Raw genomic sequence first — 144179 nt, 5'->3', positions numbered from 1 at the left:
GCTTCACTATTACAAGAAAGATCTACTGATTCTACAGACCAGAAAGGGATGGGTACATCCTAGTGATATGTCAATACCTTCTATCATGGGAAAATCCCTTAAAGGGGTACTTAGGGGCAACTGTATAGGCTCTGTGCATGTAGCTCTGTGGCGTTTTCTAACCAGGGTGCCTCCAACTGTTGCAAAACTATAACTCCTAGCATGCCTGGACAGCCAACGGCTGTCCCGGCATGCTGGGAGTTGTAGATTTGCTACAGCTGGAGACACACTGGTTGGGAAACACTGGTCTACCATTTGCATAAGGCCTAAGGCTAAGGTCCACACTACAGAATTTCTGACTGGTATCCCGCTCGGAGATTCTGGTGCAGCAGAGTCCCATTGCTGGCAATGGGATTCCGCTGCACAGTGCAAACTATGAAATATTAGCAACGAAGTTTCGCTGCTGAAATTCCGTTGCCAAAAGAATGAACTAGTTCATTCTTCAGGTGGAATCTGCTCCGCAGACGCTGCCATCTATGGGGACATCTATGTCCGCACGGTTCTAGCCCCACACTCAGAATCACGGAAATTCTGTGGACCAGCTTAACAAGTGCAGTGAGAAAGGTCAAGCATAGGCCCCTTTCACACTACCATTATAACCCGGTAGTGTCTCGTAGACGGCAATGCATTTCCGTATGGTCTCACACGGAAAAAATACACATGACTGTGGAATCTGAAGCATCAAGCGCGGAAATTCTGCCATGTGAACATACCCTCAGATAGTAAATTTTTAGTAAAGATTTATACTCTGTGGCTGGATTGAACTCTGGCACTTACAGGTGAAACTCAAAAAATTAGAATATCGTGCAAAAGTTCATTGTATTTCATTAATGCAACTTAAAAGGAAAGAAAGCATGAAGTGCTCCAAAATCTCCTGGTAGACGGATGTGTTGACCCTGGACTTATTGAAGCACAGTGACCAACACCAGCAGATGACCTGGCTCCCCAAATAATAACACATTGGGGATTTGGGGTTTTCTTGAGCTGTAAACCATAATCATCACAATTATGACAAATCACGGCTTGAACTATCTTGCTTTGTATGTAATGCGTCTCTCTCATTTATTAGTTTCACCTTTAAAGTTGCATTACTGAAATAAATGAACTTTGCTAAATATTCAAATTTTTCGAGTTTCACCTGTACCTATCTCCGTGTCAATCTATGGCCCTCAGAGGTGAAGGACACATAGGCTGCTCTCACCTCACTATTGTACAGATTTTCTTTGACGCTTTACATTCCACATTGATCAGTGCCGTAGGAAATCGGTGGACTGAGTCACTGCAAACATTGGCAAAATGTATGTAAAATCCATTTACGTGTTCATTGCAAATGATTGCTTTAGCACTTCCCTAAAGTCCTACTAGGTCACTAATGCTATAGTCATCCTTATTGGGAGTGAATCTGTCCAAAGTCCCTCAGGTTAATGTTTAACTAAAGGAGGATTATATGATATGGGATATAATAAAGGGATAACCTTCTGGAAGGAGTCACTTCACTCCAGCTTCCCTATAGACGCTCCACCTAACGCTGCATCATGTCTGTAAGTTAATTTCCTGGTTTTTTTTTTCTACATGTTGTAGATTTTTCTCTGTGGATTTGCAGGTGTAAAATCTGATGCGTATTATAGCAGAGAAAAATCTGTGAGTAATCTGAATGGAAACTGACAGGTGGAGTATCTGCAGTATGTATATTTATGTTGAGCATTTGTCGTGGATTATCCCCATTGACTTCAATGGAATAGGAACCAAAAGAGTGCAAACGGGTGAAAAAGGACTGTAAAAGAGACCCCATTGACATGAATGCCCTTAGGGTACATGGCCATGTGTGTATTTTGCAGCAGATTTTCTGCTTCTGACGCCAATAGGTAGGAAGTTCAGAAGCAGAAAATCTGCAATAAAATACACAATAGGAACGTACCCTCATACTTTTCTACTGCTGTGTATTTTCTGCTTTCTTTCATAAACCTGTGTTGTATTCTATTCATGAAATATTTTCAGAGTGACGCAGACATTACTTTATTGATTGACAGCTATAATGTTTTTCCATTAGTGTTGTGTTCTATTCAAAGGGGATTTCTGAGAGTAGATACAATAATCCCCCCCAGAAACAGCTTCCCTCTCATCCGTTGGGTGTGTCTGGTATTGCAGTTCCTCATTTCAGTAGACGTAGATGGTCTGCAATAGTAGATATTGTCCATGGACAAACATTTCTGGGAAAAAAGCAGAGTCTCAGTCTCAGATATACCTACATAATAATACTTGGATTTGATAATCCGGCAAACATCCAGGTCATATATGGGAAAACACTGCACCTAATTTTGCTCAAAAATTGTTAGAAAATTTCTGCAAGAATCTCCATTCTTTCCCATTTTCTATTGACCTCAGTGGTATGACTGGGTCAGGTGGCAGAGAGGACTGTCTGAGATGTCTTGCTGACCCTTCCCCTCATTCCATGTCCCTTTTACTCATCCATGTCCCCACTCCATGTTCATTTACCCCATTTAATATATAATCCCCTCCATTTCATTCAACAAACATGAAATGGAGGTGATTGGATATAAAACTGAGGGGATTGGACATAAAATGGAGAGGATTGGATATGAAATGTCTTCCTCCCCATTTCATTTATATCATGTATTGTTCTTCCAATATGGCTCCCGGATCTTGTTTTGTGGCGGCCTGGCTCCTCTTTGGTTGCTCTGCCTCCGTAAGTGCTGGGAGGAAATGATCTTTGACTTGATGATGTCACTTCATCCCAGCACAAGGCACTCCGGGGAGGTGTGCACTGGAGCCAGCCAGAACAAGAACCGGGAGCCACAGAAGAGAAGCTGGGAGCTGGGCCACTGCCCATTGTTAATGTATGAACCACCGTACCATCGCAGCCCCTAAGGCCCGAATTTCAAACAACCTCAATTATAGGACAAGGTAGTTTTTTCAGGAGCTTTTTATAAAAAAAAAAAAAATAACCTTTTCTTACAATGAAGCAAATACTGTATGTTTTTTTCTTAAAGGGGTATTCCAGGAAATTACTTTTTTTTTAATATCAACTGGCTCCAGAAATTTAAACGGATTTGTAAATTACTTCTATTAAAAAAGTTGAGTTGTTGTTTTCTGTCTGGCAACAGTGCTCTCTGCTGACACCTCTGCTTGTCTCGGGAACTGCACAGAGTATAAGAGGTTTGCTATGGGGATTTGCTTCTAAACTGGGCGGTTCCCGAGACACGTGTCATCAGAGAGCACTTAGACAGAAAGAACAACTCAACTTCAGCAGCTCATAAGTACTGAAAGGATTAAGATTTTTTGATAGAAGTAATTTATATATCTGTTTAACTTTCTGGATCCAGTTGATATATATAAAAAAGTTTTTTCCTGGATAACACCTTTAATCATCGCAACATTTTAGAGTAGAACTGAATCTAGGCAGCCTGTTGCAAGAGTGGCAATAATCTCAGTACAAGTAGTAGTTTATATACCAATAAAACATTCCCTTTAAGTATGTAGAGATTTTTTATAATGAAACAAAGGAGCAAGACAAACATATTAACAGTAAAAACAGAGGCTTAGGTGCAGATAGGCAAACGAAGCAGATTTCTCCTGAACAAAAGGGGGGGGTTGGTCTGGGGTAAAAACAGTCTCTTCAGTACGGCCTAATGGCGGGGAGCAGAGGAGTCCTATATAAGTGGGTTAAAGCGAGATCAGAGGGGAGGGGTCGGTTGGCATAGGTGGGGACTGTTACGAGGACACGTGTATAGATTTTTTTTTACTTAAAGGATCTACAAGGTGTGTCATAAGATTTAACTAATGATAACATTCAAGAACATATGTCAATGTTTGAGTAGCTTTTTCTGCAATAGATATGGGAGGGAAAGTATTGATCAAGTGGGTTGACAATTGTAATAACTTTTTCATCACAAACAGTCATAGGACCTCCTATAAAGTGTTCCGCAATTAGAATTCTTTCTTTTTTTCTATGGTTGGCTGGAAAATAAGTGATCACTGGTGGTTGTTGGCAACTAGTCCTCCTTATATTATTTGTAAACATGAGATCTAGTGTACCCAGGCAGAAATAGCTGCTTGTAGATAAAGTCATATGTTAGATTGAGTTATCCTCCGCTTAGACCCCCACAGCGACTGGTTTATGTTTGCGGAGGGAAGAATCTGGCAGCAAATGTTTACTTTCCCTGTTGCACCATCTGATGGGAAATGAAGCATTACAGGGTTCCCACTTAAATCAATGGGCTGTCTCTCTATTAACTTCCGAATTCCCTGAATGGGAATTTCAATGTGTGTTTTCTAAATAAGTGAACCCTTTTAGGAGATAAATCTAATTGTTGCTTAATGAAATATGTCCAAGAACATTTTTGAAATATAATTGAGATTGATGACGAACTGTTTTCCTATTCATGAATCTCACTTACAAAGTAACTCTCCCACACCCAACCCCCCCCCCCCGCCCCCGCTACCTTGGTGCCAGTCTACCGTGCCTAGCACATTAGATCTGCCCTTTATTTATCTTGGTAATGAAGCAGGTGGTTACCAGTCTATAATTATCTCTCCGCTATTACCCGTTTTATGGCCGCATTTTATCAACTTGTTCTCTTCAACCTATTTAATGGAAATGAAGAGATATGGGAAAACAGGGAGCAATTAATGATTTGTCATTCATCATCATCAAAGGCTTTGTTAACTAAAACACTGCACATTTATATGTCCAGGGGACATAACTTTCTCGAATTTCTTCGACATCTTCTCTTATCTCTTTTGGTCATGGTGTTCCTTAATTCATTTTCTTTTTCTTTCTTTAATCTTGGTTTCATTGATAAACAAGTAAAAACAGCAGAAAGGGGGTACCCTAATGGAGGCCTTTACTGCTCCCATTAATTACAAATGTATTACTTAATGTTTTGCACATTATGTTTACAATTTAATCCTCTGAACACTGGGCATTATTCTAGGACCAAAGGAAAGCACAGCACCACGACCACGATGGTCCCTGCGGGGTGGCCTGCCTCTGCCTGTCATTTTTTTTTTTGATTAGTGGTACTATGCATGCAAGCTACTGTGACAACAGATATGAGTGGCACTGTGCACTGGCAGAAGTTAGCAGAGTAGACGCTGTAAGCCTGACACACACGCTTGCAGACAACTAACTGCTATTCAATCTATTACAGTCAAAAACATTTTTTTTTTAAATGTACACTACTGTTACACCAGATATGAGTTGCACTGGTGTGACACAGAGCCCTGCAGGCCATCAAACGCACACGTGTGAAGGAAACTGACTGCTATTATTTCACAGTCAAAAAAGTTTTTTTTTTTTTTTTTTTTTTAATGTACACTACTGTTACACCAGATATGAGTGGTGGCACTGGGCAAGTGGGCACAGTATACACTGTGAGCCTGACACACGCTGGCAGGCAGGCAACTGCAATTAGATTGCACAGGGAAAAAAAATAAAAGCAGACTGATGTTCTAGCCCCAAAAGGGATTTTTGGGGTTCTGTCCTTACAGCAGAGATCAGATAAGTCCTTCAGTTTAGTGGACACTGGATACTTTAGTTGATTGAAAGAAAAAAAGTTTTCCACCGGAGTACCCCTTTAAACCAGTGGTTCCCAACCAGGGTGCCTCCAGCTGTTGCAAAACACGTGTGAAGGAAACTGACTGCTATTATAATACAGTCAAAAAAGTTTCTTTTTTTTAAATGCAAGCCATAGACTGGTTTGAGTGGCATTGGGGCCGCTCTGCCAGTGGGTCGTTCCCCCTGTGGGCACTGGTGTCGCGGCGGTGGTGGTCGCCGCCCAGTGCTACGCCATTTTATGCTAGGGACGTTAGGGACCCACTCTAAATAGGTGGCCTTGACGTGGCGAGTGGGCTTTGTACTTTTTGATCAAAACGTATATACTAACAACCTGTTAGTTTTTGAAATTATGCCGAGGAGCAATTAGATCATAATGCAAGATTGCAGATGTGCGGCCATGTCTGTTTCTTCTACCTGAATTCACGGGCAACTGCAATTAGATTACACAGGGGGAAAAAAAAGCAGATTGATGTTCTAGCACTAAAAAGGGCTTTTTGGGGTGCTGTCCTTACAGCAGAGATCAGATGAGTCCTTCAGGACTTTAGCGGACACTGAATACACTAGCCTAGCTATCGATTTCCCTATTAAATCAGCAGCAGCTACACTGTCCCTCCTCTCACTAAGAATGCAGCTTCAGAATGAAGCAAAAATGGAGGCTGTCCAGGAGGTGGGAGGGACTGGGAGGGAGGGTCTGCTGCTGATTGGCTGGAATGTGTCTGCTGACTGTGAGGTACAGGGTCAAAGTTTACTCCATGATGACGAATAGAGGGCGGATCGAACATTGCATATGTCCGCCCGCCGCGGCGAACAAGCTATGTTCGCCTGGAACTATTCGCCGGTGAAATGTTCGGGACATCTCTAGTGTCTACTCATGCTGCTGCCAGCTCCAAGCTGTGTCATTCAGCAACTATATGGTCTCCTCATGCTGCCAACACCTCCATGCTGTGTCATTCAGCCACAATATTGTCTCCTCATGCTGCCAACACCTCCAGGCTGTGTCATTCGTCCAATATATGGTTTATTGATGCTTCAGTCACCTACAGGGCTGTGCCGTTCATCCAATATATGCTCTCCTCATGCTTCAGCCACCTCCAGGCTGTGCCATTCATCCAATATATGGTTTACAGATGCTTCAGCTACCTCCAGGCTGTGCCATTCATCCAATATATGTTTTACTGGTGCTTCAGCCACCTCCAGGCTGCGCCATTCATCTAATATATGGTTTATTGATGCTTCAGCCACCTCCAGTCTGTGTCATTCAGCAACTACAAGGTTTAGTGATGATGCTGGGCCTAGGACATTACCTATATATATTTATGGTAGCATTAGGTAGCATACATCTTCAATGAAAATTTCAAAATTCATCAATTAATCTTAGGGGTTGTGAAGCTCTCTTGTGTACTCATGCTGTTGCCAGCTCTAGTCTGTCTCATTCAGCAACTACATGGTTTAGTGATGCTGCTAAGCCTAGGACGTTACCTATATATGTTTATGGTAGCACTAGGTACCAAACATCTTCAATGGAAATTTCAAAATTCATCTTTTATTCTTAGAGATTGTGAGGCCCTATTGTCTCCTCATCTGCCGCCAACTCCAGGCTGTGCCATTCAGCCACTATATGGTCTCCTTATGATTCAGCCACCTCCAGCCTGTGCCATTCAGCCACTATATGGTTTACTGATGCTGCTGAGCCTGGGACATTACCTTAAATTCCAATTCCAGGCTGTGTCATTCTACCAGATTATGGTCTCCTCATGCTGCCAACACCTCCATGCTGTGCCATTCAGCCACTATATGGTGTCTCCTCATGCTTCAGCCACCTCCAGGCTTTGCAAACCAGCCACTGTATGGTCTCCTCATGCTTCAGCCACCTCCAGGCTGTACCATTCAGCCACTATAGGGCCTCCTCATGATTGAGCCACCTCCAGGCTTTGTCATTCAGCCAATATATGACTTACTGATGCTGCAGGGCCTGGGCCTAAACATTTTTATGGTAGCACTAGCTACCATAAATCATCCAAAATTCATCTTTTAATCTTAGGGATTGTGAAGCCCTAGTGTCTACTCATGCTGCTGCCAGCTCCAGGCTGTGTTATTCAGCAACTACATGGTCTCCTCATTCTGATGCCCCCATTAGGCTCTGTCATTGTGCTGCCATGTGACATATTACTCCTTGTTAAATTTTGTCCTTTGTACCCAGACGCCAGGGCCCAGGACAATAAAACTTGGGAGTTAAAATTTCAATTTCAAAATCCTCAATTTCAATTTCAAAATCTTAAATTTTAATTTCAAAATTCATCTTTTAATCTTAGGGATTTTGAAGCCCTAGTGTCTACTCATGCTGCTGCCAGCTCCACGCTGTGTCATTCGGCCACTGTATGGTCTCCTCATGCTGCCAACACCTCCAGGCTGTGTCATTCAGCCACTATATGGTCTCCTCATACTGATGCCACCTCCAGGCTCTGTCATTGTTCCGCTCTGCGGCAGTGATTCTAAAAGCGATGCCTGTAATCTGCATGTCATACTGAATAACAGCATTATTTCTCTACCCCAGCACACTCCATATGTGTGTTAGAACAAAGCACCCCTATTGAGGTTCTCTGTATGCCAGAAATAGCCGTTTTTAATATAGATTCGCCACAAATAAATTTGGATCGAACCAAATTTTTTCGGGAAATTCGGCGAATTGGCTGAATCAAATTTTTCTAAAGTTCGCTCATCTCTAGCTATCACTATGATTGATATTGATCTGACCTCTGGGACACCAACCGAGAATGAAGGGCCACATGGGCAGCTTTAAAATGAAGCTGGCCATATTCATTAGATTATCGCCAATTTCAACAGCTCTGATTGACGATGATGTCAGGAAGATAAGGATTGGGCTTCAGGATTTCAACTACCCGATCCTTGTATTCTCAATAGAGGGGTGCCAGAGGTGCATGACAGTGACTTACCCTATTCGTCTGTGTTAAAGACTTGAGTACATTCAGCTTAGAGAGATAGCTGTAAGCCAAAAAATTTATGGCGACAGATATCCAGCATGTATGGTCAGCTTAGACAGAACTTCTCACCTAACTGTTGGCCTATAAGCTTCCTGCAGTACCTTATGTGGTGTCAGTGGGGTGCAATGCAGGGTATCTGTTATAACCCTAGGGGCAGATGTTATTAACCCCTTCTTGTTGTGATGTCAGGGTGTGGTTTAGCTTTAACCACCCAAAGGTAATATTGACGCCAAGTTACGAATAGTGTTGCTCGGGAATATTCGCAATTCGAATATTATTCGCGAATATCGCATATTCGCAAATTCGCGAATTTCGCGAATATAGCGCTATATATTCGTAATTACGAATATTCGTTTTTTTTTTTTTTTTTTTTTTTTTCACAGCACACATCACAGTGATCACCCCTCTCTGCTTCCAGCTTGTGTGGTGTAAAGAAGGCTCTAATACTACTGTGTGAGACTGGCGTGCGAAAATTCGCATGTGCAAAAATTCGCATATGCTAATTTTCGCATATGCTACTTTTCGCATATGCGAATTTTGCATACGTTAATTTACGCATATGCGAAAATAAAACGAGAATATTGCGAATATGCGAATATTCGTCCATATATTCGCGAATTCGAATATGGCCTATGCCGCTCAACACTAGTTACAAACAATGGTAGATTTACTGAGGGTAGACATGTATACACTCTATGCCAATATCCCATGGAGGTGACCAGTGGCACAGGGGGACCTTGCAGGTTTGCTGGGACTTGCAGCAACTATATAGAAGACTTGACTTGACTGAATTAACATGAAGATGATTTTGAGCTGACTTGTGGCTGCAGACTTTAGACTTGAGGCCTCCAATGTTCTGGACACACACTCTGAGATGACTGTACTGGACCTCAGCAGGAAATAATAATACCCTAAAAGTCGAGTATACTTTTTACTAAAACATGTAATAAAAAAGACAAGTATAGTACATGTCTATTGTGTCCATGTATGTCTATGTTATACATTTGCACATGTTCACAGAAACGCTTTTTCAAATATAATGTGTAACACAGAGTTTTTCTTATTAAAACAGGAAAAATTTGAAATTCTGAACCTGGAGCTGAAATCTGGAGAGAGCTTAAAGCTGAAAGGACAACTTCCAGGAGAAGCCAAAAAGTAAGATCTTTTTCATTGTTCCATTTACAGTAATTGCTTTGATAAGCAAGGGGGCATCTACTAGTTGGTTTAATTGGTTAGAACCGATGAAGTGTGGCACTCTGTTGGGGGAAAAAAAAAAACTTCCCATGATATCTAGATTGACTGACTGATACACTATATATATATATATATATATATATATATATATATATAGTGTGTAAAATGTAATGAAGAATCCATTTAAATGAAACAAAAAATTCCTTAAAGGAGAACTGTAGTGAAATTGTTTTAATTTCCCCTGTGCCCCGCAGAATTTACATAACCTTAAACATAAAATAATTGTCCCACACACCAACTCTGTTTTGTTCCATTCAAATCTGTTTTTTTTAACTATTACTAAATAATTCCTAAATACTTGGATAAACATCAAAAGTATCTGAAAAGATACATATAAAACTGTGGTGACCCAGTACAGAATACCGCATCCTGCCCATACTGTCAGGCAGATGTTGCCCATAATGTCCGTCTTGGGCCCACTACTCAGGACGCAATATATTATATTGTTATGCTGTTGTTGTTATTCAAGAACTTTCTATGTTACTGTTTCTTTAAGTCTGTTAGCAAAGAAGGTGCAGAGTGGATCAGGTGACCTATCTGCCCCAATGGGAGTCCTCCAAATTGCCCTGTATGTAGTGTAGGGGGGGGGGGGGGGGGGGAGAGGAGCTGCCCAGACTACAGCTAGCAGATCTCTGTTCACAGTTGAGCTCCTGAGGTACAGTGTGGAGAAGTCAGAGAGAAGTGTAAGGTGATCTGAGGAGGCCTCAAGCTAATCAGAAGTCTAATCCTGCAACCACGTATCTTCTAAGGAAAATCCTGTAGACTCAGGTGAACGTCAAAGCCTAGCGGTAAGCACTAAACCCTGGGGAAGAAAAGCAATAGTCTTCTGTCAGTCTGCAGCACCAAAGTCAGCGTTGGTTGTCATTCATCACAAGTCAGTCACCATACAGCACAACAACTACAAGTCCCAGCAAGGTGATTGGCTTCCAAGGTTTACTCTGCACCTCCCTTTGCACCCATCTATGCTGTAAAGGAATTACCATCTAATCTGCCTCAGTAAAGAAAGTTATCCGTAACCTTGTATTGGAGTATTTATTGCCCCGTGCCTGGTCCAGGAGAAGCTGTCTCAAAACTCCGACCGTGTATAGGCTAGCTGTGCCCTGGCATCACGAAAAGGTTAATTTCAAGTTATCCACACTGTAGACCTCACGAAACTAAAATAGTAAGAGTATTTTTCAGGAAGGCATGTATTTTACTAACGTGTCATTGCTGCTTGTTTCCGCTACAGTTTCTCCTTCAATCTGGGCCGCAGCTCCAGTGATATAGCGCTACATTTTAACCCACGTCTGCACGAGAATACGATTGTGTGCAACTCCAAGCGCAGCAACAATTGGGAATCCGAACAAAGAGATGGACACATGTGCTTTTCACCAGGGACAGATGTCAAGGTAGGTTTGATGATATTAGAGATAGGCCAAGTCAAAGGAACAACCAATATGTCGGGTATATACAACAGCACCTACAATATCTAGAGGCCTTCATATAAGTTAGACATGGGTGAGCCGACCATCTATATATGTATGTATACAGTGGTCTTCAAACTCCTTCCTGACAGATGATGTCAGGGGTAGGGGGAGAGAAGGATAAGGCATGATGATGAATTTCAACTGCCCAATCCATTTGTTTTTGGAAAGATAAGCAGAGTCCTAAGGAGGCTTACCCCAAACCCCTACATTAACAAAACTTAAAGACTCAGCCAAGAGACTGGAAGAGATAGCTGCCAGCCAAACAAACACTCAGCCAACAGTTATCTTATGTGCATGGCTTCCTTAAAGGGGCTATCCGGCCAAAGACATCTTATCCCCCTATCCAAAAAATAGGGCATAAGATGTCTGATCGTGGGGGCCCACGGGGGGGACCCCCAGTGATCTCCGTGCAGCACTCACATTCTATGCGGGGCTGCGTCTCCAGTCTCGAAAAGCTCTTTGTTTCCAGGACTGGGGACGAGGGGGCGTGGCTTTACGTCATGTCCCCAGTCCCGAAAACAAAGCACTTTCCGACACTGGAGATGGGAGTTCAGCTCTTTGGCCGGATAACCCCTTTAAGTATTAGAACAACGCAGCCTGAGGTTTTTGGATTATGAATATTCCTTCATGATACAATGACCAACAATACTAAGAGGAAGTAGAGAATGGAGGATATTTCATGCAGCAAGAGATAGACTATCCTTTTGTATAATTTTAATGAGTGCCATGGGTAAAAATGTTCCATGTGATCTACTATGTAAAAGTCTACCATTGTGGGTCTTGGGGATGGTACTTTAAGGGGTATTCCAACTTCAAACACTTATATTCTATGCACAGGTTAAGGGATAAGTGTCAGGAATCAAAGGAATCTCACTTGTGGGACCTCACACAATCTGGAGAATGGGGAATCTTATCTCCTGTCGAAATGGAGTGTTGAGTCATACATAGAGGAGGTCATTCTCTTGATTATATACGTGTGCACCAATGATAGCCGAGACAATGAATGGAGTGGTTGCATTCTTGTGCGACTCATAACTCCATTCCAAGGTGCCACTTGGGTCCCCGTTCTCAATATCACCTGGGGGTCCCAGCAGTTAGACCCCTCCCCCCTCCCATTGATCTGACACTTATTTATTATCCTGTGGACAAGGGATGAGTGTTTTAACTTGTAAGTTGTAATACTGTACCTCTTTCATATTTATATATTTGTTTTCTCTTCTATAGATCTCAATCAAATTCAATGGAGACAGGTTTGAAGTGAAACTTCCTGATGGTCATGAGATCTCATTCCCAAATCGCCATGGCTATGATAAACTCACTTACCTGTCTGTCAAAGGTGACTTCAAGGTCACGTCTTTCAAATATGAATAAAATATCACATACCAATGAACCAATGGCTACAATAAATGATGCTTTGGATTAAAAATGTTTTTGTATTCTTGATTGAAACAATGAAACTGAAGTAAAGTGGGTCTGCATGACATGTTTGGGTGTTTTTCTCCTCTGTGATGCATGCAGGTCCCATAGAGAGGAGATGTCTATAGGGAATATAAAAAAGGTTTATAAAAATATAAATGGCCCTTACAATTAATACTGTAATATTATGTTTATTATCAACAACACTCGGGGCCCCCAGACAAAAAAAGGCAAGGGCCCCTCCTAGGCTCTGCAGCTCGTCAGTCTTCTCGTATGTAAGAAACACTTTAACGTAGGTAAATTTCCATGACCAATAATACTGGTATCCAAGGAGTAAATATATACCACCACACAATACCTGGATAATACCGCTATACTGTACTGAATAAAACCACCATACACAGACCAGTATGCTATAAAGGATCTGTATACAATATAAGTGATTATATACAGGACCATATGGTGGTAGATAACAGCTATACACAGGATGTGTATACTATATAAGTGATTACTGTTACATTTTGGGACTGACAATTACGTCTTTTCTGATCAGCGGCATCCTCTTTCCTTTTCTTCCGTCTGGATAAGACCGCCATGTGGATCTCTTAACATCTGCAGGACAAACATGTCCGACTCTCTATTTTTCCAGTGCCCTGCCCTCCTCTACAAAATCTTTCCATCTATAGGCCCACAAACTGCAATAATGCCCTCCTTGGTGTCCTGCACAGTAAAAGGGCAGGTAGTTAGGTAGCCAGGTAAATAGGTAACTAGGTAGGTAGATCAGGAAGCCATATATGTAGGTAGGTGACAAGCCAGGTAGGTAGAGGGCTAGCTAGGTAGTTAGGCAACCATGTATGAAGGCCCGGTATGTACATAGTTAGGTAGCTGGGTATGTAGGTAGTTAGCCTGTTATGTAGGTAAGTAGTTAGGCATTCAGGTATAAAGTTAGGTAGCCCCCCTTCCCCATAGGTATAGGCAGCAGACTTAACCCCCCCCTTCCCCATAGGTATAGGCAGCAGAGTTAACCCTCCCTTCCCAATAGGTATAGGAACAGAGTTAACCCCCTTTCTCCTAAGGTATAGGCAGCAAAGTACGCCCCCCCCTTTCCCCGTAGGTATAGGCAGAGTTAACCCTCCCATTCCCCATAGGTATAGGCCAAGTTACCCCCCCCCTTTCCCCATAGGTATAGGCAGAGTTACCCCCCCATGTTCCCCATAGGTATAGGCAGAGTTACCCCTCCCCCTCTTCCCAATTGGTATAGGTAGTTATCACCCCTCCCCCTCTTCCCAATTGGTATAGGTAGTTATCACCCCCCCCCTCTTCCCCATAGGTATAGGCAGAGTTACCCCCACCCCCTCTTCCCCATAGGTATAGGCTGAATTACCCCCCTCTTCCCCATAGGTATAGGCAGAGTTACCCCCCCCCCTCTTCCCCATAGCTATAGGCAGAGTTACCCCCCCTCTTCCCCATAGGTATAGGCAGAGTTACCCCCCCTCCACTCCCCCTTTCCCCATAAGTATAGGAAGAGTTACCCACCCCCCTCTTCCCCATAGGTATAGGCAGAAACACCCTCCCTTCTTCCCCATAGGTATAGGTAGAGTTACCCCTCCCCCTTTCCCCATAGGTATAGGCAGAATTCCCCCCCTTTCCCCATAGGTTTAGGCAGAGTTCCCCCCTTCCCCATAGGTATAGGCAGAGTTTCCCCCCTCCCCTCCCCCTTTCCCCATAAGTATATGCCCACCCCCCTCTTCCCCATAGGTATAGGCAGAGTTACCCCTCCATCTTCCCCATAGGTATAGGCAGAGTTACCCCCCCCCCCCAAATTCCCCATAGGTATATGCAGAGTTTAAAAAAAAAAACTATGCTCACCTGATGTCTCACGCAGCGATCCCCTCAAAAGCAGGGGCCCACGCCTTCTCCCCTTCACAGTACAGATTCTGATGAGTGTCGTCATCGGAGCCTGTACTGCGTGCTGCGTAGGGGTGGAGGTCACGTCTCCTCTATATAAGCTGCAGATGTGGCTCAGACAGAGGGGACACCTTCTCCTGTATGTGCATGTATCGCACATACCGTAGAAAGCAGCGCTGTCCGCTGGGGATCTTGGACGATCATTTTTTGTAAGGTGCAATAAACAAATACAGTACCTGCATTTCTGGCATTAAAAAAAATGTTTTACAGTCTTTACCATACAGATGAATAATGTATGCATTTTACAGTTCAGATCAGTATAATTAAGTTTTTCTTTAAATATTTTTGACACAAAAAGGCTCCTTTCACACTGCCATTGTGACCTGGCAGGCAGTGGACGTCAAGAAAGGAGGGCACAATAGCGGAAGAAAAATTAGCACTTGCGACGTCTTTTTCTCTCGCTACTCCTGCTACAAAAACAATGTCACCTGTTAGGGAATTCAATGGATTACTTCAAATATGTTGTTTGATTCCGAATCAGTAGTTTTAAGCGACTAGGCCTAGGAGAATAATGAATGACACAGAAGCCAAAGCTGTATACAGACTCTTCTGACGTTTTTACTACAGAAACCACATTCTTATAGACATATCTGATGTCCCAGTACAGAACATGGTTCTGCACTACCCTTAGGCCCTTTCAGGTTGAGTCCCTCAGTGGCCTGGGGGCTCTCCTGAAGTGTCTCCCCTGCTGTTCCTGTAATGTAATTTATTATAATGGGATTGTAGTCAGTGTCCTAATGTATAGTTAGTATAAAGGACCTGTGAGATGCTGTGAGATGTTGTCTAAAGGACCTGTTAAATGTCACATGTTATGTTATCACATGATGTTACCCAGAGGGCACCAGCTTAACCTATGACTCGCAGCTTGACCAACGGGCTTTGGCTCAGCCCCTCTCTATATAAGAGGGCGGCCATTACAACTCTCTCTCTTGTACCATCAGTCTTTACTGAGACCAGTAACCACCAGAGATCTCAGTGCTAGTGACCAGCACCTGGAAGGCCGCAAAGCTACAGTCATTCCAGTAAGTCAAAAGTCTATGTCTGCTGTCACTACCCATAGTCAAGTCCAGTCTAAAGTCAAGCCTCAAGATAATTATCTAAAGTCTATTACCAGTCTAATTCGTCCCAGAAAGCTGCGAGATCCTTCTGTGTTCCTGACCACCTCTCTGGAAATCTGGCCTAGCTGTGAAGATAATACCATCTATCTAAACTCAGTAAAGCCTCCATTAAACCATAACTGGCTGTGGACTTTCCTGTCACTACCTAGCCATTGGAATAGCGGAGATACCGTTCGTGTGGTTCCGGTACCCAAAAACCACTCTGGCGTCACGAACATTAGGGGTTAACAACACCTTGCCCCTGGGGGTTAATACCATCTGGCCTCACTACCTACACCACTACACCATGTGGTCCCGCCATACACCGTGGGTCACCATACATACATGAAAGGATGGCACACTTCCAGATTATATATGGTCACATGGCTTTCTTATCTCTAAGCAGTAAGGACGCTGTGTGTGAGGCTTCAAACTAAATGGCCTTGCAGCTTTCCTGTAAGCTCAGCAACTGCAACAGGCTTCCTGGCCATAATTGCCAATTAAGTTCATGATCAGTTCATAATGAAAGAGTACAGTACAAACAAGATGGCGGATGGCTCATGATATACAAGATGGAGTGTAAAATAAAAAGGAGTACATAAAAGAGTATATGAAAACATATATGAAAATGTATTACAAGCTGACTTCCCTCACACGCCCAACGGACCCCATTATAGTCAATGGGATCCATCGACCCATTTTTGCCTGTTGTGACCCGTCCAGATAATGGACATAAAAGGTAGAGAGAAAAAAAGAGCCTAATGGCTGTTTTTCCTATGGGGCACAAGGGCAGTAGTGAGAAAGGCAGTTTTTCCTATTCAGGGTGCCAGCTGGTTATGTAACACTGCAATGAGGCTTTTTTAATGGGAAAATATATTTTTTTATATATATTGTGAGGAGGTGAAATGCATTGTGGTTGATGATCAGTATGTGTCACCAAGGCTCCTGGCCTTGGTGAAGTAAGAGCCAATAATTGTACAGTGTCTGTGCCGCGATGCAGACTGACACTGTTGCTGTAGTATGGTTGGAAAGCCAATCTGGGACAGCTCTTACTGGGAATGGTCAAGTGTTGGGTGGGGGCCATTCCCCACAATCCAGGCTGCCTTTTGCTGGCCTTAACCCCTTAAGGACTCAGCCAATTTTGGCCTTAAGGACAATTTAATTTTTACGTTTTCATTTTTTCCTCCTCACCTTCTAAAAATCATAACTCTTTTATATTTTCATCCACAGACTAGTATGAGAGCTTTTTTTTGCCCAACCAGTTGTCCTTTGTAATGACATAACTCATTATATCATAAAATGTATGGCGCAACCAAAAAACACTATTTTTGTGGGGAAATTAAAAAGAAAAACGCAATTTTGCTAATTTTGGAAGTTTTCGTTTTCACGCCGTACAATTACGGTAAAAATGACATGTGTTCTCTATTCTAAGGGTCAATACGATTAAAATGATACCCATGATTACATACTTTTATATTATTGTTGTGCTTAAAAAAAATCACAAACTTTTTAACCAAATTAGTACGTTTATAATCCCTTTATTTTGATGACCTCTAACTTTTTTATTTTTCCGTATAAGCGGCGGTATAAGGGCTCACTTTTTTTATACCACATTTGCATATAAAAAACTTTTAATAAATTTTTAATATTTTTTTTTATCAAATGTATTTAAAAAAGTAGCAATTTTGGACATTTTTTTTTTTTTTACGTTCATGCCGTTCACCTTACGGGATCATTAACATTTTTTTTAATAGTTCGGACATTTACGCACGCGGCGATACCAAATATGTCTATTAAATTTATTTTTTACACTTTTTGGGGGTAAAATAGGAAAAAACGGACGTTTTACTTTTTTTTATTGGGGGAGGGGATTTTTCCCTTTTTTTTTACTTTTACCTTTTTTTAAAAAATTTTTTTACACTTGAATAGTCCCCATAGGGGACTATTCATAGCAATACCATGATTGCTAATACTGATCTGTTCTATGTAAAGGACATAGAACAGATCAGTGTTATCGGTCATCTTCTGCTCTGGTCTGCTCGATCTCAGACCAGAGCAGGAGACGCCGGGAGCCGGAAGGAGGAAGGTGAGGGGACCTCCGTGTGGCATTCTAAATGATCGGATCCCCAGAATTGCATCAGAAACTGGGTGTGATGTTCTAAAAAAAATGACCTCGATGTATGGTGCACTACTATGATAGATGTAGACAATGACATATAGCTAACCCTCAAAATTAGCCAGTATATCCTTATATGAAGGACATACCTGAGCCCGTACACCAATGCCAAGGTTTCTCAAGTGGCACAGGACCTAACACTAATCCAACCTGTGCCGTATGGGCAGAACCAGGGGCCAGTGGGCAATTACAACGGCATTAGGTCCGACTCACAGCCTGCTCCCAGGTTACCTCAAGTGTGACTGGGCACACATACAATGGGAGGAGGGAGGCAGGCTATAAGCCCCACCCAAGTTGGCTGTTGTGTTGCCGGCCTCACAAGTGAACCTTAATGCTGCCATTAAATGTGGAGTTTATACACCTCCAATTATAAGATTTAAACAAGAAGAAGAAAAAACGTGGTCTCAAAAAGCAGGAGGTGCTCAACCCCAAATGCAGTTGTGCATTTATGCTGGGGGAGCAGATCCTGCCCTTGTGGTCCATTGCTAAGGGCAATCTCCAGCATAAAATGCATACAATGGGGGATGCCTGCAGCAGACTACAAATGCCACAATGGCATCCTACACCAGATAAAAAGTGCGGATGTGTAACATATGGAATAATACATAAATTTATGTGCACCACTGTGGTAGATGTAGAGTAGACAATAACATTTGGCTAACCCTCAAACTGAAATTGAGACATTAGCCAGTATATCCTTATATGAAGGACATTCCTGAGCCCGCACACCATCGCCAAGGTTTCTCAAGTGGCACGGGACCTAACACTAAACCTACCCGTGCCGCATGGGCAACACCGGGGGCCAGTGGACAATTACAGCGGCATTAGATCCGACTCTTGGAGGTGTATTAACTCGACATTTAATTTGCCTTGATCACTTTCTAGGCAGCATTAAAGTCCACCTGTGAGGCCGGCAACACATCAGCCAACTTGGGTGGGGCTCATAGACTTCCTCCCTCCTCCACACTGGAGGTAACTGGGAGCAGGCAGGACCTAATGCCGCTAATTGCCCACTGGCCCCTGGTATTGCCCATACGGCACAGGTAGGTTAGTGTTAGGTCCCGTGCCACTTGAGAAACCTTGGCATTGGTGTGCGGGCTCAGGTATGTCCTTCATGTAAGGATATACTGGCTAATGTCTCAATTTTAACATCAGTTTGAGGGTTAGCCAATGTCATTGCTTACATCTACCACAGAAGTGAACCTACATTTATTTATTATTCCATGTGTTACACATCCACACCATTTACCTGGTGTAGGATGCCATTGTGGCACTTGTAGTCTGCTGCAGGCATCCCCCATTGTATGCATTTTATGCTGGGGATTGCCCTTAACAATGGACCACAAGCGCAGGATCTGCTCCCCCAGCATAAATGCACAACTGCATTTGGGGTTGAGCACCTCCTGCTTTTTGAGACCACGTTTTTTCTTCTTACTATGTATGGTGGACTGAAAATCTGTCAGAAACAGTCAATCTGGTCTGGATAAGGTGTGGTGTTCTCAAAGAGGTGATCTGTAGGAGAGGTCTGTAGGAGAGGTCAGCACCTCATGTCCTGGAAAAAAAAATAGGGCCAGATGGATTGAAGTGTAACCTATCCAATGGAATGTACATAATGTCATCATTGAAGCCAAATTGATTTAGTGCCAAGGCACCGTCACAGGAGGTAAATACAGGAGGGCAGCCCTGATGCAGAAGTTGCAACATCAAGTGATAATTTTAATCCAGAAATTTATTGGAGGGTCATATTCAAAACTCTTCACATCAAAAATTATGCGTTTTGTACCAAAATTTTGGCACAAAAAAGTTTCCATCAGATATTCAATGTGTTTTACATGAGAATGTTCCAAGGTTTACACCAGACACATCAGTTTTGCAAGAGTGAAAAGTCAATTTTACATAAAAAATTTCACACCAGCTCTTTGCTATAGTAGAAATCACAAAAATGTTTTTTTTTTTTAAGTAAAAAGTGTTATTTTACCAATCCTTGAAATATAAATCTTAAAGAAGATCTGCAGCCCTAGACACTTATCCCCTATCCGCTGTACAATTCCCCGACTCTGCCGCAGCTCTCCCGTGCAGGAAATGTGTAGGCCGCAGCATGACACCATGGTCAACACACCCACACCATGTATCTCTATGGGAGAGGCAGAGATGCAGCGTTCATGCATCCCTGCCTCTCCCATAGAGCTGTATGGAGGGGGCGTGTCATCAACCTCGGTGAAGTCCACAACACGCGCATTAGCCGCACAGAGCAGCGGGAATGCTGGGTCCTCGTACAGGAGATCATAGTACCTAAGACTGCAATACTCCTTTATTATATATATATATATATATATATATATATATATATATATATATCATATATATATTTTTACAGTCACTGCACTTGCACTCGCATTTATCCCCTGGACATGTTTGATCCACACAGTTGGCGCTTGTCTGGGCACTAATAATCATGGAATATTACGTAAGATGCTTCTGCCAGAATATTCCTGGGATTCACAATTTGACACCAGAATTGGCCCCAAAAAAACTTTGCTGCCCGCAAATCTTTTTTTATGCTAAACTCTGCAATTTTTGGGACAAAAAAGGTGGCACAAAAGTTAACTCACCTATTTTCATATTTTCAAAGCAGCACAAGGGACTATTAAAAAAGATGAGGAAAAAAAAACAAGTGTGATTAATATTGGTGTATCACAAATTACAGCTTGTTTTTCAATATTTCCCCTATTGTTTCTAGTAGAGTTAACTTGTTTTCAAGCACAATCAACACTAACCATGTGCACAAATAAGTAAAGATATGAGCAAATTGAGACAGTAAGAAAGGAAGTAAAAACACCATTGGAATCAGTGCATTTAGGGCTATGAAGTTCTATTTAAAGGGGTACTCCGTTGCCCCAGAGTTCAGAACATTTTGTACCGAACACTTGGAGGAGGCGAAGGGGGGGTTGTGACTTCACGGCCACGCCTCTCGTGACATCATATCACGTCACCTCAATGCAAGTCTATGGGAGGTGGCATGGCATGGCGGCCGCAACGCCCCTCCCATAGATTTGCATTGAGGGGGCATGGTGTGACATCACGAGGGGCATGGCTGTGACATCACGACCTCAGCCACCCGCACCTATTGTTGTAATCTAACGCCAGGTGCTGCACAGAGATCGCGGCGGTCCCAGTGGCGGGACCCCAAGCGACCAGACATCTTATCCCCTATCCTTTTGATGGGATAAGATGTCTAGGGTTGGAGTACCCCTTTAAAAACTCTTTGTTTAAGACTTACCACAGGTCCTCTTTAATATATTTTTCACATTTGGATTGAAATCTATGCCAGCTGTTTCTGGCATAAATTCTAGTAAATCTGTGGGGCTGCTGGAGGCCATGCCCTGCTAAGCCCTTCACTTTCCAGAACAGTGTGATGAAAAGCGCAGAATTGAAAAAAGCCATAAATCTTTGCACAAAATGAGGCTTTCAGAATAATTTGTGTATTTTTTATGCCATTAAACTGTTAATCAAAGCTTGATAAGTTTCTCCCATAGTGCTTAGTACAAATTAGCTGGCAGATTGGCATGGTGCCACATATCTTGTTTTACATGCTACACAGTCCAAAGTCAGGTGGCCAGTATATTTACTTACTAGTACAATCAATGGAACAAATCTTGATAACAAATGAATTGCATAAAATTACGAGAGATTGTAGAGCACTATGTCTATCCTGACCTTGGCCTGTGTAACTATATTTGAGCACTGCTCTGGTACCATGCTTTTCATTACTAAGTTATTGCTAATAGGGATGACTCTGAGACCAGTGACCTGGGGATTCCCTGCAGCAACATCCAGATCCCTGTATCGTTGTAAATGAGTAAAAACCTAGGAATCCCTTTAAGGGGTTTTTCACCATAAAGTGATTTCACTACTTACCTGCCAAAACTAGGTATTTCCTGTTGGATTTTGTTCTCTAAACTACACATCCCACAGTTCTATGCTTGAAAGTTTGAGATCACTTTCTTTCCTCCCACAAATCAGCCACCCCAACCAGGGGGCCTACAGCTGTTGCAAAATTGAAGCCGAACAGACTCCCTCTAATCACCTGACTAGAGATGTCAGGTCTCGGCGCACTGCAACCTGGGAAATCCCGAGACATGAGTAATTTTGTATGCTGTTAAAAATAAATATTGGGGCAATAATCACAGAAGAATTGTGAGATCACCGTCACACACAGGTGCAGACACTATATTATGAATTATACTAACTTTACAGCCCCTGGAGCATAGTCAAATAAAAAAAAATTCCTGGAATACCCCTTTAACCCCTTAAGGACCCAGGGTGTATGGGTACACCCTGGCTCCATGAATTGGATGCATGGGTCAATTCAGACCGGTGATCTGCGGTGATTCTGGGTCATACGGGTTTCCAGTGACCCGGAAAATAAGGGGGATCGGGAGTGTCCAAGACACCCACAATCCCCCTGAAGGGATAGGAGAGAGGTGGTAGGGGTGCCACCCATCCTTTCCCTGCTATTGGTAGGTCAGAAGTGACTGACCAATAGCACATCAGGGGCGGGGGGTTAAAGTTCGGTTCCCCCGTTCTGCCCACCCACAGTAGTGCAGGCAGAATAGGGGAACTGTCCTGTGACCCGTGGCGGCGGCGGAGGTGATGATTGACGATGGTGATCGGTGGGCGGCGATGACGTGCGTCTGGCTCCCTGGTGCGGCATGCTGCAGAGTACGGACACCGGTGAGTTGCAACAGCTGGAGGTTTGTCCCCCCCTTGTAGTTTGCAACAGCTGGAGGTTTGTCCAGGGTACAGGGTACATTCACACAGGTGGGTTCACAGTGAGTTTCCTGCTTCAAGTTTAAGCTGCGGCAAATTTTCCACCGCAGCACAAACTCCTAGCGGGAAACTCACTGTAAACCCCTGCCAGTGAGAATGTACCCTAAAACACTACACTAACACATAATTAAGGGTAAAACACTATATATACACCCCCTTACACGGTCCCCCCGTAAATTTGATTGGGAAAACAAAAAAAAATGTTTTTTTTACACTAAAATGCTGGTGTTACCCTAAATTTTTCATTTTCAATAGGAAAAAAAGCCCCATTTCTTCTGAGTAAGAACATACATGAATGTAAAGTGCTCTGCTGGCGAACTACAATGCTCAGAAGAGAAAAAAGCGACATTGGGCTTTTGACGAGAAAATTTGTCTGGAATTGAAGGCCATGTGCATTTACAAAGCCCCCATAGTGCCAGAACAATGGACCCCCCCCCCCCCCCATTTTGGAAACTACACCCCTCATGTAATGTAATAAGGGGTACAGTGAGCATTTAAACCCCGCAGGTGTCTGATAGATTTTTGTCGCCTAACCCGACACAATATGTCTGGTTTGCAATGGTAAATGAGGGCCAATGAGGCGGTATTCAAAGCTCGTCGCGGTAAAAAAATCAAATTTCCAGATATTTCCAGATGTGTACGTTGGTTTTCAGCAAGGTTTGCATGGTTTACGTCAAAACTGCTAAAGTGGGCGTGTCAACACATATAGTAATATAGAATTTACTATATATTTTCAGAGGCTGTATAGACAATTTGAAAAACTTGAAAACTATCATGTAAAATTCACACCAGCTCTGAGGAGGTGTAAAACCTATATGATTTTTTTTTTCATTTTGTACAAAATGTTATGTTAAAAGCCTAGACAAACTATTATTTAGCTGTATATAATTAGTAGAGATGAGCGAACTTTTCAAAAATTCAATTTGGCCGATTTGCCGAATTTTCCCGAAAAGTTTGTTTCGATCAGAATTTATTCGCGGCGAATTGATGTTAAAAAAGGCTATTTCTAGCCTACATACAGCCTCTATAGGGCTATAGAACACTTTGCTGTGTCCTAAAACGCTTATGGAGTGTGCTGGGGTAGTGAAATAATACTGTTATTCAGAATAGCATCCAGATTACCGGCATCGCTCTTAGAATCACTGCCGCACAGCAGCACAATGACAGAGCCTGGTGGTGGCATCAGTGTCAGGAGACCATATAGTGACTGAATGACATAGCGTGGACATGTTGGCAGCAAGAGGAGACCATTTAGTGGCTGAATGGCACAGCATGGAGTTGGCTGATGCACTAGTACACTACACACCAGGGCTTCACAATCCCCCCCCCAAAAAACAACACAATATATTACATTTTTGACAAAGATTTCTCATTGGTAGCACCCGCTATCCAAAAATTAGAAATTTCCAGACCCAGGCCCCACCTCTGCAGCATCAGTAACCCATATATTGCCTGTAGGACACAGCCTGGAGTTGGCTGATGCACCAGTACACACCAGGGCTTCCCAATCCCCCCTCCAAAATCAACACAATGAGACATTTTTGTCAAAGATTTCTCATTGGTAGCACCCGCTATCCAAAATTTAGAAATTTCCTGAACCAGGCCCCACCCCTGTGGCATCAGTAACCCATATATTGCCTGCATGACACAGCCTGGAGTTGGCTGATGCAAGAGTACACACCAGGGCTTCACAATCCCCCCCAAAAAAACAACACAATATATGAAATTTTTGTCAAAGATTTCTCATTGGTAGCACCCGCTATTCAAAAATTTGAAATTTCCAGAACCAGGCCCCACCCCTGCGGCATCAGTAACCCATATATTGCCTGCATGACACAGCCTGGAGTTGGCTGATGCAAGAGTACACACCAGGGCTTCACAATCCCCCCCCCAAAAACCAACACAATATATGAAATTTTGGTCAAAGATTTCTCATTGGTAGCACCCGCTATCCAAAAATTTGAAATTTCAAGACCCAGGCCCCCCCTCTGCGGCATCAGGAACCCATATATTGCCTGTAGGACACAGCCTGAAGTTGGCTGAGGCACCAGTGCACACCAGGGCTTCACAATCCCCCCTCCAAAATCAACACAATGAGAAATTTTTGTCAAAGATTTCTCATTGGTAGCACCCGCTATCCAAAAATTAGAAATTTCCAGAACTAGGCCCCACCCCTGTGGCATCAGTAACCCATATATTGCCTGCATGACAGCCTGGAGTAGGCTGATGCAAGAGTACACACCAGGGCTTCACAATCCCCCCTCAAAAACCAACACAATATATGAAATTTTTGTCAAAGATTTCTCATTGGTAGCACCCACTATTCAAAAATTTGAAATTTTCAGAACCAGGCCCCACCCCTGCGGCATCAGTAACCCATATATTGCCTGCATGACACAGCCTGAAGTTGGCTGATGCAAGAGTACACACCAGGGCTTCACAATCCCCCCCAAAAAACCAACACAATATATGAAATTTTTGTAAAAGATTTCTCATTGGTAGATCAGATCAGATTTTTTTTTCATTAAAAAATCACACGCAACAAGCGTTCCGTTGTGTAACAATTAGCATTCTGGAAAATTCAATTTTATTACTGATAAAATTATCAGTAAATAAAAAAAAAAACACTACCCAAGAGTGTTTAATTACCCCATACAATGCACCAGGAGCAGTCAAGAGTAGGGCTCAGCAGTACCCAAGAGGCTTTAATAACCCCCTACCTTTGCACGATCAATTGCGAGATCGAGCAATACCAGGTGTGTTATGCCCTCTGATTTCCGGGGCTGCAGGCGCGCTCCACTGAATGGATTAGCGTGTCTCTATCTTTCATCGACCGGTGCTGGTAACCCGCTAACTCCCGGAAAGGTGAGCTGCCGCGAGGCAGGTGGTCTCCCCCGGGCACGTTTGGCTCCAGAATTTCCACTACTGCCACACCACGCTGACTGCCAACCGTGCTACCGCCTTGCTGACTCAAGGGCAACCTGCAACTCTCTTCTCCCGATGATGAACCCCCTTCTCCTGAGATCGAGCAATAACAGGTGTGTTATGCCCTCAGATGTCCGGGGCCGCAGGCGCGCTCCACTGAACGGATTAGGGTGTGTCCATCTTTTTTTGTAGCACCCGCAATCCAAAAATTTTACATTCTCAGACCCAGGCCCCACCTCTGCGGCATCAGGAACCCATTTATTGCCTGAAGGACAAAGCCTGGAGTTGGCTGATGCACCAGTACACACAGGGCTTCACAATCCGCCCCAAAATCAACAAAATTGTATACATTTTTTTTTTAAATTTACAACTTTGTGTAAGCACAAGCGCATATCCAACATTTCAGAAGACTCTATAAGGCAGGACGGTGGACCATCCAAAGACTTTCTTCTCAAAAATAATGAACCACACAATTGTTGAATTTTTTAAAAAAAATTGAAATTCCTAGACCCAGGCCCACCTCAGCTGCATCAGTAACCCGTAGATTGCCTGAAAGACACAGCCTGGAGTTGGCTGATGCACGAGTACACACCCGGGCTTCACAATCCACCCCAAAAAAACGCAATATTTTTTAAATTGTCTGACAAAATACCTTTTTGGTAAAACAAGCGCATATACAGCAGTTCAGAAGACTCTATAATGCAGGACGGTAAACCACCCAAAGACATTCTTCTATAATATAATAAACCACACAATATGTTCAATTTTTTTAAATAAATGAAATTCCAAGACCAAGGCCCCACCTCTGCTGCATCAGTAATAGTGTTGAGCGGCATAGGCCATATTCGAATTCGCGAATATATGGACGAATATTCGTCATATATTCGCGAATATTCGCATATTCGTAATATTTCCGTTTTATTTTCGCACACCAGTCTCACACAGTAGTATTAGAGCCTTCTTTACACCACAGAAGCTGGAAGCAAAGAGGGATGATCACTGTGATGTGTACTGTGAAAAAAAATACGAATATTCGTAATTACGAATATATAGCGCTATATTCGCGAATATTCGCGAATTCGCGAATATGCGATATTCATGAATAAAATTCGCATTGCGAATATTCGTGAGCAACACTAATCAGTAACCCATATATTGCCTAACGGACACAGACTGGAGTTGACTGATGCACGAGTACACACTACACACCCATCACCCGGGCTTCACAATCCACCCCAAAAAAACGCTAAATTTTATCGAAATTGTCTGACAAAATACCTTTTTTAAAAAAATAAAAAAAAACAAGCGCATATACAGCAGTTCAGAAGACTCTATAATGCAGGACGGTGGACCACCCAAAAACATTCTTCTCAAAAGTAATAAACCACACAATGTTTGAAATTTTGTAAAAAAAAATGATTACATGTGTGTAAGTGCATCTGTCTCCAAAAAATCAGATGGCAAAAGGATTCTATTCGCCAAAAAGGATTAAGCAGAGTTAATCCCTCTCCATCTATTTTTTTTTCATTAAAAAATCACATGCAACAAGCGTTCCGTTGTGTAACGGTTAGCATTCTGCAAAATTAAATTTTATTACTGATAAAATTACCAGTAAATTTAACAATAACACTACCCAAGAGTGTTTAATTACCCCATACATTGCACCAGGAGCAGTAAGGAGTAGGCCTCAGCAGTACCCAAGAGGCTTTATTAACCCCTTACCTTGCCCGATCAATTGCGAGATAGAGCAATACCAGGTGTGTTATGCCATCAGATGTCCTGGGCCGCACTAGCGCTCCACTGAATGGATTAGCGTCTCTCTATCTTTCAAGGACAGGTGCGTGTTGCACGCTGAAACCAATTCGTGATAGGGATCTGTGATTGCAATTATTTAATCTTAAAATGAGGAATTACCAGTAAGTGAGGGTCATAAGCTGGCGTTTATTAAGTCCCTGCCCTTTGTACACACCGCCCGTCGCTATAAGCGATTGGATTAGTTAGTGAGTTGGTTAGTGATGTACTCGGATCGGCCCAGGCGGGGTAGGAGAAGGCCCTGGCAGAGCGCCGAGAATTTAACGATCATTGAAATTTGCATTAAGCATGTATTTAGCTACTGCTAAACATGCAAAAATTTAAGGCCCAAGGCCAGAGGCACCAGGGAGGCAAGTAGATCCTGAAAGACACAGAATGAGTCTGGAGCATACATTTGCAGTACCCAAGAGGTTTTCATAACCCCTTACATTTAAAGATCAAGGTTTACATTTGCATTAAGCATGTATTTAGCTACTGCTAAACATCAAAAAATTATAGGCCCAAGGCCTGAGGCACCAGGGGGGCAAGTAGTTTGTGAAAGACACAGAATGAGTCTGGAGCAGTCATTCGCAGTACCCAAGAGGATTTCATAACCCCTTACATTTAAAGATCAATGTTGACATTTTCATTAAGCATGTATTTAACTACTACTAAACTTCAAAAAATGATAGGCCCAAGGCCAGAAGCTTCAGTTTTCCCTATATTAGGAGCATAGTTGTCCCCCAGATTAGGCAGCATAGATGTCCCCCAGATTAGGACCATAGTTGTCCCCCAGATTAGGCAGCATAGATGTCACCCAGATTAGGCAGCATAGATGTCCCCCAGAGTAGGCAGCATAGATGTCACCCAGATTAGGAGCATAGTTGTCCCCCAGAGTAGGCAGCATAGATGTCACCCAGATTAGGCAGCATAGATGTCCCGCAGATTAGGAGCATACTTGTCCCCCATATTAGGCAGCATAGATGTCCCCCAGATTAGGCAGCATAGTTGTCCCCCAATCAGCGCAGGCTGGTCAGAGCCAATCAAAGGGCTGTATGTGTCAAGCGTGCCGTACAATCCTCAGGTCTGCCCCAGAGGGTTTCATAACCAACCACAATAGAGAACATTTTGTTGTAGGAGCATGGTCAATCTACTCAGACCCATCTGTCATTGGTGGCTGGAAATCCTGGCTGATCCATCCCTGATTCATCTTGACAAACGTCAGTCTCTTCACATTTTTAGTGGACAGACGAGTTCGCCTTGGGGTGACTATGGCCCCGGCCGCACTAAACACCCGCTCTGATGGCACACTACTGACCGGGCAGGACAGCTTTTCCAGGGCAAACTCCGCTAGTTGGGGCCATAAATCGAGTTTGGCTGCCCAGAAGTCCAGCGGACCTTCAACGGTTGTTGGCAGGGTCATGTCGAGGTAAGCCATCACCTGCTGGTTCAGGTCCTGCTCCATGTCCACCTGCTGCTTATGAGTAGCTTCACTATGCGGCTGAAGGAAGCTACTCATCAGCGACTGTAGACTCAGGCTGCTGCTGATTGAGCCGGTACTGCTCCTGCCACCCCTCCCCAGCAGCCGTGGCAGTGGAAGGTGAGCGCAGAGGGCCCCCCGAGTCAGACCTGCGAGTGGATGGACCATGTGGCCGATAGGCCAACCGACTACGTAGAAGCTCCCTGAAGTAGGTCAGTTTGTCCTCCCTCTCAGTGGGTGTAAAAAAGGCCCCCATTCTGGGCCGGTAGCAAGGGTCTAATAAGGTGGAGATCCAGAAGTCATCGCGCTGACGAATTTTGACAATTCGGGGGTCACTACGCAAGCAACTCAGCATGCATCGTGCCATTTGTGACAGTGACTCACTGGGACTACCTGCCTCCATCTCCACTGCATACTGCCACGGTGTGTCTGGGTCCTCTGTCTCACCTCCCTCGTAATAACCCTCCAGCTCCTCTGGCTGCTCCTGCTCCTCCCCTCCTGTCCAATGACCAGAAACACCGGCCATCTCATCCACCGTAAACTGTGCTCCGCTCTGCCCCTCATCATCCTCCTCCAGTTCATCCCCCACAGGACTCATGTAGCCTTCTGATGTAGGTGCAACATCTCCATTACCTCCTTACCGTGACCAGCCATGTTTTCAATAATTTTTTGGAGTAAATGTAGGAGTGGAATTACGTCGTTCATGGCGTAATTCAAGCGACTAACAAAAAATGTGGCTTCCTCAAAGGGCCTCAGCAAATGGCAGGTGTCACGTATGAGCTGCCACTCGTTCACATTGAAGTTACACAGGGGAGTACTCCTATCTGCTTGTATCATCAAAAAATCTGTGATGGCTTTTCTTTGTTCGTATAGTCTGTCCAACATATGGAGGGTGGAATTCCCATGTGTGGCAACGTCACAAATGAGACTATGTTGTGGGATACCGTTCTGACGCTGCAGCTCAAGCAAAGTGTGCTTGGCGGTGTACGAGTGGCTGAAGTGCATGCACAGTTTCCTTGCCATTGTCAGGACGTCTTGCAAATGGGGTGAAGACTTGATGAACTTCTTGACAACCAGATTCAACACGTGTGCCATGCAGGGCGAATGGTTCACACTTCCTTGTCGCAGCGCGGCCACAATGTTCTTCCCATTGTCGGTCACCATGGTTCCCATTTCCAGATTTCATGGAGTAAGCCATTCTCGGATTTCTTCCCTAATTAACTTCAGCAGTTCCTCCCCTGTGTGACTCCGTTCGCCAAGGCAAACCATGTGAAGGACGGCTTAACACCGCTGTGCCCTACACAAGTGGTACGATGAAGGGCCACCGAGATTTGGATGTGCAGTGGAGGCCGAGGACACGGGGGAGGAGGAGGCGCACACTGTAAAAGGACCAACTGCCTGGGAGCGAGAGCGTGAAGGAGGAAGCAGTGTGACCTGTCCAAGTTGCTGCTGTGGCTGTGCAGGAACAACATTTACCCAGTGGGCCGTAAAAGACATGTATTGTTCCTGCCCGTAGTTACAGCTCCACACGTCGGCGCTGCCGTGCACTTTTGAACACACCGACAGGCTCAAGGACTGGCTCACCTTCTCTTGTACAAACTTATGAAGGGCTGGTACTGCCTTCTTCGCAAAGAAATGATGGCTTGGGACTCTCCACCTCGGCTCGGCACAAGCCATCAATTCCCTGAAAGCTGCAGAGTCCACCAGTTGGAAAGGGAGGGACTGCAACACCAGCAACTTGGACAGAAGCACATTCAACTTCTGCACCGTTGGATGAGTGGGTGCATACTGTTGTCTCTTGGACATGGCTCCGCCGATCGATTGTTGGCGGAATGGCTGACTACGAGCGGAGGAAGCAGGAGCGCAAGAAGGATGGTTTGACACAATGCTCCCTTCGGCTGAGGTGGTGGAGCCTTGGCTGGATGACGGAGGGAGCGGATGGCCACTGGGTGATGCGGCAGGCTGGACCACTACGTCGGAGCCACGGTGATCCCAGGCCGCTTTATGGTGGCAAATCATGTGTTGACGCAGGGCCGTGGTGCCGAGATTGGGACCCTGGCCACGCTTCACTTTCTGCCCACAGATTTTGTATGTGACTATGCTAAGGTCCTCCGGATTCTTTATGAAGAACAACCACACCGCAGAGTAGCTGATTTTCCCACCCGTAGTTCGCACTATTTCACTGCTATTGGCGCCGTCTCCAGGAACCCCTGTTCCACTACCTCCCTGAATGGTAGCTTGCCGCGAAGCAGGTGGTCTCCCCCTGGCACGTTTGGCTCCTGAATTTCCACTACTGCCACCACCACGCTGATTGCCAACCGTGCTACCGCCTTGCTGCCTCATAGACAAAGAGCAAATCTCTTCTCCTGATGATGATGAAGCCCCGACTTCTGCACCCGGCTCCCAATTGCGATCGGCTTCATCATCATCAAAAGATGTGTGCATGTCACTGATGTACTCCTCGTGTTCCACAACAGTGTCTGCTATAGGACCCTGAGCAATTGAAACACCGCCTCCCACGTCACTCTCCGCATCACTACTTGGCCGCCTTGCGGAGCAAGGGACGCATGTCTCCTCACATTCTTGGCTGCCCATTAGATGCTGACTGTCCTCTATTACATCGTTCTCGCTAAATAGTGGAGCTGAACCCAAAGCATGAGATACTTCTTTGGGAGAGGGAACAGCATAGGACAAAAGCAATGGGATTACAGGACTGCTCCCGGGCCATGCCAACTGAGGGTTGTGTCTGAGGAACCCACCGACTCTTGACTGGGGTTGTCACATGTCGTTTGTCATGATGGGGATGAGTGTGTAAACCAATTGACGAGGAGAGATGGGTCGACGACACGACCGCTGGGTGTTAACGGGAGCTCAGGCCTATTGCTGCGACTCCTGCTGCCACTCGCCCCAAGTCTGCTGCCAACTCTGCCTGACGTATGTAGGCCTCTGCCCCTTCTTTGTGCACGTCCTGGCACTTCCCTGCCTGACATACTAAGTGCGTTTATGAGGGTATAGAACAGCAGCAGGCGATTACTTACGGCTGTCCTTTCAAAGTATATAGGCCCTAGACAGAATAACAGTTACTAAATAGTACACTCCTTTGTTGTATGTATGCCCTTTGCAATGATAAGCGCACTGTTAAGCGTATTTATACGCAGAAAAAACCTCTTTTTTTGTTGTATACACCAGCCAGTGTATACTAATGTGTGGAATAGCACTGAATTTAGCACCGAGACAGAAATACAGGTACATTACTTAGTTGTATGCATGCCCTTTGCAAGGATGAGCTCACTGTTAAGCGAATTTGTACGCAGGAAAAACTTTTTTTTTTCTTTAATACACCGGCAGGTGTATAACGTGTGGTATGACACTGAATTTAGCACAGAGACAGAAAAAAAGGTAGTATATGGTACGCTATTTGCTTGTATGTAGGCCCTTTGCAATGATAAGGCCACAGTTAAGCGTATTTGTACTCAGGAAAAAAAAAATTTATTTAATACACCGGCAGGTGTATAACGTGTGGTATAACACTGAATTTAGCACAGAGACAGAGAAAAAGGTAGTATATGGTTTGCTATTTGCTTGTATTTAGGCCCTTTGCAATGATAATGCCACTGAAAAAGCGTATTTGTACTCAGGAAAAACGTTTTTTTCTTTAATACACCGGCAGGTGTATAACGTGTGGTAAAACACTTAATTTAGCACAGAAAAAGAAAAAAAGGTAGCATATGGTACGCTATTTGCTTGTATGTAGGCCCTTTGCAATGAAAAGGTCACTGTTAAGCGTATTTGTACTCAGGAAAAACTTTACAGGTGTATAACATGTGGTATAACACGGAATTTAGCACAGAGACAGAGTAACAGGTGAAAAATTGTAAAAAGGCACTAAAGTCCACACTAATCTGACTTATTTTTGAACAGCAGCAGGGCCCAACAGTGCAGCACCACAAAAAATAAATAAATCCAGGGATTAAACCCTAAATTGCACTCTGTCACACAATTCTGAGCAGCAGAAGATTTGTGGAGAAAAATAAACTCAATTGGGCTGAACAATGAGGAGATAAGATGCTTCAGAAAGTTCAGGCAGCTTGGAGATCTGTATGAGGCAGCTGACAGCTATCTGCCCCTCTCTGCTGCAATGCTCAATAACGTGAATAGGAGGTTTAGCAATCAATGATTCTTCTTAGTGTTACAGCAAAGTACTCTGCACTCCTGTCTTTCCCTAATGCTGATGTGACTAGCAGATGCAGTGTAACGCTGTGGTATGAGCTATTCACACACACGCAGTCCCGTCCTCTCTATCTGAGTGCATAGATGAAATGAAGAGAGGCAAGATGGCCGCCGATTATATAGGGGCTTTGACATCACAGGGGTCAGTGAACACTGATAGGCTGCATCTCACATGTGGTTCAGGTTCAGCCCGCCTACCTTCATTCCCGCCGCTGTTTCCTGCCCTCCCCTAATCCCCTGCCCCATGTACTCACATGTGGATCCGCCATCTTAGATCTACAATAGGCTGGAACGCTGTAAAATGGAGTTTAATGAAGCGATTCGTGCGATAGAATCGCGGCGATATTCGTAGCGAATCAAATTTTTCATGAAATTCGTAACAAATTGGGGTTCGTCAAGTTCGATTCGCTCATCTCTAATAATTAGCAAAAGCGGTTTAACCCCGTAATTACTCATATAATTTTGCCCTTAAAGGGGTACTCCACACCTAGACATCTTATTCCTCACGTCCCCTCCCATAGACTTGCATAAAGGGGCGGGCAGTGACATCACGTGGGGCTGATCCGTGATATCCTATTAAGGTGGGGGATATGCTGGGGAGCACTGTGACATATATTAAAATATTGTATATATACTAATAGGATCTTTGCCGGCACAAATATTGTTTGATATTACTGTGATACACTGTATGCACGTTTGATGTGTTTTGTACATAACGTTTACATTTAATTGATGTATTGATTGCACTATTGGTACCTGATTGGTACTGAGCTTGAGAAAGGCCAGGTGAGCTTGCTGAAATGTTGCTTAATGACACTCGTTTTTGATGGAATGAATTTTAACCTGTTTTTTGGAATTGTGTGCTGCAGATATATATTTTTTTCTATTTATCTATCTATCTATCTACCGTATTTATGGGCGTATAACACGCACTTTTTAGGCTAAAATTTTTAGCCTAAAGTCTATGTGCGTGTTATACGCCGATACACCCCCAGGAAAGGCAAGGGGAGAGAGGCCGTCACTGCCCGCTTCTCTCCCCCTGCCTTTCCTGGGGTCTAGAGAGCGCCGTGCAGCGCATAGCAACGACGCAGGGGACGCATGCCGGAGGCCTGAAGCAGCGCGGACCCGACCCCGGCAACAGGTAATTATGCCTCCGGGGATGGGGGGAGGCAACGGGGCAGCGGCGCCGGCAATGGGTGCCGCTGCCCCTTCTCTCCCCCTGGCTGTCGGCGCCGCTTCTCTCCCCCTGCCTTTCCTGGGGGTGTATCGGGGTATACACGCGCACACATGCACCCTCATTTTACCATGGATATTTGGGTAAAAACTTTTTTTACCCAAATATCCTTGGTAAAATGAGGGTGCGTGTTATAGGCCGGTGCTTGGTATACCCCGATAAATACGGTATTTATCTATCTATCTAGGGTGAGTGGAATGAGTGTGTTAGGATCCCAATCGAAAGTGAAGCCACCTCCCCATGCTGGATGGGGGACACGTTTTGAGGAAAAAGTGCCCTAAGAGCCTCTATTTTTGACCAAGAGTGCTATTGCAACTTTTTTTTTTTTTGTATATATCTATCTATCTAAAAAAAAAAAAAAAAAAAGAATTGTGATTCAGGCTTTTAATTTTAAGTAGGATTCTCATAATAATGCTTGTTTATATCATTGTACCATGCGACCAGATATCTAATATTTTGCCTCTCATAATTTATGTATTTTTGTTATTTTGGTTATCTATTTATATTGCTCACCTCCATTAGTGTTACAAACATCCATATTGTAACTAGTAGGCCAGGGCAACATAATTACTTTGCCTGTGACATGGGTCACATGTTCAAAGATTGCCGTATTTTGTTCTCTGAATCTAAATATGGGGATGTTGCGACCCCAACATTGCCACGGCCAAAAATCCATCCTGGATTAAGCAAATTTTTCACGTCACAGTCACTTGCAGTTTGCAGCGCCGCCCTATTCACTAACATCAGCTGAGATGTAGACAATTTCGGGAGCGCAACATGGTGATCTGTGGTCAGACGACCTGCAGTCTCATTTTTTATTTTGCTTAGGGCAACACTTAGTCTAAAACCATCCATGACTGTATGCTCCACCACTCACTACATTTACTGGGCTGTTGCATCTGACCTGATGACTGTACAGTGCCGTATTGTACCTACAGGAGTAGTAACATAGTTCATAAGGTTGGAAAAAAGACCAGAGTCCATCAAGTTCAACATATAACCCTAATGAGTCCCTACTGAGTTGATCCAGAGGAAGGAAAAAAACCTCATACTAGAGGTAAAAATCCTTCCCGACTCCAAATCTGGCAATCAGAATAGATCCCTGGATCAACGTTCTGTCCATATAGATCTAGAATCCATAACCTGTAATGTTATTATTCTCCAAAAATGCATCCAGACCCCTTTTAAATTCTTTTACAGAGTTCACCATGACCACCTCCTCAGGCAGAGAATTCCACAGTCTCACTGCTCTTACAGTAAAGAATCCCCATCTGTGCTGGTGTAGAAACCTTCTTTCCTCTAAACGTAGAGGATGCCCCCTTGTTATAGATACAGTCCTGGGTATAAATAGATCATGGGAGAGATCTCTGTACTGTCCCCTGATATATTTATACATAGTTATTAGGTCTCCCCTAAGCCTTCATTTTTCTAAACTAAATAACCCTAATTCTGATAATCTTTCTGGGTACTGTAGTCCTCCCATTCCCCGTATTACTCTGGTTGCCCATCTTTGAACCCTCTCCAGCTCCCCTATATCTTTCTTGTACACTGGTGCCCAGTACTGTACACAGTATTCTATGTGTGGTCTGACTAGTGATTTGTACAGCATTAGAATTATTTCCTTGTCATGGGCATCTATGCCCCTATTGATGCACCCCATGATTTTATTTGCCTTACCTTGCAGCTGCCCGACACTGGTCACTACAGCTAAATTTACTGTTATCTAAGACTCCCAAATCCCTTTCCACATCAGTCGTCCCAAGTATTCTCCCATTTAATACATAACCCCAGCCCGGATTTTTCTTCCCCATGTGCATTACCATACATTTATCAGTGTTGAACCTCATCTGCCACTTCCCAGCCCAAACCTCCAAACTATCCAGATCCATTTGTAACAGTGCACTGTCCTCTATAGTGTTTGCCACTTTACAAACTTTAGTATCATCTGCAAAGATTACTACTTTACTATTCAACCCCTCTACAAGGTCATTAATAAATATATTAAGAGTCAAACAAAGATGCTTTATTGATAGGCTTACAGATAACATGTAAGGAAAAGCATGGAAATAATGAAAAGGAACCAACGGCCCAGTTAGGCCTTAAATAAAGTAACAATTGGTACAAGTGATGCATTAGACATTAACAACACAATGATAAGCAGCACAAAATCATAGTGGCAGAAAAAAGGTATAAGGTGTTTGACGGCTGGTCATCCCCGACAATGAACAATAGAGTCCCTCCCACCCCTCAACACGGAGATCAATAAAGCGAAAAACTGCAGCGGACATTAGGACAATGGGCTGAAGATAACCACGGTTCCCACAAACGATCAAAGGAGGACACAGCATCATCTCTAAAAGCAGATAACTTTTCGTTAAGCATAATGAGGTTAACTCTATCCACTACCTTCTCAAAGTCTAAGGAGGGTTTTTTCCATTGCGATGCCATATAAATTCTAGTAGCCATCAAGATAAATTGAGCTAGATGAAAGTGACCAAAGGTCATTCTCTGTGGCTTAGTACCAAGCAAGCAAAAAGCCGGGGTACGTGACACATAAGTACCCAAAAGGGAGCCTAAAAGATCTAATACAGTCGTCCAAAGGCCCACCACCACCGGACAACCCCACCATATATGATACATGCTTCCCCTTTGACCACACCCATGGAAACATAATGGGGAAACATCGGGGTAAATTGAGTGAAGTCGCAAGGGAACCATGTATACACGGTGCAGAACCTTCAACGCTGTCTCCATCAATGTCACTTGACAACTCCCCTTCCCCAAAACCACACAACCCTCCCTCCATTAGGGTAAAGACAAGGTGTGGTGCAGGTCCGCTTCCCACGCTAACATGAAGGGCAGTTTCTGATCAGGAGAGGGATCATTATTAATAAATATATTAAACAGAACAGGACCCAAGACGGACCCCTGTGGTACCCCACTAGTAACAGTCACCCAATCAGAATAAGTACCATTAATAACCACCCTCTGTTTCCTATCACTGAGACAGTTACTTACCCACTTGCCCACATTTCCCCCCCAGCTCAATCCCTCTTATTTTATGCACCAACCTTTTATGTGGCACAGTATCAAATGCTTTGGAAAAATCCAGATATATAACATCCAGCAGTTCCCCCTGGTCCAGTCTGGAGCTCACCAGGTTCATAAAAGCTGATCAGGTTAGTTTGACAGGACCGATCCTCACAAAGTCATGCTGATATGGAGTCGACAGTAGTCACTGCTTCTGTAAATACTTTCTATGTCCCACTATTCTATCGGACAGAGTAGTTATTGTGCCGCCAATCAAAATAATTGATCTGAAAATCTGCAAACAAGCTCAGTTTTTATGGGAAAAATGTCTGCTGCATATATAGGAGATCTATACGAATCTCATCCTATTGCCGGCTATTTTAATTTGCTGCAGATATTTACCTGCGCAAAAATCCACAGGTAAATTTGTCAGCTCTTGTGTCCCGTGTGGATTCACCCTAATTACAGACACAAACTAATGTCAATGACAACCTGAAGTGGATAAATACCATGACGAGCAATTACAGCTCATTTAGTCAAGCGGCTAGGAGCTCTGACTTGTTTGGCGTACCATGCTGAATGCAAATGTGAATGAAGCTCAACAACCTTAACATTTTATCAAGGGCAGTGTGACAGCCATAACATTTTTTACACTTAATCTCAGAATTGGGACTAGCAAACTGCACTATGCAAACATACCCTGGCCATGATGTGTTTGATTACGTAAAAGGATTTTCTGGAACTTTTATGTTAATAGTCTATTCCTTGGTATAGGCCATCTTTATCAGATCATGGGAATCCAATGCTTGCAGTTCAATTGAGTGAGTGGGGCAGCAACGTTCATGTGAATGCTGTGACCTCTGTATCGTTTATCAGGCTCCAAACATTCAACAGCTCCAAACATTCCAAGGTGGCTGGTATTATAGCTGAAGGGAATGGGACAAACTGCAATACCAGACACAGCCACTGTTGAATGTATGGCTTTGTGCCTGGTAAGCAATTTAGTATCGACTATATGTGGTATTGTAGGTTGTCCCATTGAAGCGAATAGGACAAGCTGCACTACCAGATATAACCACTATCAAGCATACAGCACTGTGCTTGGTAAGTAATGAAGAGGCCACAGCACTCACACAAGCATCGCGGCTCCTTCAATCAGCTGATCCGTGGGGGTGCAAGAAGTTTGACAACCCCCACACATCTTATGCTGATGACCTATCCTAGGGATAGGCCATCAATATAAAACTCACAGAAAACCCCTTTGAATGCAATAAAACCATGAAACAGCGTTTGAGCTTTTAATCTTACTCTTCTAAATATGAGGAATCTTATAATAAAAGAACTAGATCCACAAAAGAATCAGAATAGACATGACACTCACCAGGACTGACATATTGAAAGCAATGTTTATTGTAGTATCACTGTACAAACATCAAACAATCGTTCTGGCGCGCTGCGGGAGAGGGAGGTGGGTGCGGGGGAAAGGCAACGTCCGTTTCACGTCACATGAAGCTTCTTCTAGCCTCAAGGAGGCCGGAAGAAGCATCATGTGATGTGATACGGACATTGCAAGAGAGTGGGGCTGGTGCGGGGGCAAGGCAACGTCTGTTTCAGGTCACATGACGCTTCTTCCGGCCTCCTTGAGGCGGGAAGAAGCACCATGTGACGTGAAATGGAGGTTGCTGGAGAGTGGGGCGGGTTCGGGGGGCAAGGCAATGTCTGTTTCAAGTCACATGATGCTTCTTCCAGCCTCCTTGAGGCCGGAAGAAGCGTCATGTGACGTGAAACGGACGTCGTGGGAGAGTGGGGTGGTTGCGGGGGCAAGGCAACTTCCATTTCACGTTACATGCCGCTTCTTACGCCCTCAAGGAGGCGGAAAGAAGCATCATGTGACGTGAAACGGATGTTGCTGGAGAGTGGGGCGGGTTCGGGGGGCAAGGCAATGTCTGTTTCAAGTCACATGACGCTTCTTCCAGCCTCCTTGAAGCCGGAAGAAGCGTCATTTGACGTGAAACGGACATTGCGGGAGAGTGGGGTGGTTGCGGGGGCAAGGCAACGTCCATTTCACATCACATACCGCTTCTTCTGGCTTCAAGGAGGCCGGAAGAAGCGTCATGTGACGTGAACTGACGTTGCGGGAGAGTGTGGCGGGTGTGGGGGCAAGGCAACGTCCGTTTCATGTCACATGATGCTTCTTCCGTCCTCAAGGAGGCGGAAAGAAGCGTCATGTGATGTAAAACGGACGTTGCCTTGCCCCCGCACCTGCTCTACTCTCCGTAGGATGTCAGCACGATTGTTTGATGTTTGTACAGTGACACTACAATAAACATCGCTTTCAAGACGTCAGTCCTAGTGAGTGCCATGTCTATTCTGATTCTTTTGTGGATCTAGTTTTGCTATCTGTGCTTTTTAACATTGAGCACCACGCTGACCTGTTAGCTGACCACTCCAATTACCGCATGTGGCCGACGGATTACAAATTAAGCTATGTTCACACTTGCAGTGCCTAGTTTTTTCCTTCTTTGTAATTGTTTTTTATAACAAAAGAAAAATACTGAAAAGCAAAAAAATAAAATAAAAAAAAAAGGAAAAGAAACTAAACTTCTAAATATAAGATCTGAGATTTCTGTGAAAGATGTACAATCATCATTTTTCATTCAGGATGTGTGTTAATGCTAAATATACATTGAGAGCAGTCACAGCAGTAATATTTACGGAGATGGTTCCATCCCCACTCGGTCTTTGAAGCCCGGGCTTAGATCTGTCACATCACTGTCTAGATTGTGCAAGCTGAACATCTGCTTGGAAATCTTCTCTCCCCATCAGATAAAGCAGAAGTTATTTGCCTCCAAACACTTTGTAATGCAGAGATGGCAGCGCTATAGACTCTGGATGCTGTCAAAATACATATTGTCATGAGTTCTGAAGAGCCGGAGCTTCAATTATCACAGAGAAATCTAGAGCACAGTCAGATGAAGAGCGGAGTCAGGGCCCCGAGCAGATCCCCCTGATGGGTCTGTACTAACAACGGGCCGCTTTGTCACATCCGTTCATCAATAATACATGAAGTTCATTTAAGTCTAATAAATTGAATCCACTTCTTATTCCAGAAATATAGAACATTAACTCCAGCCGCACCATTTAAAATGTTATTAACTATGTTACGGCTCTTACAGAAACCGCATCTATCAGATTCTAATTGTTTGACCATTCCATTTCCAGGGCTATCTGCATCATGCAGTGTACATAGTGTACCAGCTAGAGTGCCCCCATACACAGTACCTAGCTACAGAGTTGTCCCTTAGTCTAGGTTCAGACTACAGAATCTCCAGGCAGAAAATTTCCGCAGGAGATTCCGAGTGCGGCCAGCGCTGACTGAATCAGTCGGCGCTAGGACCGCACGGACACTGCAGTCTCCAAAAGAGTATTTCCGCCTGAAGAAAGAGCAACCCCATTATTCAGGTGGAAATTTCCAAGCGGATTTTCCGCTTCACAAATTCCGCTTCACAAATGCCGAAGTGTGAATTTGTGAACGGAAACCCATTCACTACACTATACATTTTAGCAAGTGGAATTTCCGCCTGCAATTTCAAAGAGGAATTGCAGGCGGAAATTCCGTAGTCTGAACCTAGCCTTAGACTGTCCCATTTAGAAAGTGTTATCTATACACAGCGCTCCAACCAGAGCACTCCATGTAAGTCTCCATGTACACTGGTCCCATATACAGTGTCCCAACCAAGGAGTGTGCCTTAATACACAGTGGTCTGTATGGAAAGTGCCCCTACACAGACTGTTCAGGACAGAGAGTGCCCAATGCTCAGTGCCCAATCTAGTAACAAAGCTAGAGAGTGCTCCCTGCAAAGCTAGTATTCCAGCTGTCATGGTGCCTCAGCCAGAGACTACTCCTCAAGTGTTGCAGTCAAGGATTGCCCATATGTGCAGTGTCCAACACAGTATTCCACCTAGAGTGCCCATTTTGGCTAGAGCCTCTGCCAAACAGTGCCCACATAGACAGGAACTCTCCATGAATCGTGATCCCATGGAGCGTGTCTTTATACATACAGATAGTTCCTCTATACATAGTGATCCAGACAGAGACTACCTCTGTAAACAGGGCCCCAATTGAAAAGTGTCTTTCTGTACACAGCACCCATGCACAGTGTCCCAACCTGAGATTGTCTCTTTGGCAGAGCCTCAGCCTGGAGTGCCCTCCCATAGAGTGTTGCAGCCAGAGTTCCCCCATACACAATATCCTAGAGAGTACCCTGGTTAGACAGTGCCTCAGCCTGGTGGTGCCCATATCACAGTGCCCTAACCACAGTAATGCTCTATTTACACTGATCCCATGGAATGTGCCTCCCAGGGACGGCCCAAGACATACTGTAGTGTTCCCTGGGGCCAAGAGGGAAATGCTTTTTTCTGGGACATGATTATTTTGTGTTTATGTCATTCACTGTACATGATCAGAAACACCATAATAGTTCGGACAATTAGGCCTGTGGAGATACCACATATGTTTTTCTTTTTTTACAGTGTTTATTTGAAAAATGGGAAAAGGGGAATGATTTAAACTTAAAATGTTATTCATTATTAATTAAACTTTATTTTTTTTAAAGCATTCCTTTTTTTTTTTTTTACATTACAGTAGAAGGCTTTAATAGAACCATGTAATGCTATTACATTGATCTATGTTTTCGGTGCTTGATTGCTAAGGGCTGCCTAAGGCAGCTTTAAGCTATCACTGATCCACAGACCATCGGGAAGGAAGGGAAAGTCCTCATTCTTCCCCAGCACCCCATCTGCAGTGCACGATTACATCTTGGAGCTGCAGATGGGCCCTCAAGACCCTAGGGATTACCTGCATTTTAATATTTAAATGCCGTGATGGCTATTGATCACAGCATTTAACCATTTAAATGATGGACATCAGAGCCAGCTCAGATGTCCGTCATTACTGGCAGATGTCAGCTGCTGATAGCAGCGGGGGTCTGCCGGTTATGACGCGAACCTGACCAGTGAGCCCACACCATATTCCCCTCACCAAACCCATGATGTACCGATACATCATGGGTCGGAATGGGTTAAAAATCAGCTTGGGGCAGTAATTTAGCGCCCTTGTCAAGGTGCCGCCTGGGTCCAATGGACCCTGCTTGACCCATTGTAGGTGCCTCCATACAGATATTTCCCCTTATACATGTGTTCACAGAAAGGCTGTCCAGGCATGCTGAAAATTGGCGTTGTTTAACAGCTGGAGGCCCAATGGTTGGAGAACAGAGCCTTAGCCAGTGCCCATACACTGTGCCCAAACCTGAATAAATCTCTCCATGTAAAGTGCTTCCATTAACATGCCAGATTTTCTCTATATGCGGTGTTCTGGTCAAAAAAATGCCCCATATTTTCCAGTAGGTAAAAAAATGCATTAAATTGTTATTGTTTTTTAATACTGTTTTCCAATTTTTTTTTTTAACCACAACTTCAACAGGCCACCAAAAAGACTTGCAGTAATACAAATGACCACCAGGTGGCAGTGCCACTTTAACATTAATTCAGAAAGTCTCTTTTTTACTTCTTTACCTAACATGCCATTATGAAGGAAGATCGCACGTTTATAAAAATCAAATTAATATTGTCACTTTTTTCTAATTTATTTCACATACAATAACACCACTTTTAACACCACTAAATCTGGAATACTAATGAGTGTAAAATGGATACCATTCCCTTGGACTTATTCTTCTGTAATGTGTTAAATGGTATTATGGTGTCAACAAATACAGATTTCTTTTATGTATAATGGAAATGTATAGAACTTTCTTATATACTTTCTCTTTAAGGTACAATCTACTACATTCCTGGCAGGCATTGACTGCTATCAGCAGCCTACACTCACCATCATGGACTGGCATTGGAGATCAATGTAATGTGCTAGTTAATAGAAACTGCAGCATTTAGATGGTTATGCCCTGTCATAGTTCTGGTTGGTTTGCAAGTCCCAGAAAACCCTTTAAACTCTTGACTATGGAGCTTTCTATGTAGTTTTATCAGTACCATTTTGGGGGTAGACAGGACAGTTTTTTCACTTATTCCATGTTTACTGAGATGAGCAATGACCGAAAATGCAATTCTCTGGTTCACAGTAGGTTTATTGTGGATGTTAAGAGGTAGTTCTTAAAGGTGACTGGCAGTAAAATGTATGTGGGGGATGCAAGCAATATATTTCACTTCTATAGCCTTAAAGAGAACCTGTCATCAAACTAACCTTTTAATATATTGTTCCTTATTTAATTATAAGACACTTTGCTATTTACTTGCTGTAATATGTTTTTAATGTGTGATTGAAAAAGCGGCCACTTGGTGGCTCTGTTCTGTTCCCTGCGCAAGTCAAACAGTTAGTTCGGTCTCCTCCCGGCCTGGCAGGAGACCAAACTCAGGAATTGCGTGTGGGGCATGGTGAGGCATAGCTCTCGCAGGCTTCAGTGACATCATGCCTTCTGGGGAACGCCCACTATCTCCAGCACGGAGCTCACACAATGTGAGCAAGGGGAAAGGTATGATACAGAGCTTTTTAAAGATCTAAAAAAAATGTAAGGCAGAAGGGATGTTAGGAGTAGTTAGGGAATATAATCTGAGTTAGTTTAGAAAATATGGTTTGATAACAGGTACTCTTTAAACAATGTAGATAGGGAGAACACAGTCCGAAGACAATTCACTAAAGGAATCTTTACCAGTTAGTACCCGTTGGGCAACTTTAATAACAGTAGAGTTTTTACGGGTGGCAAGCTGCAGTGTCCTATGGCAGGATGCAGGCCTATGCGGAGAAGTGATGTGCTAGACACAGGGCAAATGTTGCTGACTCTCCGTAATATAAAGAACTGCAGGATGATGCTGATCTACTATGATGGAAAAGATGTGATGCTGGTCTACTCCCTTATGTAGTCTGTAAGCCTAGCTAAAGAGGAAAGCAGACCTTCCCCTCACTCCTGTGGTGGGTGGATTACAGCATTTTGTGTTGGCCATAATTGAGTCATTTTAGATAGAGTCATCCCGGTATACGAAGCCTGTAGGGATGAAACCCAGGGAATTGTTTGAAACCCAGGGAAAAATTTTGTAAGGTTTGTTTTGTGAATTAATGAGAAATCCCTAGTTCGGGTGGGCAGGTGGATAGCTACAGTACAAATGGCTTCCCTTTAAGGTTGGTAAAGTGACTTGGGAATTTAGTTCTGTAAGTGTGGCCTAGCTTGTGTAGCCTGGGTAGCCCTGATTGAGGCACTTTTGGAAAAAGTGGGCTGAGCCAAGTAGACAAGAGGTGACGTAAAGTGGGTCCCTGAATATAGGTCCGAATATGTCCCACTGTCCCCTAGCTGTTTTAGAGGGAGAAGAGAAAGTGGTCTGTAGTGAGGCCTGGTGATAGCCTACTGAGCAATAATTTGATGGGGAACTATGTCTGGGTCAGTGCCATACTATCTAAGAAAGTAGTCACTAGATAAAATGGGGGATGGGGGGGGGGGGGGCGGTTGACTGCCATGGTGTGATCCAGTGTGAAGTGACACAGACAAGGAAGGGGTCTCTGTGGAGTGAACAGCGGCCTGGGATAATATGAGTCTATTACTACTGATTGTTCTACTGTCAAGTGAAGAAGTGAAGTAAAGACATCTGTAGAACAGTTATGGTCTGCAATCTTAAAAGGGAGTCTATTAACTCCTTGAATACCATGTTTTCTTGGGCTCAACAGAGTTAATGTATAAGGTAGCCTGAGATACAATGATCCATGCCAGCTGATGTTATGCTTCACAATCCTGTTTGCCCAGTAAATTATCAGGACTGGGGTGAGGAGGGGGGTGAAGAGAACACAAGGACAGATTAGTGTTGGTGATTTTCTTGGTCATTCTGGGAGAACTGGTATCTCAGCTTTAGAGAATCTATTTATGCAGTATATTGATCTTTCCATAGAGGAAATCCAGGTTTAAATCACCTTGTTCTGCAGTGACAAGATACTTAAGATTAAATAAGTCTGGCGGCTAAAAGTATTTAGGGAGCCCATTGTGTATGTGCTCTCCAGCATGCATTCACAGAGGAGACAACAACACTGGCCCCTTGGGATGTTATTTAAGCATGCAGGAGTAGGCTAGGTTCCCGTGTAGTATTTTGGTTAGTATTTGGTCAGTATTTTTTTTATCCCAAACCAGCAGGTTCAAGGTCCAAATCTTTCCATTATAGTTTTTCTCAATGTTGGCTCCACTTCTAGTTTTGCTGAAAATACTGACCTAAATCCAGACTTTAACCCATTAAGGACTCAGGGTTTTTCCGTTTTTGCACTTTCGTTTTTTCCTCCTTACCTTTTAAAAATCCTAACCCTTTAAATTTTCCACCTAAAAATCCATATTATGGCTTATTTTTTGCATCACCAATTCTACTTTGCAGTGACATTAGTCATTTTACCCCAAAAATCACGGCGAAACGGGAAAAAAATCATTGTGCGACAAAATCGAAGAAAAAATGCCATTTTGTAACTTTTGGGGGCTTACGTTTCTACGCAGTGCATATTTTGGTAAAATTACAACTTATCATTATTCTGTAGGTCCATACGGTTAAAATTATACCCTACTTATATAGGTTTGATTTTGTCGTACTTCTGGAAAAAATCATAACAACATGCAGGAAAATTTATACGTTTAAAAATGTCATCTTCTGGCCCCTATAACTTTTTTATTTTTCCACGTACAGGGCGGTATGAGGACTTATTTTTTGCGCCGTGATCTGAAGTTTTTATCAGTACAATATTTGTTTTGATCGGACTTTTTGATCACTTTTTATTCATTTTTTAATGGTATAAAAAGCGACCAAAAATAAGCTTTTTTGGACTTTGGAATTTATTTACGTGTACGCCATTGACCATGCGGTTTAATTAATGATATATTTTTATAGTTCGGACATTTTACCCCCCAGCGATACCACATATGTTTTTTTGTTTTTTTTATTTACACAGTTTTATTTTTTTTATGGGAAAAGGGGGGTGATTCAAACTTTTATTAGGGAAGGGGTTAAATGACCTTTATTAACACTTTTTTTTTACTTTTTTTTTGCAGTGTTATAGCTCCCATAGGGACCTATAACACTGCACACACTGATCTCCTATGCTGATCACTGGCATGTATTAACACGCCTGTGATCAGCATTATCAGCGCTTGACTGCTCCTGCCTGGATCTCATGCACGGAGCAGTCATTCGTCAATCGGACACCGAGGAGGCAGGTAAGGGCCCTCCCGATGTCCTGTAAGCTGTTCGGGACGCCGTGATTTCACCGCGGCGGTCCCGAACAGCCCGGCTGAGCCGGGATACTTTCACTTTAGAAGAGGCAGTCAGCTTTGACCGCCGCTTCTGAAGGGTTAATACCGCACATTGTTGCGATCGGCGATGTGTGGTATTAGCCGCGGGGCCCGACCGTTGATGAGCACCAGGACCGACGTGATGTGAAGCGGGGTCGCAGCGTGACCCCGCTTCATATCGCGGGAGCCGGCGCAGGACGAAAATATACGTCCTGCGTCGTTAAGGGGTTAAACTGGAAACTAATTAGCATTTTTAGAATTGTTATAAGAAGGTGTGTTCAGAACCCATCTGCTGACATGATGAAAATGTGAGAGAGATACACGGCAGCACTATCCATTCTCTGCTTTGTGTGTATGAGACCTGGAGAGAACACGCTGAGTGCATAATTCTCCCCACTTGTTCTCCTGATCAGTTGGGGTCTGACCCCACATTTAAGTAAACCCCACACAGCGTATGACCTCATGTCTTTTCATAAATCCAAGTGCTTTTCAGAGCAGGGGCAGAGCAGCTCAGAGCCAACATAGATTTCCATTACAATATACAATATACCTGCTACCTGGTATAAATTTTTAGTAAATTCAGAGCCCCCTTCATAAAGCCATGTCTAAACTGTGAGAAGCCCTACCCACCTGAAAAGTGTGACGCAGATCGTCCAAAATTTGCGAAATGTTTGCATAAATCCAAATTTGAGGCCAATTTGCTTAGGCAGAGACCTTAAAGAGAAGACACTTTTCTATTTACTTGCTGTTAAAATTCTCAACCTTTTATGTGTTTTTAATGTGATTAAAAAAAGGCCACTAGGTGGCTCTGTTCTGTTCCCTGCCACAAGTCAAACTGTTAGTTTGGTCTCATCTCAGCCTGGCAGGAGACCAAACTCAGGAAGTGCATGCGGGGCATGGCGAGGCAAAGCTCTCACAGGTTTCAGTGACGTCGTGCCTGCTGGGGAACACCCACTTTCTCCTGCTTGGAGCTCACACAATGTGAGCAAGGGGAAAGGTATGATACAGAACTTCTTTAAGGGCAGGAGGGGTGTTAGGAGTAGTGAGGGAATATAATCTGAGTTTGTTTAGGAAATATGCTTTGATGACAGGTACTCTTTAATATATACCCCCATAGTAATGGTTCAAAATGGAGAACTCATTTAGTAGATTTAGGACTTGAAAATGTGATGATTTCTATAGTTTATTATAGTTTAATTGGGATGTGTAAAAAAAAAATGTTGTAACTAAAGCAAATATAATATCCATAACTGTCCGTAACCCTTTATATTGTTTTAAAACAGTGGTCTCAAACTGTGGCTCTCCAGATTCAACACTTCAACTCCCAGCATGTCTGGGCAGCCATTGTTTTAGAATGATCTTAAAGAGGTACTTCAGAGGAAAAAAATGTTTTCCAACCAACTGGTGCCAGCAAATTATACAGATTTGCAAATGACTTCTTTTTAAAAATCTTAACCCTTCCAATACTTATCAGCTGCTGTATGCTCCAGAGGAAGTTGTGTAGTTCTTTCCTGTCTGATCACAGTGCTCTCAGTCTGTGCAGGATAGGTTTGCTATAGGGATTTGCTCCTGCTCTGGACAGTACCTGACATGGACAGAGATGTCAGCAGAAAGGACTGTGGAAAGACTGGAAAGAACTACACAATTTCTTCTGTAGTATACAACAGCTGATAAGTACTGGAAAGATTAATATTTTTTTTTTATAAAACTCATTTACAAATCTCTATAACTTCCTGAAGCCAGTTGATTTAAAAGTATTTTTTCCTTCAGAGTACCTCTTGCAAATAGCATGCTATGGCTATGCCTACAAGAACAAGATAATGTCTAATCTTAGCGCAGGTTCACACACACTTGTGGATAGTATACGTGTGTCTGCCTCACGCTGCAAAACTGCTATACACACTGCCTGCTCTTTACACGGGAGTTTGTATACTATATGGACTGTGTACATGACACGCAGCTTATCACAACACAGAGGGCATTGTCTGGGAATTTCAGCCTGTGTTTGTTCTGCTGACTTTGGTGTCACAGTCACACAGTGCAGAGGGCAATGCCCAAGCAGAGCTGTGACTTCAGCCTTCTGGTATGTCTCTCCCCCTCATCCCTCATCCTGTGTCAAGAAAAAAGTGCTTAACCCTTAGTTTGTTGCTACGTATCCGGGTTACTTCTAGGTTAAAGACTGCAATACTGATAAAATATATCTTTGAGTATGATTTGTCAACCACAACATTAAAGGGGTATTCCCACCCTAGACATCTTATCCCCTATCCAAAGGATAGGGGATAAGATGTCTGATCGCGGGGGTCCCGCCGCTGGGGACCCCCGCATTATTGCTTGCGGCACCCACCTGTGTTCTCACCGGAACCGCTGGAGGGTCTGAGTCGCGACTCCGGGAACAAAAGTCTGTGACGTCAGGACTCTGCCCCGTGTGACGTCATACCCGTCCCCTCAATGCAAGTCTATGGGAGGGGGGCGTCTCTGTTTTTTGGGAGGGGGCGTCTCTGTTTTGACATCATGGTTCATATTATCCCTTGACTAGGGGATATTATAACTGCTATGGCCTACCTTTTCCCATAACCACCACCAACCACTTCCCTCCATGACCCCTTACCTTAAAACATGACAAGACCAGGTGTTGGTGTAAACAGGCCACAGCATCCCCTTTAATAAATATCAACCAATTATAACATTGTGAACAACAATTGTATGAACGTCATACATAAACAATAAAACATTTAACCATAGAAATTTCCCTATCACAAGAGGAGGACCTGAAGGCACTATTACCCAACTTCTTCTGGGGCCTCACTTGCCCCTAGCCGCAAGTCGCCTGCACAGGGTCACCGTTTATGAGGCCACCCAATCGTCCTGGGACCCATGTCCCCCTGATGACTTCTCCATCGGGCTGGGAACCGCTCCCAGCCCACCTCCACACTCTCTCCCATCTCCATCATGCCATACACAGGTGCCTCCAGGTCCCACTCCTGCCCCCGCTGCCGTGACAAATTCAAGGGCGGGCACGTGTCCACTTCTTCTTCCCGACTGTGCTGACTTCCTATTCCTGTCCTATTAACCCCATCCTAACTCCTCCCCTTCCTCTCTATACTTCTCCCGCCCTCACTTTAACCCCTGCCACACTGTATAATCCCCCTGTCATGTGCCCCTCCAGTCCTATGCTATCCCTTCCAGGGCTTCCTTGACTAGGGGATATTATAACTGCTATGGACTACATTTTCCCATAACCACCACCAACCACTTCCCTCCATGACCCCTTACCTTAAAACATGACAAGACCAGGTGTTGGTGTAAACAGGCCACAGCAGCCCCTTTAATAAATATCAACCAATTATAACATTGTGAACAACAATTGTATGAACGTCATACATAAACAATAAAACATTTAACCATAGAAATGTCCCTATCACAGGAGGAGGACCTGAAGGCACTATTAACCAACTTCTTCTGGGGCCTCACTTGCCCCTAGCCGCAAGTCGCCTGCACAGGGTCACCGTTTGTGAGGCCCCCCAACCTTCTTGGGACCCATGTCCCCCTGATGACTTCTCCATCGGGCTGGGAACTGTTCCCAGCCCACCTCCACACTCTCTCCCATCTCCATCATGCCATAGATAGGTGCCTCCAGGTCCCACTCCTGCCCCCGCCACAACGGCGGCAAGTGACCCCGCTCACTTGTCCCAGTTCCGCCACAAACCAAGGGCTCTGGCCACCACCTCCTTAATCTCCAAAAGCCACAAGTCCACGCCAAACACATTGAGATGGACACCATCATCATCCATGAACTCGGGAGCTCCGCCTTCCAGATCCCGGTGGCGTACTACCAGGCCCCCATTCCGCGCCACAAACTTGCTGACAACCTTATTGATCTTAACCCTGGCTCTGTTTAAGGCAACAACCGAGCGGGCCTGCCGCCACTTGCGCCTGGCCACCATTTCCGACCAAATGACTACCAGGCCCGGGAAAGAGGACCACAACCTCAAAAGGTCCAATTTAACGTCCCTAATCAAGTCCCGGGACCTCCGAACCCCCAAATCATTACCCCCAAGATGAATCACTATAACATCGGGAGCCCTATCCAGCTGGACAAAAAATTGGATCCTCGCCAACAACTCGGCCCACCTCATCCCACTCTTTCCCAACCAATGAACCTCCCCTTCAGTGCCAGCTAACCCCAATTGGCGACCAGCCGGCCGCACACCAGCCCGCACCCCACCTCGCACCACATAAGAGTGCCCGATGATCCATATCAATCCCGGGCCGGCATCTGAAACGACAAAGACAAATACAATACAAACAACAGCACACCAAACACATGCATTACACCAAATGAGGACGAACATACAATCGAAACCTTTCCGACTCCCACCTCCCAATCCACCTAATAACCTCTGGACTCAGACCCCACCGAGACGCCTCTGTGACCGCTCCAATATGTAAGGAGTGAGAGCTGTATCCCTCCACCGCCGCCAAACATTTCCGAAAACCCCCAATAAACTGAAAACGCGACAAAAAACTGCCGTCCGCATGTATCAAAAGAGGACCCACAACCCCCTCCCGCACCTCCAAAAATGCAGTATAACAAAAAAACGGACACATAGGCGAGCCCCGCAAGGCCGCCAAATGTACAGTCACCCCTCGACCAACCTGATCCGTCTTTGAACGCCCCAAAAAACACCGCAACACCCCATCGACAAGACAAACGTCCGAAAAAAAGTAGACCCCCAACACGCTTACAACTAGGACCCTCCAGCTCCGAGATCCGAATTGTGCCAAAAACGCCAGCGTAAAAACCATACGAAACAAACGACATTCATAGTCCGAAAAACAAATCCCCGTCGAAGCCTCCCCCAACTGCCCCAAAAGCGTAAAAGTCCCCGGATGCCGCACATCCCTGGCCACCGCCCCCCTCCGGAACCCCTGCAGCGCCTGTCGTGCCAAAAAGGACTTAGTCACGTCGGGCAGTCCCCTAACCCGAAACCAAAAAGCCAGTGCCGACATCCGCCGACTAATACCCGATGGAGACACGCCCTCGCAAAACGCCCTACCAATGTAAAACAACAGAGCCGCCTCCCAGTCAGAGGAGACACCCGCAATGGACAACTACCCCACCAACTTTTCCCAATCCGTCCACCAGCGCCGATATGACACCCAAGTTTCCTGGCTCACTGACTGACAGACTAAAGCAAGCGCCACTTCTAAACCAGCCGCCACAGCCATTCCGGGCACAGAACGCCGGCCTCCTCTGCATCCGGCACCAGTTCCCGAAAGCGATCCCACTGTAAGCGAGAGAGAGCGTCAGCCACTGAATTATCCACTGAGTTCCAACACCCTCAACACCAAGTGCCGCAGCAGCGTAACCACCGGCGGCGAATCGACGTCTGGTTGTTTATGGCCAAGACCACTCCCATGTTGTCGCAATAAAAGCACACCTTCCTATTTCGAAACAACTCGCCCCAAACCACCACCGCCACCACAATCGGAAACAGTTCCAAGAAAGCGAGATACCTAGTCAAACCCGACTCCTGCCAAACCACCGGTCATTGCCCCACACCCCACTGACCCTGAAGGTAAGCCCCAAAACCACAGCCTCCCGCCGCATCAGTATATAAGTCCAAATCCACACTAGACACTGACCTCCCCATTACCACTGACCGACCGTTGTACTGACACAAAAGATCCTGCCATACCCCCAAGTCAACCCGCAAACCCGCCAACAACCTCACATGGGCATGATCGGGCAAGCAAAATTGAGACGGCCCAACAATGACTGGACCTCCCGCAGTTGTAACTTGCGCACCCAACACGCCCGCGCCACCAACTCCCTCAGCTCAACCAACTTGTCCTCTGGCAACTTACACTCCATAGGCACAGTGTCAATAACTATGCCCAAGAACTTCACCGAAGTTGCAGGACCCTCCGTTTTATCCGGAGACAAACGGGACACCAAACCAACCCGCCAGCCGCTCCGTTTCCTGCAACAAAATGGCGCACACCCGAGATCCAGCCGGACCCAGGAAAAGAAAGTCGTCCAGGTAGTGCAACACTGAGTCCAAACGGGACTCACTCCGCACTACCCACTCCAAAAAAGAACTAAACTGCTCAAAATACGCGTGGGAGATGGAGCAGCCCATGGGCAGACACAAGTCAACAAAAAACTGACCCCCCCAAACAACACCCCAACAACTCAAAACTATCCGGGTGCACCGGCAACAGACAGAAAGCCGCCTCAATATCCGTCTTGGCCAATAAGGCCCCCTTGCCGTACCTCCGGACCCAAGACAAAGCCGCATCAAAGGACGTATACGACACTGTACAGAGCGCCGGGTCAATCCCATCATTCACCGACCCCCCAGCCGGATGGGAGAGGTGGTGAATGAAATTTGTTGGGCTCCCACTTGGGAACTAAACCCAATGGGGAAACCCGCAACCCGTCCAATGGAGGCGACTCAAACGGTCCAGCCATCCTACCCAAGGCAACCTCCTTCAACAACTTTTCTCTAACTAACTCTGGGCGGGCCAATGCCGAGACCAGATTCCTCACCGCCCCACCCCCCGACTCAACCCCCATCCGTAAACCCAGACCTCAACAACTCCGCCGCCTGTCTATTTGGGTAACTGGCGAGGAAAGGCTCCATCCTTGCCACCTGAACCGGGGTCGCCCCTCTTCTGGTCAGCCTCTCCCTGCATGCCCTTCCCCCTATGGAAGCAACGTGACAAATCGTGGCCACCCCCCCCCCCCCCCACAGCCGGAACACTCGTGCTTAAAACGGCACTCGGCTCCAAACTTGCAATTCCCCTCATTGAATTGCCAACACACCCCTTTTCCTGCCCCAGCCGACCGGCCAGACCCTGACCCAACTCCCCCGGCACCTTCCCGAAAGGACTACAACCCGGTCCCACTGTGTGGAGCCGCCATAAGCCGCATCCACAACCCGATATCCTTATGATCCCAACGCAAATCAGGATGCACCGTCATCCGCTGCCGGAACTGTTCATCGTACCGCAGCCAAGCCAATCCCCCATAGACCCGATAAGCCTCACCCACAGCATCCATATAGCAAAAGAGGCCAGAGCAGTGCTCAGGCGCCTTTCCCCCCACAACACTGGCCAAAATCGCAAAGGCCTGAAGCCAGTTCGAGAAGGTCCGCGGAATCAGCCGATACCGCCGACGCTTCTCCTCCTCCACTTTCTCCTACCGCTTCGACTCGTCAGGCCGAACCTTGTCCAGATTACATTTCTCAAGCGGGAGTAGCGAAAAAATATCCACATACTCCCGCTTCCAAATTTTCTCTCTCACCTCCGCTTTCAGGTGCGCCCCCAAGGGGCCCTCAAAGCAAACATAAACCTCCCCCCTAGCCGCATCAGCCAACCGAACACCCCCACCAGCCCCCGAAGCCGCGACTACCGGAGAAGACCCCCCCAGGCTAACCCCAGCACCGCCAGCAGACGCCGCAGCCACCGCAACCCCCGGCGCACCCTGCCCTGCTACCTTAGTTGCTGCGCCCCACACATGAACTGGCGACTCCCCCACCCCCAAACCGCTACCCAGCAGCAGTGCATGCAAACCATCCAGAAAAAATTGCAAAACAAGCCAAACCCCCCCCCCCCCCACCCCAGAACCCGCAAGACTGGAGACAGTGGTGCACTCACCCAACCCGACTGGCACGGAACCAACGGCCGTAACTCCAGTAGCGGGACGACTCCGGACTTCATGGACTTGACTCTCACCAACCGCAGGAGGCGGGACCAGGGGAACCCTGCCCGCGCGGAGACCAGTAGCTCCAGACGACGTCTCACCATCAGCGGCGCCCCCTCCAGAAGACACCCGGACCCCACTACCCTCCGCACCCGCAGGGGAGTGGCCAGTGGGGCCAGGTCAGGATCTCCAGCCAGCAGCAGGTCGTCGTCGCTTCCCTCACTAGGGGCAGGGCTGATGTCATCATCGCCGGTCAGCACAGCACCTCCCGCAGCAGCACCAGCAGCAATTCTCACAACAGGAGCCCGCCGACCCCCCGGGACGAGGAGGCCGCAGGTGCACCATGAACCACAACCTGGGTTACGACCAGGCCCGCAGGTATCCGCCCCCCCCCCCCCCCGACTGAGGGGCAGAGACAGCCGGGGAACTTGTAGCCTCACTCCCGGCCTGCCGATCTGTGCCCCATGTGACGTGAACGGGACGTGCCGCCCGCACGAACCGCACTCATGGCCGCAGCAGCACCACCGCCGACGTGCACGCCCCCCGACCGCGCACCGCAGGCCTCACCGGACCCCTGCCAGTAGCGGCGGCCGAAGGACTCACCCGCCGGTGGCGCGATGAAGGGGAGGAGGCAGGAGAGAGCGCCGGCCGCTAGACCGAGGCCCAGGCTTACTCACCGGCAGCGCAGCAGGAGCGGAGAAGGAAGGAAACTGCTCCGCAAACCACTGGGGCCAACAGAGCAGCGCCTCCTCCCTCACCCTCCGCAGGATTTCCTCCATGTCGGCCATCAGGTAGGGAGCTCCGTCCGCACGTGTACACTTCTTCTTCCCGACTGTGCTGACTTCCTATTCCTGTCCTATTAACCCCATCCTAACTCCTCCCCTTCCTCTCTATACTTCTCCCGCCTTCACTCTAACCCCTGCCACACTGTATAATCCCCCTGTCATGTGCCCCTCCAGTCCTATGCTATCCCTTCCAGGGCTTCCTATACTGTGATATTTCTGGGTGCATTCTGCCTGTACTATGTATGACATCACTGTCTGTGTTATTCCTGAACTTTAGTGATTTTAATTTTTTTCTTAATTCATTATGCCCAGGCTGCCGGAAAAAAAAAAGTTTACTTACCTTCCGCCATTCCCCCGATGCTGCTGATATGGCCATACTGTCCCCCTTTTGGTGCACGACACGACACACTGCAGCTTAGCTAATTACCAGCTGCAGCGTTGTCCTGCCATGTCCAGTAATAGGCTGAGCGGCAGTGTCATGTAATGGGCCTGGGCACCAGGATGAAGGAAGGGATTGTAGGATGGCAATATCGGTGCTACCGGGGAGCATCGGCAGCCAGGGCATAATGGAGGAAAAAATGTCCCTGGAGTTCTCCTGTAACTTCACTGTGTATATTGTCCCCACTGTGTATTCCTTTTCTGTATTCTCCATGTACAGTACTGTAACATCACTGTGTGCATTATCCCAATTTATAAAGGGGACCAAAATTTAAGTAATATGTATACAAAGTTTCATGTACTGAATTTGATCAGAATGTACAGAATTTGAAAGTGGTCATGGTAGTTTTAATGGTAAGCTATAGGCCCCATGGAAACTTGTCCCTGGTCCCAAAATAAAATCTGTGCCATTTATAAACACAAGTTTCTTACTATGTGGCCTTAGGACTCCCTTAAAGTGTACCTCCGGTGTTTATTACCTATAGTGCAGCATTGTGCACAGTAGTAATATTTCCAAATCACTTTGATTTCGAATTCAGCGCCGGAATTGCTGACATGTAACTGTGTATTATGAAATGGAGCTTCCCGCTCAGTCTCTACAGGACCCATCTCCAGTGTGAGACCCAGTGTGATGTGATTCTACGGCACAGGGTACCTCACTGGAGTTGGTTGCTTTAAAGACCATGCAGGAAGCTCATTTTCATAATGCAGGTGGGGGGCAGGGAGAACAGGCATTTGGAAAGCTATTCTGCCACCAAATTCAACATCAAAGTGATTTAGAAAAATGTCTATCTTGCCCTTTTGCTGACCTATAGTCTTTTTTTAAATAAAATTTAAAAAAAGCATTGGCGCTAATAAGAACCAGGACCCAGGTGCATCTGCTACCTTTAGGCTCTGTTTCCACTACAGAAATTCTGTGGATGCGCTACATGTGACCTGACCCTTAAGGGGGATCTGCCATCAGTATCACCAGCACAAACATATTGGTATAGACTTGTAGTGCGGATGACACTGATAAAAATTATACTTAGCGATCCCAGATCTGTGCTTTTGTTCTGTCGATATTCTTCTTTTTGTTCAAATGCTAATCAGAAGTTTGGAGCAGGGGGGTGGTTCCCAAGGCTCCCAACCCCTCACCCCCTGTAGCTGCAGAGTGGAGCTCCTTTCTGCAACATAGGAGCCTCAAGACAGGGGGAGGACATGCTTCCTCTGTAGATTGAAGATGTACGTCACCGTGAACAGGGGGCTTGGGAACGCTCACTGTGCTCCAAGAAGAATATCGTCAGAATGGAGGCTTGGATCAGGAATCAGTAAGTATCATTTTTATCCTTGTTACCCATACTGCAAGCCTATACCAATAGGTTAGTGGGGGGGGGGGGGGGGGGGGGTGATACTGATAACAAATTATCTTTAATAGCTGAATAACCCCAGTAAGTAACCATTCAATGCAGTACAGCACAGTGCCGGTACTTCCATTGGGATTTCTGCCGGAAGATTGAACATGTTTAATCTTCCACCGGCAGGGCCAGACTGGGATCAAAAATAGGCCCGGGCATATTAGACTATGCAGCCCATTTTTGGGGTGGGGGTCCCAGGAGTCGGACTCCCACAAAAATGAAATAGTCTGCATAGTCTAATATCAAGTTAGTTCAAGTGGCCCTCCAGGTGTTGGAAAGCTACAACTCCTATCATGCCTGATGAGCTTCAGGCATGATGGGAGTTGTAGTTTTGCAACAGCTGGAGAGCCACAGAATGGAGTACAGTTTTACCCATCATTATTGCAAACCTTACAAGTTACTACAGTAATGATGGGACAGTCAGCCATAATATATAGACATCAGATCAGCCCCCCCCCCCCACCCAAATATAACTCTGCCAGACATCATGCCCCCTGAAAAGAATACTGCCACTCCGTTTTGTCTGTTTGGCAGAATCCCACCCCTGTACTTTCCTCCCAAAGACCCCTAAGTCAACCTAGACCCATCTTTCCCCTCCTCCCTTCAGACCCCTATGGGCTCATCCACACTGCGAACATTCAGCAGGTGGAATGTCCCCTTGCAGCAGGCGCCACTGAAGTCATGCAGGCACTATTTTAAATGACAATGCAATCCAGTGGAATGTTTCCCAAAAAATGTCCATGTACATTCTTTGGTCGGACGTCCATTCCACTGGAGAATTCCATTGCAGCGATTCTGCAGTGTGTGAGAACAGCAGAATCCTATTGAAAACAATGGGACTCTGCTGCAATTGGAATGGCTTAGCTTAAATTCACCAGTGTGAACAAGCCCCAAGTTCTCCCAGACCCCTTAGTCCTCCTCCCACAGACCCCTCTGCCCACCTAGACCTCTTTTTCACTCTCTCCTCATCACTCCTCTGCCCCACCAGACCCCTTCTCCTCCACTTTTCTGCCTTCACACTCCTCAGCTCCCCCCCAGCTCCTGTCATCCTCCATACACTACTCATCCCCCCTCATGTCATCCTCTGCACACTAATCAGCCCTCCTCATGTCATCCTCCACACACTAATCAGCCCCCCCATGTCACCCTCCACAAAACTAATCAGCCCCCCATGTCATCCTCCACACACTAATCAGCCCCCCATGTCATCCTCCAAACACTAATCAGCACCCCATGTCATCCTCCACACACTAATCAGCCCCCCATGTCATCCTCCTCACACTAATCAGCCCCTCTGTCATCCTCCACACACTAATCAGCCCCCCATGTCATGCTCCTCACACTAATCAGCCCCTCTGTCATCCTCCAAACACTAATCAGCCTCCCATGTCATCCTCCTCACATTAATCAGCCCCTCTGTCATCCTCCTCTCACTATTTAGCCCCCCTATGTCATCCTCCTCTTACTACTTAGCCCCCCTATGTCATCCTCCTCTCACTACTTAGCCCCCTATGTCATCCTTCTCTCACTACTTAGCCCCCCGTGTCATTCTCCTCTCACTACTTAGCCCCCCAAGTCATCCTCTGCACACAACTCAGCCCCCTGTCCTCCTCCACACACTACTCAGCCCCCCTGTCATCCTCCGCACACTACTCAGCCCCCTGTCATCCTCCGCACACTACTCAGCCCCCCTGTCATCCTCTGCACACTACTCAGCCCTTCCATGTCATCTTCCGCACACTACTTATCCCCCTGTCATCCTCCACACACTACTCGCACTACTCAGCCTCCCTGTCATCTACCACACACTCCTCAGCCCCCCTTGTCATCCTTCGCACACTCTTCAGCCCCTCCATGTCATCCTCCGCACACTCTTCAGCCCCCCTGTCATTTACTACACACTCCTCAGCCCCCCTGTCATCTACCACACACTCCCCTCCCCAAGCCCCTGTCATCCTCTGTACACTACTCGACCCCCCCCTAAGTGTAGTGGCCCAGTGCGGGATGGTGTTTCCCCATACCTCTCCTGCCCTGTCAGGCAGTGTCCCTTCGTGTCCCCGACATGTACGACTAAGGGTGCTAACGCACCTGAAACGCGTTACTTTGCTCCTGTCATGGCTTTTATTCAATAAAGAATATTCATCTTTGCACGACCATCTGCGCTGGACATTCCTCTGTTCTCTACTGAAGTGGTGCTTGTCTTGCACAGTCCGTGCGCTTGGGGCCGCTGAGGGTGAGCTGAACACTCTGTTCTTTGCTTCCACAGTGTATATATGTTATACATTAAAAGTGTAATGTTTCTTTAATAGCTATTGCCATGTGATTGTTACCCAAGAGGCACTAGTGACCAGGTGACCCCCCCAAGTGACCTATGGGCTCCTTGCACAGCCCCCTATAAAAACAGGGGAGGGGCTGCAATCTCTCTCCTAACTCATTGCTCCTGCTGAGGTCCAGTGCAGTCATCTCAGAGTGTGTGTCCAGAGCATTGGGGGCCTCAAGTCTAAAGTCTGCAGCCACAAAGTCAGCTCAAGTAAGCTTGGAGTCATCTTCATGTCAATTGACAAGTGAGTCAAGTCAAGTCTTCTATATAGTCACTGTGGCCTGCACTAAAGTGTTTCTACATACTGCAAGTCCCAGCAAGCCTGCGAGGTCCCCCTGTGTCAATGGTCACCTCCATGGGATATTGGCTGTACTGCAAAGACTGTGTCATCTGTCTACCCTCAGTAAAGCTACCATTGTATGTAACTTGGCGTCAGTGTCTTCATTGCCCTGTGCCTAGCCCAGGACCAGCGGTATTACCTTCGGGTGGTTAAAGCTGAACCATGCCCTGGCGTCACGACAAGAAGGGTTACAACATCTGCCCTACATTGCACCCCGCACGCCACACAAGCCCCTCATATTCCACAAACTCCTCAGCCGTCCTCCTCCTCCCTGTCATCCTCCGTACCTTATAAAAGCTGCAGCTGCAGCACTTGGCTGGAGCAGGATCTCCTTCTCCCGCGGATCAGTTAGGGCAGCGACACGTCTGTGATGTCACGGGCGTGCCTGCGTTCTGAAATCCGCGGTAGCGTCCCTGCCCCGGCACGCTTTACTTGGTGCCGGCCCGGCGCGAGGTCCCCTTCTGTGCCAACAGAGAAGGGGGCTTGGCAGAGAGCCACATATGTTTCATTTTGAAAATATGGCGTCGGGGCAAAGGGACAGCCCCAGGAATGGCTCGGCACCCACCGGGCAAATGCCCGGTTTGCCCAATGGCCAGTCCAGCCCTGTCCATCGGAATCCTACTCTGCACTGTAAACTGAGCAGCAGATTCCCATTGAGATCAATAGCAGTCTGCTGCAAGCAGAAACCACTCAGAAATTCCTTGTGGAAATTCTATGTGGAAATTCAGCAGTGTGAACGGCCCTTACAATTTCTATAGCTACACTGAGCGTGTCTTGCACTCCGCAGAATATTTCTTTGACATCTTGGGTTAACCTAATATTCTTACATCTCTGGGTTTTTCTGAACCTTATCTTTACTTGTTACTTTTTGACAATTCTTTGATATTTCCTTACTTTTAGTTCTTTATTTATATGTGATCTTCCCTTCGGTTTACTTGTTGGTGAAAGCCTCTTAAATTCTGTATGGCTTTTATCCTACTGTGAAACGTTGGGAGATTTATTCCTGCTATTTGCGGCTTTGTACAGTCAGCTGTGTTTATGTCTGCATACCTCCTTTTACTTGAAAGCAAAGTGAAAAGAGCTTAAGATATATTTGTATGCCACTCAGTATATGACGCAGGAGTGTGAGGAAGAAAAATGTCCAGCGTTGTGTCACGTGGCCTGGTAAATTCTGCTAATCCAAGCAAAGCCGCATAGAAGGCGATTGGTTCGGTGCCGCTCTCTCCCGGCTATTAACGTCAGGCTTCTTCCAGTAACAGGCTGTAAAAATAATTTTACCCACAGATCTCTGGCAAAAATCAGCAGGTAAATGTTGAAACAATGCACGGCTGAAAAGAGCAGAGGAGGCTGGAGGATTTAGCATACTGTGTTTTATTTTTTGTTTCTTTTTTATTCATATGCAAGAGGGTAGCTGTAGGGGGTGCAGAGGTAGCGGTCACACACAGACTCTGGTGCCCGAGGAGGCCCAAAGGCTTATCTTCCATATAAAGACAACTTGAGTATTCTAAATGGCACGTAGTGTTTCCCAAACAGAGGTGCCTCCAGCTGTTGCAAAACTACAACTCCCAGCATGCCCGGACAGCCGCTGGCTGTCCGGGCATGGTGGGAGCTGTAGTTTTGCAACAGCTGGAGGTACTCTGGTTGGTAAACACTGGCATAGTATATGGTGCAACATTGCGGGAGTTGGAGGATTGGTTCGATAAATACCGGCCATTGCATGTGTGGTGTCCCGGTACTGTATTGCATCCTGTACCTAGTGTAGAGGTCCCCAAAGTCAGAGTAACTACGTTCAGGTAGGGTTCCTCAGGTGGGACAACCCCTAGTCGCCTCTCCTTAATTCTAACTTTCATGTTCATAAATGTATATATATATATTAGTAATTATATCTATAATTGTATAGAGATGTATAGAAATGTATAGTACTTACCTTGTTCATCGTCGCAGGACCTTCGGTCATGTGACCATGCTAGTAACCTCTATGGTATGTTGCAGGACCTTAGGAGGTCCTTGGGTCACGTGTTACCCACAAATCTCTGTTAAGGTGATTGACATCAGTTTGGACCAAATAGCGTTAGTCCAGCCCCTGCCCATATAAGGGAGCTGCGTCCAATTATCGCTCTCTCCCGTTGCTGCTCTCGTGGATGCCGGACTAACAGGACGGTTCTGCGCAACTTTCAAAGACACGCTAGGCCTCAAAACCTACGGCCTCAGCAGAACCAAAAATCGTGAGTTTTACTCTAATTCCTGCTAATGCTAGCGTGACTACTGGACCGCAACTAACCCCTAAATCCAGTGGAACAGCGCAATAGTCAAAAGACTTTTAAAGCTGAAGTCCCAAGCATTGTGAATCTCCTAAAGGAAGCTGTTGTATTGATGAGAGACTGTTATGTTAATGAAGCGTACAAAAAATCTTCAGTAAAGTTACCGCTGTTTACAGAATCTTTCCGGTTGTGGACAATCCATTATTACTCCCTACCTCAAACCTATTATCATCTATCTCCCTATCGTTCCTGGGAAGGGCGGAGGTAGGAAAAGCTTTATTGAGGAGCCCTCACCCTGGCGTCACGAATAGCAAGTATAGTCTTTGCAGTACAGCCAAATATCCCAGGGAGGTGACCAACTTGCGACTTGTGGCTGCAGGACTTTAGGCTTGAGGCCTCCAATGCTCTGGACACAGACACTGAGACGTCTGCACTGGATCGCAGCATACAGCAGCAGAGAGAAATTGCAGCCCTTCCCCTGGTTATTTATGGGGGCTGTGCATGAAGCCCATAGGTCAATTGGGGAGGGGAGTCACCTGGTCACTGGAGCCTCTGGGTAACAATCATGTGGTACAAACATTAAAGCAACAGTACATTAAATGAGGCAAACCTATATACATAATGGGGGTATGCAGCAGGGGAGCCCTGGGGACATGCATGGACTCTGTCTGACAGGGCAGGAAGACAGTACGGGGCCACATCATCCCGTAATGGGACATCACAGTGAGGTGTATGGGGTGTTGCAATGATATTACAGGGTCTGGTGGTATTAACTCTTACTTGTCGTGATGCCAGGGTGCGGTTTGCTTAGTATTAGAGGTCCTGCCGCCAACCGGCCCACAAACAGCAGGGATAATAAATGGAATGTCCACAGCAGAATTTATGAGATAACTGGAAACTTTTACTTGAACTTTTATGCAACAATCTTTACAAGTATACAGTTTCTCTCGAGGTAACAGGGCTGCAGGTTCCTCACAGGCTTCGCAGGGACTGATAGTCTTTAGCTTTTGGCAGGCCAATGTGCTACTAATTATAAGATTTGAGTGGGATAGGTTGAGCTTTATAACTCACGGTTTTAGTGGCTGCTGGTTCTTTAGGCTTTGGCCTACTTCAGATGAATGAAGATATGCTGATTGTGCTTGCTTTGGATCTGGAAGATAAGAGAGAATTTACAGACTACAGCCCCTTATATACTTAGGGGGCTAGACTAATCCCATTGGCTGCAAAGCCTGTAAGTCTTGAACCCAGAGAACTCTGGGTACATCACATGACATTAGCACATGACCCCGGTCCTAAATATCTATACAACCATTATAATATATCATGTGACCTGGGTAGGTCCTATACATTTGTACACTATATAAAAATACATTTATATGATGCGACCAAGGGGCAAGCCCTGCAGGAGAGCCCTGTGGAATGGAGGGACTCTAGCTGAGGGGACTTTAGACAGGGACAGGACAAGGTCCTGTATCGGGACACCACAACATTATAGCTGCTGCTTACCCCTCCCCATAGACCATGCCAAGTGTTCACGCTTTAGGGGGGGGGGGGGGGGTCGGGAGAGAGAACTGTTGGCCTAAAAAACATTACCTCACTGTGCAATACTGTGCCCAAGGTGTAAATGCCTAGTCTGGAAACTGAGACACCAATCCCTTTACTTTGCTGTACAGAAATGCCAACTAGCTGGAACTGTTTTTTCAAGTGTAAAGAGCAGTTATTGAGAACATATATATCTATCTAAAGAAATCGCAATGGAGGAGCACTGTGTACAATAAGGTTCCCAGATCTGTGTGAGTGCTCAGCTCCAGGACCAGACCCGGGTCCCAAACAGCAATCTCCAAGAAAAGGCAGAAGCGGCACTCCAACTGAAAATGAAATACGTTGGTGTTTATTCACACGTCTGTGATTCATGCGACATTTCAGCTCACCAATAGAGCATGTATCACAGATGTGTGAATCAACACCAACTTATTTCATTTTCAATAGGAGTGCCGCTTCTGCCTTTTCATATGTGATGTCCCAGTACAGGTACACGTTCCTGTACTACCTCTAGGACTTGTCAGGTTGAGTCCCTCAGTGACCTGGGGGCTCCCCTGCAGGGACTTCCCTTGTTCTCTTGTTAATTTATTAAATGTGGTATGTGTATCTTTAAGAGCATAGACAGGATCCTAAAGTCTAGATAGTATACAGGGCCTGTGGAGGACTCAAGGACATGTGTGAGTAATCCTATCACATGTTATGTTATGCAGAGAGAACCAGCTTTAACCTATGACCCACAGCTTGACCAATGGGCTTTAGTCCAGCCCTCCACTATATAAAGGGGTGGCCATCTTTAATTCACTCTCTTGTACCATCAAAGTCTTTGCTGAAGCAGCTACCAGAGAATCTTAGAGACAAGTGTTCAGTATCTGGAGTAACACAAAGCTACAAGTCTCTCCAGTAAGTCTACAAGTCTATGTCTGCTGTCCCCACAACTAGTCAAGTCCTGCACATAGTCAAATCAAGTCTAATTACAAGTCAAAGTCAAGTTTATTACAAGTATTGGTTCAGCAAGCTGCAAGGTCCTCTGGGTACTGGCCACCTCTCTGGGAATTCTGGCCATAGCTATGAAGAAAATTACACCTGTCTTCTATTCAGTAAAGCCTCCATTTTCCCTCAACTGGTTGTGGACTCTTTATTCACTACTAGCATGTGGGATAGTGAAGAATCCGGGAGTGTGGTGTTCCGAAACCCGAAAACCACAATGGCGTCACGAACACATAGGGGTTAATACCATCCAACCCCCGGGGTTGATAACATCTGATCCCAACACTCATCACCGCAACACCCGTGGCCCTGCCACTCACCACAGTGGCACACCACACACACACACACACACACACATATACATACATATATATATATATATATATTTATATTCCTTTAATCTCCAAGCTTGAAGACATGAAGCGATGTCTCATGGTAACACGATCAATCCACCAAGTATGCAAAGGATCCAGGAGCTTCAAGGCAAGGCAACAATGGCCAGACTTCTGCATTTAACTCTTTACTGAACTTACTGTATTGCAAACAAGTAACAATGGCATTAGCCTAGTTTAGTGGTATTGGGAACAGAGAACCTTCTTCTAAATGGGGTAATAAAAAGTCTCTGACATATCACTAGTAACAGTCTCTGTGTATTGCATAGTATTGTCTGAGGAATCACTAATTATTTAGGGGAATCCAGCTCTTAGGCTGGGTTCAGACTACGTTTTGAAGATACAGGAACCAGATCCGGCTGGGGGAGTGAAAACTGAGCACTCCCGTATCTCATTCATTTCAATGAGACGACCAGAGCAATGGGCACCATGCATGGTCTGCCATATCTGTATTGTGCATTATCAATTCTTTATTTCTCATCAGAGCCATGATCTACAAAGTACTAGCTATTGTAAATGTTGGTATAAGATGTATTCACAGATTGTGCCATTGATAGCAGCTTCCTGGCAGTGTGTTTGATCGATATCAATAGTGAACAATAGTTTTATTTTGTTTATTGTTGTTCTTTCTCTGTAATAATACTAAACAATTATCGCTGTAATAGATCGGAAATTAGCAAATTGTGAAGAGAATGGCTGAGGATAAATGGGTCTTTATATTAATAGTACAAAAGGGGAAGACAATTAAATACTCAGATAAGAACCGCCACAACAGTCTGTATATTAATTAGAAGGTAACAATACAGTCTCCTGCATATATCATTTCTATTCATTGCACAGGAAGGAGAAGTCACTTTTATAATAGACACTTTTATAATATTCTTTCTTGTTCTACTTTTATAATAGACATTGAACATTTGACTAGAAAAGTAATGTGATTCCCTTTTTGGTGAAGTGATGGCAAATCGTGCAAATATGCCATTATTTTAAGACTGATAGAGGTCTGATCTCTGGGACACCAGAATGTAAGTATAAATGGGGGGATGTACATGGTATCTCGACCCCCCATACCCTATGTTGCAGTCGTTCCCTATGTGCCGGCACTTCCCTTTATTGATTTCAGCTTTTCACCTGCTGGTTTACCTGCAACCGGTTAGCCCAGCAACAGTGATCGGATTGGGGGATAAGAGTTTCAGAAGTCGGGTGTTCTCTTCAGCTGACCCCGTGGTGAAAAAAGAAAAAGCAAAGCCCTCCCCCTTGAGTTTAATTTTAATGGACTGTTCATGTTCCTTATTGGTTGGGGGTTAGTCACCCAGGTTAAAGGGTTACTATCATTCTGGCTGGTGACAGGATGTGCTTAAAGGAGAACTCCAGACCATAAAAATTGTCCCCCATAGTGCCGGCAGTAAAAAAAATAAAGATGTACATACCTTCCTCCGCTTCCCCGGGGCCTCCGGTAACCGGCTCCGACCTCCGCCGCAATCCACTTCCTGGTTGCCGGTGGTCGGAAGAATCAGCCAATCAATAGCCACAGCGCAGTCCGACTCAGCCGGCGATAGGCTGAAGAGCAGTGTGACGTTTTCGGCCCCGGCCGCAGGTGCCGGTGTAGTGAAGAATTTTGTGTCCTGAAGCGTTTTCACACTGCCGCTAAGCCTATCGCGGGACGAGTCGGACTGCGCTGCGGCTGGTGATTGGCTGATTCATCCGACCACCTGCAACCAGGCAGTGGATTGTGGCGGAGATCGGAGCCGGTTACCAGAGGCCCCGGGAGAGCAGGGGAAAGTATGTACATCTTTATTTTTTTTACTGCTGGCACTATGGGGGACAATTGTTATGGTCTGGAGTTCTCCTTTAAACTAAAAGTGCAATCTTGTTGTCCCACACTAGCGCTGAAACTCAAGTGATCAGATGGACTGCCTGATGTCCCATACCAGGAATCTCAAAGATTTCCGATATGGGACGTCAGGCAATCTGCCTGATCACATATGTTCCGTGGCTAGTCTCGGGCAACATGATTGCAATTTATATTTCACTTTATATTTTATGGCCATAATGATAGATATGAATAGACATGAATGGAGGGGGCATGGTGTGAGGTCAGGAGGGGGCGTGGCGTGATGTCAGGAGGGGGCATGGCATGATGTCAGGAGGGGGCATGGTGTGACATCAGGAGGGGGCGTGGTGTGATGTCAGGAGGGGGCGTGACGTGATGTCAGGGGGGCATGGCATGATGTCAGGAGGGGGCGTGGTATTATGTCAGGAGGGGGCATGGTGTGACATCAGGAGGGGGAGTGGGTTGATGTCAGGAGGGGGCATGGTATGATGTCAGGAGGGGGCGTGGCATGATGTCACAACCACTGCCGCCCGAACTCGGGATTTGTTTAGAACGCCACGTGCTGCACGGAGATCGCGGGGGTCCAAGCGGAGGGAACCCCACGATCAGACATCTTATCCCCTATCCATAAGATGTCTATCAGCGGAGTACCCCTTTAAGTGTTTTAACCACAAAAGATTTTGAACTAATGCTGAACTAAGGAAAAAGCGTTAAAAAGTTCAATGTTTGCAATGTGATTCCATTGCTAATTGTCTATTTCGATCTGTATTTTACTCATCTAAAGTTGAAGTCAGGAATTTGCATTCTGTGAGAGTAAAATAGAGTCTGCGCTGGCATATTTCTTTATCTCTTGGTTTTTAATAAATATCACAGTATAAATGTCTCAAGTCCTTCTAAGACAAAACACATAATATCCTCACTGTGTACATGGAATGTTAGGTAGAGCGAGCCAAAATATTGCGGAACTTGATAATGTCTAAATGTTAACCCGCCCAGAATGCGAAATGTCATTGACATACTCAAACAAGTATTTGAGAAAACAGTGAATGTGAGCATAACTATCTCATGGTACGACAGATATTCACATAAAACAGCACCGCAGCCCTCACATTCATCATGGCCTCTCTACAGGAGATGATAAAGCTGGCCCTGAAACAAAACGAAATGTTTATCTAAGAGTTTAAAATGTTTATCTCCATACCACTCCAATCCCTTCTCATTCTCTCTTCTAAAAATGGAAACGCTAATAGTTGGGAAATATACAATAGAATTTTCCAGGCCACGGCAACCAAACATGGCTGCAATACACTAGAGTATTGGAAATAAAGTTTGCATCAAACATATTTAAAGGGATACTCCATTACAATGTATCCTGTAACTATAGGATAAGTATCTGATCAAGGAGATCCAGCCTCTGGGAATCCTGTGATCTCCATATTGGGGCCCTGTCTCTCCCTGTGCATATTATAGCACTTCTCATGTATTCTCCATGGGAGTGCTGTATTCGTGTATCTCTGCACCTTCCAACATGCCACTCTATTCTCAAGGAGAAACAGGGCCCTGTTCTGGCCAGAGGCGGTTCTCAGAGGTAGTGCTACCCACGATTAGTCAATTATTTCCGGATATTTTGCGGATAGGGGACAGGTAGTGGTGCACCCCTTTAACATTTTAAAGATGGAAACATAGAAAACACAGAAACATAGATGGGGAGATTTATCAAAACCTGTGCAGAGGAAGAGTGGTGTAGTTGCCCATAGCAACCAATCAGGTTGCTTCTTTCATTTTCCACAGGCCTCTTTAGAGGCCTGTGGAAAATGAAAGAAGCAATCTGATTGGTTGCTATGGGCAACTGCACCACTCTTCCTCTGCACAGGTTTTGATAAATCTCCCCCAGAATGTTTCTGCAGATATGAACCTTTCGGCCATCTACTCGGCCCAATATTCTGAATACTATGAATAGTCCCTGGCCCTATCTTATGTGAAGGATAGCCTTAAACTCCTTCACTGTATTTGCAGCTACCAGTCTCTATAATATCCCCTCTGTCTCTTCTTTCTTCTATACATGTTAAGGTCCTTTAACCTTTCCTGGTAATTTCTTTCTTGAAGCCTATGTTCAGCCTAGTTTAGTATCTTCTCTGAACTCTCTCTAATGTATCTATATCCTCCTGGAGATACGGCCTCCAGTACTGTGCAAAATCCTCCAAGTGAGGCCTCACCAGTGCTCTGTACAGCGGCATGAACACTTCTCTCTTTCTACAGTTAAAGGGGTACTTCGCCCCTAGACATCTTATCCCTATATAAAGTATAGGGGATAAGACGTCTGATGTTAGGGGTTTATCCTGGTCACTGCTTAATTTGTAGTTGGGACCTTGTAACTCATAAAGGTTGGCTGACCCCACAGAACCCTTTGAGTGACTGGTCAGTATGAAGATAGGCTCAGGGCCGTTTGACGGAATTTGGGGGCTCCAAGCAAATTGGACATGGAAGCCCCCCCTTGATGTTCACGCACGTCACACTCTAGGCCGGTGTCAGGACGTAGTATCGCCGGCCCTTGAATGCTTGGAGCGCGACGTGAGCGAACGTCGATACAAGGCCCCCACATTAGGTGCAGCACAGTTCCCCCCACGTAAGGTGCGGCACAGTTACCCCCACGTTAGGTGGGGCACAGTTCCCCCAACGTTAGGTGCGGCACAGTTCCCCCCACGTTAGGTGCGGCACAGTTCCCCCCACATTAGGTGCGGCAGAGTTCCCCCACATTAGGTGCAGCAGAGTTCCCCCCACATTAGGTGCAGCAGAGTTCTCCCCACATTAGGCATGCAGTGTTCTCCCACATTAGATGCAGTATAGTTTCCCCACATTAGGTGCAGTATAGTTCTCCCACATTAGGTGCAGTATAGTTCCCCCACATTAGGTGCAGTATAGTCCCCCACATTGTTTGCAGTATAGCTCCCCACATTAGGTGCAGTATAGTCCCCCACATTAGGTGCAGTATAGTTCCCCCACATTAGGCAGTATAGTTCGCTACATTAGGTGCTGTACAGTTCCCCCACATTAGGCTTTAGGTCCCCCACATTAGGTGCAGTATAGTCGCCCAACATTAGGTGCAGTATAGTTCCCCACATTAGGTGCAGTATAGTTCTCCACATTAGGTGCAGTATAGTTCTCCCCACATTAGGTGCAGTATAGTTCTCCACATTAGGTGCAGTATAGTTCTCATTATTAGGTTGGCAGTATAGTTTACCCCACATTAGGTGCAGTATAGTTCCCCACATTAGGTGCAGTATAGTTCTCACCACATTAGGCTATAGTTCCCCCACATTAGGTGCAGTATAGTCCCCCCACATTAGGTGCAGTATAGTTCTCCCTACATTAGGCTATAGTTCCTCCACATTAGGTGCAGTATAGTCCCCCCACATTAGGTGCAGTATAGTTCTCCCTACATTAGGCTATAGTTCCCCCACATTAGGTGCAGTATAGTTCTCCCTACATTAGGCTATAGTTCCCCCACATTAGGTGCAGTCTAGTCCCCCCACATTAGGTGCAGTATAGTTCTCCCCACATTAGGTGCAGTATTTCTCCCCCACATTAGGTGCAGTATAGTCCCCCCACATTAGGTGCAGTATAGTTCTCCCTACATTAGGCTATAGTTCCCCCACATTAGGTGCAGTATAGTTCTCCCTACATTAGGCTATAGTTCCCCCACATTAGGTGCAGTATAGTCCCCCCACATTAGGTGCAGTATAGTCCCTCCACATTAGGTGCAGTATAGTCCCCCCACATTAGGTGCAGTATAGTCCCCCCACATTAGGTGCAGTATGTTCCCCCACAGACATACAGCCTGTATGCCTGTTTAGTGCCCTACTTCAGTGCTCCGACCACTGCTCCTCTGGTCCCGCCACCATAGCAGTAGGTCCCGGGACTGGAGGAGCGGTGATCGGAGCACTGAAGCTGATGTGCCGCTGGTCACTTACCATGCTGGCCAGCGCATGTCCTGTTCGCTGCTCCACTCCTCCGCGTTGCTTTCCAATGGGCGCACACACAGGACAGGGCAATTGCTCCGTCCCCCCCCCACCTGGATCCGCCACTGCATACATTATATACACACACAATATACTGTACACATTACATACTGTACATGCATGCTTCATACACACACAACATACTGTATACATTACATACTGTACATTCATGCTTTATACACACACACATACTGTACACATTACATACCGTACATGCATCATACACACACATATACTGTACACATTACATACTGTACATGCATCATACAAACACACACACTGTACACATTACATACTGTACATGCATCATACACACACACTGTACACATTACATACTGTACATGCATCATACACACACACACACACTGTACACATTACATACTGTACATGCATCATACACACACACTGTACACTTTACATACTGTACATGCATCATACACACACAACACACTGTACACATTACATACTGTAGAAGCATCATACACACACAACACACTGTACACATTACATACTGTACATGCTTCATACAGTCATACAGACACACTGTACACATTACATACTATACATGCTTCATACGCACACAACACACTGTACACATTATATACTGTACATGCATCATACACACACAACACACTGTACACATTACAAACTGTACATGCTTCATACACACATACTGTACACATTACATACTGTACATGCATCATACACACACACACACTATACACATTACATACTGTACATGCATCATACACACACACACTGTACACATTACATACTGTACATGCATCATACACACACAACATACTGTACACATTACATACTGTACATGCATCATACACACACAACACACTGTACACATTACATACTGTACATGCATCATACACACACAGAATAAATCAGTGTTTCCCAACCAGGATGCCTACAGAGGTTGCAAAACTACAACTCCCAGCATGCCCAGACAGCCAAAGGAGGAACCCTGGTTGGGAAACACTGGTATGGATACACACATGCACTTTACATATAGTCATCCACAGTAGTAACACACACACAAGCACAGTACATAGACATACACATATGTACACACACATATATCCACACACACACATGCTTATACACAGACACCTACTGTACTCTGGCCCCATGTTGTACAGCCTCTGCGGTCTCCTCACAGCTCTGTGCTCTCTCCTCCCCCTCCCCCTCCCCCTCCTCCTGCTCATACAGCTGAAGGCTGAGAGAAGAGTCTGGGCTGAGGGAAGATACCAAGTGCAGCGAGGGTGGGGGGAGCGGGATTGTGGTGAGGTGAGAAGAACTCCAAAGCTGCGAATTAGTTTATTTTAAAAAAATGTCAGACATTTGCGGGCCCTCTTGTTTGACTGGGTGCCTGGGGCCCGGAGCTCAAACTCCAAGAGCACGATTGTTAATCCGGCCCTGGTGATGGGGGGAATTGCCCCGTCGCTACAGGATGGGCAAGCACTGGCTGTGCTCGGGGCCCCCAGCCAGCTCGGGGCCCCAAGCAATTGCTTGGTTTGCATGTCCTGTAGTGACGGGCCTGGATAGGATCAACGAAATGCCAAATAATAACAACAATTATTCAATCCTTACATTAAAACAGATAACAAAGGGAAAACAAAATCTCTCATTTCCAAACAATGTAGCTCTGAAAAACATGATCAGTCAACAAGATTGCATAATAAAAACATTTATTCTTGGTTAAAAGTTAAGCTGAGTCTATTACATAAGAAGAAGCAAAGTTCATTTTGATCAATATAATACATTTTGGTTTTTCTTGTTTTTTTTTTCTTCATTGCTTTCACCCTGAAACATGCATAAGGAATATAATACAATATATATTTATTGCACTGGTACATTGTACAAATTCATCTGGTATTATAAAATATAATACAACTGCCCCTAATATGATGTTTCTGAATCATTTTTAACCAGATCCATAGTGTCTAGCTACACATAGTCAACCACATATCCAGGTGGTTATATTCATGACCCATAAATTAGGAGCATTACTATGGCACCCAATTTTAAAAACAGCATTTCTTTCATGGGTTGTTGGAGTTGATTGGACTTTTGACATTAAAGAGAATCTCCCACACCAAACCCAATATACTGGATTATAGTACGGGTGAACATTACAAAGAGGGGTCACTTACCCAAATGCAGAGTTCTGGCTCTGTAAACTTCCTGCTGCATTGCTATCCAGGACGCAATGAGCCGGCTCACACAGCTCCCCTGCCTCTTCCATATTCCCCGTCAGGCCCTTCCCCTTTAATAATATGCTAATAAATGCAGCAGGTGAGTGCTCTGCTTTCTGTGCGCTCCACCACGGCATTCATTATCATAGTAATGATGGGGGCAGGGCCACCCCAGAATACGGAGGAGGCAGGGAAGCTGGGCGAGCCAGCTCCCTGCCTCCATTGAACCCTGGATAGCAATGCAGCTGAAGATTACTGTACCAGAACTCTGTATACACACAAAAAAATGTTGGTAATTGATCCCTCTTTGTAAACCTGCTCACCCACACTACAACCCAGTTATTGTGTTTAGTGCGGGTAAACAGGGTGTCAGATTCTCTTTAAGGATTCTTTTACATGGGCTGATGAGTGGCCAACAATGTTCCTACCATGTAAACATCCCAGCCATCGTCCCACCGTAGAGCTCAGGTTCATTTGTTGGCTTATGCTGAGATATAAATCATGAAAGTTGTCAGCATGTAAACAGTTAACATACTGCTGACAAACAATGCCGTCTATTAGTGGAAGGGGTTTGAATGAATGATCATTCGTTTATACTTCTTCCAATAACTTACATATGTGAATAAAAGAAAACTAGAACCAATGGACTAGATCGATGATCGGTGCTTGTTACGGGCAAGATATCTGTCCATGTAAAAGGACCCTTAGATGTGATACTGCTAAAATTAAACTGCTGATGATGAGTATGTGCAGAGTTAAATAAGTTTAGGACATTGGAAATCTGCCCATCTGGGGGATTTCAGGTAGATAAAAAGATAATTTAAAGCTAACAAAATGTTACATACATCAACAAAATTCACAAGTATTTTTCAGAAGAACAAGAATCTCTAAAATACATTTGGCAGTAACAATTTTTTTCCTTGAAGAACCGATAAGGAGGTAAGGACAGTCTAACATGTGTTCACACTGATGTTATAGAGCCTGAGGAGGTGGTCTTGGTTAACTCGCTAGAACAATTTGAAAAGGGGTCTGGATGCATTTATGGAGGATAATAACATTACAGGTTATGGATTCTAGATTTATAGGGACAGAAGGTTGATCCAGGGATTTATTCTGATGCCATATTTGGAGTCGGGAAGGAATTTTTATCTCTAGTATGAGGTTTTTTTTTACCTTCCTCTGGATCAACTCAGTAGGAACTCATTAGGGATATAGGTTGAACTTGATGGACTCCTTTTTCAACTTTATGAACTATGTTACTATGTTACTAAAAATTAAGTAATTTCCAAACTATAGGCTAAACCACAAGTAGTTGTAAAGTAACAAAACCATTAACCTTCCTGTCTTAAATGATACTAAATAGATACAAAGAACAGTAGGTTAGAAACATCTAATCCTGCTCACTTTTACTTACTTTGGAATTTCACATAAAGAAGTTACTATATCAGATTCATGTGAAAAAGATAGGTTTATATTGTAGACATCCATGACTTCTGCAATTCCTGTATGACCTGTTAACCCTTTGTAAGGGCCCAAATACACAGGGTGAATATCAGACAAACAAACTGATACCGTCCTGTGTAAGGGATTATTCATACTATGGCATAGTCTGGCAAATGAATTTCCAGAGCATAATTTTCCACTGTGGGGATTCCATAGTGTGCATGGTACAGCTTTACTTACTGCGACAATTTTGACATTGGAACAATGCATATTGGAAAACAAGATACATGGATCATGTATGGTAAAAAAAAGACCTGAACCTAAAGGAGTGCTGTAGTAGAATATAAATGATCCCATCCCCTTATCCAAAGGATACGGGATTAGTTATAGATCACGGGGGGTCCAATCACTGGGACCCCCCCGCGATCTCCTGTATGGGTCCGTTGCAAGCCCCAGGAAGCACCATGCAGTCCCCAGAAGGAAGCGGCGGCAGACATGCCCCCTCCATATATCTCTATGGGATACATAAAGGGGGCATGTCTGCCGCTTCATGATGCGGGCATAGAACGCCCCCTTCCTGCGGACTGTTGAGGCCCCGTACAGGAGATTGTGAGGTTCCCAGTGGTCGGACCACCCGCGATCCATAACTTATCTATAACGTAACTTAATAATAACTTACATTCCCCTACAATATTCCTTTAAATGGTTTTTCTGAGAGAAAATGGCGTACAAGCTTGAACTGGTATAAAGTAGGGAAAAAGTAGGGTATAAAGTGGGGGAAAAAAAACTTTACTAGTCCACCGCCACTCTGGGGTCTCCCACTAGACCTTCTGTGATGATGTCACTTATATTGTTCACTTGATATTGGAGTCAATCATTGGCTTTAGTTGACTCTCTTTTTGTGTGTAAGATCAGTGACCAACGTGGCCACCAGCACACGAACAGAGGACTTCCTCACAGTGAATCTGATGAAGGACATCGAAGCAGTAGTGGCCCTACTGTTTCGCTGGATTAAGTAAAGTACTTTTAAAGGGGTACTCCTGTGGAAAACTTTTTTTTTTTAAATCAACTGGTGCCAGAAAGTTAAACAGATTTGTAAATTACTTCTATTAAAAAATCTTAATCCTTCCAATACATTTTATGGGCTGTATACTACAGAGGACAGGCATTTCTTTTTTGATTTCTCTGATGTCACAACCACAGTGCTCTCTGCTGACCTCTGCTGTCCATTTTAGGAACTGTCCAGAGCAGCATATGTTTGCTATGGGGATTTTCTCCTGCTCTGGACAGTTCCTAAAATGGACAGCAGAGGTCAGCAGAGAGCACTGTGGTCATGACATCCGTAGTATATAGACCGTAAAATGTACTGGAAGGATTAAGATTTTTTTTTTTATAGAAGTAATTTACAAATCTGTTTAACTTTCTGGTGCCAGTTGATAAAAAAAATGCCAGTTCCAGAATGTTCTCCCTTTTCTTATAAGCCAGGAAAATCCCATTAATGTCATAACATCTGGGGTTGATAACTCAACTGTGACCGGCAAAGGTAAAAAGGAAAATCATTTGAACATTTTACAAGACAACTTTTTTCAACATATCCTAGTTAAAGGAAATTTGTCATCAGTATCACCCATACTAAGCTGTTATACAGGCTTGTCACATATTGTTAAACAATGTTCAAAATGATACTTACCTCGCCCTGATCCGTCGCTGCGTTCCACCATTACTCAGCTTTTTTGTGCTATGCTAATGAGCTGCTTGGGGTATGGGTGGAGCTATGATTGCTTCCCGGGCATGGAGACGTCACTGCTGCTGGGTCGGCACTCCGCCCGACTCATAAATATTCCTATTCCCCCCTCCCTGCTCACTCTCTCTCTGACACAGCGGCGCATGTACCACTGTATCAGAGAGAGACCAAGCAGGGAGGGGGACATATGAATATTAATGAGCCAGGTGGAGTGCCGACCCGGCAGGAGTGACGTCATCCTGCTTGGCACCATTGTATCAGAGAGAGAGAGCGAGCAGGGAGGCGGAATATATATAATGATAAACCAGGCAGAGCGCCGACCTGGCAGCGGTGACATCACTGTGCCCGGGGAAGCAAAAGTACCTCTGCCCATGCCCCAAGCAGCTAATTAGCATGTAAAAAAAAAGCTGAATAACGGTGAAATATAGTGACGGATTGGGACGAAGTAAGTATCATTTGGATCAGTGTCTCCCGCACTTCAAGCCTGTATAACAAGTCAGTGCGGGTGATACTGATGACAGATTTCCTTTATTGGCAGATGTAATGTTTTGACTGTTCTACATACTGTAGATGTACATTGAGACCATCAATGACATGGAATTTCTTAAGACTCTTTCATCTAACTCTGACATAACCATTTTCGTTCAAGTAAATATCCCTTTTTTTACGTCTACATTCAGCAGTTTCATAGCTCATTCTTGTTTTTGTCACTTTATTCCTTTGAGAAAATAACTCTGACTCCTCAGCATCTATGAGGATGAATATCGGCAATTTACAGTAAATTGTCTTCTCCGGAGAACATTCATAATTTGTATCTAATCAACCAAAGACAAAATTGGTCTATGTTAAATGGGCTCCATGCTATTCACTGGTGTCTTTGTAGCCTTCCTACAGCTTATGATTTATTGAGCTGCTATTATACCAAACATCCATCCTGCCATGTTAACTCAAGACTCTCTGCAGACTTGTATCCTCCTCCAAATTACTTATTTTTGCGAAACATAAACATTCAATACCTTTTTTTGTAATTGGACTTACACATATACATACTATGTAAAGATTGTAAATGTCCTATGTATTTTTATCTATTAAACTACACAATAAAGCTGAAGGTGTTCTTCCAACAAAGATAGAATATTGCATTCTTTTAATGACCTAGGTGTTTTAATGTATTAAAAATGAAAACCAAATTCTTCTTATATGGTCTTGATCTGAAGAATTTGTAGTCTTACAGGTAGATATTGTCCTTTTTGGTTCTTATTCAATGAAATGCAGAGTGGAGTGACCATAATGCCTTGTGCTGTAGATTACATAGGATACATGTTTTATTCCAATTCATAAAAAAAGATTAGTGTATGCATTCACAATGGTAACTGTATTGGGTAAAAATATAATGCTGAATATTTATGTAAAGATCCCCAAAGCCTTGTCTTGTCCAAGAGTTTCGAAATGCCTACATTTCTATTTCAGAGCCATCACCAGAGTCATATAGATCCCCAGTGATACCTCTACTTCCCTGTTCTGATCCTGTTATCCCACTGTCTGTATCAATCTCCATTTCCTCGGCAATAGTGGTTGGTTCCCAACTTACAAGACCTTTGGGTCCTTGGACATCACAATGGAATTGATGTGCTTCCGGTTTCCTTTGGTCCAAAGTCACATTAAAATTGGACAGGCTATGGTTAGATGATAATGTATTTTGTTCCTGTAGGACGCTTGCTTCTTCTGTTTTCTTTGGCGTATCCGAGAAGCTAATACCCTCTAGGATTTCGGTCATAAGTGAAGGGCCAAAGTCCATGACCAAGGATTGCATGGAGTCAGCATGATATAGACTGCCAAAAGATTCCAAGGGAACAGTACAAACACTGCTTTCCTCTGTATATGGAAGTCCAGAGCTGGCCCAGTCTTCTTCAGGTTTCTGAGAATTGGTGTCCTCTGATGGATCCTCAGAGGATGAGAGCCGTGGCATGGTACAAAATCCAGACTCTAGTCCTAAGTACAGAAATACAATAATTTTGCTTAGTGTTGCAGTTAAATAGCAGTGTGCAGTATAAGATCAGATAGTCAAGCTTTTGAGCAACATAAGAAATAAAAATGTCCTTTTAGTCATATGTAAAGTTTATGTAAGGTTTCTCAACATCCTTCTCTATCAGTTCAGTGAAATAGCTGCTTTCACCTGTGCTGTATAATAAGATATGGACCTAAGGCCCTGTTTAAATTTTGCCCCTACCTTTAACAATTATTTATATGTGATCCACTTGAAGGTAGCTTTCCCCCAAAAAATAGGACCTTCCCTGAAGGTAGCACCACTTGACAATTAAAATAACAAAACAAAAATACATATATTTGACTTGGCTCCCCCACAATTCTTATTTTGCTTCTAGATGCAGGCAACTTCTTCCTGTTGCCACTAGAGGCTTTGAGTATCTTTGGGATGGGCATGATAATATCACTCATTGTACATTACTGAGGGAGAGATACCCTTGGCCTCTAGTGGTCACAGGAATGATGTTGTCTGCAGCCGAGAGACCTCATAGCCTAGGACCCGCTGGAACAACCTTTTGCTATCTTTCCCACCTGACTGCTCCTGCCAGGTTCTTGTGGGACTCAATTTGGAATCCACTGGCATGCCAGACAAAAGGATGTCCCTGGCCTTATATGCCCAGATGTTTCCCACCCCTGTTCTAAAGGCACCCCTGTTTGCAAATATATGTTTGTATTATTATGTATTATTATGGTCGGCCGTAGGGCCGGCGGCGTGTGATGTCACGCCTCCGCCCTCGTGTGACGTCACGCTCCACCCCTCAATGCAAGCCTACGGGAGGGGCGTGATAGCTATCACGCCCCCTCCCATAGGCTTGCATTGAGGGGTGGAGTGTGACGACACACGGGGGCGGAGGCATAATGTCACACGCCGCCGGCCCTTCGGTCAACCATAATCAGTCCTGATGCGAACACGCTCCGGGGGCTGATTACAAATGGGGTGCCGCGTGCATGATCGCGGGCGTCCCCAGCTGCGGGACTCCCGCAATCAGGCATCCTAGCCCCTATCCTTTGGATAGGGGATAAGATGTGTAAGCACCGGAGTACCCCTTTAAAGGGAACCAATCAGCATATTTTAGCATGTATATGCCAAAATCGTTATCCTCACCATCCCCGCGGGATGTTTGCGCCCCCCAGGGATGGGGACTTACACTTACCAGCTCCGTTCGCTGTGGCTGTGGATCTGCCCCAGTGGCTTGAATGATGGCTCGTGTCACTGCTATGCTCCATCTGCCTAGGGAGCAGAGCAGTGATGCAAACCGTCATTCAAACCGTCGAGGCGGGGCCATGGCTGCAGTGAAAGGAGCTGGTAAGTCCCACCCAGGGGACTACTTGCCGGGGCAACTGGGGGGGGGGGGGACTTTATAACTTAATATCTTCACCATCCCTGGGGGCATAAACGTCTCCGGGGATGGTGAGGATAACGATTTTAGCATATATAACTCATTGCCAAGCATTATATATGCTAAAATATGCTGATTGGTTCCTTTTAATTCAACAATGTTTTCATGTAGGTACATTTAGTTAACCTTGATATCCTGATGCATTTGAAATCTGCAGAATCAAACACAAACATTTTTTTTATTATAGGAAGGTAAGGGTCAGAAAAAGAAAATCCATTATGTGAACCAAAGATCTCTACCTCTGTAAGTATAATATGGGAGAAGTTCCTGCGTAAATTTTCAAGCATTCAGAAGAGTTATGCTTTATACTTACCATAATGACTATGTGACTCTGCCATAGAGTTCCAGGCCTCTCCTGGGCTCCCGTCTGTCTCTTCATCCCAATGATGCATACTGATAACTGGCAAAGATACTGAATTTTTTATAATGGGAGAAACAGGTGGAGGGGGAAATATTGGATGCCCTTGAGATTGGGGTTCAGGAGACATCCATCGAGCTTGGCGTAGTTTTTTGGTGATATAGTTCCAACGAGTGTGTCTGTGTTTTTCATGGCAGTTGCTAAGAAAGGAGGTGTCCCCAAAGACTTCTCCTTTTCGTCCTACATGCATTGTGTGCCGAAAGTCACCCAGAGGAGGACTGATCATTTCTGTTGTCAGTGGCACCCGTTCACGCCTGGATCGAGAAACCAGGTTTTTTATCACTGGAAGACTTCCCAGACTCATTTTGTCTATTAAACAATGTGAAAATGTTGAACAAGAAACACTTAAAAGGATCTTTACACCATTGTCTTTTATAGCAATGTCTCACATACTTATTATAAGGTTCTCAACAACAAACTCTCGAGGATCTCTAAGCCAAACTGACAACAGTCTTCAATAAGATGACAAGTTGTTATCTTCTATAAACGTTGTATGTGCCTCTTGTGAAATTGATCTAATGAAGCCACATAGTAGACGTGAAGAATCAGGCAACACAGTAGAGAAGATCTAGTAACAACTAATTCCGGGTCTTGTGTCCTTCAGTCCAGATGAGATGACTGCAACCAAAGGATCAAGCATGAAGTCTAACCTGGAAAGGAGAAGATAAGGCAAAGATTAGGCAAAATTTTTCAGTTTGCGCTGTAGACTAATTTCGTACACTTTTTTTGTAGGTTTTTACTTTAATTCAATTTATGTGAAGCCACATATACTGGTAGAAGCCACATATACTGAAACTCGTGCTGCTGACCCCATGCACTCTGCTTCTGAGCGCACGGGATCCCTATAACATAAATGCACATCATGATATGCAAGGTCACTGCTCAGCTTGATGTACATGTACATCATGTTGCATGAAAGGGTTAATTTAATTTTAAGGACATTATTATTGGAGATATGCTTTACAGCAAGCTCCATTCACATTGACAACAATAGACTGGGGGGAACCTTATTAAATTCCATGGGGGCGATTTCTAAGCATGCTCTGTGCAGAGGTCATTAAACAGAGAGGAAAGAAGGTGAGCGGTGATCATCACCTATTGGGGATGGCCTGATCCTGAATTATCTTCACAGGCAGGATTACAGTGAAAGGTGACACCAGTAGTTTGATGGGCAGGACACTGAAAAGTTTTTCTCTACAGAATGAGAATTGACAGCTTATTTTTAGGCTTAGTGGCCAGAATGAAACCTACATGATATGGGTGGAAAATTTCACAAAGCAGCACCAGTGCTTCTTAAATATGTTGTACATAAAAACTTTTTCTTTAAATTCTATACATAATTCCAATTATTACCTTTCTAACTTATGACTGTGTTAACATCACATTTGTGCCCTCTGTGGCACACATTGGTCAACAAAATGGGCTGCAGGTGGACAAGCACGGACCCCACTGACTTCCGTGGCCTAAATATGGTCAGATAGTGATAGTTTGGGTCAATTTTTCAAGCATACAGACCCAAATGCTCAGCAAACCAAGGTTTATTTATGGAAATTACTCAAACATAGTCACTAGCTGAATACACTTTGGGTAATGTACTTGGGTAATGGAAATAAATGGGGCCCATGCCTGGCCCTGCATGGATATGCCAGTATACCATTTTAAAGGTTTGGCAAAACATAATGCCAGCGAGCCGTTACTTAGATTTTAATATGAACAATCTCAACACATTGCAAACCTCTCTTTATTCAATATGCCATTTTTCAGTGAATCTTCTAAACATTTCATTTTAATGAATTTACTAAATGAGAATAAATAATATTATTTTTTATGAATTCTGTAACGAACTGTCTGGCCGGGCTTCTTGCCAAATTACAGCCTTAATGAGAATCCGCTACAAGATACAAAGTGCCAGCATTTTCTTAATTAATGACTCCTTAGTGGAATTACTCGAGGTGTTGTTAAGGAGGTTCTCCATCTGATTTTAGTTTTTAGAAGGATCTATTTTTTTTTTTTTTTTACTGTAAGGGAAACAGACTGCCACAATTTCTCTACTCTCAGATGTGGACTAAATTGGCATTAATCTGCATTCTAAATTTAGTTTTTCTGTTCTGACAATTATGTATATACGCTCTCTCTTAACCCCTTAAGGACTTAGGTTTTTGCATTTTCGTTCTCCTTACCTTTTAAAAATCATAACCCTTTCAATTTTCCACCTAAAAATCCACATTATGGCTTATTTTTTGCACCACCAATTCTACTTTGCAGGGAAATTAGTAATTTTACCCAAAAATCCATGGCGAAACCGAAAAAAAATCATTGTGCGGCAAAATTAAGAAAATTTTGCAAATTTTGGGGGCTTCCGTTTCTAAGCAGTGCATTTTTTGGTAAAGATGACACCATATCTTTATTCTGTAGGTTCATACAGTTAAAATGATACCCTACTTATATCGGTTTGATTTTGTTGTACTTCTGGAAAAAATCATAACTACATGCAGGAAAATGTAAACGTTTAAAAATGTCCTCTTCTGACCCCTATAACTTTTTTTATTGTTCCACATATGGGGATGTATGAGTGCTAATTTTTTGCACCGTGATCTGAAGTTTTTATTGGTATGATTTTTGTTTTGATTGGACTTTTTGATCGCTTTTTTTTTCCTTTATGGTATAAAAGTGACAAAAAATACGCTATTTTGGATTTTGGATTTTATTTATGTGTACGCCATTGACCGTGTGGCTTAATTAATTATATATTCTTATAGTTTGGAAATTTACCCACGCGGTGATACCACATATGTTAATATTTATTTTTATGTACATATTTTTTTTTTTATGGGAAAAGGGGGGTGATTCAGACTTTTATTAGGAAATGGGTTAAATCACATTTATTAACACTTTAACATTGCACACACTGATTTCTTACACTGATCACTGTCATGCATTAACATGGCATTGATCAGTGTTATTGCCGCTCGACTGCGTCTGCCTGGATCTCAGGCACGGAGCAGTTATTTGGCGATCGGACACGCAGGAGGCAGGTAGGGATCCTCCTCGTGTCCTACAAGCTGTTCAGGATGCCGCAATTTCACCGAGGCAGTCCTGAACAGCCCGACTTTGATCATCAACTTTGATCACCACGTCTGAATGGTTAATACCGGGCATCACCACGATCAGTTATGTCTGGTATTAGTCACAGGTCCCGGCCGTTGATGGCCACCGGGACCGACCCGATATGATGTGGGGCCACCGGCGCAGGAGGTAAATATACGTCCTGCGTCGTTAAGGGGTTAAGGTAGTTTTCCCCCCTGTATGTAGCTTTTCCCCAAAAGACAGGGCCTCCTCTGAAAGTAGCTTGTCCCCTGTATGTAGGACCCTCTGAAGATTAAAATAACAAAACAAAAAATACATAAACCTCTTGAATCCCCCACAGTACTGCTGTCTTATCCTGCTTCTAGGGCACAGGTAGTGTCTTCCTACAGCCACCAGAGGCCCAGAGCTTCTTTATCTTTGGGAGGGGCATCATGATGTCACTCATTGTGCATCCCAGAGGAAGAGACACCCTGGGCCTCTAGTAGCCGCAAGCATGATGTTGTCTAAAGGTCTAGAGACCTCATAGTCTAGGACCTACTGCATGCTAGCGCTGTATGCTATTGTATTATTTTCCCATCAAATGGGAAGGAACCCATACCGCAGGCTTCAAAAATATTTCAGTGTGAATATGAACAAAGCCTAAAATTGGCCATATACCTTAGCTGTGTAAAGAGCACAGGGAGCACTTTCTAAGCACTTTCTGATCATTTTTCATATATCTCCAAAAGTATTGGCCACAGATAGTAGCCACTCAAGATACAACCTGAATCTTTGTCTACCTGTGAAGCATCACATGCTCCCCAGTCTTGGTGAAGAACCTCTAGGAAGATAACCTAAAAGCTATAGTCTTGTTAAAGTTTAGTACACTTAGTACACTGTCTTTAATAGTGTCCTACAACCATCAAGCCTACTTTGTAGCTGTGTGTGTTTGCAACCACTAAACTTACTGTCCTGCTCTGTGTGTCTGCAAGTGTAGTGACTCGGTGCAAAAAACACCTGTCTTCCTGACCTGTCAGGTGGATGTTACCTAGCATGTCTGCTCTGGGCTCACTACTTAGATTTATATGTCCAATTTATTGCACTGTAATATACTGTCAATGCACATGCATGCTTTATTGTGCCCTAAGGGGTTAACTTCTTTGTGTAGGAATATGCTGAGGGGATCACATGCGTCCTTCAGCCAATCAGGGCTGCTGCTCTGCTCCCCTAAGTATAGGCGAGAGTGAAAGGAGTTAGTCAGTGGTTAAGGAGAGAGTGGAGAGAGAGTGGAGGTCACCATTAGATCTCTCCTGTGGTCCTCAACGCGACGTCACTCGTCAGTGCACGACACACAGTGACAGCCCCAGAGCCTGAAGGAGCGCGGTCCCCAGGACATGTAACTATAAAATTGGCAATGGGGAGGGACCTGGGCAGCGGCAGGACTCTGGCCCCGCAGAAGCTGCTGCAGTTCAATGATATAAAGTGCCCAATTTAAATCATTGTACGGCAGCGGCTTCTGCGGGGCCAGAAACTGTTTATAGAGGTATACCTGCACACAAATGCACCCTCATTTTAGCAAGGATATTTGGGTAGAAAACCTTTTTTACGCAAATTTCCTTGGAAAAATGAGGGTGCGTGTTATAGGCCAGTGCGTTGTATACTCCGATAAATACGGTAAGTTTTAGATACTGAGCTTTTCACAGGAGAGGGGGGGGGGGGAAACCTCTGGCTGAAAAAATTCTTAGTCTAAAGTAATGTACTTTTTGCTAATATGACCCTCTTCACTTGTTAAGACAAAGCCGGCATTATAGAGATTTCCTAAAATGCCTTGTGACAAACAAGCTCAGCATTCCAATGGATGGACATAAAGAGCATGGGAAAACAGAATACACACACGCCATGGTGTACACTGAGCAGAAATTACACTTAAAAGGACTGATCACTGTGTTACAACCCCTAGCCACATTTAAGGCAATTTGGTAAATGTTCCTTCCATGGTCCCTTACTTTTGTACTTAGCCCCGATGCCCACGGTCATAGTCAAAATACCTGCATTGAACTCAACTCCAGTTACAGATAAAAGTTAACAGTCAAACTGTTGGTATGCAGCTTTAGCACATTGAATTATATAGATGTATAATATCCTCCACTATTAGAAATAAAACATTTTCCAGTAGCAGAATGTATTTATTCCTAAAGGGAAAGTTTGTTTCCATGAAGGCATCTCTGTAAGATCATCTATCCACCAATCATAGAATTGTTTAGAAATTGCAGCCTCCGGCTTGTCTTTATGTGTTTTAGAGTCTCATCAGCAATTTCCGAGTAACCTCAGTCTTCTACATGGACAGGGGTACATATTATGAATGTTACTTTAGTACTTGTCACCTTTAACCTCCACAGACTTCGAATAGTGAAGAAATATTCCCTGTTTATCATGCAGTATTAAATTACATAACAAAACAGTTTATATGTGTGGCAACCCAAATGACCACTGTCAGGACTGAGACCCAGCATCACTCATGTACTGTAGAAGGCCTCTAAAATTATATTTATATTATGTATAAAAGTAAAGGGGTTTTACATAGAATATGTCAAAAACATCTGATGTGTGGGGCACAACTTCTGAGCCCGGTCCTATGAAGAGAGCGAGCCAAGTCAAGCAGTTACTAGCCTTTAGATCCAGGTGAAGATGGAGATGAAGGGTTTGCTCATCTTCTTTAGTTAGGGCTGTATTACAATGTCAATCCCCACCCGTGTGGTGCTCCACAGGGTTGCAATGAGAGGTGGGTGGGGCAGATGTTGTAGCCCTAGGGCAGATGGTGTTAACCCCTTAATGTTCGTGATGCCAGGGCGTGGTTTTAACCGAGAACCACCCAAACAGTAGCACCACTAGTCCTAGTTAGGCAGGGCAAATAAGAGTCCAAGGCCAGATTAGGGTTAACCGAAGCTTTACTGAGGTAGACAGATGGTACAATCTTTACGGCTAGGCCAGGAACCCAGAGAGATTACCAGTAACACAGGGGACCTCGCAGCTTGCTGGGACTTGCAGTGACTTTGACAGACTTTAGCAGAGCCACGCTGACTATAATAGACTTGACTTGACTGAAGATAGTTACAGCACACAGAGATGACTTGACTTACTGACTTGTGGCTGTAATTTAGGCTTGAGGCCTCCAGATGTGCTGGACACTGGCTCTGAGCCGTCTGGACTGGACTTGACCTCAGCAGAATGTGTGGTGGAAGAGAGAAATTGTAGTACCTCCCCCTCTTATAAAGGGGGGCTGAGCAAGGAACCCATAGGCTAGCTGCGGGTCACTGATCACCTGGTGCTCTCTGGGTAACAAAACATGTGTAACTGCAGGGAACAGTGAAGCCCTAACCCACAGCCACAGACAGTGCCCTAAGTGATGGATCAACAACCACAATGACAAACCCTCTTTGCCAAGTGCTGGGGCAGCGTTGTCAAAATAATAAAATACATAAACAGTATGAGCGAGGAAACAGTTGGAGGCACACAAACTAATAGAGATACACTAAGACACACACAATCAAATCAATGTCAGTCTAGCCAAGGTCAGTACAAGGAAATAGCAGAGTACAGGAACGCAGAGCCAGAAAAGAGTTAAGGGAAAAGCCATAGATCAATAAACAAGCAAGTATCCAGTAAGCAGGAGGTGTCAGCTAAGGTATAACCTTTCACAGACAATGAACTGATCACTGCTCCTAATGTATATATAGGCAGATGATCAGGGATACACCTTCCTGATAGGTAGCAGAGATGAGAACCCCACCCAATCGACACAGGTTAGCTCCAAGCAGCCCCAGCCCAACGAAATTCATATAACTCTTCATGTTCAGCCAGGGCCAGACGTTACAAATTTGCTTTTCAGATGATAACTAGTGTTGCTCCCGAATATTCGCAATGCGAATTTTATTCGCGAATATCGCATATTCGCAAATTCACGAATATTCGCGAATATAGAACTATATATTCGCAATTACAAATATTCTTTTTTTTTTTTCACAGTACACATCACAGTGATCATCCCTCTCTGCTTTCAGCTTGTGTGGTGTAAAGAAGGCTTTAATACTAGTGTGTGAGACTGGTGCTTGAATATTCGCGAATATTGATCCCTCCTTTCTGTTAGCTTGTATGCCAATGAGAATGATGCAAATACAGTTGTCGGAGATTAACAACATACCCAGCAACCAATAGGAAAGTATCCCACCCCTTCGCTATGGGTGGGTTCACACCATGTTTTTACCCATACGGGAGCGCATACGGCTGGGGGGAGCTAAAACCGGTATCCCGGCAGTATGCGCCCGCTATGGTAATTCATTTCAATGAGCCGACCAGAGTGAAACGTGCGCTCCTTTCGGCTCATTTCTGACCTGTATGCGCTTTTCCAACCGAACTTAAAACCGTGGTCGACTATACAGTGGTCTCCAAACTGTAGCCCTCCAGATGTTGCAAAACTACAATTCCCAGCATGCCCAGGCAGTCAGTGCATGCTGAAAGTTGTAGTTTTGCAACATCTGGAGGACCACAGTTTGGAGACCACTACTTAGCAGTCTCCAAACTGTTCTTCCCCAGTTGTTGCATAACTACAACTCCTAGCATGCTTTTCGGCTGTCAGTGCATGCTGGGAGTTGTAGTTTTGCAACAGCTGTAGGCACACTGGTTGGGAAACACTGAACTAGAGTCTGTTTCATAACTCAGTGATTCCAACCCGTGTGCCTCCAGCTGTTGCATAACTACAACTCTCAGAATGCACTGACAGACTGTACATGCTGGGAGTTGTAGTTTTGCAAAAGCTGGAGGCACACAGGTTGGAATCACTGAGCTAGAGTCTGTTTCCTAACTCAGTGTTTCCCCACAAGTGTGCCTACAGCTGTTGCAAAACTGCAACTCCCAGCATGTATGGTCTGTCTGTGCATTCTTGGAGTTGTAGTTTTGCAACAGCTGAAGGTTTGGGCCCCCACCCCATGTGAATGTACAGGGCACATTCACACGGGGGGGGGGGGGGGGGGGTTACAGTGGTTTACCTTTTACCAGTGTGAGCCACGGCAAATTTTCTGCTGCAGCTCGAACTCCCAGTGGAAAACTCACTGGGAACCCTCGCCTGTGTGAATGTACCCTAAAAACACTACACTACATTAAAACAAAATAAAAAGTAAAACACTACATACACACCCTTACACGTCCTCCCAATAAAAATGAAAAACATCTCATACGGCAGTGTTTCCTAAATGGAGCCTACAGCTGTTGCTAAACAACAACTCCCAGTATTGCTGGACAGCCATTGACTGTCCTGGAAGGCTGGGAGTTTTGCAACAGCTGGAGGCACTCTGTTTGGGAAACACTGCCATAGGGTTTTGGTGTAGACAACCACCATCCCTGTAACCGGGTCCGCCCCTTATGGTGAATTCCTAATTTAGGCCTCAAATGCACATGGCGCTCTCTCACTTCAGAGCCCTGTTGTATTTCAAGGCAACAGTTTAGGGCCACATATGGGGTATTTCAGTACTCAGGAAAAATTGCGTTACAAATTTTAGGGGGATTTTTCTCCTTTTACCCCTTATGAAAAGAAAAAAAGTTGGGGTCTACATCTGCATGTTAGTGCAAAAAAATAATTTTTTACACTAACATGCTGGTGTAGCCCCATAATTTTCTTTTTCACAAGGGGTCATAGGAAAAAAAGACTCCCAAAATTTGTAACCCCATTTTTTCTGAGTATGGAAATAACCCATATGTGGATGTAAAGTGCTCTGCTGGTGCACTACAGGGCTCAGGAATGGAGGAGCGCCATTGAGCTTTTAAAGAGAGAATTTGTTTGGAATGGAAGTCGGGGGCCTTGTGCATTTACAAAGCCCCCCATAGTGTCAGAACAGTGGACTCCCCCCACATGTGACCCCATATTGGAAACTACACCACTCACAGAATTTAGTAAGGGGTGCAGTGAGCATTTACACCCCACTGGCATTTGACAGATCTTTAACAGTCGGCTGTGCAAATGAAACATTTTATTTTTCCTTTTTACCGACCACTGTTCCAAAAATCTGTCAGACACCTGTGGGGTGTAAATGCTCACTGGACCCCTTACCCCTTACACTGCAGTCATTACATTATGTGAGGGGGGTAGTTTCCAAAATGGGGTCACATGTGGGAGAGGTCCATTGTTCTGGCACCACGGGGGGCTTTTTAAACACACGTGGCCTTCAATTCCAGACACATTCTCTCTCCAAAATCCCAATGGTGCTCCTTCTCTTTTGAGCATTGTAGTTCGCCCGCAGAGCACTTTACATCCACATATGGAGTATTTATATACTCAGAAGAAATGGTGCTACAAATTTTGGTGTTTTTTTTTCTCCCTATTTTACCTTGTGAAAATGAAAAATTTAGGGTAACACCAGCATTTAGTGAAAACATTTTTTTTTCTTGTTTTCCCATCCAACTTTAACAAAAATTGCTCAAACACCTGTGGGGTGTTAATGACCACTATACCCCGTGTTACGTTCCGTGAGGGGTGTAGTTTCCAAAATGGGGTCACACGTGGGTATTTATCTTTTTACCACTGTAAAGTCAGCCCCCCCTGTGCAAATCACCAATTTAGGCCTCAAATGTACATAGTGCGCTCTCACTCCTGAGCCTTGTTGTGCATCCGCAGAGCATATTACGCCCCCATATGGGGTATTTCCGTACTCAGGAGAAATTGCGTTTCAAATTTTGGGGGTCTTTTTTTCCTTTTTCTGCTTGTGAAAATATAAAGTATGGGGCAACACCAGTATGTTAGTGTAAATTTTTTTTTTTTACACTAACAGGCTGGTGTAGACCCCAACTTTTCCTTTTCATAAGGGATAAAAGGAGAAAAAGCCCCCCAAAATTTGTAACGTAATTTCTTCTGAGTACAGAAATACCCCATATGTGGCCCTAAACTGTTTTCTTGAAATACGACAGGGCTCCGAAGTGTGAGAGCGCCATGCCCATTTGAGGACTAAATTAGGGATTGCATAGGGGTGGACATAGGGGTATTCTACACCAATGATTAAAAAACAGGGTGCCTCCAGCTGTTGCTAAACTCCCAGCATGCCTGGACAGTCAGTGGCTGACCGGAAATGCTGGAAGTTGATGTTTTGCAACAGCTGGAGGCTCCGTTTTGGAAACACTGCCATATGATATGTTTTTCATTGTTATTGGGGGGGGGGGGGGGGCGTGAAAGGGGGTGTATATGTAGTGTTTTACCCTTTATTATGTGTAGTGTAGTGTTTTTAGGGTATATTCGCACAGGCGGGTTTGCGGTGAGTTTCCCGCTAGGAGTTTGCACTGCAGCGGAAAACAGGAAGCTCACTGTTAAACCGCCCATGTGAATGTACCCTGTACATTCACATGGGGGGGGGGGCAAACCTCCAGCTTTTGCAAAACTACAACTCCCAGCATGCACTGACTAACCATGCATGCTGGGAGTTGTAGTTTTGCAACAGCTGGAGGCACACTGGTTGGAAAACCTTCAGTTAGGTTCTGTTACCTAACTCAGTATTTTCCAACCAGTGTGCATCCAGCTATTGCAGAACTACACCTCCCAGCATGTACTGGGAGATGTAGTTATGCAACAGCTGGAGGTGCGCAACTACAACTCCCAGCATTCCGAGACAGCTTTTTGCCGTTTGGGCATCCTGGGATTTGCAGTTTTGGAACAGCTGGAGGGCTGCAGTTTAGAGACGACTGCACAGTGGTCTCCAAACTGTGGCCCCCCAGATGTTGCAAAACTACAACTCCCAGCATGCCCAGACAGCTGTTTGTTGTCTGGGCACACTGGGAGTTGTAGTTTTGCAAGTTTTTATCATGAGCGAATACATGTTAAGACTATAAAGAAAATATATTCGTGCATATGTGAATAATAATATATTTTCACATAAGCAATTTTTTTCACATACGAATTTAGCGAATATATGACAAATATTTGCGCATATATTTGCAAAATATCGCAAATTCGAATATGGCCTTTGCCGCTTATCACTAATGATAACCACCCAGTAATAAGGCCCTAGCTCCCAACAACTTACTGTAAATGAAGAAAGCAGTAGATGATTGACTCTCTCTGCAGTCAGTCTCTACGTTAATTGACATATGGGCCCCTATTTTCTCAGTAGGTGGGATACCTAGAAATACTATGCAGGATATGCCATGAATGTCTGCTAGCTGGGGACACACTTCTGGGATTCCTACTAGGGTTGACTGGCCACCTAGATGATAGGGATGGAAGACAGGATAGAAGACAGATGTTTGATAGCTGGACCCACCACCAGTACAACCTTTAAAGTCTTTCCGAGTTCAGAAAACAACTCAGCAGGCTCTGTATTCAGTCTCTACCTGGAAGCAAGAATTGGTTTCATTAATTCTTGTGTTGGTGGTTTCAACAGGGTCAAAAGCACCACATACTCCCAATGGGCAGGGATTTCACTTTGGGGACATGCCATAAAAGTTTATGATGGGGAATCAAGACATTCTAGCTTAGATTTTTTCTGTTATTTAGGATGAAAGATTTTTTTTAAACAAAGCCTAGCGCCTGTCTTTCTGGCTTTACTTATCTTTATGTCTATAGTTATTACTGGAAATGACAGAACTGGTTGAGACAATTTTAGATTTCCTATGGACATTATCTGATGCCACAGACAAATAACAATTTCCCTCTGCGGAATGCCATTTGCAAGTTTGAAATAAACTGAAGGGATTGCTTATGTAGGGAAATCACATTATGTTCAGATGCTGCTGTAGAATGTGGGATGGGAGATAATAAGTAAGAAAGTGCGGGCACACGGAGGATTCCAATGCTGCAGACTCATATTCCTGAAGCTATGATACATCTACCATAAATTGTAATATTGGAAATTAATGACTCTATTACGGAGCTGCATGTCTTCGGCTACATGAAATAAACCATTCTGGCAGTCAAACCAAGACATGATCTAGACATCAATATTACAGTCACTCAGTGTCTCTTCAGGACTGGAGGGCACATATGGATTTGGTCAAAAAAAAAAAAAAAAAAAAAATCTTTCTTTTCAACATCTATCCCATCAGCAAAAGCAATGACAAACCTTCAAGAAAGAAAGAACGTAAAAAAACAAACAACAACTTCCTGAATACTCAAAGGAAACATCCTGTCTGCTGAGACTTCTGATGAATCTGTAGCCTGGATCAACGAGATAAGGAGCGGCCATGAAATATTAATGATATAAGTCTTCCTCATGTTCACATGAACCCTCCGCCATCCTCTAAAGACTGTTCTATACCCGTCATGTTTGTAACCTCCAGGGGATCCACACCACACAAGTCTACCTTTGTTTTGTTATCATTGCTCCAGTGCACACACACTTATCTAATGGAATTCCACATCAGCTACTGTTCAGACCCTGACCTGTGTCACTACAGGGCTTAGGTTATCAATAAGTCATACATACTGAAAACTGTGCCTTAGATACTTAAAGGGGTACACCTGTAAAAAAAAAAAAAAAAAAAAAAATTATTAACTGGTGCCATGAAGTTAAACAGGTTTGTAAATTACTTCTATTTAAAAATCTTAAACCTTCTAGTACTTATCAGCTGCTGTATACTACAGAGGAAGTTCTTTTCTTTTTGGATTTCCTTTCTGCCTGACCACAGTGCTCTATGTTGACACCTCTGTCCATGTTAGGAACTGTCCAGAGCAGGAGCAAACTGCCATAGCAAACTTATCCTGCTCTATACAGTTCCTGACATGGACAGAGGTGTCAGCAGAGAGCACTGTGGTCAGACAGAAAACAAATTTAAAAAGAAAAGAACTACCTCTGTAGTATACAGCAGCTGATAGGTACTGGAAGGATTAAGATTTTTAAATAGAAGTAATTAACAAATCTGTTTAGTTTTCTGGCACCAGTTGATTGAAAAAAAGTTTTTCACTGGAGTACCCCTTTAAGAGATTTGAAGGGAACATGTGCATTATAAAAAAAAATCTATAAGATTAAGCAGATATAGAACAGAAGTTGCAATATACACACAAACTTAAAGGGGTACTCCCCAGGAAAAACATAATTTAAAAAAAAAATCAACTGGTGCCAGAAAGTTAAACAAATTTGTAAATCTGGCCGGACGAAGCACGCTCAAGTCTGAGCGCCCCTGTCATCTGAGGTCCCCGCTGGAGGAGACCGTCTAGGAGCTTACCTTTGGAAGCTGTAGCGGTGAGTGCAGGAAGCTCGGTGGCATTGCCATATTCTTCCCCACAATTTCAGATTTGTAAATTACTTCTATTTAAAAATCTTAATCCTTCTAGTACTTATCAGCTTCTATTTGCTCCACAGGAAGTTCTTTACTTTTAGAATTTCCTTTCTGTGTGACCACAGTGCTCTCTGCTCACATCTCTGTTCATTTTAGGAACTGTCCAGAGTAGGAGCAAATCCCCATAGCAAACCTATCCTGCTCTGGACAGTTCCTAAACAGGACAGAGGTGTCAGCAGAGAGCACTGTGGTCAGACAGAAAGGAAATTCAAAAAGAAAATAACTTCCTGTGGAGCAAATAGAAGCTGATAAGTACTAGAGGGATTAAGATTATTAAATAGAAGTAATTTACAAATCTGTTTAACTTTCTGGCACCAGTTGATTTAAAAAAAAAAAAAAAGTTTTCCAGGGGAGTACCCCTTTAAGATACTGATTCATTTATAATTTTTTTTAAAGCAAACTGTATGTTTTTTTTTTTTTTTTTTTTTTTTTTGGGGGGGGGGGGGGGGGGGGGGCTAACCCTCATGGGGCACTGCTTTTTTCATTCTCTCCATTTCAGGTAGACACTTCTTTGCTGTTAGTTGTCTGGCCAATCACAGCACATCTATTGCTTACTGCTAAGCAATGACTTAGGGGGAGATTTATCAAAACCTGTGTAAAGGAAAAGTGGTGCAGTTGCCCATGGCTACCAATCAGATTGCTTCTTTCATTTTTAAAGAGGCCTGTAAAAAATGAAAGAAGCAATCTGATTGGTTGCTAATGGAGGGAAGTTGTTTAAAATGCCAGGGACTTTTTTTTAAATTTAATATAGGGGTTTGTAAATGGGACAAGGCATCAATACTATGCATAGCCATTACTAGGAGTATCTCATACAGGCATACAGGCCATTGTAAGTAATGAAAAGGGCACTGTGCCCACCTATACATGTGTTGCCCCAAACAGCTGATCAGTGTTGGTACTGAGAGTTGCTTCCCCCTACCCTACACACTGACATTGATAAATTATAATCTATGATATGAATTTATATGATGCTCCCCAACGACCCCGTAAGTAGTCCCCTGGGCGGGGAGCTCCTTTCACCTAGTCCCGTGTCTTTGGCCAGCAGTGACACACTGATTGACGGGCCGCGTCATCGCTCTGCTCACTGAACACACGGAGCAGAGCGATGATGCAGCCCGTCAATCAAGCCGAGGGGGAGTCGCTACCGGCCAAAGACACAGGACTAGTTGAGAGGAGCTCCCCACCCAGAGGACTACATACGGGTGCGGCGGGGAGCGGTTTATAAGTCCATATCCTCACCATCCCCGCAGGCAGGAACGTCCACCAGGGATGGTGAGGATAAAGATTTTATCCTATATAACGCTTTGCCAAGCATTATATATGGTAAAATGTGATAATTGGTTCTCTCTAAAGTGTATGTCTATCTTTTGTTTTTAAATCTAGAGAGTCAGAGCCCTGTTCTGGTTGGAGATCATGGAGGGGTGGAGGGCGGGTGCAATCAGCCCAACCAAAGCCCCACCCCCAGCCCGTGAACAGACACTTATCCTCTATCCTGTGGATAGTGGATATGATTTTTGTGGCTGAATAACCCTTTTAGCAGATTAATAGGTAAATTATCTCTAGAGATGAGCAGCTCACCAGAGATTTTTTTCAGTTTCAAGTTTGAGATTCTGTCAGATTTGGATTCCAATTAAGAATTTTGTGTGACTCCCCATGACCCATATGTACAAAAACAAAAACTCCTGTGAATGGCTGCAGAATCTTTGGTCCAATGAATGTAGTGAGAAGCTGTGATGCATTCAGCATTGCTTTTTACCTCCAGGCCACTTATTATATAGGAGCAGGGACAAAAAAACAAATCGAAAGCAAACCACAAAAAGTTTGGATTCTTACCAATCTGAATTCTTTTTGTGAAATTTGGACCGAAGCAGATTTTTGCCAAATCCATTTGTTTATCTATAATTACCATTTATCCATTCGGAAAATGCTAACTTCTAGATCAGCGGCAGCGGCGGTCCAACCACTGAAACCCCTACTGCTCTGTTAAGTGAGGGTTCCGTCCATGGTCCCTGTGTTTCTCGAGTATCATTTAAGCAATTCAAAGTGTATGGGCCTTCCGAAAATAGTCATGTGCTGTACTCAATATCTATAGGGGGAGATTTATCAAAACCTGTGCAGAGGAAAAGTTGACCAGATGCCCAAAGCAACTAATCAGATTGACTCTTTCATTTCTAAAAGGCCTCTGAAAAATGAAAGAAGCAATGTGATACTTTTCCTCTGCACAGGATTTGATAAACCTCCATAGATTTTGGATGGATTGTTACTATGCATGTTCGACCACCATGCTCCATTCGAAAGGAGAACTCTCCCACTCTAGATATCAGTAGGACTCGTTTTAAAGGTCTATATTAGAAAATAGAGCTCAAAACCTAAAAATTGTATATATATATATATATATATATATATATATATATATATATACACATATATATATATTTTTTTTTTAATGTTGACATTACATTTTAAAATAAATCATCCTCTTCTGATTATATCACATATCTGAATCTCTTTCTCCTTCTTTGGCCTGTAAAACCCCCAGTGACTGCCCAGGAATGTATCTTCTGACCAGATCTTGTTCTGCTTCCTCATTCTTTGTTTATCCATGAATGGTGGCCCAGTACGGGAGGTGTTACCTTTGTCAGTGTCCCCAAGGCTGTTTTACCATTTAAAGTGTTATAAAATGTAGAGTTATACCATGTGATATGTCATGTGACTGTTACCCAGGAGGTACCAGTGACCAGGTGATCCCAAGGGTGACCTATGGGCTCCCTCCTAATCTCCCCCATATAAGCCCTGCGTGGAGCTTCTCTCTCTTTGAGCTCTTCTCTTCTGCTAAGCTGAGGTCGAGTGCAGTCATGCCTAGTGTGTGTGTCCAGAGTGTTGGAGACCTCAAAGTCCAGTCCTGCAGCCACCATCAATTCAAATAAGCTAAAGTCACAGCTTTATGAGTCAAGTCAAGTCAGTCCCTGTCATCTGTCAAGTCAGCGTGGTCTGCATTCAATTGTCCAGTCCTACTACAAGTTCTAGCAAGCCCTTAAGGTCACTGGTCACCTCCTTGGGCCCCGGCTGAACTGTATAGACTTTACCAACTGTCTACACTCAGTAAAGCTTCTGTTGTCCGTAACTTGGCGTCAGAGTCTTTATTGCCCCTGTGCCTTGCCCAGGATCCAGCGATATACCTTCGGCTGGTTATAAGCTAAACCATGTCCTGGTGTCACGAATACAAGGGGTTAATGCCATCTGCCCCTAGGGTGACAACATCTGCCCTGCACCACACACACCCCGCCACCACACATGCATAAACTATCCACTGCTGAACAATTCTATTGTACTTATTCTGATAAAGCCGTCAGTATTCTACCTCCTGGAAACAAAGGGCATTGATAAATTCTGCTCATTACTTCTCATTTGTCCTGGAATTGGATCATCTCCAAAATTAAAGGCACTTGTAATGTCAGTCGGTGACTTGCTTGTTTATATTGCTATTGGCACAGGTGGAAACAGCCTGTGTTCTCATTCTCTAATGTTAAACTCGTGCCCTCGCCCTTCCCCTCCAGGATCCCATTGTCTTCTTTCTTCCCTCTAAATGTCCTGTTAATAGGGGGAAGTTTACATTGGTTTTCCTGTTCTCCCTCTGGCCCCAGTGAAATTCTTAGAACCTAATGTGACTTCCTTCCTTCGAATCTTCAAGAAAAATGTCCACGTCCTTCACTGCAGTTCTGTTATTTACTAAAGTATCTACATCAGGGAAAAAGGATGACACTTGGAAAAGTAAAATGTATTCTGAACATGCAGAGAACAACGATATTCATGTCCACCAGACAGTAAGTTGTATTGTGTCAAATATCAAACACAACAGCCATTGAGCCTCAAAAAGACTAGAGATGGGACTCTTTGAAGTCAATATCCGGTCTACTGGCTGATACATTAAAGTCATAAATGGACCAACTCATTGACTAAAACAATACCCCACCCTTCACTCAGAACGGAGATCAACGACTTAATAAAATGTATACAATGTTCATTGATATAGCAAGATTTTCCATGCATTGAGGTAGGTTTATGCTGAATTATTGCTTGCCAGATACCTTGACTCATACTGTTAAAGTGGTCCTGTCACTTTCTAAAACCTTTTAGATATTGTAGAGATGTGGTCAAAGTTTTGTTTTGCGGGAGTCTGAATGTTCACCCCACCAGTTGTGAGAACAGAACTTACTATAGGAGTCCATCTTAGTGGTAAACTGAGCTTGGAGATAACACGCTCATTGTAGTGATCAGTGGAAGTCTGAACATCTAGACCAGTGGCGTCTCCAGCATTCATATTTAGGGGGGGCACATGGGGGGCCAGGGACAAAAGTGGGGGGGGCAATTTTAAAACGTGTGTGTGTGTATATATATATATATATATATATATATATATATATATATATATTTATATATATATATATATATATATATCATAAATAAATATACATACACTGTGCAGAACATGTTTAATAAAAAAAAATATAAAAAAATGTAATTTCAAATCTTCATACATTCTTGTTGCACAATGATTTTTTTTTCCATTTTTGCCGTAGATTTTTGGGTAAAATGACTGATGTTACTACAAAGTAGAATTGGTGAAAAATAAGCCATCATATGGATTTTTAGGTGCAAAATTGAAAGGGTTATGATTTTTAAAAGGTGAGGAGGAAAAAACAAAAGTGGAAAAACGCTTTGTCTTAAAGGAGAACTCCGAAATATAAAAATTGTCGCCCATACTGCCGGCAGTAAAAAAATAAATATGTATATACCTTCCTCTTGTCCCCCGGGGCCTCCGGTAACCGTCTCTGGTCTCCGCCGTGATCCACTTCCTGGTTGCCGGTGGTCGGATGAATCATACTGCGCTCAGCCAATCACCGGCCGCAGTGAAGTCCGACTCGGCAGGCGATAGGCTGAGCGGCAGTGTGAGAACGCTTCAGGACACAAAATTCTTCACTACACTGGCACCTGCGGCCGGGGCCGAAAACGTCACACTGCCGCTCAGCCTATCGCCGGCCGAGTCGGGACTTCACTGCGGCTGGTGATTGGCTGAGCGCAGTATGACTCCCCGACCACCGGCAACCAGGAAGAGGATCGTGGCGGAGGCCGGAGCCGGTTACCGAAGGCCCTGGGGGAGCGGAGGAAGGTATGTACATCTTTATTTTTTTACTGCCGGCAGTAAGGGGGACAATTTTTATGTTCTGGAGTTCTCCTTTAAGGCGTTAAAACTTTTGGACACTACCATCAACTTTGATAGCGGCATCTAAAGTGTTAATGTCAGACATCAGCCTGATTGGTGATGTCTGGCATTAGCTGAGGGTTCTAGCTAATGATTTAAACAACACAGTGGGAGCAGGCACTGTGCGTACACATACGCCTTGTGGCCCACATTTATCATTGTCTTTAGACTGTTTTTTGTGTCTAAAAAAGGGGCAAAAAAGGGGCAAGCAGGGTTTTTTTTCACCTTTTTTTGCCCCTTTTTGTTTACAAATTTCTGCTGATCTTGAGTTGCAATACACTTATTTTGAGTTGCAATCCACTGATTTTGGCAAAATACATGATATGGAAGGGATTTATCATTGCGCCTTTTTGTAAAAAGGAGCAAAAAAAGGCGTAAAGCCACTGAAAAGTCTCTAAAACTACACCAGCCCAGACATGGTGTAGCTTTTTGGTGTATGTGTAGACAGAAATTTCAGAAAATGTGACCTGCACAAAATTTATCAAAGCTCTTTTACCTTTTAATAAATTTGGTGCGCCTACACATTATCAGCACACAAAAAAAAAGGTGTAAAAAAATGCTTCACTTGCACTTCAATGATAAATGTGGGCCTCTGTCCTTAGGGCTCATTTACACGGATGGATCCCCAGCATATTTTACGCTGCGGATCCCCCGACAATGGACCCTACAGTGCTGCCTCCATCTGTGCCTGCTCAAAACAGCAATCCACCACTATGAGCAGACACGCTTTGATGTGTATACTCGCACACATCGCGGCTGCTCTCGGCCTAGCTCAGAGAGCAGGAGGAGCGGCCATGATGTGTGAGAGTAAACACATCAAAAGCGTGTCTGCCCGTGGTGGAGGATTGCCGTTATGAGCAGGCACAGATGGAGGCAGCACTGTATGGTCCATTGTCGGTGGATCTGCAGTGTAAAATACACTGTGGATCCATCCCTGAATGAGCCCTTAGGGTATGTTCACACGTACAGGATCTGCTGTATATTTTCTGCAGCTGATTTTGCTACCTATTGAAGCTAATGGGTTGCAAAATCAGCTGCACAAAATATGCAGCAAAAATATGCAGCTGATCCTGTACATGTGAATATACCCTTAAGGGGTTAACAATAAACTAGCAGTGTGTTCACATGTCCTTCCAGAGAGGTCACTTTCCCTCCTCCAATGTCCACAGGTCTCCAACAGGTCATATTACCAGAACAATTTATGGAAAAATGGGGCAAAAAATTGCGCGGTTTTACCCAAAAAATTGTTCTGATATGACTTGTGGACACTGAAGGAGGGTAAGTGACCCCTCTGGACTGCTACTATACACGTCACCCAGCCCCAGGATAGACTGCTGATCAGGGGGGAGAGAGGGAGGACATCACTCACCTCACATGAAGCTGCTCTGTGTTCCGGAGGCCTGTCAGCTCTCGGCCCCGTCCTCTCCAGTGCTGGGGGCGGAGCCATCATCAGGTACCTTCATCCGTGCTCTACCTGTCTCTACTAATGATACACAGACCAGGAGCAGCACAGGGATATCCCCAGCAGCTGCAGCGGGCTCTTTACCCAGCCGGTCAGTCCGCCACTGGCCCCGATACTAGTATCGGGACATCTCTATTTATTTTAAATTTGGGGGGCACGTCATGATCTAGGAGGGCCATGGCCCCCTCTGCCCTACCCTAGCGACGCCACTGATCTAGACCAAGACTCATCAAAAATTTTCACATGTCTTTACAACATGTCAAACGTTTTTGGGAGAGATTGTGCCCATTTAAGCTAGCTGTATATGTGGTGGCTTACTGGGGTGATGTGTCTGGAATAAGGTTCGTGATGCAGGGTAGCATTAACCTCCATGCTCCAAGGGTAGTAGCTTCCTGGGCCAAGCACTGAGGTAATAACGACCACAGATGCAGGGTTATGGAGACTACTAATTTTACTCAGGAACTTGCAAAAATATACAGGAACAGTTCAACAGTAGTGATGTTCGGCATAGGCCATATTCAAATTTGCGATATTTCATGAATATATGGATAAATGTTCACGAATTTCACATATTCGTTCACTTTTGTCCATGAGAAATTCGTAATTAAATTTGTATAGTGCGCATGCGCGATTATATCTTGCAACTAAGTATCTGTGGGCAACTTTCCTATTGGTTGCTAGGGATGTTGCTAACCTCTGACAACTGTTTTTGCATCCTTCATTGGCCGACAAGCTAAAGGAAGTGTCCTCTGGAAGTGCCGATATTCGCAAATATTCGCATATACGAAATATTCGCGCTCTACACCGACTCACACAGTAAATAATATTGGAGCCTTCTTTGGACCACAACCTGGAAGCAGGGAGGGATGATCACTTTTTCTTTTACACAGTACACATCATTGTGATGTGTACTGTGGAAAAAAAAAATATTCGTCATTACGAATATATATCACTATATTCTAAATATTCGCCCTCAACATTATTCAACAGTAGTGCAAAGTTCACTGAAGTATGCTTTAGGGATTACAGTGGCTTTGGGGCACTATGGGACTTGTAGTCCTTGCTGACTAACTAGCTTCTTGCTTGCAGAATTAGGGCTAGACTGCTCTGGATTTCACTGTATGGCCTGTAAGAGACTTAGGAGCTGACCAACACTGACTCTCCACATAGGAATCTGGAACTAGGGCTTACTGCTGGGGTTTAGATTGTAAATTTATGGACCGGAGTTACCCAAGGCTTTCTTTCTTCTTATCCTCTTCTTTGCTAATGGGGTTTGTGGGCTCTCTTGGCTCTGATTTGCTGGACAACATGGTCGACAAGATCCTGTGAAGGGTGTTGTAGCTCTGAACAGATTAGAGCTGTAACTGGATTTTCTTAGGCCTGTCCTCATGTGGTGAGGTACAAGTCCACAGCAGAGGTGTAGAGGTGACCTCCACTCTCTCCTTTCTCATTCTCTAGACACTGACCATCTCCTCCTTGTTTTGAAGACTTAGGGGAAGAAGGGCAGCAGCCCTGATTGGCTGAAGCAAGCAAGCATCCTCCTGCACAAAGAAGTTAACCACTTAGGGCCCAATACAGCATCAAAGTGCATTTACAATACATTACAGTGTAATACATATCAGATTTAAACCTGAGTAGTGGGCTTGGGGCAGACATGCTAGGTGATATCCACCTAACAGGTCAGGAAGACACCGGTACATAACCGGTACATAACATATATTTTAGCTGTTGGCCGTCGCTTGACCGATTGCTATTTCTCTTCACCCCCCCCCCAATGGATGTATGTGCTCAGTTTGGCTCCTGAGAACAAAGGATGAAGAATCCGATTTGGGATACCCCCATACACATATGGCTAGCTTATCCCACCAAAATCAGTGGGTTTGGCCAACTTTAACCCCCTTAACGACAGAGGGGGTACTACCGTGGGAATTTCAGTCCCCGCCGGTAGCCGGTCTGGGACTGGACCAGGAAGCCTGCTGAAATCATTCAGCAGGCATCCCAGCACATGGCCGAGGGGGGTCCTGAGGCCCCCTCCAATTCGGCGAACGCTGCAAATCTACGGTCAATTCAGACCGGTGATCTGCGGCGATTCTGGTTCATAACTGTCTACGTTGACCTGGAAAATAAGGGGGATCGGGGCTGTCCAAGACACCCACGATCCCCCTGAAGTGATAGGAGTGAGGTGACAGGGGTGCCACCCCTCCTATCCCTGTTATTGGTCGTTCAGAAGCAACAAACCAATAGCAGATCGTGGGCAGAAAGGGGGTGGGGGCGGAATTAAAGTTTGGTTCCCCCGTTCTGCCCACCCACTGTAGTCCGAGCAGAACGGGGGAACCGGTGATGACCAATGCCGGAGGTCACTTACCAGTGGCAGGCGGCGATCGGCGATGGGCAGCGATGACATGCGGCTCCCTGGTGTGGCGATCCTACAGAAGCCGTTGAGTTGTTGCCTAGCAACATCTGGAGGGATACAGTTTCTAGTCTCTAAACTGCAGCCATCCAGATGTTGCAAAACTACAACTCCCAGCATGCCCAGACAGCTGTTTGCTGTTTGGGCATGTCAGGATTTGTAGTTTTGCAACAGCTGGAGAGCTACAGTTTGGAGATCACTGTGCAGTGGTCTCTAAACTGTGGCCCTCTAGATCTTGCAAAACTACAACTCCCAGCATGCTCAGACAGCAGTTTGCTGTCTGGGCATGCTGGGATTTGAAGTTTTGCAACATCTGGAGGGCCACAGTTTGGAGATCACTGTGCGGTGGTTTCTAAACTGTGGCCCTCTAAAGGTAGCAAAACTACAACTCCCAGCATGCACAAACAGCAAACGTCTGTCTCGTCATGCTGGGAGTGGTAGTTGCGTACCTCCAACCACATAACTACATCTCCAAGCATGCCCTTTGGCGATCAGTACATGCTGGGAGTTGTAGTTTTGCAACAGCTGGAGGCACACTGGTTGAAAAATACGGAGTTAGGTAACAGAATCTAACTGAAGGTTTTCCAACCAGTGTGCCTCCAGCTGTTGCAAAAGTACAACACCCAGCATGCACGGTCTGTCAGTGCGTGCTGGGAGTTGTAGTTTTGCAACAGGTGGAGGTTTGCCGCTCCCCCCCCCATGGAAATGCACAGGGTACATTCACATGGTTGGGTTTACAGTGAGTTTCCTGCTTCAAGTTTGAGCTGCGGCAAATTTTCCGCCGCAGCTCAAACTCCTAGCGGGACACCCCCACCCGTGTGAATGTACCCTAAAAACACTACATTATACTAACACAAAATAAAGGGTAAAACACTACATATACACCCCCTTACACTGTCTCCCCACCCAAAAAATGAAAAACGTATTGTGCAACACTGTTTCCAAAACGGAGCCTCCAGCTGTTGCAAAACAACAACTTCCAGCATTCCCGGACAGCCACTGACTCTCCAGGCATGCTGGGAGTTTAGCAACAGCTGGAGGCACCCTGTTTGGGAATCACTGGAGTAGAATACCCCTATGTCCACCCCTAAGCAATCCCTAATTTAGTCCTCAAATGCGCACGGCGCTCTCTCACTCCGGAGCCCTGACATATTTCAAGGAAACAGTTAAGTGCCACATATGGGGTATTTCCGTACTCGGGAGCAATTGAGTTACAAATTTTGTGGGGCTTTTTCTCCTTTTATCCCTTATGAAAAGGAAAAGTTGGGGGCTACACCAGCCTGTTAATGTAAAAAAATAAAACATTTTAAACTAACATGCTGGTGTTGTCCCATACTTTTTATTTTCACAAAAGGTAAAAGGAAAAAAAGACCCCCAAAATTTGTAACACAATTCCTCCTGAGTACTGAAATACCACATATGTGGACATAAAATGTTCTGCGGGCGCACAAGGCTCAAGAGTGAGAGAGCGCCATGTACATTTGAGGCCTAAATTGGTGATTTGCACAGGGGTGGCTGATTTACAGTTTTTATGACATAAACACAAAAAAATAAATACCCACATGTGACCCCCATTTTGGAAACTACACCCCTCATGGAACATAACAAGGGGTATAGTGAGCCTTAACACTCCACAGGTGTTTGACGGATTTTCGTTAAAGTTGGATGGGAAAATGAAATAAAAAAGTTTTTTTATACTAAAATGCTGGTTTTACCGTAAATTTTTCATTTTCACAAGGGAAAATAGGGGGAAAAACCAAAATTTGTAACCCCATTTCTTCTGAGTAAGAACATACCCCATATGTGGATGTAAAGTGCTCTGCGGGCGAACTACAATGCTCAGAAGAGAAGGAGCGCCACTGGGCTTTTGGAGAGAAAATGTGTCCGGAATTGAAGGCCATGTGTGATTACAAAGCCCCCATAGTGCCAGAACAATGGACCCCCCACATGTGACCCCATTTTGGAAACTACACCCCTCACGTAAGTTAATAAGGGGTGCAGTGAGCATTTACGCCCTACAGGTGTCTGATAGATTTTTGGAACAGTGGTCCGTGAAAATGAAAATTGTATTTTTAATTTGCACAGCCCACTGTTCTAATGATCTGTCAAACACCAGTGGGGTATAAATGCTCACTACACCCGTTATTAAATTCTGTGAGGGGTGTAGTTTCCAAAATGGGATCACATGTGGGGGGAGTCCACTGTTCTGGGACCACGGGGGCTTTGTAAATGCTCATGGCCCCTGACTTCCATTCCAAACAAATTCTCTCTCCAAAAGCCCAATGGCGCTCCTCCTTCTCACTCCGGAGCCCTGACATATTTCAAGGAAACAGTTAAGTGCCACATATTGGGTATTTCCGTACTCGGGAGCAATTGAGTTACAAATTTTGTGGGGCTTTTTCTCCTTTTATCCCTTATGAAAAGGAAAAGTTGGGGGCTACACCAGCCTGTTAATGTAAAAAAATAAAACATTTTAAACTAACATGCTGGTGTTGTCCCATACTTTTTATTTTCACAAAAGGTAAAAGGAAAAAAAGACCCCCAAAATTTGTAACACAATTCCTCCTGAGTACGGAAATACCACATATGTGGACATAAAATGTTCTGCGGGCGCACAACAAGGCTCAGGAGTGAGAGAGCGCCATGTACATTTGAGGCCTAAATTGGTGATTTGCACAGGGGTGGCTGATTTACAGTTTTTATGACATAAACACAAAAAAATAAATACCCACATGTGACCCCCATTTTGGAAACTACACCCCTCATGGAACATAACAAGGGGTATAGTGAGCCTTAACACTCCACAGGTGTTTGACGGATTTTCGTTAAATTTGGATGGGAAAATGAAATAAAAAAGTTTTTTTTTACTAAAATGCTGGTTTTACCGTAAATTTTTCATTTTCACAAGGGAAAATAGGGGGAAAAAACCAAAATTTGTAACCCCATTTCTTCTGAGTAAGAACATACCCCATATGTGGATGTAAAGTGCTCTGCGGGCGAACTACAATGCTCAGAAGAGAAGGAGCGCCACTGGGCTTTTGGAGAGAAAATGTGTCCGGAATTGAAGGCCATGTGTGATTACAAAGCCCCCATAGTGCCAGAACAATGGACCCCCCCACATGTGACCCCATTTTGGAAACTACACCCCTCACGTAAGTTAATAAGGGGTGCAGTGAGCATTTACGCCCTACAGGTGTCTGACAGATTTTTGGAACAGTGGTCCGTGAAAATGAAAATTTTATTTTTAATTTGCACAGCCCACTGTTCTAATGATCTGTCAAACACCAGTGGGGTATAAATGCTCACTACACCCGTTATTAAATTCTGTGAGGGGTGTAGTTTCCAAAATGGGATCACATGTGGGGGAGTCCACTGTTCTGGGACCACGGGGGCTTTGTAAATGCTCATGGCCCCTGACTTCCATTCCAAACAAATTCTCTCTCCAAAAGCCCAATGGCGCTCCTCCTTCTCTTTTGAGCATTGTAGTGTGGCAGCAGAGCACTTGACATCCAAACATGGGATATTTTCATACTCAGAAGAAATGGGGTTACAAATTTTGGGGGGCATTTTCTCCTATTACCCCTTGTAAAAATTTAAAATTTGGGGAAAAACCAGCATTTTAGTGAAAAAAGTTTTTTTTTTACTTTTACACATCCGACTTTAATGAAAAGTCGTCAAACACCTGTGGGGTGTTAAGGCTCACTGAGCCCCTTGTTACGTTCCTCGAGGGGTGTAGTTTCCAAAATAGTAGCCACCTTGTTTTTTTTTTCTGTTCTGGCACCATAGGGTCTTCCTAAATGCGACATGCCCCCAAAAAAACATTTCAGCAAAATTTGCTTTATAAAAGCCAAATGTGGCTCCTTCTCTTCTGAGCATTGTAATTCTCCAGCAGAGCACTAGATGTCCACACAGGGGGTATTTCCATACTCAGAAGAAATATGGTTACAAATTTTGAGGGGCATTTTATCCTATTACCCCTTGTAAAAATTAGAAATTTGGGAGGAAAAAACAGCATTTAACGAAAAGTCTTCAAACACCTTCTTACGTTCCTTGAGGGGTGTAGTAATGTCATATGTTTTTTTTGCTTTTTTTTTTTGCTGTCCTGACATAGGGGCTTCCTACATGCGACATGCCCCCCAAAAAAACAAAACAATTTCAGCAAAATTTACTCTCCAAAATCCCATTGTTGCTTCTTCCCTTCTGAGCCCCCTCTAGTGCACCCATGGAGCACTTTACATCCACATATGAGGTATTTCCTTACTCGAAAGAAATGGGATTACAAATTTTGCGGGGATTTCTCTCCTTTTACCCCTTGTAAAAATTTAAAAAAATGGCTCTACAAGAACATGCAAGCGTGAAAAATGAAACAAACTTTCTGAATGTCATTTTGAATACTTTGAGGGGTGCAGTTTTTATAATGGGGTAATTTATGGGGTACATATAACATGAAAGCCCTTCAAATGCACTTCAAACTGAACTAGTTCCTGAAAAATTCAGATTTTGAAATTTTTGTGAAAAATTTAAAAATTACTGCTGAACTTTGAAGCCCTCTGATGTCTTCCAAAAGTAAAAACATGTCAAATTTATGATGCCAACATAAAGTAGACATATTGTATATGTTAATAAATATATAATTTATTTGGAATGTCTATTTTCCTTACAAACAGAGAGTTACAAAGTTAGAAAAATGCTGCATTTTCAAAATTTTCACCAAGAAAGGATGCAAGTATCAACGAAAATTTACCACTATGTTAAAGTAGAATCAGATTAAACGGTAAAAGCATCGCAGAGTTATTAATGCATAAAGTGACAGTGGTCAGAATTGCAAAAAAGTGCTCAGTCCTTAAAGGGGTACTCCGCCCCTAGACATCTTATCCCCTATCCAAAGAATAGGGGATAAGATGTCAGATCGCCGAGGTCCCGCTGCTGGGGACCCCCGGGATCTACCATGCAGCACCCACCTTTAGCTGCTTTCGGAACCGCTGGAGGTCCTCAGGCTGAGTACATCTCGACCACGAGGACGGAGCATAGTGACGTTATGGCTCTGTTCCGTGTGATATCACGCTCCGCCCCCTCAATGCAAGTCTATTGGAGAGGCTTGACAGCTGCCACGCCCCCCTATAGGCTTGCATTGAGGGGGCGTAGCGTGACATCACACGGGGGCGGAGCTGTGTTGTCACTATGCTCCGTCCCCTTGATCGCCAGTAATCAGACCCTGAGCGAACACGCTCCGGGGACTGATTCTAACGGGGTGCGGCGTGGAAGATCACAGGGGTCCCCGCATTTTATCCCCTATCCTTTGGATAGGGGATAAGATGTCTTAGCGCCGGAGTACCCCTTAAGGGCTCAGTCCTTAAGGGATTAATCTAATGTGTATAGGCAGCTTTACTCATAAAGTGGTTGTCTCACATGAAAATTTATACCACCGGTATCCCCACTGATCATGAGAACAGGTTTCCTGAATCCTCTGTCTAAAGGGAGCAGTCAGAAGAAAGCTGACTGTTTCCTCAGCTATTTCTTCTATAGACAGTGAATGAAGCAGTAGTGCGCAGGTATGATTGATGTTCGATTTAACCCCTTAAGGACCAGGCCCATTTTGGCCTTAAGGACCAGACCAATTTTATGCATTTTCGTTTTTTCCTCCTCGCCTTCTAAAAATCATAACTCTCTTATATTTCCATCCACAGACCCATATGGGGCTTGTTTTTTGCATCACCAATTGTACTTTGTAATTACATCACTTATTTTACCATAAAATGTACGGAGCAACCAAAAAAATATTATTTATGTGGGAAATTTGAAAAAAAAACACAATTTAGCAAATTTTGGAAGGTTTTGTTTTCACGCTGTACATTTTACGGTAAAAATGACATGTTTTCTTTATTCTGTGGGTCAATATGATTAAAATGATACCCATGTTATATGCTTTTCTATAATTGTACCGCTTAAAAAAAATCTCAAACCATTTTAACAAAATTTGTATGTTTGAAATTGCCCTATTTTGACCACCTATAACTTCCTAATTTTCCGTATATGGGGCGGTATGAGAGCTCATTTTTTGCGCCATGATCTGTAGTTTTTATCAGTACCACTTTTGCTTAGGTTTTACTTTTTATAAACTTTTTATACATTTTTTTTTAAATAAAATGTGACAATTTTGGACATTTTTTTATTAAATTTTTTTTTTACGTTTACGCCGTTCACCGTACTGGATGATTAACAATATATTTTAATAGTTCAGACTTTTACGCATGCGTCGATACCAAATATGTGCATTAATAATTTTTATTACGCTTTTTGGGGGGTAAAATGGGAAAAACGGACATTTACTTTTTTATTGGGGGAGGGAATTTTTCAAATTTTTTTACTTTTGAATGTAAATTTTTTTTACTTTTTTTTTTACACTTTTTACGTCCCCATAAGGGATTATTCATTGCAATCAGTTGATTGCTAATACTGTGCAGTGCTATGTATAGGACACAGCACTGCTCAGTATTATCGGTGATCTTCTGCTCTGAGCAGAAGACCCCGGGACCCTGGATCCAAGTGAGAGGACCTCCGGCCGCCATGCTGGATGATCGGATCCCCGCTGCAGTGTTGCGGGCCATCCGATCATCCGTGCAAAGTACCGCACTGCTGCAGATGCCGTGATCTGTATTTATCATGGAATCTGAGGGGTTAATGGCCGCCATTACCGGTGGGTCCCTGGCTGCTAATAGCAGCCGGGACCTGCCGGGCATGACCCGAGCACCACTCCAATACTCGCAATCATGGTGGCGGGTAAATGTACGTCATGGTGCGTTAAGTACCATATCACCATGACGTACATTTACATCCATTGTCGTTAAGGGGTTAAATATTTGGACTCAGAAAGGAATATTTGGAGTCGGGAAGGAATTTTTACCTCTAGTATGAGGGTTTTTTGCCTTCCTCTGGATCAACTCAGTAGAGACTCATTAGGGATATAGGTTGAACTTGATGGACTCTGCTCTTTTTTTAGCCTTATGAACTATGTTACTATGTTACTAAATCGGGGACTTTGCGATTAGTTGGGTGCCAGCAATCAGTTATACATACATTTATCACCATTTATCCTGTTTTTTATGAAGGATTATGGCATGTACTGCTGCTGGAAGGTCCAGTATACAGGTTACAATTTGTAAGGCATCCTGTCACCAAGTGTTTATATTCCCTCCAGCGCCACTAGTGGTCAGGTGAAGCAATACACAGTCTATTGCATACAATGGGCTGCCTAGACATGCTGGGTCCTCTAGAGAAATGTTTAGCCCTGTTTTGCCACGTACCACTTACTTAATTACATTTAAGTATCCCTGAGGCTATGATAACATGCTGTGATGCACCTGCAAAAGGAAAGTGGAGTCCCCCCCTGGAGACATAAATTACACATTTATCACAGGTTGAGAATTCTAGAACAAGATTAACTCTTTATGGAAGATTTATCATTCTCATCCTTTTGTTTTTTTGCTTTTTAATTGTGCATGCAGTTTTTGTACTTAATTCATGACAATCTGATTTTTCATTTGTTTTGCTAAAAAAATTCACCCCTTTACCTTTGGGCATATCCCAGTGTATAAGACGACTTTTTAACCCCAAAATTTCTTCTGAAAAGTCGGGGGTCGTCTTATACGCCGGGTATTGAGGTCTGGGACAGGAAAACTTCTGATTATCTGCCTGGGCCGGCTCCCGTGTGTGGCTGCAGGAGGGGAGGGGACCAGTACAGACACACAGCCTGCAGCCATACACTGTATATGGCTGGAAGCTGTATGTCTGTTGGTGGGACCTGCCAATCTAATGTGGGGGGGAGCTGCCTACTATTGTGGGGGAACTGCTGACTTAATGTGGGGGGGGCTGCCTACAAATGTGGGGGGAGCTGCCTACAAATGTGGGGGGAGCTGCCTACTATTGTGGGGGAACTGCCTACTATTGTGGGGAAATGCTGACCTAATGTGGGGGAATTGCCTACAAATGTGGGGGGAGCTGCCTACTATTGTGGGAGAACTGCTGACCTAATGTGGGGGGAGCTGCCTACAAATGTGGGTTGAGCTGCCTACAAATGTGGGGGAGCTGCCTACTATTGTGGGGGAACCGCTACTAATGTGGGGGAGCTGCCTACTAATGTGGGGTAACTGCTGACCTAATGTGGGGTAACTCCCGACCTATTGTGGGGGAGCTGCCTACTATTGTGGTGGAACTGCCGACCTAATGTGGGGGAACTGGCAATCTAATGTGGGGGAACTAGCAACCTAATGTGGGGGAACTGGCAACCTAATGTGGGGGAACGGGCAACTTAATGTGGGGGAACTGGCAACCTAATGTGGGGGAACGGGCAACTTAATGTGGGTGAACTGCCAACTTAATGTGGGGGGGAACTATACTGCCTACCTAATGTGGGGGGAACTATACTGCCTACCTAATGTGGGGGGAACTATACTGCCTACCTAATGTGGGGGAACATGATGCCTACCTAATGTGGGGGGAACTACAAGGTACCGTACATTGCGGTAGGAGGGGTAGTCTTATATGGCGAGTATATCCCAAACTCTATATTTTAACTGTAAAAGTTGGGGGTCATCTTATACGCCAAGTCGTCTTATACGTCGGCATATACGGTAAGTGTGTATAAACTGCACCAGGTCTGAGGTGGAGGACTAGTGCAAAACAATTTGTGCAATTAAAATGTGCACACAATATATTACTTGAATACACATGCTAATGGGAAACCATGCCCCTACCAAGTTTAAAAACTAAATTAGCTAGCTAATGCATATAAATTTTGTGCAAAACATTTAGACTATCAATAAGCTTTATTTTTCCACCAAATATTGACGATTTTGCACTTAGATCTCCCCCTTTGAAATCACTTGCCACTCTTCCATTCATAATAGATCATAGGAAAGGCGCTGATCAGGGGCCTCAGAAATTGGTTTTAGTGGTTCTGAACATCACCAGGAGACACAGGACAGCACTTTATCAGGGGAGGTGAGGCAATGTGTCATCAGAAGAGGCAGGACAGTGTGCCACCAGAAGAGGCGAGACAGCGTGTCACCAGGAGAGGTCTAGACAAAGTCATCAGGAGAGGTGGAACAATGTGTAACCAGGAGAGGCGAGACAGTGTCTCACCAGAAGTGGCGGAACAGAGTGTCACCAGGAGAAGTGGGACAGTAGGTCATCAGGAGAGGCGGAACAGCATGTCTTCAGGAGAGGCGTGACAGTGTGTCACCAGGAGAGGTAAGACAGCGTGTCACCAGGAGAGGTAAAACAGCGGGTCATCAGGGTAACTAAGCACAGGACTTTGGTGGATCAAGGCATGGTTGTTGGAGCAGGGGAGGGAAATACAGTATAGTTTTTTGTTTTATAGCCTTTCTGTGCAGCTTTTTCTTTGTAAAGTAAATAATAAATCCCCCTTTAACAGGGTACTTAAAAATAAGTTTTGTAAAACTTAGATTACTTGATTATGTAATAATAAGCTGCCACTGAATTTTTATACCTTGACAATACCATAGCTAACCAAATAAATTATCAATGGGTAATGATTACTTTACCCATTTATGCCACCCCGTCAAGACCGATTAATAATGACAGCATTAGACAAAAAGACAAAAAAAAGAAAAAGAAAAAGCAAAAAAGGAATAAAAATAACCATCCCATAACAATGAATGGCCATAAAAGGAGACATCAAGCAATCTTACTTATTAAGACAAATATAAATCCATTCAAAGTCAGTGCTACTGTCTGAAGTGGAGAAGGAGACATCTATCACACACAGTGGGTATGAGGACTTTACACTTAATAGATCATGAATGTTATTTTCCCAGCATCCTTCACTTATTGGAACTCTGTCCACAGGGGCCCCTCAGTCTGGCTGCTTTTCAAAGAATATATCAATTTTTCTGACATAAATTGCAGTGAATACAGTCGGTGCTCTTAAGCTTTGTGTATTATCGCGTGGTTAAACAGGTATCAGTCGCCTGCTTGATGCTGCCATAAATATTACAGATCCAGATGGACCCATCTTTAACTTGATGTATGTGGCCCAATATTTCATCCAACGCTTCATGCAAAGTACAATGTATTTTTGGAGTTAGATATATTATGTAGTAGGACTGCAAAGAAACTACAGGTTACAAATGAAGCTACAGCTACTGGTTTAGATATACTCACTAGAGACGTGCCTTGGCAGCAGACATTTTTTTTTCTTCTGATGTTGTGAAGTCACGCAGTTTGCTTTCGACCCACCACTATCATTGACATAGAATGCATTTGGCCATTACATTGTTTCGTATATATATATATATATATATATATATATATATATATATATATGCCAGTAGTGTTTTCCAATCAGTGTGCCTCCAGCTGTTGCAAAACTACAACTCCAAGGAAAGGCAGGACAGCATGTCATCAGGAGAGGTGAGACAATGCGTCATCAGGAGAGGTGGAACAGAGTGTCATCAGAAGAGGCAGGACAGCATGTCATCAGGAAATGCAGGACAACATGTCATCAGGAGAGACAGGACAGCGTGTCATCAGGAGAGACAGGACAGCGTGCCATCAGGAGAGGCAGGACAGCATGTCATCAGGAAATGCAGGACAACATGTCATCAGGAGAGACAGGACAGCGTGTCATCAGGAGAGACAGGACAGCATGCAATCAGGAGAGGCAGGACAGCATGTCATGGGGAGAGGCAGGACAGCATGTCATCAGGAGAGGCAGGACAGCATGTCATCAGGAGAGGCAGGACAGCATGTCATCATGAGAAGCAGGACAGTGTATCATCAGGAGAGACAGGACAGTGTATCATCAGGAGAGGCAGGACAGTGTATCATCAGGAGAGGCAGGACAGTGTATCATCAGGAGAGGCAGGACAGCATGTCATCAGGAGAGGCAGGACAGTGTATCATCAGGAGAGGCAGGACAGTGTATCATCAGAAGAGACAGGACAGTGTGTCATTAGAAGAGGCGGGACAGTGTGTCACCAGGAGAAGCGGGACAGTGTGTCAACAGGAGAGGATTGTGTCAACATGCTGTCACTGTTATCAGAAAAAGTGAGACAGCGTGTCACCACTAGATGCAGGAAAGCAAGTTATACAAAAAAGTGAGTCAGTGTGTCACCAGGAAAGGCAGGACAGAGTGTCACTACGAGAAGCATGACTGAGTGTCACCAAAGGAGGTCCGGGCAGGCTGGGAGTTGTAGTTTTGCAAACTGCTGGAGGAACACTGGTTGGATAACACTGTATTAGCCGATGGTTATGTAGAAATGTATTGGTTATGCACAGGGTCAAAGTGAATTAAACAAGTACATTAGTCTTCACATTCACAGTGGAATTTACACAATGATATTCTGCATGTTGACCTCAATGGGATTCTGCTACCTAGTTTCTACATCGGAACTTCTGACAAGGAATTGTATTCTGGCGGAAGGTTTAATATATTTAATCTACCAGCAGAAATGGCCAATAAAGTTCATTTTGCAATGGCACAATAAACGCAGATTCTGCATCATCGTGAATGCGAATATTCATTATGGAAATTGAACAAGGAAATCCTTTGCTGATTTTCAGTAGGTAAAACATACCTTTATATAAAGAGTTCTAAGCCTTGCATGAGATCATTTGACCCATTAGCAAGGAAAATTACACCATGGATTTCTTTTTTTAATAGGCAACACTTTGGCGATTCTAGAGCATAAAAAGTGATTCAAAAAGTGATTCCAACCATTTTCTGCATAAAAATGAGTTAATATTTTTAGGTCATAGGTTGTGTTCACACAGTATGCTGAACTTTTTATAGAAATCATGGCTTATGGCTTATAGAAAAAAAGACCACTAGGGTTCCCCATAGCATCCAGAACATAATGCTGCCCAGCTGCAGCATCATATTTGTCCCAGCTGAAGCACAGGCTGGGACAAAGTCCAGGAAGTGAGGGTGGTGACTAGCACTCCTCTGTGCTCACTCCTGTCCTGTCAGACTGCAGGATGAAAACAGAGAGGAGGGTGTTACAGAGCAACCTGCAGTAAATAGATGAGGAGACAGCACAGCAGACTCAGGGAAGAAGTGAATGCATGGTGAGTGAGGGAGGACTCAGTGCTAGTCTCGGACACACACCTTCCTGAGCAATGGATTTCAGAAGAAATGAGCAGCAGAACGGAGGGATTTCTTAGCCAAATACAGAAGCTAGACACATAAAAGACATTTAAAGAATCTGCATTACCTTGTGAAGCCTAATTTTTTTCTATGATATGGAAAAAAGAAAAAAAAATCTAATTCAGTGTGAACACAGCCATAATCAGATCCTATCAGATTTGAATTGGCCACAACAGAGGTGTAGAAAATATTACTTAATCTGGGGAAAATTCCCTATTCACTTTCCATTTGCCCTGTGTCTTAACACTGTAGTCAATGTAGGCGAGTGTATCCCTGGCACGCACATGCCAAACCAGTTTCTCCCAGGACAAACTATATGTGCAATCAGCAAATGTATTTTTTTTAGAGATTAAATTGCTTTTAACATCCAACACCAAAATTCTCAAAAAGTGTGAAGTTTCCTCATTAACAATTGGGCTAAATGCTCAAGCGTAAATAAAAGAATAAACTAGAATAATTCTTAAAATCCTAGCATAAAATAATTCCATTTAGATACAGTAACAAATACCAGTGCAATTAACATTATGGACCCGCTTGAATATCGTTACAAAAAACAAAACCAGATGATATTTTAAAAGTTCACTGTGTACTTAATAAAGTTACATATTGCCAAATATTATTACCGCAAGGTTTGTTCTAGGTGCACATTTGTACTTTGCTCACTGGTTGCTTTATTAACTTTTTGTGATCTTCACAATGTACAAGGCTTGGTCCATGGTAGCAACAGGCCTCCTGTTTATAGTGTTCCCATAAAAACTATGAAAAAACTGTTTTTTCTATTGTTTTAAATTTTTTAAGGCCCATGAAATCTGCCTTGCAGCAGCCTCCCATTGCTTTCAATGGGATTCTGCTGCTCTGAGCACATTGCTTAATTTTCATGGTGATAATTCTGAATTCTGAATGCCATCAATGGGGATGGGGCTTGGTGTCTGTGCGGACATTAGCACTGATTCCAATGATTCTGCTGCACATGGAATCTCCCCCTCAAATTTCTTTAGGCTGAAATTCTATAGTGTGTGGCCACATGTTAGCTGGAGAGCAGGAGAAAATCCCCATAGCAAACCTATGCTGCTCTAGACAGTTCCTGACATGGACAGAGGTGTCAGCAGAGAGCACTGTGGACAAGACAAAAAAGAAATTCCAAAAGTAAAGAATTTCCTTGTGGCATACAACTGCTAAAAAGTACTAAACGGATTAAGTTTTTTTACAAATCTGTTTAACTTTCTGGCACCAGTTCATTTTAAATAAAAAGTTTTCCACCGGAGTACCTCTTTAACTTGGCATTGATCAGTGTTATCGCTGCTCGACTGCTCCTGCCTTGATCTCAGCCACGGAGCAGTCATTTGGCGATCAGACACCCAGCAGGCAGGTGACACAGAGAGACCTCGCAGGCTTGCTGGGACTTGCAGAAGGTAGACTGACTGTAATAAAGGCCATGGTGACTAGACAGTAAACTTGACTTGACTACTTGATGACTGACTATTAGATGACTTTGGCTTACTTGCAATTGTCAGGTGGCTGCAGACTTTAGGCTTGAGGCCTCCAATGGCTGGACACAGGCTCTGGGACAGATGACAGTACTTGACCTCAGCAGGAAATGAAGTGTGATCAAAAAAAGAGATTGCAGCTCCTTCATTATAAAGGGGGCTGTACAAGGAGCCCATTGGTCAAGCTGCAGGTCACCTGGTCACTGGTGTTCTCTGGGTAACAATACAATCATATGAATTAAACATGTGACATAATCATGTGGCTAACAATACAGGTCCTTTACTCTTTCATGTGAAAACTTATATACACAGGGGGAGACATGGCAGGGTAGCCCCAGGGACATATAGGGACTCAACCTGACAGGACTGTAGGACCATATCCCGTACTGGGACACCACACTAAGAAGTATCTGTGCTTGCCAAAAAGACATTTGGGTTATGTTGTCACTGAGAATTTTTTTCTCTTAAAAATCCCAAGCAGAAATCCGAAGCATACAGTATTTCACTCTTTACTTCCATGGAGTTTCTTGTGGTTTTGGATGTGAATAATCCCAATTTAATGGCAGCTATTCAATGTTTTTGAGCAGAATACACATTGGTAAGTGGCACATCACTGTGGTATTTGTCAATGTAAACTATGGTGCATATTCCTACTGAAAACAAAAGGACAAATATAACTCACATTTATCAGGTTATATTCAGATGCAGAACATGACCTAAGGCCCCAATGAATCATTCTGACAGTCTGTCATGTATCGCAACTATGGTAAGAGAAATGGTAGATGTGCTGCGTCCTTCTCCACAATCAAAAGGAATCACATGCAATAAAGGATACAAGGTTATTATTGCAGGTAAAGTTAGTGAGATTCTCGGTTTCTTATCCTGGACTGTATTTATGTTAAAATGACATGTTTTCTGCAGGGGGAATATCCAGACGAGAAAAAAAAGGCTTCCTAAAGCCTCAATCTCAGTCTTTATTTATTTTTTATAATTTTTCACAATATTTTGTTTCAGAGTTTTTATAGAATCTTTTTATTTTTTTGTGCATCGGCATGATCCCAGAACTATACCTATTTTTCATGCTCAATGTAGCTTCAAGAGCGCTAGTTTTTGCAGGACAAGTTATATTTTCTAATAGCACCTTTTTGGGTACCTGTCACTCATTGATTCACTTTAATATTTTTTTTTTAGGAATGTTAAATGTGGAAACAGCAATTTTACAATTTTTTATAATTTTTATTTTTTATATAAATAACATTTTAACTTTATTCTACAGGGTGCAACTTGATGTTATTATCAATTCATTTTCATTATTTTATTAATTATTACTATTTGTCCACCTAATTACTCATATACCGTATTTTTTGCCGTATAAGACGCACTTTTTCTTCCCCAAAACTGGGGGGAGGTGGTGCATCTTATACAGCGAATACACATCAAAACCCTGTCCTACTTATATTCATTGTTGTATTTTCACTGCATTTATTGTATCCGTGCTGTGCATTCTATGTTTGAGTTTTAATAAATGTACTCCGTTTGATACTAAAACCATTTCCTATCGGGGCATCCCTGCGCCCGGGACCCGCATCTAAAACAGGAGCGGCGTGCGTAGCGGCGTGCGTAGCGTAGTGATGGTGGTGTAGAGACGTTCCGTAGCGACGGGGACACCACGGGGACGCGGCGACAGCGATGGAGGGCGACATCCCGGGCACCGGTGACAAGCGGTGACGGGTCCGGAGCGGTGGGGACACGTGAGTATTACCTCCTATACCAGTGGTCTTCAACCTGCGGACCTCCAGATTTTGCAAAACTACATCTCCTGGCATGCCCGGACAGCCAACGGCTGTCCGGGCATGCGGGGAGTTGTAGTTTTGCAACATGTGGAGGTCTGCTGGTTGAAGATCACTGTCCTATACTTTACACTGTTCTATACTTTACATTTTCCTCCTTTAAAATTGGGTGCGTCTTCTATGCCGGAGCGTCCTATATGGTGAAAAATACGGTAATTCACTGCAAAGTAAATAATAGCAAATTTTGCAGAAGGCAAACTAAGGCGGAATCTAATTATTCAGATATACTTGGCAGATATAGGGCCTTTGTTAGGCCCCTGGCTACCATGGCACCCAATCAGTGCCCCTCATTCTTGTTTGAAGGGTGCTGTCTAACCACTAAGATGCCACCAGAATTAGCACTGGTCCCAGCAAATGCAGACGGCACAGACACAACGTGCTTTTAGTGGTAGGGCCTTTGTGCTCATTCATCTCAATGAATTATACAACTCATAATTATGACCTATCTTTGGGTCCAACAGGAACAGTCACAGGTTGTTCAGATCAGACCACAAATTTTACACTCAAAACGAAAGGGAGTCTTGACCAAGTAATAGGATATAATCCAAAACATATGGGCTAGGTAAAGGATGTCAACGTCTAGAGTGTCATTTTAGACCTAATAACCTATTAAACACACCAGAATACTATTTTAATGAAGAATAATTAATCTTTATTGAAAATCACTGATAAAAACATTTTAAAGGGCAACAATCAGAAAAATCTGACCACTGCAATGAGCAAAAAGTGATCAAGTAAACAGAAGCACACTAAAGTGTCGCGTGCAATCTATAAGGGCCACCAATAAGCAGCATAACATAGATATATACAGAGTATGAACTTCAATGCAAAGGTATCTAACCAGTTAAATAAAGCTAAGGTAGATGATCACGAAGTATGTCGGAACTAAATAAAGACAATGTATACTTGATCCGCTGATAAGCTGGAAAAAGAGATGGATCAGAGAAGGTGTAAGGCATTAAGCCAAAAACACCTTAGCAGAGATCTGCTAGGGAGCAAAACATATAACCATTTACCACAGCACTTCAGCAAAGCAGTGACCCCGTCCCCCACACATACCCATGCAGCATGTCAGACCCCAACGTCGTTTCACCATTAAAGCGTACCCGTCAGATCCAACAAAAAAACATTTTTTTTTATATATCACTCAGTACCTAATCCTAACCAATTTTTATGTGTCTAGCACCTTTATTTTTTTTAAATTTAGCTCACTAGTCTGAATTCCTCTCAAAGGGAGGGGGCGTGGCCTCACTGTGCAGGTCTCCGCCCCCTCCTTCAGTATGCTGTCTGCTCACATCTCCCCTAGCATTAGCAAAACTACAACTCCCAGCTTGTCCTCACTGACAGTAGCGGGACACAAGATGACAGTGGGAGGATTTTTCCTCCAGCTGTGAGCCCTGCGCTCACAGCTGTCAATCAAGGAAGTGTGTCCATGACATAGGTGATGACGTATGGACACAGCAGTTGTGTCCAAGCAGGCAGGGGAGCAGCTGTTTGACTGTCTTTTTCAGTATGACATACTGAAAATTTTCTACTGAAAGTAATTGCAAAACCTATTGGTTTTGCATGCTTTACAACATATCAAAAGTTTTTGTACCTGACAGAGCCCATATAAGACTTCCTCAGTGAGTGATCTAACAAATGGTCATATGGTCTTTATCAATCAGCACACATAACTATATGAATACAGGTGCAGCAGAGAATTACCTGGATGTTTGTAGCGTAACAGGATGGCACTCGCCATCTTGGTGTTGACTGCGCATGTGCAATGACTTGACGCGTCCGCCGATGTCACCCCCAAGAATGGGATTTTTTCAAGTAATAGGATATCCAAAACAAGCTAGCTGGTAAAGGGAATCCAATGTGACACTTAAAGGGGTACTCCAGGAAAATAAAACATATCCTCTATCCACAGGATAGTGGATATGTTTCTGATTGTGGGAGGTCCGACTGCTAGCCCCCCCCTGTGATCTCCTGCACAGGGCTTTTCTAATCACCCATTGTCAGCATGCTCCAGCTACTACCCTATAAGACTAGCTTCAGTGACAGTCTGATCAGCCAATCACCAGGCTGAGATGGGACCCTGGTTTAACTGGTGATTGGCTGAGCAAACAGTCACTGAAGCTCAGCTCTGAGAGTGGGGGCTGAAGTGCGCCAAGGACGGGTGAGTAGCCAGGCCCCAGTGGCCTGACCCATCATGATCAGAAACTTATCCCCTATAAGCAAAAACATCTCATTCACCAGTTTACTAAATCTTACTGGTTGCAAAATTGTGGAAATAAAATTTTGAAAAAAATAGCTCCCTTCTATTGGGCTGAAACCTAGAACACTAAGAATAAGTGCAGGATTTAGTAACATTTATTGAAGTAGCAAAGGGTCCCATACTACATATTTTTATATTCATGTTTTACATATATTCCTTTTATATTATGGCACAGCGCCTGAGCTACTATAACCATTTTTACTTATTATAGTGGTTCTAGCTTGTGAATGTGCCAATACATTAAAAGCGTGCTCCCGGTCAGTAATAAGAATGTGATAACCCGTTCCCAACCATTAACATCTAATAAAAGAGCTACAGCGTAAGCTTCGAAATCAGGAGGATATTTCATGCAGTTCCATTCCAGACTTCGGCGGCAGACAAAGGGTTACAAAAATATACAAGGTCTGCCAAAGCCCAGTTCTCATGCCCACCGAATACTTTGTGTCCTGAAGTCACTCCCTCGCTCACCCTCACGTTCTCTGCTTTCAGTAGCAGTTTTCGTCTTGAAGCCGAGCTAAATTTGGTATAATCAGCAGTTTCTTTAGCATTTTTTGGCTCTATGGAGCAGATCCACCCTCCTATTACCAGCGCATAGAAAAAGATTAAGAGGATGAAGAGCAGGACTTAAGAACAATAATGTGAATGGAGCAGAGAAACAGATTAGTTCTAGAGAGGGAAAATACAAGAACGTAATTAACAAAGACAGGAAATTAGTTAGTAAAATTAGTCCTTGAACAAAAACATCTATATATATATATATATATATATATATATATATATATATAAACTACATAAAACTACAATTTCTGCCATATTTTGGTCTTTTGAAGCCCAATACCTGATCTAGCAACAAACAGTTCTTTTATAACATATATATGTAAAGAAGTAAATTCATAAATCTGCCACTTCTGACAATTTTGGACTTTTCATGCCCAAGACCTGATCTAGCGACAGACAGCGCCACCGGTGGGTGACAACCAGGGTTAGATCCTTGGAAAAAAAGTGTGAGATTTCCTCTCAAGGGCTGGTCCTGCAGGACTCCTGCTAATGGGAACAGTGTCCCTGCTGTGGAAAAAGTGCAGGACCTCCGTCCCCATGCATTCCCGCAGGACTTGATCCCTGGAGACAACCAGGGCTCAAGTCTTGCAGGAACGTGTGGAAACTTATTTCCTGCAAGCAGCAGGATTTTTCCACAGCAGGACCTTGTTACCATTAGCAAGAGTCTTGCAGGAACAGTCCTTGAGTGGAAATCTTGGGTGAGTTTGATAGAGATGATCCTTATGTTTCTGACTGATCAATCTATTAATACTAATATGCCAATATGCCATTGCTGATGCTGGAGAAAGATATTTGTTAAACTACCCTTAACCCATAAACCAGCTTGCTATCTGCTTGCAACTCAGAAACCTTGGAATGACGCCAGGAGGCCCAAGATGAGACGTTAGAAGACAAAACATTTGAGGAAGATACAGATTGTATAGAAGGGCAAAGATCTGGGATTTTCCAGTATGAGAGCGAGAGGGCCGCATAAATGAACTTTGGCCAAGAAATAAATAAATGCTAAATATGCTGATATATACAGAAATAAAGCTCACCTAACCAATCAAAATGTAATATGATGATTTTGACGTCATAACTAAACCTCCCTTTTTTTTGTCAATGTAAAAACAATGTACTTCCGCGTAATTAAACAGAACTCCTTTGGGGCAGTTGCTTAGCGAGTATGCTGAGAAGGAGATGTGATACCAACATTCTGTCTGGTGTGTAATCAGCAGTATACAGCGGCAGTCACTCACATTTTAATGCCTCACCTCAGGCCAGCCTTGACTTGTTCCCATATTTTTTTTCCGGGACTTGACCCCTGGAGACAACCCTACATCTTTCTACTCCAGTGAGTGTATCTAGGGTTGTCATTAGACTTCCAAAGACTTATTAGCTAAAACAGAGGTGAAAATATGTCGATATACTGTACATTAAAAGTGGATGAACTAGGTTTCATTTAGGAGAAGGAAGGAAGCCCAGTTGGAAAGGGCAGAACAGATTAATAATAAACAGATGAACAAATGAGAAAGTTATTTATACAGGGAAGATAAGAGAAGAGAACACAGTGCACAGAGGAGACCACTATCACACAAGCGTGCGAAAGTACAAGTGTGCGTCACGTGCTGGCCACTTTATTTGGGCCAATGCAACAATGACATAGTTAACAAGACACATTTCCAGATTGTAATTTCCTGCAAGCACTTCTGATAAAGTAAGAATTTACATATTGTATGTGCATGGCCCTGTCTTGTTCACATTGGTGATATCAAGGTTATTAATAGGCCAGGGGGCGACAGGCTCTATGGTCAATATGTACACTGAGAACATGGCCCAATAACTACATCCAACGTGCTCATAAACTACTAAGTCAGAGAAGTAACATTTCACAAAGCAATGTCAGAAATATGGTGAAACATTAAACTGCATGCAGGTGTCCGGCATCCGGCTCGGTGATACTGGCCTAAACTCACCACAACTGATGCCACAACTGCTGACAGAAGTGCACCGGTTGGCATTAGTTTTTTAGGATCCGGCGTTCCTTTATCTTGCAGGCTGGACATGTCCGTGCCCATGTGGTGTGTTCCACCATCCGGCATCCTACTTGAGACGCCGGATGAATATGAGCTGTGCCATTAAAGGGGTACTCCACATGCCAGCGATCAGAACATTTAGTTCCGAACGCTGTGAGTGTGCTGCGGGGGTTGGACACACCCCCTCGTTATGCCAGGCCATGCCCTCTCAATGCAAGTCTATGGGAGGTTGGCATGATGGCCGTCATGCCGCTCCCATAGATTTGCATTGAGGGGGCATGGCCTGACTTCATTAGGGGGTGCAGCTGACTCCCGCAGCACACACACAGAGTTCGGAACTAAATGTTCTGAATGCTGGCCAGTGGAGTACCCCTTTAATGGGATTACTTCTACATTTAGTTTCCCTCCGATACTTTTTTTTACAGGGAAACACCACCGGACGGCGCAAATATGTGAATAGGGACCTTACACCTACGAGTGCCATTACCTTTCTAGCTGCTGAGGATGCAAAGAGTGGAAGCGTTCAGGACCCAGCGGTCCAAACAGCAGATTCTTAATTGAGTAAAAGGAACCAAAACCGACGCGTTTCATGCTAAAATGCTTTTTGTCTCAGAAAAAAGATCTTTCTGTAACAAGGGTTTGTAAGGCGCAAAATGCATGCAATTTTTTGTTACCTTTTACCCAATGAAGTGATACAAAAGTTGATGTTTTATAAACACTAATGTTTGGATAAAGTATTTTTTTCTTTGAACAATTTTCACATGTATCTGACTAGTATGGGTCTCTTTACCAGTGTTTCCCAACTAGTGTGCCTTCAGCTGTTGCAAAACTACAACTACCAGCATGGGTCCGGCTGGAACTACACTGGTTGGGAAACAAACCTCTATATCTTTCCTATACAATTATTTTGCAATATTATAAAATGAACTATATAGTAGACAATGATAATTTTTTACCACAATTTTTCCAATAGGTGTCAGGTGTAACATTTAAGCATGCATTTCATATGGCAGTGGCATATATTTGCCTGAGGTTTTAAACAGTCCCACAAAATGTAATGCCTGAATGAATATGCCTAGAAAGGCCAAAGCTTTAAACACATATAAACTTTACAAGCATCAGATCAGAATAGTGATAGTGAATAAGCATTATATATATGTATATAGTAAAAACATGCTGGTCTATATGTGATACCTGTTATAAACATTCTGGTCTATATGTGATATTTAATAAAACATCCTGGTCTATATGTGATATATGATAAAACATTCTGGTCTATATGTGATATATGATAAAACATGCTGATCTATATGTGATATATAATAAAACATTCTGGTCTATATGTGATATATGATAAAATATACTGGTCTATATGTGATATATAATAAAATATACTGGTCTATATGTGATATATAATAAAACATGCTTGTCTATATGTGATATATAATAAAACATGCTGATCTATATGTGATATATAATAAAACATTCTGGTCTATATGTGATATATAATAAAACATTCTGGTCTATATGTGATATATGATAAAATATACTGGTCTATATGTGATATATAATAAAACATGCTTGTCTATATGTGATATATAATAAAACATTCTGGTCTATATGTGATATATGATAAAACATGCTGATCTATATGTGATATATAATAAAACATTCTGGTCTATATGTGATGTATAATAAAACATTCTGGTCTATATATGTGATATATAATAAAACATGCTGATCTATATGTGATATATAATAAAACATGCTGGTCTATATGTGATATATAATAAAATATACTGGTCTATATGTGATATATAATAAAACATTCTGGTCTATATGTGATATATAATAAAACATTCTGGTCTATATGTGATATATAATAAAACATTCTGGTCTATATATGTGATATATAATAAAACATTCTGGTCTATATGTGATATATAATAAAACATGCTGATCTATATGTGATATATGATAAAACATTCTGGGCTATATGTGATATATGATAAAATATACTGGTCTATATGTGATATATAATAAAACATTCTGGTCTATATGTGATATATGATAAAATATACTGGTCTATATGTGATATATAATAAAACATCCTGGTCTATATGTGATATATGATAAAACATTCTGGTCTATATGTGATATATAATAAAACATTCTGGTCTATATGTGATATATGATAAAACATTCTGGTCTATATGTGATATATGATAAAACATCCTGGTCTATATGTGATATATAATAAAACATTCTGGTCTATATGTTATATATAATAAAACATTCTGGTCTATATGTTATATATAATAAAACATTCTGGTCTCTATGTGATATATGATAAAAAAAACTGACTGGTCTCTATGTGATATAAGATAAAAACAGGCTAATATATGATAAAACACACACTTGTATTCCACAGTAAGTCACTAGGATCATTGCTCCCTATTCGCCATGCTTTTAGGTTACGTGGCCCCTTGCGTACTTGTGAATACGACAGAATCAGCAGAATATAAAAATTGCAAAATTTTCAATTTTATTTCTAAATATATATATATATATATATGCAGATCTATATCCAGACGGGAATATCCATTTACACTTGTCAGCATTATAGCAGATTAAGTATTTCGAACTTTAAGGGCTGAATATGAGATGTTGAAGGATCACAAGGATTTAAGGCTTACAGGGTTTATATCTCTGCTGTCAGATCCCTCAATGCCTATTGTATTTTCCATAAGCTTTCAGGACCCTCTGAAGGCGAATAGTGAATCTCTCTCTCTCTCTCTCTCTCTCTCTCTCTCTCTCTCTCTCTTTCTCTCTCTCTCTCTCTCTCTCTCTCTCTCTCTCTCTCTCTCTCTATATATATATATATATATATGTATAATACTTTTATATGAAATATCCTATATTTACCTGTCCTGTCGGTATGTCTAGGCTCCTGGCTGCAGGGGCAAAGCTTCAGCCGAAAACCATAACAGCTGGAAGTATAAGGATCCACAAAGTGAGTCAGAGTTTGGTAGGAAAGTAGGATGGGACGGACGGAGCAGGGAAGGAGCCTATAGGGTGGGGAGAGAGTGGTGAAAGGAGGGAAATTAGGAAGTTCTGTAATAGGAGGGGAAAAGGGATAAAGGATTGAGGTGAGAGTCAGTCTGGGAGAGCTCATGTTAGAAGGATTTTAGAAGAATATAGGAGACCATACTATGTATACATATTGGCGTCTTTTGAGGCATGTTCACACTATGCACTTTAATGTCATTTTTTTTAATGGAGAGAAAATAATCAAATAGAGAGAAGCATAAATGCGTCTATTACACTTCTCCAAATGCATGAAAAGAATTGCAGCAACACTGGAACTTGGTCTATATGTGTGGTCTCCAAACTGCGGACCTCCAACTGTTGCAAAACTACAACTCCCAGCATGCCCGGACAGCCGTTGGCTGTCCGGGCATGCTGGGAGGTGTAGTTTTCTAATAGCAGTTTGGACACCACAGTTTGGACACCACCAGTCTATACCAGGGGTCCTCAAACTTTTTAAACAGGGGGCCAGTTCACTGTCTCTCAGACCGTTGGAGGGCCGGACTATAGTAAAAAAAAAAATAAAAAAAAATAAAACAGGCAGCGGCGGCAGGCGGGCCAAAAAAATGTCCTCGGTGGGCCGTAGGACCGAAAAGTGCACTGAGTAGAAGCAGTAGTAAAAAGTAGCAAAATGGCGTTTTTTTTTTCATTTCATCCCATAAATAATAATTTTTTTTGTTTGTTTATAAAATAAGTGATGTCATTGCAAAGTACAATTGGTGACGGATAAAACAAGACCTTATATGGGTCTGTAGGTGGAAAATTGAAAACGTCATGATTTTTAGAAGGTGAGGAGGGAAAAATGAAAATAGTTTTGAGTCCTTAAAGGGGTACTCCCTTTACCCCTTTAACCTGTTCCGAACGCTGGAGCCTGCACTGGGAGCTCATGACATCATAGCCCCGTCCCCACCCCATCATGATGTCACGCTCCGCCCCCTCAATGCAAGCCCATGGGAGGGGGCGTGAGCCCATTATGACCCTAAGGACGGGAGCATTTTTTGAAAAACTGACCACTGTCACTTTAAGCATTAATAACTCTGGGATGCTTTTACTTATAAATTTGATTCCGAGATTGTTTTTTTCGTGACATATTCTACTTTATGGTAGTGGTAAATTTTTGTTGATACTTGCATCATTTCTTCTTCTCTTCAAAAATTTTATGAAAAATGTGAAAATTTAGCATTTTTTTTTAACTTTGAAGCTCTCTGCTTGTAAGGAAAATGGACATTCCAAATAAATTATATATTGATTCACATAAGCAATATGTCTACTTTATATCTGCATCATAAAGTTGACATGTTTTTACTTTTGGAAAACATCGGAGGGCTTCAAAATACAGCAGCAATTTTCCAATTTTTCACAAAATTTTCAAAATCTGAATTTTTCAGGGACCAGTTCAGTTTTGAAGTGGATTTGAAGGGCCTTCATATTAGAAATACCCCACAAATGACCCCATTAGAAAAACTGCACCCCTCAAAGTATCCAAAATGACATTCAGTAAGTGCGTTAACCCTTTAGGTGTTTCACAGGAATAGCAGCAAATTGAAAGAGAAAATTCAAAATCTTCATTTTTTACACTCGCATGTTCTTTTAGACCCAGTTTTTGAATTTTTACAAGTGGTAATAGGAGAAAAAGCCCCCCAAAATCTGTAACCCAATTTATCTCGAGTAAGGAAATACCTCATATGTGTATGTCAAGTGTTCGGCGGGCGCAGTAGAGGGCTCAGAAGGGAAGGAGCAACAATGGGATTTTGGAGAGTGAATTTTGCTGAAATGGTTTTTGGGGGGCATTTCACATTTAGAAAGCCCCTATGGTGCCAGAACAGCAGAAAACCCCACATGGCATACTATTTTGGAAACTACACCCCTCAACGCACGTATCAAGGGGTCCAGTGAGCCTTAACACCCCACAGGTGTTTGATGACTTTTCGTTAAAATCGGATGTGTAAATGAAAAAAAATTTTTTTTCACTAATGTGCTGTTTTTTCCCAAAATTTACAATTTTTACAAGGGGTAATAGGAGAAAACTACCCCCATAATTTGTAACCCCATCTCTTCTGAGTATGGAAATACCCCATGTTAGGACGTAAAATGCTCTGCGGGGGATCTACAATGCTCAGAAGAGAAGGAGTGCCATTGAGCTTTTGGAAAGAGAATTCGTTTGGAATGGTAGTCAGGGGCCATGTGCCAGAACAGTGGACCCCCCACCACATGTGATCCCATTTAGGAAACTACACCCCTCACAGAATTTAATAAGGGGTGCAGTGAGTATTTACACCCCGCTGGCATTTGACAGATCTTTGGAACAGTGGGCTGTGCAAATGAAAAATTAAATTTTTCATTTTCACTGACCACTGTTCCAAAAGTCTGTCAGACACCTCTGGGGCGTAAATAGTCACTGCACCCCTTAATACATTACATGAGGGGTGTAGTTTCCAAAATGGGGTCACATGTGGGGGGTCCATTGTTCTGGCACTATGGGGGCTTTGGCCTTCAATTCCGGACAAATTTTCTCTTCAAAATCCCAATGGCGCTCCTTCTCTTCTGAGCATTGTAGTTTGGGGGGCTTTTTTCCTATTTTCCCTTGTGAAAATGAAAAATTTTGGGTAACAACAGCATTTTAGTGAAAACATTTTTTTTTCATTTTCCCATCCAAATTTAATGAAAAGTCGTCAAACACCTGTGGGGTGTTAAGGCTCAATATACCCCTTTTCACGTTCCGTGAGGGGTATTGTTTCCAAAATGGGGTCACATGTGGGTATTTGTGTTTTTGCGTTTATGTCAGAACCGCTGTAAAATCAGCCACCCCTGTGCAAATCACCAATTTAGGCCTCAAATGTACATGGTGCGCTCTCACTCCTGAGCCTTGTTGTGTGGCCGCAGAGCATTTTACGCCCACATATGGGGTATTTCCATACTCTGTAGAAATTGTGTTACATATTTTGGGGGTCTTTTTTTTTCCTTTTACTGCTTGTGAAAATAAAAAGTATGGGGCAACACCAGCATGTTAGTGTAAAAATTTAAATTTTTTTACACTAACATGCTGGTGTAGCCCCCAACTTTTCCTTTTCATAAGGGGTAAAAGGAGAAAAAGCCCCCCAAAATTTGTAGTGCAATTTCTCCCAAGTACGGAAATACCCCATATGTGGCCCTAAACTGTTTCCTTGAAATACGAAAGGGCTTTGAAATGAGAGAGCGCCATGCGCATTTGAGGACTAAATTAGGGATTGCATAGGGGTGGACATAGGGGTATTCTACGCCAGTGATTCCCAAACAGGGTGCCTCCAGCTGTTTCTAAACTCCCAGCATGCCTGGACAGTCATTGGCTGTCCAGAAATGCTGTGAGTTGTTGTTTTGCAACAGCTGGAGGCTTCGTTTTGGAAACACTGCCGTACAATATGTTTTTCATTTTTATTGGGGGGGGGGGGGGGGAGACAGTGTAAGGGGGTGTATATGTAGTGTTTTACCCTTTGTTTTGTGTTAGTGTAGTGTTTTCAGGGTACATTCGCACTGGCGTGTTACGGTGAGTTTCACGCTAGGAGTTTGCGCAGCCCAAACTTGGAGCAGGAAACTTACTGTAAACCTACCTGTGTGAATGTACCCTGTACATTCACATGGGGGGGGGGGGGGGCAAACCTCCAGCTGTTTCAAAACTACAACTCCCAGCATGTACTGACAGACTGTGCATGCTGGGAGTTGTACTTTTGCAACAGCTGGAGGCACACCTTCAGTTAGGTTCTGTTACCTAACTCAGTATTTTCCAACTAGTGTGCCTCCAGCTGTTGCAAACTACAACTCCCAGCATGTACTGATCGCCGAAGGGCATGCTGGGAGATGTAGTTATGCAACAGCTGGAGGTACGCAACTACAACTCCCAGCATGCCGAGACAGCTGTTTGCTGTTTGGGCATGCTGGGATTTGCAGTTTTGCAACATCTGGAGGGCTACAGTTTAGAGACCACTGCACAGTGATCTCCAAACTGTGACCCTCCAGATGTTGCAAAACTACAAATCCCAGCATGCACAGACAGCAAACAGCTCTTTGGGCATGCTAGTAGTTGTAGTTTTGCAAGATCTGGAGGGATACAGTTTAGAGACCACTGTATAGTGGTCCCAAACTGTAGCCCTTCAGCTGTTGCAAAACTACATATTCCAGCATGCCCAAACAGCTGTCTGGGCAAGCTGGGAGTTTTAGTTTTGCAACATCTGGAGGGCTACAGATTAGAGACCACTGTATAGTGGTCTCAGACTGTAGCCCTCCAGATGTTGCTAGGCAACTTACCAGCTTCCGTAGGATCCAGGGAGCCGTCCTCTTCTTTCGCATGACATCCCCGCACCGATCACGGATGGGTAAGTGGATCTTCTACCGTCGGTCCTCTTCGGTTTCCCCGTTCTTCCCCGCCTATTGTGGGTGGGCAGGACGGGGAAAACTAAAGTTAACCCCCCGCCCCCGATCTGCTATTGGTCGTCGCTTCTGACGACCAATAGCAGTGATAGGAGGGGTGGCACCCCTGCCACCTCACTCCTATCCCTTCAGGGGGATCGTAGGTGTCTTAGACAACCGTGATCCCCCTTCTATTCCGGGTCACCGGGTCACCATAGATCCCGTATGACCCGGAATCGGCGCAAATCGCAAGTGTGAATTCACTTGCAATTTGCGCCAATCGCTGATATGGAGGGGGTCTGATGACCCCCCTGGGCATTTGCGCGGGGTGCTTGCTGATTGATATCAGCAGTCACCCCGGTCCGGTTCCCACCTGGTGCGCGGCGGGGACTGAAATTCCCACGCGCGTATGCATACGCCCTTCATCCTTGAGTACCAGGACGCACGGGTGTATGCATACACCCTTAGTCCCCAACAAGTTAAGGTGTTAAAGGGGTACTCCAGTGGAAAACATTTTTTTTTATAAACAACTGGTTCAGGAAAGTTAAACAGATTTGTAAATTACTTCTATTTAAATATCTAAATCCTTCCAGTACTTATTAGCTGCTGTATACTACAGATGAAGTTCTTTTCTTTTTGAATTTCCTTTCTGTCTTACCACAGTGCTCTCTGCTTACACCTCTGTCCATGTCAGGAACTGTCCAGAGCAGGAGAGGTTTGCTATGGGGTTTGCTCCTGCTCTGGACAGTTCCTGACATGGAAAGAGGTGTCAGCAGAGAGCACTGTGGTCATACTGAAACAATTTAAAAAAGAAAAGAACTTCCTGTAGTATACAACAGCTGAAAAATAATGGAAGGGTAAAGATTTTTTAATAGAAGTAATTTACAAATCTGTTTAATTTTCTGGCACCAGTTGATTATAATTTTTTTTTGTTCAACTGCAGTACCCCTTTAAAATTGGAGCCTCACTGGGATTAATAAAACAAGGGGGGAGATTTATCAAAACCTGTGCAAAGGAAAAGTTGCCCAGTTGCCCATAGCAACCAATCAGGTTGCTTCATTCATTTTGCAGAGGCCTTGTTAAAAATGAAAGAAGCGAGCTGATTGGTTTCTATGGGCAACATGGCAACTTATCCTCTGGACAGGTTTGGATAAATCTCCCCCCAAGGTTTCTGCTTTATTCCATAAATGGCGCCACACCTGTCGGCTCCATTTACTTTAATGGAACTGAGCTGCAATATGATGCTGGCCCAGATTGAAGCCTCCATGCCTCTGAAGGTTACGGACGGGCACTCCTCTACCTTAAAGAATGCTATGGTGGTGCACCTCTGTGGAACCTGGTGTCCAGAGCCTGGCATAAAGCAAGTCTGCAGTTAGGCTAGCTGCTTTCTGGCTCTTTGGTGTACCAAAGGGCATGGCTGCCATGCAACCTGCCTGTTCACACATACACAAGTCATGGACACAGTCCTTGCCTGCAATGGGCAGCCCAGTTGTCAGTGCTTCACCCTCCTCAGCGGCTCATGACCGTAGCGGGGAAGTCTCACAGGAATCCCCCGATGCTACCAGTCCCTATGTTCTGCAGCAGGGCAGTTCTGGCCAAGTCTTTATCGGTGGGGGTGGGAGGTTTTCCCTGTAGCAGTAGGGCTGTCCCAGGAGTGACTCCTCCTCCAGCAGCCCCTCTTTTTCACAGAAAGGTGGCCCCTTAGAATGTCCCTACCATACACAGGAGCAGCAGAGGGAGGAAGCAGTGCACTGGGCTGGGGACACAGAAGGTCCTTCACTAGCTCTGCCCACACCTCAAGCTTTGCCCACAGACAAAAAAACAGCTGAGGGGGCTTTTCTCTGATGTTTCCCTTTTCTCCTTAAAACTGACGTGTCCAGAGGTATCACTCTACTGATGGCGGAAACAATTTCTCATTTATATCAATGTTTTTCTGCTCAGAATGGTGTTTGGCAGTAGTAGTAACCTTTCCTGTGCCCATATCTCTGAATATAAACAACGGGGCCCTTACAGATTATATTAACACTTTAGCTATGTGTATATTAGATATTTGCTTTCATACTAGGTACTCTTCATTTGATGGTTTTTATGGTTGCACATTTAGTTATGTTCTTCTGTACAGGATTCTCTGTACTCTGCATTATATTGCTCTTTCTTGGATTTATCAAATTTTCTTTTAATACATTTAACATTTCACTTTCCAGTTCATCGCCTCTGTGACACTTTTTCATTAATTAATAAATTCTGGAGAAACACTGGGGAAGCTGCCGCGTCTCTGTTTTCATTCTAATATTGTTAATGTGGCCAGGTTTTCAAATGAAAACATATTAGTTTGACGTTCTTCTTAGGAAAATGTCACAATTCATTCTTAATGAAACAGAGGAAGAAGATAATAAGGCATTTCTACGCTGGTAACGCCCTGGTGAACATCTAAAGGCAAGAGGTTATGGGTCATCTCATCAGAGTGAAGTGTTCTATGTCTTATTGTCATCCCAAGACAGGAAAATTCTTATTGGATGCTGTTGGATTCCTCTATTGGACATTTATTCAGGATTGGCTTTTGGGATTACTTGCATCCTCTCCACTCTGTGAGTGACTTCATATGCCACCTGGAGGTGTTGGACTCCTTCGTAGTTTGGGTCTTTTTTTAGGAATGTGACCATTTCCGTGATCAGTTGACTGCCACAGGTCCTGGTCTTAGCATTTAGAGGCAGAAATATGATTATGTCGAAGGTAGCCAAATAAATGTGTGAATACATAGTAGCCGTTCAGATGTATGACAGTCCATGTAATACAAGGATGACTCAAGTGTTCCCGGACAGGAGCAGCTTATGTAGAGTGGCCCTCCATTCTGCCTCAGGATGGAGTCACATGGGGTCCCTCTATGTTGCCTATATGTCCTAATAGAAGAACACATATAAAAAAAAGAACAGAATAACAATGCCATCTAAGTGCCATTATCCAATGTATAGAGGTGGATAGCAAGATTGGGTATGTGATCACGTCGTAGTGTTGCACTGCTGGCTCTGACGGAGAGGACTTCTCATAATGCATAGTTTGCAATAAATGTCTTTATTTCATTAAATAGAGTCTGGTAAACAGTGTCTGTATTTGCCAGTTAGCAACATCCAATGTATCCTCACCTAGCATGTACACATGTAGTGGTTCCCCATTACAATGCCGTAGGTACATATGTGATGTCCCAGCACAGGATGTCGTCTTCTCGGCTAAAGTTTGCCTCAGGCATCCCTGCTGCCACTACCCCTTCTTATATTTTGCTATATTGCACTTTATTATGTTGTGGTGAATTATGTTACTGCCTTTTTAAAGGAATGTTCCGGAGACCAAGGGGACCCTGACGCCCCAATGGGAGCCCCCTAACATTAACCCTTTTTTTTATAGTGTAAGGGCCAATGTTGGGAGGAGTTGGTCAGTTTGGAGTTTGTTCAGTCTGAGTGCAGAGCTCAGTGTGTTTTGTGAGGAGAAGTCAGAGGAGGCCTAAAGAGAAGACTCTAAAATCTGCAGCCACGCCATTCTCAGGAAAGCCCCATCGCTCAGGTGAAAGTCAAAGCCTGGTGCTAAGCACAAAGCTCCAGGGGAAAAATAGTCTTCAGTCAGTACCAAGTCTCTAAATTCAGCATGGGCTGTCATTTTTCTCAATTCTGCAGTTTCAGCTACTACAAGTCCTAGCAAGGTGACAGGTTTCCTGGGTTTATTCTGCACAAATCTGTACTGTGAGGATTTTAACAACAATTCCTGCGCAGGAAAGATAGTTATCTGTAACTTTGTATAAGTGTCATCATTGTACCTGCGCTTGGCCCAGGAGAACTAGCTCAACCTCGGACCATGTAGGTTAACGGTTCCCTGGCATCACAAAGTGTACATCTCACCCACATACCACCCAAGTAACCACGAAATTTCTCTAAATGGGCCTGGTGCTGTCTTTGCTAGAGGGCATTGCTTAGGTTATTATATATTTTTTTTTTATGGCCCAATAGCGTAGAATAAATCTGTCCATGGACAACTTGCCCAGTGTGCGCACCAGCACTCCTTACTCCTGAGGTTGCTTGTACTGAAGGTACACTGCTTCTGGGTCCCAAGAGTAAAGGGATTGCTGTGTTTAGAAGAAGCCTGAGATAACTTTGTACTAAAAGAGAGAGAGACCACCACTGCTTAACCACGGACCAACCACCTTAATGAAATACTTGGCCCAAGCCAGTGGTTAGAGGTGCAGTACATGCCCAGCTATCAACATCTCCAGGAAAAATACTGTTTTTGAGTGCATGTTTACTGCCAGCTACTGTCTACACTAGCAGCGCTGTTCCTTTGAGAATGGAGTCATGTACAGATTTTTGACAAAAAGTAGCATAGTCTGTCTCTATGACATGTATACCCTCATGTGGACACTGCATTTACAATCTACATCAATGTATCGCTCAAGTGAAAGGAGCTTTATAAAACATCTCAGCACTTGCCTATCTTTCTCATAGGGTTTATTCTACTCGTCTAATTTATGTCTTAACTCAGATAGCTTAAAGGGATTTTCCATTGCTGTGCAAACTGAGTTTCTGCAGGTCTGTAGTGTCTGTCAGTGAGCTAGCTTGCTCGAGGTTATCCAGTCTACACAATCCTATATAAACCAAGTATGTTTCCTGTCCTGATGGGTGGCTATGATGTGCCTGAAGCTCAGTATGTTTAGCTCACAGTACATTGCCTAGCCTGGATAGATTGTAGCAAACCCTCAGCTGTGAAATTTTTTTTTTACTTCTGTCTGGGGTTTCAGCCTCTGAGTGCAGTACATTCTCTATCACCCATGGCAAACAGAAATCTGGAAAATGGTGAGGAGAGGTGGAAGAGGTGGAGTCACCAACAATGAAGTGAGGATTGCCAGATCGTACAGAGATCATTGGGAAATGAAGACAAATGGGCATTCACTGTGCACTTCCCTTTCAACAGCAGCAAATACAAAGTGTGTCAGCAGCCTCATACTCCAGCAGATTTCATGAATAATTTTCATGGGATTGCCCTAACCCTCTGTCTGTCTCAGGTTTCTTGGGCATACAAAAAGACCAAATCATTCTGAGGGTCTATCCTCCATTCACACCGAACATTCAACTTCAACTTTTACTTTAATCATTGTGGTAGCCCTTGGGGGGTGTTGGTAGTGGGGGTATTGTTTTCGGTAAATGAGGGGTTAATGTTAACCCTATAGTTCGTGACGCCAGGCTGAGGGCTAGTATGCTGAGGTAATTCTCCGGCCTATCGCCTCCCTTCCTAGTAACGATAGGTTCATGTAATAAAATGACTGAAGATCCACAAAGTAGTTGAACTTTAACTTGGAGAACTTTACTTAGATGATTGCGGTACATCCAATGAACAATAACAGTCTCAGGCAAACAGTCTCTAAATATCTCAATGACTGACAATTGTTGCGGGCCTTGAATAAAATTAAAGTCTCTGAATTTAGGGTAATTATTGCAGATCCGTCCGGATATAGGGGATAGATAAGGTCCGGTGAACCTGCAGAGTGCTTAGGGATTGATTCACTCGCGATCCTAGATATATCAGCCGTTGCCGCAAGGCTCAGGCCTAACTCACTGCGATAGACAGCTGCGCAGATCCTGCTCGTTTGACAGTCCGGGAACAAGAGCGAGAATAATGGCTGCCGCTCCCTTATATGGGCAGGGGGTGGGGCGAATTTGATTGGTCCGAACATCTGTCATTCACTGTTACACAGTGTGATGGGATTGACTGCGTCACAAGGACCTCCAAAGGTCCTTAAGCAGAAATACCATAGAGTTCACCTAACCACGTGACCCGCAGGTCCTGCTACGCTATAGACAGGTAATTAACTGTTTATAGGGCATTTATATAATATTTACATGCTCCCTAAGTAAGCTATTAGTGCAATAACAATCTGGATGAGAGGTGACCAGGGGTGAACTAGACAATGGGGACCCCAACGTCCTAGGGACTCTGGCTAACCTGTGTGTGCAGGTACCGGATAGGATACGGTACCGGGATACCACATCATGATCTTTGCACATACAGGAAATATCATCCATAAGATCTAATAGCTTATAGAATTTGTAGAGATGAGTGAATTTCTGGATTGGTTAGAAATGGACGTCAGATTCGATTTGGTCCTTATACTGTATGAATTGAAAGTGTCAAATTCCCGGGGCCTGTGCAGGAGATCGCAGGGGGGTCCCAGTGCTTGGACCCCCCTGCGATCTATAACTTATCCCCTATCCTTATCACCAGACTACTCCTTTAACAGAGGCGCCTACCCACACTATATAGAGGGGGCTCCATATAGTTTGGGTAGACCCCTCTGTTAATAGTTGCCCCCATATTTGTGGTAGGCCCCTCTGTTAATAGTTGCCCCCATAGTTGTGGTAGGCCTGGGCCCCTCTCAGAGAGGCCTACAACTATATGGGGGGAAAACTATTAGCAAAGAGGGGCCTACAACAACTTTATGGGCCAGGGCACAACTTTCCACTATATAGTTGTTGTACGCTGTTACGCCGAGCGCTCTGGGTCCCCGCTCCTCCCCAGAGCGCTCGCTACACTCTCGCTACTGCAGCGCCCCGGTCAGATCCACTGACCCGGTGCGCTGCGATACCGCCTCCAGCCGGGATGCGATTCGCGATGCGGGTGGCGCCCGCTCGCGATGCGCACCCCGGCTCCCGTACCTGACTCGCTCTCCGTCGGTCCTGTCCCGGCGCGCGCGGCCCCGCTCCCTAGGGCGCGCGCGCGCCGGGTCTCTGCGATTTAAAGGGCCACTGCGCCGCTGATTGGCGCAGTGGTTCTAATCAGTGTGTTCACCTGTGCACTCCCTATGTATACCTCACTTCCCCTGCACTCCCTCGCCGGATCTTGTTGCCATTGTGCCAGTGAAAGCGTTTCCTTGTGTGTTCCTAGCCTGTGTTCCAGACCTCCTGCCGTTGCCCCTGACTACGATCCTTGCTGCCTGCCCCGACCTTCTGCTACGTCCGACCTTGCTTCTGTCTACTCCCTTGTACCGCGCCTATCTTCAGAAGTCAGAGAGGTTGAGCCGTTGCTAGTGGATACGACCTGGTCACTACCGCCACAGCAAGACCATCCCGCTTTGCGGCGGGCTCTGGTGAACACCAGTAGTGACTTAGAACCGGTCCACTAGCACGGTCCACGCCAATCCCTCTCTGGCACAGAGGATCCACCTCCTGCCAGCCGGCATCGTGATAGTAGATCCGGCCATGGATCCCGCTGAAGTTCCTCTGCCAGTTGTCGCCGACTTCACCACGGTGGTCGCCCAGCAGTCACAACAGATAGCGCAACAAGGCCACCAGCTGTCTCAACTGACCGTGATGCTACAGCAGCTACTTCCACAGCTTCAGCAATCATCTCCTCCGCCAGCTCCTGCACCTCCTCCGCAGCGAGTGGCCGCTTCAGGCCTACGACTATCCTTGCCGGATAAATTTGATGGGGACTCTAAATTTTGCCGTGGCTTTCTTTCACAATGTTCCCTGCACTTGGAGATGATGTCGGACCAGTTTCCTACTGAAAGGTCTAAGGTGGCTTTCGTAGTCAGCCTTCTGTCTGGAAAAGCTCTGTCATGGGCCACACCGCTTTGGGACCGCAATGACCCCGTCACTGCCTCTGTACACTCCTTCTTCTCGGAAATTCGAAGTGTCTTTGAGGAACCTGCCCGAGCCTCTTCTGCTGAGACTGCCCTGATGAACCTGGTCCAGGGTAATTCTTCCGTTGGCGAGTACGCCGTACAATTCCGTACTCTTGCTTCAGAACTATCCTGGAATAATGAGGCCCTCTGCGCGACCTTTAAAAAAGGCCTATCCAGCAACATTAAAGATGTTCTGGCCGCACGAGAAATCCCTGCTAACCTACATGAACTCATTCATCTAGCCACTCGCATTGACATGCGTTTTTCCGAAAGGCGTCAGGAGCTCCGCCAGGATATGGACTTTGTTCGCACGAGGCGTTTTTTCTCCCCGGCTCCTCTCTCCTCTGGTCCCCTGCAATCCGTTCCTGTGCCTCCCGCCGTGGAGGCTATGCAAGTTGACCGGTCTCGCCTGACACCTCAAGAGAGGACACGACGCCGCATGGAGAATCTCTGCCTGTACTGTGCCGGTACCGAACACTTCCTGAAGGATTGTCCTATCCGTCCTCCCCGCCTGGAAAGACGTACGCTGACTCCGCACAAAGGTGAGACAGTCCTTGATGTCAACTCTGCTTCTCCACGTCTTACTGTGCATGTGCGGATTTCTGCCTCTACCTTCTCCTTCACTACCCTGGCTTCAACACCATTCCCCAACCCTGGATTGGTCCACAGGGGAGATCAAGAGCTGGGGTACCTCTTGTTTCAAGGACTGCCTTAAACCGGTTCCCAGTACTCCCTGCCGTGACCCTGTGGTTCCCCCTGTAACCGGTCTCCCTAAGGTCTATATGGACTTTGCTGATGTGTTTTGCAAAATACAAGCTGAGACTCTACCTCCTCACAGGCCTTATGACTGTCCTATTGACCTCCTCCCAGGCACTTCTCCACCGCGGGGCAGAATTTATCCTCTGTCCGCCCCAGAGACTCTTGCTATGTCTGAGTACATCCAGGAAAATTTAAAAAAGGGCTTTATCCGCAAATCCTCCTCTCCTGCCGGAGCTGGATTTTTCTTTGTGTCCAAAAAAGATGGCTCCCTACATCCTTGCATTGACTACCGCGGTCTTAATAAAATCACGGTAAAGAACCGCTACCCTCTACCTCTTATCTCTGAACTCTTTGATCGCCTCCAAGGTGCCCACATCTTTACCAAACTGGACTTAAGAGGTGCTTATAATCTCATCCGCATCAGGGAGGGGGATGAATGGAAAACGGCATTTAACACTAGAGATGGACACTTTGAGTATCTGGTCATGCCCTTTGGCCTGTGCAACGCCCCTGCCGTCTTCCAAGACTTTGTTAATGAAATTTTTCGTGATCTCTTATATTCCTGTGTTGTTGTGTATCTGGACGATATTCTGATTTTTTCTGCCAACCTAGAAGAACACCGCCAGCATGTCCGCATGGTTCTTCAGAGACTTCGTGACAATCAACTATATGCCAAAATGGAGAAATGTCTGTTTGAATGTCAATCTCTTCCTTTCCTAGGATACTTGGTCTCTGGCCAGGGACTACAAATGGATCCAGACAAACTCTCTGCCGTCTTAGATTGGCCACGCCCCTCCGGACTCCGTGCTATCCAACGTTTTTTGGGGTTCGCCAATTATTACAGACAATTTATTCCACATTTTTCCACCATTGTGGCTCCTATCGTGGCTTTAACCAAAAAGAATGCCAATCCTAAGTCATGGCCTCCTCAAGCGGAAGACGCCTTTAAACGGCTCAAGTCTGCCTTTTCTTCTGCTCCCGTGCTCTCCAGACCTGACCCATCTAAACCCTTCCTATTGGAGGTTGATGCCTCCTCAGTAGGAGCTGGAGCGGTTCTTCTACAAAAAAATTCTTCCGGGCATGCTGTTACCTGTGGTTTTTTTTCTAGGACCTTCTCTCCGGCGGAGAGGAACTACTCCATCGGGGATCGAGAGCTACTGGCCATTAAATTAGCACTTGAGGAATGGAGGCATCTGCTGGAGGGATCAAAATTTCCAGTTATCATTTACACCGATCACAAGAATCTCTCCTATCTCCAGTCTGCCCAACGGCTGAATCCTCGCCAGGCCAGGTGGTCTCTGTTCTTTGCCCGGTTTAATTTTGAAATTCACTTTCGCCCTGCCGATAAGAACATTAGGGCCGATGCTCTCTCTCGTTCCTCGGATGCCTCGGAAGTAGAGCTCTCTCCGCAACACATCATTCCTCCTGACTGCCTGATCTCCACTTCTCCAGCCTCCATCAGGCAAACTCCTCCAGGGAAGACCTTCGTCTCTCCACGCCAACGCCTCGGAATCCTCAAATGGGGTCACTCCTCCCATCTCGCAGGCCATGCGGGCATCAAGAAATCCGTGCAACTCATCTCTCGTTTCTATTGGTGGCCGACTCTGGAGACGGATGTTGTTGATTTTGTGCGGGCCTGCACTGTCTGTGCCCGGGATAAGACTCGTCGCCAGAAGCCCGCTGGTCTTCTTCATCCTCTGCCTGTCCCCGAACAGCCTTGGTCTCTGATTGGTATGGACTTTATTACAGACTTACCCCCATCCCGTGGCAACACTGTTGTTTGGGTGGTCGTTGATCGATTTTCCAAGATGGCACATTTTATTCCTCTTCCGGGTCTTCCTTCAGCGCCTCAGTTGGCAAAACAATTTTTTGTACACATTTTTCGTCTTCACGGGTTGCCCACGCAGATCGTCTCGGATAGAGGCGTCCAATTCGTGTCAAAATTCTGGAGGGCTCTCTGTAAACAACTCAAGATTAAATTAAACTTTTCTTCTGCTTATCATCCTCAATCCAATGGGCAAGTAGAAAGAATTAACCAGGTCCTGGGTGATTATTTACGGCATTTTGTTTCCTCCCGCCAGGATGACTGGGCAGATCTTCTACTATGGGCCGAATTCTCGTATAACTTCAGAGTCTCTGAATCTTCTTCCAAATCCCCATTTTTCGTGGTGTACGGCCGTCACCCTCTTCCCCCCCTCCCTACTCCCTTGCCCTCTGGTTTGCCCGCTGTGGATGAAATAACTCGTGATCTTTCCACCATATGGAAAGAGACCCAAAATTCTCTCTTACAGGCTTCATCACGCATGAAGAAGTTTGCTGATAAGAAAAGAAGAGCTCCCCCCATTTTTTCTCCCGGAGACAAGGTATGGCTCTCCGCTAAATATGTCCGCTTTCGTGTTCCCAGCTACAAATTGGGACCACGCTATCTTGGTCCTTTCAAAATTTTGTGCCAGATTAATCCTGTCTCTTACAAACTTCTTCTTCCTCCTTCTCTTCGTATTCCTAATGCCTTTCACGTTTCTCTTCTTAAACCACTCATCATCAACCGTTTCTCTCCCAAACTTGTTTCTCCCACTCCTGTTTCCGGCTCTTCGGACATCTTCTCCGTAAAGGAGATACTGGCCTCCAAGAAGGTCAGAGGGAAAACTTTTTTTTTGGTCGATTGGGAAGGCTGTGGTCCTGAAGAGAGATCCTGGGAACCTGAGGACAATATCCTAGACAAAAGTCTGGTCCTCAGGTTCTCAGGCTCCAAGAAGAGGGGGAGACCCAAGGGGGGGGGGTACTGTTACGCCGAGCGCTCCGGGTCCCCGCTCCTCCCCGGAGCGCTCGCTACACTCTCGCTACTGCAGCGCCCCGGTCAGATCCACTGACCCGGTGCGCTGCGATACCGCCTCCAGCCGGGATGCGATTCGCGATGCGGGTGGCGCCCGCTCGCGATGCGCACCCCGGCTCCCGTACCTGACTCGCTCTCCGTCGGTCCTGTCCCGGCGCGCGCGGCCCCGCTCCCTAGGGCGCGCGCGCGCCGGGTCTCTGCGATTTAAAGGGCCACTGCGCCGCTGATTGGCGCAGTGGTTCTAATCAGTGTGTTCACCTGTGCACTCCCTATGTATACCTCACTTCCCCTGCACTCCCTCGCCGGATCTTGTTGCCATTGTGCCAGTGAAAGCGTTTCCTTGTGTGTTCCTAGCCTGTGTTCCAGATCTCCTGCCGTTGCCCCTGACTACGATCCTTGCTGCCTGCCCCGACCTTCTGCTACGTCCGACCTTGCTTCTGTCTACTCCCTTGTACCGCGCCTATCTTCAGCAGTCAGAGAGGTTGAGCCGTTGCTAGTGGATACGACCTGGTCACTACCGCCGCAGCAAGACCATCCCGCTTTGCGGCGGGCTCTGGTGAACACCAGTAGTGACTTAGAACCGGTCCACTAGCACGGTCCACGCCAATCCCTCTCTGGCACAGAGGATCCACCTCCTGCCAGCCGGCATCGTGATATACGCCTCTTTCTGCTTCTAATTGTTGTCTCCAATGCTGTATCAATGTGCAGGGGCTGTACACAGGGGTGTAGCTAGAAACCACAGGGCCCTGATGCAAAAAAATTACCTTGGGGCTACCCTCCCCCTACCCTCCCCCCCCCATTTTATAATAAGCAGCCAATTTTTTGGGTGGGGGTCCGATTGATGAGACCCCCACCGATCACCTCGGTTGAAGTCATTCTCCAGTTAAAACTCCCATCACGTCTGAAGAGCCTCAGGCATTGTGGGAGTTGTAGTTTTGTAACAGCTGGAGAGACACAGATTGGACACAGTTTTACCCATCATTACTGCAGAAATTATAAGTGACTACAGCTCTGATGGGACTGTCAGTAGAATACACAATGATATCAGTGACCTGAGTGACATCTTCTGACTTGAGTGATATCTTTTTTGTTATCTTTTCTTCTTCATCTGGTCCAGAGACCAGGTCTTCCTCCAGCTCCATCTTCTCTGCAGAGTCTGACATCCAGACATCATTGGTTCCTCACTTTGTCAGCAGATCCTCATCCTCTGCATGAAAACCGTAATCATTATAACCTTGCCAGAAAGTGTACCCTAAATAAAATACTGCCCACACTTTACCCTGAATATAATACTGCTATACACTGTACCCTGAATATAATACTGCTATACACTGTACCCACTAAATATAATACTGCTATTCACTGTACCCACTAAATATAATACTGCCCAACACTGTACCCTAAATAAAATACTGCCCAACACTGTACCCTAAATAAAATACTCCCTACACTGTACCCTGAATATAATACTGCTATACACTGTACTAGACATGTGCAATTCGGTTCGGCACGAATGTCTAAATTAACGAATTTTACCGTTTTCGTGCATTCGGACCCATCCGAATGCACGAAAACATATTTTGAACATTCCCGAATAGCCACGATAATACGAATAGCAAAGTAACGAATACATTCGTTATTTCCCGACCTGTAAATAACGAATGCATTCGTTATCCATAAACGACGTGAAGAATTAATTCTGATAACAAAGTTAATAAAAAGGATACAGATAGTTTGATTTTTCGGATACATTCGGTATTCGGGTACATTCGGTAAATCTTTTTATTCTTTTTTGGACTTTAGCGATCCTAAAAAGTTATGGAGATACCTTTTTTATTAAAATTTCGTAGGGTATCATAAAAAAATCATAATAAAAAAGATACAGTGGTGATGGAAAAAATTGTATCTAATGAAATGTATGATTTTTATTATGAAATGTTTATTCATTTTTAAACAGGGATCAATTTATGTGAGCGGGTAAAGCACTAAAAATGTAGCCGACAATAGCAAAAATGTAGTGTGTGCGTGTTTTTCACTTTTTTTTTTTTTAAACATTTTTTAGGTAGTACTACTACTCCCAGCATGGAACACACTCTTCCATGATGGGAGTAGTAGTTACCTGTACTAATTGACAGATCGCAGGGGTCCCTTGCGATCCTCTTGTATAATGTATAGATGCGGCGGCCGCTCTTCTATGGTCCCCTGCACTCACGTATATATACACATATTCATATTTCCCGCAGAGCTGTGATTGGCCAGATGGTTCTAGCCAATCACAGCTCTCTTTGAGAAATAGGAATATGTGTATATATACGGCCCTGCAGGGGTCCATAGGAGAGCGGCCGCCGCATTCATACATTATACTGGAGGATCGCAGCGGGCGTCAGGAGTGATACCCGCAGTGATCTTCCCTTTACTACAAGTACTACCACTCCCAACATGGAGTACACTCTGCTCCATGCTGGGAGCTGTAG

The 144179-nt window shown here is 44.2% G+C and overlaps 2 protein-coding genes across 4 annotated transcripts; one reads left to right on the top strand and one right to left on the bottom strand.

The window, feature by feature from the left end:
• The first annotated feature begins 6242 nt into the window (after nucleotides 1–6242).
• On the top strand, nucleotides 6243–12710 carry LGALS2 (galectin 2). Its single transcript, XM_056528110.1, has 4 exons — nucleotides 6243–6284; nucleotides 9692–9774; nucleotides 11102–11261; nucleotides 12564–12710. Exons 1-4 carry the CDS (start codon nucleotides 6243–6245, stop codon nucleotides 12708–12710), a joined length of 432 nt encoding a protein of 143 aa, XP_056384085.1.
• Nucleotides 12711–76699: 63989 nt separating this feature from the next.
• CDC42EP1 (CDC42 effector protein 1) lies at nucleotides 76700–126017 on the bottom strand. 3 transcript variants are annotated; one of them, XM_056524131.1, is made up of 3 exons: nucleotides 125906–126017; nucleotides 80022–80776; nucleotides 76700–78254 (listed from the first exon to the last, which is right to left on the bottom strand). In XM_056524131.1, exons 2-3 carry the CDS (start codon nucleotides 80428–80430, stop codon nucleotides 77716–77718), a joined length of 948 nt encoding a protein of 315 aa, XP_056380106.1. In that variant the 5' UTR covers nucleotides 80431–80776; nucleotides 125906–126017; the 3' UTR covers nucleotides 76700–77715. The 3 variants fall into 3 exon arrangements, with proteins under 3 accessions (XP_056380106.1, XP_056380107.1, XP_056380108.1); XM_056524132.1 differs by lacking the exon at nucleotides 125906–126017 and adding an exon at nucleotides 102597–102680; XM_056524133.1 differs by lacking the exon at nucleotides 125906–126017 and adding an exon at nucleotides 100139–100252.
• Between the last annotated feature and the right edge of the window lie 18162 nt (nucleotides 126018–144179).

Source organism: Hyla sarda, chromosome 6 (genome assembly GCF_029499605.1).
Source record: "Hyla sarda isolate aHylSar1 chromosome 6, aHylSar1.hap1, whole genome shotgun sequence".
Classification (NCBI taxonomy): Eukaryota; Metazoa; Chordata; class Amphibia; order Anura; family Hylidae; genus Hyla; species Hyla sarda.
This window is presented reverse-complemented; position numbering and strand designations above follow the sequence as displayed.

Excerpts from the sequence above, each read along its gene's own strand:
- LGALS2 (XM_056528110.1), top strand. The coding sequence starts at position 6,243 with ATGCAGCTTCAGAATGAAGCAAAAATGGAGGCTGTCCAGGAG. Across the intron at positions 6,285-9,691 it reads AAATGGAGGCTGTCCAGGAG|GAAAAATTTGAAATTCTGAA; the intron begins GTGGGAGGGACT and ends TTATTAAAACAG. Across the intron at positions 9,775-11,101 it reads CTTCCAGGAGAAGCCAAAAA|TTTCTCCTTCAATCTGGGCC; the intron begins GTAAGATCTTTT and ends TTTCCGCTACAG.
- CDC42EP1 (XM_056524131.1), bottom strand. The coding sequence starts at position 80,430 with ATGAGTCTGGGAAGTCTTCCAGTGATAAAAAACCTGGTTTCTCGATCC. Across the intron at positions 78,255-80,021 it reads AGAGTCACATAGTCATTATG|GACTAGAGTCTGGATTTTGT; the intron begins GTAAGTATAAAG and ends TTCTGTACTTAG.